Genomic DNA, 144179 nt, shown 5'->3' with positions numbered 1-144179 from the left:
GGTAGGGAGTGAAGGCTAGGGCCCGCTCTGTAGGGGAGGAAGAATGTTTTTGTTCGTACCTTAAGTTTAGCTAGATTAATTGAGAGATGAATGATAGTAGTGTAAGACCTGGGGTCTCACAGCTCAGGAGTTCAATCGCGCCCTTCCCAGAAACTCCCCCAGACCAAGACTCGTTGCAAAAGCAAGAGGTTTATTAACCATTGTACAACGGGGTCACCCCTGCTGGTCAGCAAAGAGTGGCACTGGGAGACAAAGGCCTTTAGGTTTTTAAAAGAAAAATTGCGGGAGATTTGAAGTTCTAGTTTTGGCAATTTAGGATTGGATGAGGAAGCTATAAAATAAGATAATTGGTTAGTCTTAGGTGTTCAATCTTGGCCAGTCCTGCCAAGTGTGGATGCAGCTGCAATTGAAGGTGGGGGTGGTTAGCTCATCCTTGAAGATTAGGGCTGCGGGCTCTTGGCCGGAGGTCAAAAGCTACTCAGAAGAAGTCTAGGTTCGTTGCTAAGAAACGCTATCTCAAAGACAAGGGTCTGGTCCTTCTTTTGGTGAGTGAAGGTCATTGTTTGCTTGCCCTTTTTTTATATCTGTCCTCACAGATAGGGTCACATTCCTTCACTCTCTGGAAAGGTACTAAGAGGCTTTAGCTTAACCTGGACCTAAAACTCAAAACTATAGGCTTTAGAAGACATATAGGTTACAAAGTTAGCCTAACCCTTTCATTTCCCCCTTCTCCTTGTAACTGCTTCAATCATGAAGCAGCTGTAGAGTGAGAATTTTATCTTAAGAATAAAATTTTTTTTTGACTAAACATTTCAGCCTGTAGAATGGGACAATGGGCCGATGATCCGTCTTCTGGAATTTCTTCATGCTGATGATGGATCGTTGAAATCTCAGTTTAAAAGAGGCTGAAATGCTGGTCAAAAGTTGGGGAGAGTACATGGGTAAAGATTACTAGGAGCCAGTCAAAGGCTGGTCAATGAGGCAGTCCTTAACAGTCTCTGGTTAGTTGATCCAATTGAAGAGACAGGGAGCAGTCATGTCAGCTTCCAACAAGTCCAGATTTCAGTTTGCAGCCCAGAGTCAACCAGGTGAAAATCTGCTGAGACAAATTCAGACTAGAGACAGAAGTTAAGATTTGTCTGTTAAATGGAAAAAGTGAGGAATCCCAACACCAGGGAAAAACTCTTCTGGGATCCATTTGAGCTATGCCAGATCTAGGTCTTATGACCTTTTGATTTTTATAAACTCATATAAATTTTTGGTACACAAAAGGAAACTTAGAAAAGTAACATATCAGCAAATCTAATACAGCAACATTTTGAGAGTAACAGATAAAAACTATATCCAACAGAATTGGTACCAGTCTGCTGTTTGTTTTATATCTTTTATAAACAACTTAAGTGTGTCCATGTGGCAGCCTTTTTGAAGTTAACGGCATCTTTTAGATTTTTATAACCTGAACTCCTATATCCTCAGACCCTATATAAACCTTATATTTTTTTTATTTAACTATTAATATAAGACATTGGCAACTGATGTAAAGCCTGTGAGCAGGGCAAACCTGTTTTGTTTTGTTTTTTTTTTTTATAAAAAAAAAGATATAGTACCCAGTAGTTTTAACTAACTAATGAACTGTCCAATGAGCTGATAGTGAACCTAACTGTCTGCTCTTTAGCTGCCAAGTTACTGTTAACTAAGCCTAGCCTTTCAGCCTAGCTGTCAATGTGATCAGAGACCTGAGAAGGATAAATTATGAGCTAAGTAAATGTATCGATCAAAATGACAGAGATGACTAGTTAGTCCATCACCTAGGCAGTGTCCCTTGCTCCTGTGGTCTCCTGGCTTTCTGAGCAGAGGCAGTCCAGCCATCAGGCATAGAGGATGAGAAACTGCTGCTGTGGAAAGAGGAACAGGAGAGATTGACCATACCTTGCCTCTCACAATGTGAGACAATGGCTCTTCAGCTGTCCCCGGCTTTGTCCACAGTTTAGGCTGGGCCCTAGCAGTGGGCCAGTTGGGGCAGTATTGCCCAGTGGTTAGCATACCACAATCCAGAGTTGCAGTCATCTGTCGTTGTCCAAATCTTCTCAGAGACCTTGGGGAGCTACTGCCAGGATTTTGGGACTTTCTGTCACAATAAACTTACATATGTTAAAATGCCATATTCATCAGATCTCTGATAAGCTTGAGCGCCAGCATATCTGAGTTACTCTTTGTTTTTATCATCTGTTTTAAATTGTGTCCTATAAAACAGAATGCTATTTAATCTAGTTCTAGCATATTTTTGAGATGCATGTTTTAGAACTATATATTTTAAGACAAATAGGCAAACTTTATAGTTACCCATCCTAGGCTTAACCTTAAAAAAAAACCCTATACAAAGACACTAGGTAGAGCTCAACATCTTAACCAACTGCAGTCGTTAGCGTAGCTTTAAGTCTGCTCTTTCTGAACTAAAATCAAAGCAAATATTTTAATCAGATACAGTTTATAGAGGGGCTAGCAAATCTTGCTGATCCTACCACTTTGTATTAAAATTGAACAGTAAAAAGCTTTGCACTTAACACTAATCAGAGGACTGAACATAACTGAGAGACCTAAACAAAATGGTGGTAAACTCATGTCTCCACCCTCTTTATCTCTGAACCAGCATGGCGGCTGGCCACGTGTAACTGAACTCAGCTGGAAGTCCTAAACAAATATGGCAGCAAAACTACAGCTTCACGTGCTCTCTATCCCTGAACCATCATGGCAGCTAGCCATGTGTTAGCACAGGCTGTGACTGACAATACCAAACATAGCCATTAGGTGCTGTTGATGACACAGCAAACACTGTGGAGCATCCATAATCCCCCACAACCAAAAGTTTTAACATAGTGATCAAATAAGTTTTAGAACCAACTGTATAACAGAACAGTACAAAACACTTTTAAACTGTATGAATTATTTTAGCCATACCAAACCTATCAGCCAGAATTTTTTCCCCTTAAAAGAGCATAAAAAAACATTTTGCAATGAAGAATCACCAGCCTTTTAAATGAATTATAACATATTTAAATACAGTTGTTGTTTTTTTTTTTTTTTTAAATCATATTGACTCTCAGGCTTTATATAATACATCCACTAACCTTCTGCAATATCCTATATACCTTCAGGTTCCTAGCTTTTTTTTTCTGGCTTAACCGACATTTTTGTTTTAGACAAGCTATTTTTTTTTAATATCTCTTGCTCACTTTCTCTTTTTTTTTTTTAGACAACAGAAAAACTCCCATTAATTTTTTTTTTTCTCCAAGGGTTGGGAAACTGTTTTAAGTTCGTTGTTGGACTGCCCAAGAGTTATTGCTTTAAAAATCTGATAAACTGTAAATGTTTTATCCTCTTAAACATCTAAACAATTTTTAAAACTCGTCTCTGCAATATCAAAGCAAAGTATCTTTTTTAGGAGTGAATTTACAAAGCATAACCATAATTTTAAAAGTCGAAACCATATTTTAAGACCAAAATTTATCAGTGAAAACAACCCAATCTTCAGAACCAATATCAACTTAGAATAAGACTTTCTTCTTATCCTAAAAGGAAATAAAATCATTTTGACTCAGAGATTTTGCAACCTTTGTTCTTTTCCTGAGCCACACCATGTGGCAATTTACATTGTTGTTATTTAAACATATGCATTTATAGACCCTACAAACACATAGGCACATATACGTGTTTAAAACAAGAATTTGAATTTAACCTTAAAACATACCCAATTATTTTTTTTTATCATATCTACCATTGAAGACCAGTTGAAAACAATCGTATAATGGCCATATATTTAAACAGACAGACTCAGCTGTAATTCTAAACATTACAGCAAGTGCAGTTTTTTTTTTTTCTAAATTACTGTTTGATCTGTAAGTTGCAAGCCCCCTAGGTGGGAGGAGGGAAGAGAGGAGCAAGAGGGCGTGGTGAGCTCTTGCTGCTCACTTCCCTGCTAAGCTGGCATGAAGGCAAGGGGGAGGAGTTTTTGCTCACTGGCCAGAGCAGCTCCTATCATGGAGCAGCTGCGGTGCCAATCCCCGCCTAGCCATGTCTAAGGACTTCCACCCAGCAAGCCCATGAGCCTTGCCTGCTCCCTTGGCTCCCTTGTGAGCTCTACTGTAGCTTACCTCCCCCGCAGGTCCTGAACCTGCTTCCTGGCTGGGCCTCTCCCCTCCCCCGTGCTCCCTGGCTGTCCATCGCAACAAGGGGCCACATCAAGCCCATGCCCTGCTGGGTGTGCATTGTTATTCCATAGACGCTCAAGTGCCTGAGCACCGCCTCCCCAAGCTCCACCCCCAGCTCCACATGTCTCCCCAGCCACCCGAAAGCACTCCCTCCTTGGCTCCCTCGGGAGGGAGAGCACACTGCTTGGTGTCCTGCCATGCAGCCATGTGCACTCCCGGGCCAAGTTCTAATTTTAATTATCCTCTGTCCAAATTTTTATCAGTCCAAGTCTACAAAGAAACAGACACAGAAAAATACATACATACATGAGAAACACAGGATTTAAATTGCTGGGGGAGCAGAATCTCTCTGCTCCTCCCTGTTCACAGAAAGGGGCAAGCTGAGTGTCCTACAGGATGTCCCATGGACTTGGCATTAATGACATGTCTGTCTGCCTTAATGAAACCGTTCCAGGCAAGTGGCCTCGAACCACTCAGGGGACTCGAACCCCTTCTACAGATGCTCTCAAGCTAGACCATCTCCCTGTCAAAAGAGTCAGAGAGGCAACAACAACAGAAACACAAAGAATCAGGCAAGTAATCAAACAAGGACACCCTTGTGAGTGGTACCACAGTGCTCTGATAGAACGGCTGCCTGGTGGCGGTCGTTCTCTACGAAAATCAGACGGGAGGAGGACCGTCTCAGATCCAACCTCCCAAATGGGAACTTGGGGCGTCCCCCAGTTCCCAGTCAAGTGATATTCTGACACGTCTGTCAATCGCAATGACTGATCAGATGACCATAAAGGTCCAGATAGGCGCCTAAACTGAAACAGATTGGTACCACAGAAATCTAATTGAGAGGCTGCCTCATGGCAGCCATCTCTGACAAGAAACAGATTGGTAAGACAGAAACAGACTAACCTGTTCCAAGCTCGACCTCCGAGTTCATTCTGATGAGGGTTGGGGAAGGGGCACGCCCTTTCCCGGCCAAATGCACCAAAAATGTGCGTTCAATCTCACAGCTCAGGAGTTCAATCGCACCCTTCCCAGAAACTCCCCCAGACCAAGACTCGTTGCAAAAGCAAGAGGTTTATTAACCATTGTACAATGGGGTCACCCTTGCTGGTCAGCAAAGAGTGGCACTGGGAGACAAAGGCCTTTAGGTTTTTAAAAGAAAAATTGCGGGAGATTTGAAGTTCTAGTTTTGGCAATTTAGGATTGGATGAGGAAGCTATAAAATAAGATAATTGGTTAGTCTTAGATGCTCAAGCTTGGGCAGTCCTGCCAAGTGTGGATGCAGCTGCAATTGAAGGTGGGGGTGGTTAGCTCATCCTTGAAAATTAGGGCTGCGGGCTCTTGGTTGGAGGTCAAACGCTACTCAGAAGAAGTCTAGGTTCGTTGCTAAGAAACGCTATCTCAAGGACAAGGGTCTGGTCCTTCTTTTGGTGAGTGAAGGTCATTGTTTGCTTGCCCTTTTTTTATATCTGTCCTCACAGATAGGGTCACATTTCTTCACTCTCTGGAAAGGTACTAAGAGGCTTTAGCTTAACCTGGACCTAAAACTCAAAACTATAGGCTTTAGAAGACATATAGGTTACAAAGTTAGCCTAACCCTTTCAGTAGGAAGCAAAGTTGAAGAGTTTACTTGGGGGATTATAATTAAGAAAGAAAAACCAGGAAGATCTATAGTAGTCAATTGAAGGCATTGGCAAGACAGCTTGAGGCTTTTCCTTGTTTCCAATTCCACCACAAGGAAGATTTCATGGTAATACTCTACTCGCCAGGAGAGCGTCTAAAAAGGACTGGAGGGGGGCTAATGAGATACAGTGTTGTGCATTCCAAGTTGCCAAATTGAAAGCATTTGAGTGATGTAAGAGTAGGAATAAAGAGGTCCTACCTGAAGATGCCACCAGGACTTAAAAACTCGTATTAGATTTTGTTGTTGTTTTTTGAATTTTTTGAAACAAAGTCTCTTTTTGAGTCCTCGCTGTCCTGGAATTTGCTGTGTAGACCAGGCTGGCCTGACTTTCAGAGCTCCACCTGCTTCTACCTCCTAAGTACTGGGACGAAAGGTGCATGTATGTCACCGCATGCAGCTCACATAAAAAAAAAATTGTTATAGACAAGATTAATAATGAAGAAAGGCTCTGTTTTCACATAAATCCAGTTTAAAACAAAAACAAAACAACAGAAACCCGGTAAAAGCTTCAAGGGGCGAGAACTTTGGAGGGCAGCATTAGACTGAGAGGTGGGTACAGAGAGGCTTTGAGATTTGGAAGTAGCTCACAAGAACCAGGAAGCTGAAGAGCAGATCTCTTAGCCTGGGTTAGCATCTGAGCTTGGAGCAACGCCACTGCTCACACCTGTTACAATTGAATGTCACTGAAATGGTATTTCTAGAGACTATCCGCTTCCTCTCCAGTTCTCTAGGCCTGCAGATCTGGTCGTTAGCCCCCATCAACTTAGATCCAGCAGGTAGATTTATTTGTGGCGTACATAATGGCTGTCAGTGAGTTTTAAAAATGCAGGCTTCAATTCTCTAGTGTGATGGTGTATTAAGAAGCAGCTACCAAAACGTAGACACCCATGCCTGTGCTGGATCTCTTCTGTCCTTTCTTTTCCGTTTCTTCCACTTTCTGCTCACCCTAGAAGAAAGGCCTAGATAGATGACGTCAACCCATCCACTGCCCTCTTATTTCCTGTGAGGACCCTGATATTCTACACCTTACTGAGAGGCACGAACAAAGAACCCTAGTTAAATTCATCAGCCTCCAAAGAGGACAGGGGGTTTGTTTGGTGTGTTGGTGTGTGTTGCATGCACGGCTCTTTTCCTGCACACACACATACATATAAATACATATATGTGTGTGTATGCATATGTATACACACACACACACACAAACTGCAAAGTGCCTGTACAACAGCAAGTTATAAACTATCTGTATCATTGCCTATTTGGGTTTTTGTTTCTTTTGTTTTTAAGATGGAGTCTCTCATGTTGCCAAGGGAGGTCTCAAACTCATGATCTTTCTGCTTCAGCCTCCTGGGTTCTGGGATTATACGTATGAACCACCATGCCCAATACAAACTTCTCTTATTTCATAATAAGAAAAAATACTTCTGTGCTCAGCTTTCAAATGGTAATGATCACAGGACATGAGCATAGAATATGTACATACACCCACATACATGCATACACACAGAGAGAGGACAATTAAAATGAGCAGAAAGGGATAGCACCTGAACAAAATGGGTCCACGGTCACTATGACCCTCACAAAATGAGAAGCAGAAAGGAAAGGAGGTAAGGTTAGAAAAACAAAACAGAGGAAATACACCCACAGGGAGGAATTCAACTTGCTAGGGGGAAAACTAAGAAGAGATTCAGTATTACCAAGTTTTTAAGAATTGAAACTTTCAGAGAGAAGTAGAGACAGATTGTGGGTCACGTCACATGGGTGGCGAGGGCTTCTGCAGGACATGATAGGGTCTTCTGTGGCGGACAGTGGGATGAGGCTGGGGCTCATTGCTGGGTGCTGTATTTTAACCACAGCTGGGCGCAGGCTATCCAGGGGCGGAGAAGAAAGAGTGTGATGGGCTGAGCACAACTGCTAAAAAGGATGTATCAGGCAGACAAGAAAACATCCTTTGAGGAGAGCAATGATGACGGCCTCCCTGGCACATGGTCATTGTTTAGTGATCAAAGATGATGTTTGCAGGCCATGGCTAAGAAAGACCAAGCAAGATGCTTGTCAAGTACCGCACACATGGAAGTTTTTACTGTTTGGGTTTATGAGAACAACTTTTCATGAGTTCTATCTTCTGAGGAGATTTACAAACAGTGCTTCTTCAGATTTCTTCCCCCAGATAGCCAAAGCTAAAAGTGCTCTCAGAGATCACTGTAGTGGGAATAGAGCTCTCCCGGCATTTGCATGAGAGAAGAAGATACCACAGTCCTGCCTAACTTTCACAGGACTAATTATGGGCTGCAGCCCACTTAGGAAAGGCAGAGAAATCTTCTTTAAGGGGAAGTGGGAAGAAAAATGAGGAACAAAACTGCAAGAAAGAGGTAGAGGAGAGATGTTTATGTTGGCTAACTTTGTGATATTGGTTTCTGAGTGTGGTTAAAACAATAGATAGATGGTGAGCAAATGGAAAGGAGAGAGAAAAGAATAGATTCTCTCTATCTTACTGCTATTGCTGGTTCCATAGGTAATTATTCAGGCATGGAGATAGCTCAGTCAGTAGAGTGCCACGTGCATTCAGACCTGAGTTCAGATCTCCAGAACCCATGTAAAAAGAGGGACCTGGCAGCTACAAGCCCCAGGCTGCTCTTTTGGCTCGTTTCTCAGAAAGCAGTGATGAGCAGACTGCAGACTGCATGTTCAATGGTTAATTAATGGTTGAAACTCTGGGGCTTCCTCTTTGAGAACCAGCCTCCTTTCCCCATCCCAGAAATCCTCGGTTTTCTAACATCAGGTTTGTTCTCCCACGTAAGTATAGGAACCAGGAAGCTAACAGGCGCGGTGTCTGAGAGGATGCAGGCCGTCTTCACTGTTTTATCTGACTTCTTCTATGACACGTTCCTCACGGTTGGGGGAGCAGCAAACACCAGGAATTCAGAGCAAGCATTCCTCAGAGGAGCAGAGGGGCCAGTGAGCAGGGATACAGACTGTAACACCGGACAAAATTAGCTGCTTCTACTTGCAGTCCTCAGTGACTTAAATGTACCCAGACAATCAAATGGTGGAGGGTGATTGATCTGGGTACAAACCACACTCCTTCTCACTCAGTTTATTTTTTGTGTTCCAGTTATTTAGACTGAGGCTAGCTTTGAAGTCCTGGACTCAAGGGATCTTCCTCCATAGCCTCTTGAGTAGCTAGGACTGCAGGCACAGGCCATTAAATGGCTTTTTAAGTGTTTTTGAAATGAATTTTTTTAAAAGACCCCTTAGCCTCTTTAGCCTGTTGAACATCACGAGCCCTTGCTGGGGTTAGCCCTGTTCTGAGGGGCAGCAAGACCATGGAAACCCCCATCGGTCTGATTGCTAGGCCCGGGGGAGGTGAGGAACAAGAGAGCTGTGGCTGTCCTACCCTCTCTTCACTTCCTTCCTGCCCAGCCCATCTCCTCTCCTCATCTTCTTGGAATTCTCTTCCTTCCTTTGTCTACTCAGCTGCTCCCAGATCCTCTGGGTTGCTCTGGACCCTCCACCTCTTCTCCCGTCTTCCTTACCATAGGCTGTGGCTGTTCTCTCATGCTAGGTCCCAGGGTCTGTTCCGTGCAGCCTCTTTCATGCAGATTTCCCAAGCTAGGGATACTTAAGCCCCAAGGACCATTGGTGGTGGCCACTCCAGCCGGAGTGTTCCTGCTCTATATTGTAATTGCCTGACCAAGCTCCCCAAACCACCCTCAAACCTCGTCCCCCATCCCTCGTCCCCAATACACACCCCTGTACCTCGCAAGACAGAGACTGTCCTTTGTCTTGCACTGTTTTATACACAGCATAGAAACATCTGTGAGTCTGTGCATAACACGCCTCAGGGGGATGCAGTGCCCTGTGACTAGGGGCTCTGTCAGTGTTTACTGAAGGAATGAACGGGTGAGTGACTGCTTGAATCTGTTATTCACATTTCTGAATTACGCGCCAGTTGTTTGTACCATTTGTCTTGCCTTTGTCTTCCTTATTTATGACATGTGTCAGGTTTGTTTGAGCCTAGACAGAGTTGAAGTTCAGTATTACGCAGGGGGCAGCTTATTGCAGGTCTAGCACTAACTAAAAATCGTAGCAACGGAGAAGGCCCTGGCTCATTTCTCGCCGTGGGTTACTGACCGAGAATTCCAGTGGCAGATGCTATCCCAGTTGGCTGGGAGACGGCACGCTTTCAGAGACAGCTCACAAAATAGGCTTTGTACATCCCTGGGAGGCAAGCTGTGCTTTGGATGTCAAATGACTCAACTAATTGGTCTTCCTCCCCAAAACACTCACCCTCAACTGGAGAAATTCACAGCATTCAGAGAGCACTGCCTGTGATTTGTATTTTCATGATCTTAGGAATTTTCCCAGAGGCACATCCGTGTTCAATCTTTCAACAGCCTCACAACGTGGGTTTTACCTCAACTCTTCAGTTAGACTTCAGGAATTGGTTTTAATGACTCTGATTTGGCTTAATCACGGTCTGTGAGCACCACAAATTAGCCCATGTTCTCAATATAAAAATGGTCCATTTCACAGTTCTTAGTTCCCTCCAAGAGTCCGTTTTTGGAGTCAAGCGAGGCTCACTCTCACTTGCAGGAGGGCAAAGTGAGGTTTTGAACCTGATGTACTGCATGCAGTCTAGTATGAGCAGCCCCATTCACGCTACCTTCTCGAAGGATCAAATTTGGTTTCCGAGCTTAGCCGTCACAGTCCCAGTGGGGCTTATTATGAATTCTAGGCATGCTAACACGAAGGGAAGTTGTGTTCTGTCTCAAGCTGGGGGTAGAAAGAGAGAAACACCATCCCTTTGATAAGCAATGGGGTTTCCGTTTCAACACTCAGAGAGCACATTTTTAGCTCATGTGACTTTGCTGTCATTACCTCATCTGTCCAGATGTCCTGAAGTATGAGAACCCCATTCCTAGTTGTTGAACTCTATGCCAGCTTAAGCATTAATTTCTCCCTTGGCTGGTTTCAGTGCACTTGACCACAGGTTATATTTCTCGCTTAATCATTCTTTACTCAAAATAAAATTAAAAAGGAAAACTCCGTGAAAGCCTGAAGGACACTCTTAGACAATTCACTCTTGGGAATTACTAAGAGAATTCCCAAGAAGCAAAGATGGTTCTGGTGTGGGAAGCACAGAGACAGCATGAAGCTCGTCATGATTAAATACGGGCACCTAAGACGGCAAGTGGAAGAAGCAGATAATTAATGGGACTTTCTGTTTATGATGGGAAGCTATGTGGCTAGGGACTCAGCACCTTGTTTGATTAATTCAACCCCAGCTTTTGGTTTACAGATCCTTGTTTTGTGTTTGACAAAAGCTGAAAGAGGGAAGCTTGCAATTAAATTATTTCCTTTTATAGTATAAAATACCCAACTGGTAGCATGTTGGCTGATGGCCAATACCACTTACAGAGATCCAAGCCAAGCTTTTCTCTTTCCTGAGTTAAGATTTTTCCAGAACCGTGTTTAGGAGCAACTGCATGCATTTTTCCCTTATAAAGGCCTGAGCTGTACAGGAAAGAAGGAAAAGGGGGAAGTTTGTCTGTCGGCAGCATCACCAAACGTTCCAGTTCAGAAAGCCAACTGGCACCCGGTCGGCCACTCAGAGTGGAAAGGCCACGAGACACCTGGGTCATGTCCATCCTTCCTGAGCTGGCAGTTCAAGGAGTCACATACTCAGCAGCTACCAACAGCCTCCCAGATTCCCTGGCAGATCACCTCCAAGGCATCATCAGGTGGTGCCAAGAATAGCTTTTGAAGCAAAAATATCCACTCGGCTTCCCTGGTTCTCATGCCCAAAATACCACCATTAAGTATTTATGTATTCGTATCATAGAAACAAATTCAGAAGCCAGAGACTTAGAACCCTGCTTTGCAATTGTGGCAAATCAAGTATGTCTTTCTAGTGTATGAAATCTGATTTAAAATGTCATGCTTCAGGTCACTGTGAATATTAAATGAGATGTTAGTTACTTACAAGCTTACATATGAACACTATTTGGTGGGGGCTTGTTAAAGATGTTGATTATTAGATCTCCTTCAGATGATGGTATAGACCAGCTTCTTTTGTAAGTGCAAAGACTGTCTTTCTCATCTGGGGTGCTCTGGGACCGGTTAATATTCTGAGTGGTAAATGGCTCATCCTGGTTTGTCTTCTGTTCATATAACAGAAAACTGGAGGTATTAATAAAGAAGCGAGAAATTAACTCTCACGGTTTTAGAGGATGGGGAGTCATTTCGTCAGGGCTTCCTGCTGGTGAAGACTTTTTGCAGAGGCCAAGACAATAGAAAATGAGACAGAGCTTGCCAGAGGCCATTGTTTCTTTTACAAAGCCGTTCTACTCCTACCCATCATTTCAGTAACTGAAAAGTAGATTAACCCACTCACAAGATGCTGGCGGTCACCTTCCCCAGGTCCTGCTTCTCAAATGCCCTTAACATAGCGCTTTGGGAGTTAAGTTTCCAACCTGTGAGGGAAACATCAACTTGTAGTGCAGTCCATTGCTCATCAGGAAAAAGTCTAGGCCTAAAGAAACAGTCCACACCCTTTGCCCTTGCTGTGCTAATTACATGAAGTCAGTGCCAATGCCCCACTGCACAGTCAAAGAAACTGGAGACAGGATTGAGGGAAGTTGATCCCCTTGTTTGGTCTCATCAGCTGAGCAAGCTAACGCATGACAAGGTTAGCCTGTGAACCCCATTTTACTTGTCCCGAATATCTAAGCTCTTTCTACTTTCTAAAATTAATTTATTGAGGAGATATAGATACTTTCTGGTTTTTTTTAAAGATTTATTTGTGTGTGTTGGTATTTTTTTCTGCACATACCATGTATGTGCCTGGTGGATAAGGAGGTAAGAAGGGGACATCAGATCCCCTGGCACTGAAATTATGGATGGTTGTGAGCCACTGTGTAGGTGCTGGGAACTGAACCCTAGTCCTCTGCAACAGCAGCCAGTTCTCTTAACTGCTGAGCCATCTCACCAGCTCCACTGAGCCTTTCAAAAGGCTATTTAGATTTTTCAGAGACTAAAGAATTATATAAACAAGAGAGTCTCAAGTGTGGTTCCCATGTCCTTGATATCATGCCAGAGGCTTCTTAGAAATGATACCAATGTTATCATGTTAGATAATGATTTTGAGTCCCACCCCAGACATGCTGGACCGTATGTGTGGCTCAGAAAATAAGGGGCTTAATAAGACACCCAAAATGTTTCCAGTCCATACTCATGTCTGATGACAGCTGCCACGGACCTGAGGCTCTGGGGGTGTGTATCCATGCTGTGTGTATGGCGGGGGTTGGGAGGGAGGTCCTAGAAAGCAATCTGAGGCAGAAGTCACCCTGAGCAGAGAGATGGTGAATGAAGATGGAGGTCAGTAACTCCAAGTAGGACCCAGGATCAAGTTCTAGTCCAAACATTCCACACCAAGGAATGAAGAAATGTCAAGATAGAAGTTTCTACAATGTCCATACCCATTATTCTTTCATTTTAACCACAGAAAATTTAGAGCAAACGCACCGAGAGAGAGAGAATGTGCTCTTCTTTCCTTTATGTTTTTAATATCATCCTTCCTATAATATCACTCAGCAGAGGAACTAACCGACTTCCTTTCAAATCTAAGCCTTTCTCCCTCAAAAAGTTAATTGAAGTTTAAAAACTGTGAACATAGAGATCAGTGATCAAAGGCACAAGTTCACTTTAGAGAATATTAAAGGAAATCCTCACGAACAGAATAACTAGAATGTAATTTTTGAGCTAGTCAAACTAAGGAATCAAATTTACTGTGGCAGGAATCGCCTTTCCATTTAAATTCTTAATATTTAAAAATTGTAGATTTGAGCAAGTGACCATATTCACATAGTTCAAAAATTTTAAAGTTCAGAGGGGGATACATGAAAAGTCTCTCTCTCAGCCCTCAGCCGCTTACCTCCTCTCTCCACAGGTCACGAGGCTATCAGTGTTTCAGGAGCTACTCTGCCCTACGAATTTAAACAATTTGCCATAGTTTTCATCATACCTTGGAGTCTTCTGTGCCTCATTTCTTAACCTTAATGATACATCTCTCCGGTCATTAAAATGAACTATCCTACGTGAACTGGTAAGCGAATTTTTCATGTCTTCTAACAGTGTTCCCGGAACAAGACAACTATGAGAAGGGGCTCTTCACACAGCTCTGCTCTGTAAGCTCCCAGCTCTGCTGTTCAGGAAAGGCAGGGCTGAGCAGGCACCTCTGGGGAAGATGCTTTGCTCAAGTTCTGGTGTTTGAGCAAGGAGCGGCTGCCACTGTTCACATCAGGTCCACATGGCATCGACACCTTTTTTCTACCAGGACTTGCTCTAGGTCAGTGAGACTCCAGAGAAAATTTACAAACCCCTATTCGTTTTATACAAACCCCTATCTGTTATTTAATTTTTTATGTGTATGAATGTTTTGCTTACATGTATGTTTGTATACTGACCTGCATGCTCAGTGCCTGTGGAGGCCAGAAGAGGGTGCCCGATCCCCCTGGAACTGGACAGAGTGACAGAAGGTTAGGAGACACCATATGGCTCCTGGGAATTAAACCGGGGTCTTCTAGAAAGGCAGCCAGCACTCTTAATCACTGAATCGTCTCTCCAGCCCCAATGCTTGTCTATTTTAAATAAGACTCTTTTGAGTAAGGATTCCTACTGTATTCTGTCTCTCTAGGTGTCTGTATAGGAAACCAAATTCCTATCCTGAGAATATTTGGTGAAGGTAAATCAAAGCCAGTTGATCATATTATTGGCTTTTGTCTTTGAGCTATCCTACTTTGAGATAAGGAAATCTGGTGCAGCTATTTTATTTTATTACATACCTGTCATGTATGCTTGTACATCAAACACTATATTCTTCTTATATGTTTTTCATACAAGGCTGTGACTACGTCTTAATAATCACTTATAGATGAAGAAGCTGGAGCTAAGAAGGGTTAATGTGCTACTGAGAGGTGGTGCATTCCGGTAATTCCAGCACTTGGGAGGTGGAGGCGGAAGTAACTGTACTTCAAGGCCATCATAGGTTCCATAGTGAGTCCAGGGCCAGCCGGGGCTGCATATGCTCCTGTGTAATAAAACAAAATGGAGGCAAACAACAAAGGAGCTAACCAGCCTGCCAGACTCACAGAAACCTCCCAGCTAGTTCTCTGCACTCCTCTGTGATCTTGGCGCACACCCTTCTGTTGGTGCATTTGCCGATTTCACAGACTGAAGAATCTTAGATGTCACTTGTTCCTCATTACATGCTGGTCTTATGACGCAGCTGGCTTTCTAGCAAGCATTCACGAACACATTCATGGTGACTCCATCGGTACCGGAGATACAGTAGAAAGGGCTCCAGTTGATGCCCTGGTCCAGCGGTGGAGAGAAATCAGGGGAGAGTGAATGAAGGTTTTCATAGAGAAGGTGAACAAACACTGACGCTCCGATGCCACATATGCTTCTGGTGGCTAACGTGTCATAAGTGTTCGTGTTTGTTACATGACAGGCACTAACCTAGGTTCTTCTTTTAGGCGTTTACTCAGTCTTCTCAAGAAACTCTCCCCAGGGAGTAGGAGACAGTAATGAGACAGCAACCATTGGGAGGCTATATAACCGGCCCTCATAGCACAGGTTGTAAGCCAATCATATCTGTCAGCTTTTTCTCAAGTCTCTTCAGAGGAAAACATGCCTGGGTTCTGTGGTATCTTCTCACAACCTTTGTGAGAAAAATGTGTCATTGCAGATAGTATTTCATGATGTTATAGCTAATATAACTTCTATAGAGAGAATATTAAATATGAAAAGGCCCCCCCCAAAAACCCTGATTTTATCATTCATTCATTCATTCATTTAATTACAGTTTATTTATTTTGTATCCTGGCTGTAGCCCCCCACTTCATTCTATCCTAACCCCACCCTCCCTCCCTCATCTCCTCCTTGCCCTTCTCTAAGTCCTCTGATAGTGGAGGTCCTCCTCCCCTTCCATCTGACCCTAGCTTCTCAGGTCTCATCAGGACTAGCTGCAATGTCCTCCTCTGTGGCCTAGCAAGGCTGTTCCTCCCACGGGGGTGAAGAGGTCAAAGAGCCAGCCACTGTGTTCATGTCAGAGACAGTCTCTGTTCCCCTTACTAGAGCTCCCACTTGGAGATTGAGGTGCCATGGGCTCCATCTAATCAGGGGTTCTAGGTTATATCCATGCATGGTCCTTGGTTGGAGAATCAGTCTCAGAAAAGACCCCTGTGCCCAGATACATTTGGTTCTTGTGGAGCTCCTGTCCTCTCCAGATCTTACTAACTCCCCCTTCTTTCATATGATTCCCTGCACTCTGACCAAGGTCTGGTTATAAGTCTCAGCATCTGTTTTGATACACTGCTAGGTAGACTCTTTCAGAGTCCCTCTGTGGTAGGCTCCTGTCCTATTACTTGTTTTCTCCTTCTTCCAATATCCATCCTATTTGTCTTTCTAAGTAAGATTGACCATCTTACCCCAGGTCCTCCTTCTTGCTTAGCTTCTTTAGGTGTGCAGATTTTAGTATGTTTTTCCTATCTTATAGGTCTAGTATCCACTTATAAGTGAGATATATGTGTGTCTTTCTGCTTCTGGGATACCTCACTCAGGATGATCTTTTCTAGATCTCACCATTTGCCTGCAAATTTAATGATTTCCTTGTTTTTAATTGCTGAGTAATATTCCATTGTGTAAATGTACCACAATTTCTGTATTCATTCCTCCGTTGATAGACATCTGGGTTGTTTCCAGGTACTGGCTATTACAAATAAAGCTGCTATGAACATGGTTGAACAAATGTTCTTGTTGTGTACTTGAGCATCTTTTGGATATATGCCTAGGAGTGGTATAGCTGGATCTTGAGGAAGCAGTATTCCTAATTGTCAGAAAGCACCAGATTGATTTCCAAAGTGGTTGTACAATTTTACATTCCCACCAACAATGGAGGAGGGTTCCCCTTTCTTCACATGTATTGTCACCTCTCCAGCATGTATTGTCACTTGAGTTTTTCATTTTAGCCATTCTGATGGGTGTAAGGTGAAATCTCAGGGTAGTTTTGATTTGCATCTCCCCGGTGGCTAAGGACGATGAACATTTCTTTAAGTGTTTCTCTGCAATTCTATATTCTTCTACAGAGAATCCTCTGTTTAGCTCTGTACCCCATTTTTTAATTGGATTACTTGATTTATTGCTTTTTAACTTCTTTAGTTCTTCATATATTCTGGATATCAGCCCTCTGTCAGATATAGGGTTGGTGAAGATCCTTTTCCAGTCTGTATGCTGTCATTTTGTTCCGGCAACAGTGTCCTTTGCTTTACAGAAGCTTTTCAGTTTCATGAGGTCCCATTTATTAGTTGTTGATCTTAGAGCCTGTGCTGTTAGTGTTCAAAAAGTTGTCTCCTGTGCCAATGAGTTCTAGGCTCTTGCCCACTTTTTCTTCTAACCGATTTAGTGTGGCTGGTTTTATGCTTATTTATTTATTTATTGTACCTGACAACCCATTCTATTTAAGGCATAGATTCCACTAGAAGTAACTTTTCTCTCCCCTGCTGGCCAGATAGCCCCTCTCACCAGGAAGAGCCTTCTTTTCCAGTTAGCCCGTCCACAGTGTCACTTCCTTGCTTTCCACTCTGTAACAGCAGTCACCAAGGAAACTAGGTTGAATCAAGGAAACTCATCTTGACCTGTTAATGCTGTTAGAAAAATAATTCAAAGCAGGATATATTAACTCCGATTTACCAGCATTATTTGTACAAAAAAAAAAGAAAGAAAGAAAGAAAGAAAGAAAGAAAGAAAGAAAGAAAGAAAGAAAGAAAGAAAGAAAAGAAACAAGAAACAACAAAGAAACAAAGAAAAAACCCACAGTGTTATCCCACAGACCCTAAAGGAGTCCTCCTAGAATGGAAATTTCACAGAAGTGAATTCGTGAACAAGAGTTGGAGAGTCCCATGGGTGAGGTCCATGGGGAAGGAAACACTTGAAGATTTTCAGCAATGACTTGGTCTGTAATGAGCGCTGGTGTGGGGAAGGGCAGATGGGAATGGCTTACCTTAGGAATCAGTTTAAGACCTGTTCCCAGGTTAGGTATCAAGAAACAGAGTCTGGTGAGTGGAGGCCCCTTGTGAAGATTTGGACATAAACTGTTGCGCACAGGCCAGTGCTTTGGATGCTTGTTCCCTAGCTTCTGCCTTCACCGGGGACCTTCAGGAAGCAGGACCTAGCCTGTAGGGACGTGACCCCGTCTGACCCCTGATTCCTGGCTGGTGCAAAGCTGCCTGGTCAGCCGGGATGTGAACAGCATCTTCCACGTGCCATGAAGTGAGCTGCTCTCCGTGCCTGTCCACTGCAATGCGTGGACACTCTTGGAAGCCATAGGCCATTCTATGAATTCTAAGTGACTCTGGTCGGAGTTCAGAAGGCCAGAGTGTCACTTGGCATGAAGACGGTAAAGACGGTGATCATTAGGTTTCAGGTGGAAATGAAGACTCTAGTGGGAAGTGGAGGCCATTCATGTTACTTTCTGTTAAAAAAAAAAAAGTCTCCATTTTGCCCATGCCCTTGAAGATTTGACTGGAGCTGAACTCAGAAGTTAACGAGCTAATTAATGTGGCAGGGGGAATTTCAAGTCATCACACCATTCAGATTGCAACACAGTTATTGCTCTGCTGCTTTCATCCAGGTTTGCAGTAAGGACCAGGAGTAAACACAGAAGTGTTTAAAAATGTTTAGTCTGTCCAAGATGCAAAGCTGTGGATGAGGAGCTGGGTGGTTAGATTAATGTCATTAATGAGAAGCCAAGAACTCAGGCCAAGGACCATAGGAAGTCGGCAAGGCTCTATGCATCCTGGGCTCCAATGGTGTAGAATTATAAACTTGTTTGAAAGAATTTCCCCTGAAAAAAGTGGCACTTTTGTGTCACTGTGCGTTAGAGGTACGTAGTTTGGTTTTATTTTATTTTTCAGGGGCCCACAGCTGAGAGTGCCTTTGGTTGCAAGGAGACACTGAACTTTGGCTTTTGAAATGTTGGAACTGTGAAGGCCATCTTGTCTTTCTACTTCTCTGTGCTACAAACGGCCTCTGCCTCATGCTTACACTGCTGTGAACCATGTTTCTCTGATAAGCTTCTCCACTGTGGTGCTTTACCTGAGAATGGTCCCTGTAGGCTCACCTGTCTAAATATCCCCAGGGAGTGGGACTGTTTGGAAAGGAGGAGGGCATGTAGCCTTGGAGCAGGTGTGTCAAAGAGTGGGCTTTGAAGCGTCAGAAGCCCCCGTCACCCCATGTGCTCTGTAACTCCCGTTCATGGTTTGCTATGTGAGCTCTCAGATGTTCCTGCCCCCCACGCTGTTGCTGTGCTATTTCGGACTCTAACTCTCTGAAACTATATGCCAAACTAAACACTTTCTTTTAGAAGTTGCCTCAGTCACGGGGTTTTATCACAGAAATAGAAAAGTAACTAATACATCCACCATGATGGGCTGAGACCCCCCCACCTTAATTAAACTCATCTAGTTTCTATGATAGTGATACAAAACTAAGAAATTCACCTCTTAGAGAACTAGGTCGCCGTCACACGCAAGCCCTTCACTTAAGATGACTCACGTGAGGCCCTCTTCTTTCTTAGCCACAGTTGACTTATGCAGGAGATCCCTGACATGAACGGAGCCAATCAGTGTTGCCTCTGAGGAGTTTTCAAGTTTGAAATAAGACATGAATTGTCCAGACCATTGAGTGAAGCCCAGGGTTGGGTTGCTAGGAATTACTAGACATACCCTGTGTCTAGCCTTCCATATGCTGCTGTTCGGCGTTTCCACCCTTATCTACTTGTTTAAAACTAACAGAGCCTTGTCCAAGACAACAAAAAAACTGGAAATACCTCTTTGGGCTTCAATGTTATTTTTTCAACTTTGAAGACAACCAATTTCTTCTAAGAAAGATTGACAGGTCAATTAGTTAGAAATTAAGAGTCTATTAAGGTCCGGAACTACTTGAGAGTGAAAACCAAGAAAAATGGTTTGCTTCTTTTCCTTAAACTATTTAAACTGTATTTCATGGAGTATGATTAGGGGCCAGTTCTGAATGACACCTACTAGGGTGTTGAGAACCCAATTACAGCATGATACCCAGAAGACACTCCCAGCTGCTAAGCCAGAGTCAACGCATCAGAATAGCCACCTCAGGGCCCAGGAGCCCGTGCTGTAAGAACCTCCCCCGTTAACACCTATGCCATCATTTAGATAGATTATATTCACGTAGAGGAAGAGTCAGGGTGAATTCTGGTTCCTCAGAAACGGTTGCTAGCCACTAGCTTACTGTTTTGTTTCCCAGGATTTCCTATACGAGCGAACACACACTAGGTCTTAAGCTGTGAAACGTACCACAGGTTCCAGCTCTTCCCAGGGGAGGTCCGCTCCCAGAATCTGCGCCTAAACACATTTCAAACAAAGCCATCCATTAACACATGGTGGAGCCAGACCAAAAGCCCACGTCGCCTTACATAAACAAAGAGCTTGTAGAAAAGAAGCATAGAAAGTAGTTTTATGTCCACATGTGACAGTGTGTCAGGGACAGGATGTCCCCATACCCCAAGTCCCTGCGCTCAGGCTCCCTTAGGGCACAGCATTACAGGCAAATCAAAGGTGCAGACTGCTCTGGAGTTCCTGTCCCTGTGGTCTTGATTTGTATTTAATTTCCCCACATTGCTAGAGTGATGACAGCGAGGGCGTATGGTAACTGTGAGGGGTCAGACACACTTTGCTGCCATGTGGAAACTTTGAAATAATTTCCAGACACTTTTTCCCCCAAGAAAGACGTGAGCATAGTCCACCTGGGTGCTTGCTATTGTGGCCATAGGTAGCTGTGAATTAGGAAGGCAGGTCAGGAGAAGAATGCTTTTGGTGTTGAGCCCAAATGAGGCAAAGTCTGCCTTCTTTGTCTCAGGATTTAACAAGCTGTGGGTGGTACAGTTTTTTAAAGACAAGTTTACATCTGTACAGGGAAAATACAGACCTTTTCTTGTCATTATGCCCTAAACAATGCAGTGTGACAAGAATTACATTAAGAATTACAGATGATACCACTCTTAGGCATATATCCAAAATATGCTCAAGTACACAATAAGGACATTTGTTCAACCATGTTCATAGCAGCTATATTTGTAATAGTCAGAACATGGAAACAACCCAGATCCCCCTCAATGGAGGAATGAATACAGAAATTGTGGTACATTTACACAATGGAATACAACTCAGCAATTAAAAACAAGGAAATCATGAAATTTGCAGGCAAATAGTGGGAGCTAGAAAAGATCATCCTGAGTGAGGTATCCCAGAAGCAGAAAGACACACACAGTATAAACTCACTTATAAGTAGATATTAGACATATAATATAGGATAAATATACTAAAATATGCACACCTAAAGAAGCTAAGCAAGAAGGAGGACCTGGGGTAAGGTGATCAATCCTCACTTAGAAAGACAAATAGGATGGACATTAGAAGAAGGAGAAAACAAGTAATAGGACAGGAGCCTACCACAGAGGGCCTCTGAAAGACTTTACCCAGCAGTATATGAAAGCAGGGCTGAGACTCATAACCAAACTTTGGGCATAGTGCAAGGAATCTTTGGAAAGAAGGGGGAGTTAGTAAGATCTGGAGAGGGCAGGAGCTCCACAAGTAGAACAACAGAACCAAAAAATCTGAGCCCAGAGGTCTTTTCTGAGACCAATGCTCCAACCAAGGACCATTTATGGATATAACCTAGAACCCCTGCTCAGATGTAGTCTATGACAGCTCAGTATCCAAGTTGAGTTCCCTAGTAATGGGAACAGGGTCTGTCTCTGACATGAACTCAGTGGCTGGCTCTTTGATCACCTCCCCTGATGGGGAAGCAGCCTTGCCAGGCCACAGAGAAAAGAATTCAATCAGTCTTGATGCGACCTGATGGGCTAAGGTCAGAGGGAAGAGGAGGAGGACCTCCCCTATCTATCTAGATCCACTCAGTTAGCTGAAAATTTATTAATTCTCAGCTTTAACCTATTTATTTGTATCTATCTGCATTTAGTTGCATGTGTCCAGTGATTTCTATAGGGCAAACGTAAGAAACTGAATGGCTGGAAGACAGTAGCAGTGTCCTGGCTTTTACTTTCCAAGTGTATACATGGGGTGGCATGTTCTTCATGACCAATGTACCATGAATAGTGTTAAGGTTTTAAATTCAGAAATTAAAGTGAATCCAAAGGTCCTAAGGTTTTAAGTCTCAGGAACCCACAAGCCTTCCCTTTCTCCTGTCATCCTGAAGACCAAGAATATTATGAGAAACACCCCACTCTTATTTTAAAAACATAAAGTTTTCTTCATGCTGAGGCAATCCCTGGTTCTCTGAAAATAAGGCCTCTTGAAGTCTGCAGCTCTCCTTGAGTGTGTATGTACCTGAGTGTGTCTATGTTTGTATGTGATGGGAAGCACACAAAATTGGGTGTCTCTGACTCACAGGTCTTAAGGAAGGGGTTGGACATTTTCATTTCTGACTAATCACCACGTGTTATGGGTGGTACTAGTTAGGAAACCATAATTCAAGAACTATGAGGTAGATTCTAATTCAACTCCCCATTCACTTTTGAGACAGGGTCTCTCTACATGAGCCTGGCTACCCTGGATCTCACTCTGTAGACCTGGCTGGCCTCAAACTCATAGAGATCCATCTGTTTCTGCCTCTTGGGTGCTGGGATTGAAGATATATGCCACCAAGCCCTAGATCCTTCTCTTGAATCCCATATTTTAATAGACTCATTTGTTGTACATTTGATATCACAACTCGTTAGAGGTTGGGTGGTCCCTCTCACTTTTAGCTCTTCCAGAATGTTTCCGGGTTCTCACTGTGTTGTCAGATGTACCTGATAGAATTCAAATTCATGGCTCCTGTTGTGGTCTTTAAGATGTTCCTGTTTTCTACTCACCTTCCCAGGCTTTGAGATGCTAGAAACCTCCCCAACTGTAGTCACTTCACAGTGAGTTCACAGGCCCTGTGGCTCCTACTGTGTCCTTTTCCACCAATGGCCAGTCTTGTTCTATGACACCTGTCACATAGTTTTGTTTTTTCAGTCTCCTCTGATGTGTCACAATTAAGACATATACTTTCAGGTGACATGGACTTCAGACCTATCTCTGTTCAGATGCCCTCTTCTATACTCTTTCTGGAGCAACAATGCCCATACTAGTATCAGAACCTACCACAGAGTTCCATATGAGCCCTGACCACAACTCAGTAAACCATGATAGTCTTTCTCCAGAACTTGTGTATAGACAAGAGGTCAACCTCACAAGTTGCTTCTCAGGATGTTTTTCCACTGTGTTTTGTGGCTACAGAGTCTCTCACTGGATTAGGAACTCACTGATTCAGCAGGCTGGCTGACTGTGAGCCCAGGGAACTAGCTGTCCATCTCTACCTTTCTAACAGTGGGATGATATGGCTTTGACTTTTTTCTTTCTCTCTTTCTCTCTCTTTCCTTCTTCTTCCTTCCTTCCTCCCTTCCTTCCTTCCTTCCTTCCTTCCTTTCTTCCTTCCTTCCTTCCTTCCTTTCTTCCTTCCTTCCTTCCTTCCTTCTTCCTTCCTTCCCTCCTTCCTTCTCCCATCCCTCCATCTCTTTCTCTCTTTTGAGAGAGAGGGAGAGAGAAAGAGCACACTATGGAAGTTAAAGAACAGCTTGTGGCAACCAGTTCCCTCCTTCTGCCATGTGGAAGGATTGAACCCAGTTTGTCAGGCATGTCTGCAAGTATCTTCACCCACTGAGCCACCTCTCCAGCCACACTGTGGCTTTTAAACATAAGTTCAGGGACTGGAACTTGGGCTTGCAAGGCAAGCATTTTACTGACTGAGTTACTGACACTGGGATTGCTTTGCGTCCCTCTGTCCTTTGGAAAATGCTACCTTTGGGCTAATGACTTCCAAAAATTCTTCTCAGACCCATCTTACCTCTCTTTCATGCTTATGGAAGTACATTGCTTGAACCAGGACTGTTACAGTTATCCACACAAACATTCATCTGGTACCTGCTTAATTTTTATATTTCAACCATTGCAGGTTTTTTTTTCTTTTAAATATATTTTTATAAAGTAGAGATGAGCAGAAAGAACATTAGAATTTGTATTAAGCCACCAACTCAGTGTTGATCATAATGAACACTTTCATGTTTATCTTTCTAGAACCTTAAGCCTTTCCAGTGACCCATAAATAAATATATTTCTGAATGTGAGTGACGCTCAGAGGTCATTTTGTGACGAGTTTGTCTACATCCAGTGTTCAGGCTGCTCCTTCTAGCTCTGAGTCAGCCACAGAGCAGCTCCAGCATTCTGTGAGCGTTGTTGGTAAAACATTGCATGGGATGTCTAAGAATGGACCCCTGCCACACAGCTCACTACCACCCTCAGCGACTCCTGACCCATCATCGCTCAACACTTACTGGGTGGGGGTTACCAACCAGTCAGAAATGCACAGAGCTGTCCTCAGGCATTTTCCACACTGTTCTGGAGACTAACACAAAGGGTTCCACCAGTTCAAATCAGGTCAGTCACTGTGAAGCCTGCAGATATGGTGCCCCAGTGTCAAAGTTCCAACTAACCAGGCTTGACAAGACATTGTTTATAGATCCCAGCACCCACTATTCCCCACCCTAACTCCTTTCAGAAATGATCATTTTCCATCTGCACTTTTCAGGCACTTGTTCTGTCTTATTTTCTAAAAAGAAACTGCAACAATTCCGCCACGTTTGGCTAATTCCCTCAGCGCTGTGGGGGTGGAATTCAGGTCTGAAGAACTGAACTCTTTGCAGGGAAATCCTATTGTTTTCCTGTCTTGGTTCCTCGCAGACTTCATGGCAACTCTTCTGCCCAGGTCTGAAGGCTTTCACTTCCAAAGACCAGAAAGAAACTGGGAGGTCTAAGAAAGTCTCTCTCTCTTTTTTCCCTGTCTGTCTGTCTCTCCCTGTGTCTCTCTGCTCTTTTCTAATCTGATTCTATTGACTTGTTCATCAGACCCTCATATTCCTGTCCCCCTTCCTTTACACCAAGATAATTTTTTATGTATTTCCATATTTTCCTCAAGTCTTAAGCTATTTCTACACTCATAGGTTCCAGCACTATGGGCATACCTATCTCTGGCTAGAATATTTGAAATTTCAGGTGAATGTCTCAGAACTCCCAACTTTTTATTTCATTTATTTATTTTTAGTTTTTGGTGATCACAACACGGGACATTGTAGGGGTTTCATATGCAGTAAGATTACTAGGTTGATAGCAGCAAAGGCAAACTGTGGCTAAGTCAAAATGGAATGTGCTAGGAGGCTACCGGGAAGTTCACTGTGATGGTAAACTCAGAATGAGCTCCAAAGCAGTCGAAGCAGGGTGGCTCCGGGAGCCCACTCAGCAGGGACTAATCTACCCTCAAGCCAACACGCCCACAATTCTAAGAGAGACAGCGCCTGAGCAGCCAAGCTTAGTTCCAATAGTTGTCCCTTGATCAGAGATAGGCAGGGAACCCTGATTTGTGTGGACAGTAAGATGGCTTGTGACAGAAGAGAGATTGTGTTCCAGGGAGGAGCTGGGATAAAAATGTAAGACCTGGGATCTCACAGCTCAGGAGTTCAAGATCGCGTCCTTCCCAGAAACTCCCCCAGACCAAGACTCGTTGCAAAAGCAAGAGGTTTATTAACCATTGCACAATGGGGTCACCCCTGCTGGTCAGCAAAGAGTGGCACTGGGAGACAAAGGCCTTTAGGTTTTTAAAAGAAAAATTGTGGGAAATTTGAAGTTGCAGTTTTGGCAACTTAGGATTGGATGAGGAAGCTATAAAGTAAGATAATTGGTTAGTCTTAGGTGCTCAAGCTTGGCCAGTCCTGCCAAGTGTGGATGCAGCTGCAATTGAAGGTGGGGGTGGTTAGCTCATCCTTGAAGATTAGGGCTGGCTTTTGGCTGGAGGTCAAAAGCTACTCAGAAGTCTAGGTTTGTTGCTAAGAAATGCTATCTCAAGGACAAGGGTCTGGTCCTTCTTTTGCTGAGTGAAGGTCATTGCTTGCTTGCCCTTTTTTTATATCTGTCCTCACAGATAGGGTCACATTCCTTCACTCTCTGGAAAGGTATTAAGAAGCTTTAGCTTAACCTGGACCTAAAACTCAAAACTATAGGCTTTAGAAGACATATAGGTTACAAAGTTAGCTTAACCCTTTCAAAAGTAATCCTCAAGGGGTGGATAGATGGTAGAACGCTGTGGAAGAGCAGACTTCCACTTCAACCCCCAGGCTTCCCTTCAGTTCCCTCCCCCTATTAAAGTCTACCCTTTTGCTTGCAATTAAGTTGCTTATCTTAGTTTTATGGATTTGTCTGTCTGGGGAAATGTGTTACTAACAGAAACACAAGAAGTTTATGCAGTACTTTTAGCAGAATGAGACTTCCTGGAGATATTGTACTAGAAGTTCCAGATACAAATGCCTGCTGCACCTATTTTAAGACAATTATGTAATCCCGTTATCCCGAGCATCAGTAAACAAATGCATGTACCTCGTACTGACCCATTAAACAAGCAGCTGGAGAGATGGCTCAGTGACTGAGCATATACTCCTGGAGAGGACCTAGGTTTGTTTTCCAGCCCTCACGCCCCATCCTGCAGCTCACAATTGCCTATGACTGCAGTTCCAGGAGACATGACTCTCTTTGACCCATGTGGCCACACACACACAGCACACATACACTCATGTAGACACCCATACATACACATGAAGAAAACATGAATCTTGAAAAAAGAAATATCGATCACTTTAACAAGCATATTTTGGATTATTGTAGAGACCCTGAAAGTTCCTAAACTTTATTATTATTTCTTCCTAAAAGTTACTGATTTCCTCTTGGAATGATTATTTAGCCCTTCAGCTCTCATCTGGTCACAATTCAACATGTCAGATATACTTTATAACTTTTAATTTGATAGTTTTTCTGAAGCTCTTTCTTCTTCCCTAACATTTCAGAGTTTTCATTTATCTTTCCCTTATTAAATACGCTTCTTCGAGACCTCATAAATGACCTATGACTTCTGACAGAAACTTACCCTAAGCTATAATAGTCTGGCTCTGCATCTCTTCTCACGAATGTGTTCCTTTAAATGCGGATGCCAACAAGAAGGATTAAACTGTGTAGTCAGCAGTGCCTCGTCTTTAAACGTCCTAGTTAGAAAAGACGCCAAACATGCTTCTGACACGCATTCCCGTGTGAGCACATAGACACGGGTGACTGGCTTAGGCCAGGCTCTGCTTTCTAAGCGGCTCCAAACAGACAGTATTCTAAACTGATGAGGCCACCTGCAGGTATCATCACCATGGGTAAGTTCCATAAAACACAGCACCCCACAGAACACGGGTACATGCAGAGCTATTGGAGGGGCAAAAAGGACAACCATTGACGCCAAGTCAGATGAGACTTTGTGGGAATGATGGTAGGAAGCCTGGATTAATGGAGGACTATGATAACTGAAAAGAAGAAATGACTTAATCGATTTTTTGTTTGTTTTTCAAGAAGTGTTTCTCTGTGTAGCCCTGGCTGTCCTAGAACTTGCTTTGTAGCCCAGGCTGGCCTTGAACTCAGAGATCCACCTGCCTTTGCCTCCTGAGTGCTGGGATTTAAATTATGTGCCACCACTGCCCTGGATCCAATTTTCCTATTGGGGTGTTTTGCCTGCAAGTGTGTTTATTCACCATGTGAGTATCTGGTGCAGACAGATGCCAGAAAAGGGCATTAGATACCCTGGAACTACAGTTAAAATTGTTTATAAGCCACCATGTCAGTACTGGGAATTGAACCCTAGTCCTCTGGAAAAGCTACAAGTGCTCTTAACTGATGAGCCATCTCTCAAGGCCGGATTTTCCTGTTAAGGAGTTTCACAATAGAATTCTTTGCTTCAACCATGAGTAAGGCACTCCTGGGAAGGATGCAGAGAAGGCCTATAAGAAAGGTAGTTTTTTTTTGGGGGGGGGCATGGTAACGGAGGATGGAGCATATGAATACATTGCCATATTATCTGACCCCAGTTAATATATAAAATATGTAGCAATGATTCCAAGAGAATGCATTCAATTTCTGGCCGACATTTGTACTTTTATCTGTAGAAATAGAAAGGAGTAAGAAGAATAGTGAAGAGGAACTCTAAACTATAAGCACAGTCATCCCACCAGACTAAGGAAGAGGGAGAGGATTACTGGAGACTCTGTCAGAGATCAGCTGCTCCTTCTGTGCTCACAGCTTCTTCCCCTCCATTCCACGGGCATCCTATCACTTCCTGATGGCCACACTGAGCATCATTCTCCTGTGGGTAGGGACTCTAGGGTGCCATTCTGGTCAAGACATCCCTGGGTCTGTTCCCACCGCACCAGATAGACTATGGCAGGAAGCTTGCTTGGTGAAGACAGTGCAGACGATGCCTGAGGACCGAGGGTGGCTGCAGCCTGCTTTCCCTCAGTGATTCCTCACTAAGCACGGAGAATGAGCTTGCCAGGCCCAGCAGCTCTCTCTTCCTGTGGTCTACATTTGGATGTAGAACTCTCAGCTACTATGTCTGCCTCCATGCAGCCATACTCTCTGTCCTGAGGGTAATGGACTAAACCTCTAAAACTGCAAGCCAGCCCAAACTAAATGCGTTCTTTTATAAGAGTTGCTGTGGTCATCGTGTCTCTTTGTAGCAGTTGGACACTGACTAAAACACTCTTGTTAGACTCATTCCACGTGGTTGCAGCATGAGCATCTTTATTGTTTTCTGTACGGACTGCTCCACTGGAGTCTAGCAGGTAATGGTTCCATGGATGGAGCTAATGTTCAGCTTCCTCTTTCTAACAACTGCCTGAGATGGTGAGCATCTCAAAGCAAGAGACATTTTGTGTCATAATTCTGTAGCTTTCAATTCAAGGCACTGCTGTTCTTGGGCCTGTGGCATGGCAGCACTTGCTGGTGGACGCAAATGGCCGAACTATTTTACCTCACAGCTAGGATGTAAAAGAGAGAAATGAGGAAGGTTTATCCTCTTGCTATCCCCTTTAGCAATATGCCTTATTATGGCCTAAGTCATCTCACCAGGCTCTATCACTTGAAGGTTCCACCATTTTCTTGTAGCTCCTCAGGCTGGGCCTTAGGTAGAACATTCCAGATCTAAACTATGGCAGGCAAGCCTCACAATTCATTTAGATAATCTCCTGTGCATATTATTTTGATATTTCAAAGTATGCTTCAAAGTACATGTGCACACAAAGCACACATCTGTGTGCTGGTGCAGTTAAAAGCATTCAAGAAATGTCTAGAATTGGAATTGCAGGTAGCAGACTTTCCATGACCTAGCGCTAATTTCTAGCAGTCACCACATCTTTTACCCACTGTCTACCCGCCACTGTTTCTCACCTAAGTCCTGAAGATTCACCACTAACTCCCTGGAGAATTCACTGTGCTCATCCAACAAGTGAAGAGAAAATATCAGGTCCAGGTGAGCTACATAACATTGGAATAGCTCCATTTCAACATACACAGACATCCGGTCAATAAAAGTTCCCAAACACTGTGGTAAGGCAGAGGGATAACCAAGGAAAGAAAGGGTCTAATATTCACTCTTCAAGAGCTGAAATCCAACCCTGTCCACTACTTGGGACCCAGAAGAGCTGAGTCTGTTAGCTGGCCTTTCTCTGTCACGGACATGGTTTTGGTTATTAGAAAAGAAGCTGTCAGAACCCCGTGAGGCAGCCATTGCTATGGACTCCTCCCCGCCCTTTGCGCATAGAAAGCACTGACAGGTTCTCTTACGGCTACATACTCCTTCAAGTCTGAGCGGTTTTGTTTGCTTTGATAAAACAAACAAACAAACAAACAAAAACTTCACCTGTGTGCTTCTCTGTGTTCATGACTTTCAAACTACTTTGACCGTAACCAACAATAAGAAAAACTTTGACAATGTAATCCATCTCCATAACATGGATCCCAAACAAGCCTCATCAAGAGCACTTGGCTTTACTGTGTGTGACATTTTCTGGCATTTGCTACTGTAGTCTACTTTGCAAAAACATTGCTCTCAACCCACTTGATTTCATGGTCCCTTAATGAGTCATGGGTTGTTTCAAAAGCATGGCTATTTATGCCACCCACTGCCCTGACATATAATCCAGGTGCTTGCCTGTATAATAAAAACCTTAAAACCCTCTGCTCTATGCCTGCTAAATTTGTTCTTCCTTAAAAAGTTAAGTGTACCAAGTGTGCTGGAAGCAGCATCTACCTGAGGCTTCCTCCCTCAGAGCTGCATTAGTGAGCTGTTGTTTGGTGCTGGAAGTATCAGCAAGTGCACCTGGCGATGCCATTCTGCTTGCTCATCAGTCACAGCTGGGGGAATACTTTCCCTGTGGTTGCCTTTGATGCAGCTTGAAGAAAAATGATGAATGCAAATTCTAACCAGCCCCCACCAGAAATCCACCTCCCACAGCTGACTGGGCTCCTGATGGAAGGAGGCATGTGTCCTTGTCACTCAGAGGAGTGATCTGCTGCAGGGAGAGGGCTGGGTTATGGAGTCAAAGGACATGGTAGGAAAAAATTGCAGACAGACCTGGGTGGATTCTCCCTTCTCTATGCCTTCACCTCAGGGCAAGGGGAATGATCTCACACTTGGATTTAAGTAAGAAAGGACCCAGGTGTCCATCAACAGATAAGTGAATGAACAGGACGTACATACGATGGAACGTTCTTCAGCCATGGAGAATGGAAGGGTGTTGTGGCATAGGCTACCTACCACACAGGGGAACCATAGATAATTATGCTAAATAAAACAAGCCAGAATCAAAGAGCATGTTGTATGAATCATTAGGTGAGGTGGATGCCCAGGCTTGTCAAATTTAGAGTTAGAAGTAGAAAAGAAGGGAAGGGAAAGGAACGGGAGGGGAGGGGAGGGGAGGGGAGGGGAGGGGAGGGGAGGGGAGGGGAGGAAAGAACCACTGGGCCAAGACAGGAAAGAGACCAGATTTACTGTTAGTCTTGTGGACTGTGATCATTGATTTTCACTCATTTTGTTGGGGCTCAGAATCTTCTGAATCCTCCCATTTTAGAATAGGTTTTTGCAGCAAACTGTCTCCAGCAAGCTAAACAGTATTCAGGGTATCAATGGCAGATGGGGATGCTGTTTAAAGCCTTTGGCAGACCGCCATATATGGATCACAGTGGAGACCCATGGATTTTGGAGAAAGGTCATGCTGTCATCTGCAGATAATTAATCGCCCTTTGAGAAACAGATCATGGCCTTCCATTGGGCATTAGCAGAAACTGGATGCTTGGCAGTACACTACCAAATTACCATGCAACCTGAGCTGCCAATCACGTTCTGGGTGTTATTTGATACACCACAGGCACGCAGCAATCCTTTATAAAATGGAGGTGGTATGTATGAGTCAATAGACTAAGAAGGAAGTTTCAGTGTCAGTGGAGGTGACTGATCCAGACTACTGGGGACCACTGAAATGCTTTCCTGTGAGGGAGGAGGAAAGAGTGTCAAAGATCCTGGAGGACATGTATCAGTTATTTTTCTCCTATCTGTGACCAAACACCCGGTAAAGGGTAATTTAATGGAGAAAGGGTTTATCTTGGCTCATGGCTTAAGGTGGATAAGGTATTGCAGTGGAAGCAGAAGCTGGTCACACATTGTGTCCACAGTCAGGATGAATGCTGGCAATCAGCTTTTTTTTTTTTTTTTACTTTCCATTCAGACCTAGACCCAAAGCCATGGGGTGATGACACCCACAGAGTGATGGCCTTACCTCTCCAGTTAAACCAAACCCAAACCAGCCTCATCTCACAGACAGACCTGGGAGGGCTGTGTCTTGGGTGATTTTAAACACAGTTGAGTTGGCAATAAAAATTAGTTATCACAGGGACACCATGCCCTTCAGTTAAAGCCAGTGGAAGCCCCAACAACTTCTATCTAGACATGATGACAAATGGCCACGACCCTTCAGGAACGAAGGTGTGGATCACCCCTCCAGGCCAAGAGTACTGAGCTAAGGTGCTTGCTGAGGGCAAGAGAATATGGAATGGGTAGTAAAGAGTAATTTAAAGGCTCACTAAGGACGCGTGACCAGTTACAGAAACAGGATTGTAATTGTCGTGCTTCTTATTTGTTAAGGTTTATGTTTGTTCATATTCGCTATTCACATATATTAAGTGGGTATCTAGTTTTCTTTCCTCTCCTATTCCTCTTTCATATAACATAACAACAGTTGAGTCAATATCAGCAATCACCTGTTGTTGAATCTACACCATCATAAATAAGCAACGGGATATTAAGATACAAAACTTTTTCAGGGGACTTTGCTATCTATTTGGAGAGAATCAGCATATGGTCAGTTCATGATTAGATAATTATATTGGTCTAGGTGGTATTGTGACCTTGTCATTGTGTCTTGATTTGGGATCTGACCATGGTATAAGGAGACAGGGTTGGGTGTCGGGTTGCCAAGGAGTGCATTTGTGAAAGTTGGTTTTGATTGTCAACCTCACAGTTTTTAGAATCACTTAGGAGTCACACCACTGAGCTTCTGTTTCCAGAGAAGATTAACTCAGGGAGAAGATCCATTCTCAAGGTGAGTAATGCATTCCACTGGGCAGCTCTGCTGTGAGGAGGCCCAGGGGAAGGGTTGCAGCATATGCCTGCCTTTGCTGCTTCTTTCTGAATGTGTCTATCACTGCTGTCACCACCCGCCATCCTCCACTGACATCACATTACAGTTTCTTCAGCCTTCCAACACAGACTGGTTATCAGTGACTTCAAGGGGTTCCGGCTGACCAACACTGGATTGGGTCTGCTGAGGCATCCAGGCTCACAGATTGAATGACTACTGGGTTCTCAGCCTCCAGTGTGCAGACAGCCAGTGTTGGCCTACCTAGCTCCTATTATTTAAGGCAACCTAATCCTCTCTCTGTCTGTCTCTCTCTTCCCTCCCTCTCCCTCTCTCTCCTCCATCCTTCCCTCCCCTTCTCTCCCTCTCCCTCTCTCTTCTTCTCCCCCACCTTCTCTCCCTCTTCATCCCTCAGTTAGTTCTGTAGCTTTAGACAACTCTTCTTATAGATGGTTACAAAGTTTTTCTTTAGAATGAAACACATTTTCTGGCAATGAATAAAGGTGATGGCTATCCAACCTTGTGTGAATGTACTTAATGCCAGGGAACTTTTCACTAAAAAACGGTAAATGATACAGTAAGTGTAACTCAGTACAAAGACAGGGTAACACCTGCGATTATTGTAATTACACTCACAGCGTCACACCACCAGCACCACCAGCTGTCTCCTGATGGTACCCACCTTCCACAGCACAGAGCCAGGGGACATAGACACGCCAGTTTTGCCTGACACTTAGAATACCTGGTTTTCCCGACAAACTAAGCAAGATGGGACAACAAACAGGTTTGCTTCTTCCTGTTGAGCTGGACATCCGGATGGGGTGTTGGTGCCAATGTCTGGCTGCCCACTCACAGTAGTTTTTCCTTGTGGAATTGGGAGACAGGAGCTACCTCTTGAATCACTGAAATCATCTTCTATAATATTAAAATGATAAGTGGGAAGCAGTCAGCCCTGGATTCGTTGGCATAGCCTTCCGCTGTCCTACTGAGCTGCTAAAGATTGTATTGAAAAACTATCTTATATTGTTCTAAGCCTTTAGTCAATCGCCAGATTTTGAATGGTCTGAAAATTTTTACCCATTTTATTTCAATGTCTCAACAGCATCAGTGTTTCTAGTTTCCGCACACCAGTATTCTGGAACTTTTACCCCAACCCCACAGAGTTTAATTCACCGTGTTGAGGGAATAAGGGTTTAGTCCAGTTGGGAAAGTGCTTACCTAGCCCTAAGTTTGAGCCTAGCACCACATAAACTGGACATGGTAAAGCATGTCTGTAAGTGTCAGCATTCACTGAGGTAGAGGCAGGAGGATCAAAAGTTCAGGGTCATTCTTGGCTACCTTTGAAAGTTCGTCTTCTGAAAATACCCTAGGAAGAATCAGAGACAGTTAGTTGCCCTTTGCCCCGTGAGTGATAGCTGGGGTAAAGGAAAACATTTGAGTACAAACCTGGGATCAGATGTACAGAGCTCCTGCAGCTAAGTGAGAAGATGGACAGGGATACCCAAGCCCTGGACAATCCGGGAAGTTAAATGCATCTTTAGATGGGGACTTACAGTGACTGCTAAGGTCGTGGACTATGCTTGCTTCAGAGAAGTGCATGGTCCCTTGATGGATGGTCATTGAACAGCCTCTGGGAAGTGGCATTGTCACAGGCTGTTTCTAAAGTTCTGTATAACCTTGCCTCGATTTTTGCTTTTTCTTCCCATAAGAATTTTCTACTGCCGGAGAATTTATATTTCTTTTATCCTCAGTTGGCGTTTAAAGTGTAAGAAAAGGCAATTGGCTCAATTCTGTATGGATGCCGCCTTGCAAAAGTGACAGCTGAGTGTTTTACATATTATTCTGACTTGAATAACCTGCCACTCTGAGTGAAGCTGTTTTCTTCGCTAGACTTGCTGTAGGTTGGAAGGGAAGCTATTCATAGACCATAGTAAATGACACAACAATTTTCTCTGCAAGTCTAGAATGATTAATAGCTTTTTTACCTCATCTGTTCCCTCATCTCACACAAGGTTGGAGAGCAGTTTTGCCCTTACCACTTTCTAGAAGAAGAAACAAGATTGTTCGCCGGCTCAGAATGTTCGCCAGCTCATTATAACAAACTGATAACCTGAAAGCACTAGCTTTTGGTCCCTCCACACCTCTTAATGCACCCATCTAGCTTCCTCCCAAATACCATTCATTTATTAAGACCCGCCACGTGAAGAGACTTAGCATATATGCCAAGTATCAGTTAAAAAGGATTCTAGTTACAATACCAGAACAGCTCTTCCCCTTCACTTGGTCTCTATCATTCAGGGATGATTCACCCAACCCCCCACCTTGTCACCTGCCTTGCCTAGGGGCATTATGGGTAGCAAGGACTTCCCCTTGGATGCATTGTTTGAGTCAAATGCAGGGTATGCTCTTGTACTTCTTTCCTCCTGGAATGATGATGGAGGGTGTGGGCGGGGGAGGTCTTAGAGAGGAAGAACAGATCCTTGATTCCTGTTCCCGAAACAGAAATCCTGTTTGTCCCATGCTGGCCTGCACAAGCCACTGTGGAGCAGCACAATGCGGCAGATCCACAAGGACTTTTCCCACTCGTACTACAAACACAGCCACCCTCTGCAGGGAACATAAGAGAAGCTTTCGGGCTTCTACTTCCCCTCCACTTGTTTGAAGGATCAAGAGAACACAGCCCTCTTTCAACAAAAATTAAAAAAGGAAAATCATGAAAAGAGCCAACCTCTTTTTTTCTCTCCTTTCCCTTACTCTATTGTTGCATCCAGGGAAGAGGAAGCAGTGAGCGCCACTGATACTGGGCCCCCAGGGATCCCGAGAGGGTCACACCCCAGGCACCGCAGCAGCTTGTCTTCCTCCATTTGCAGAGGGAGTTTGTAGCAGTAGGCGCAGAGGTTTCTCCTGGCTCTGCCCTGACGTGAAACAAAGAAAGAAGAAGAAAATGAAACGGGAGGGTTTCTGTGGTGTGTGTGTGTGTGTGTGTGTGTGTGTGTGGTAATGTGTGTGTGGTGTGTCTGTATGTGTGGTGTGTGCATGTGTGTGTGTGGTGTGTGGTATGTAAAGGAGAGAGAGTGTGTGTGTGGTGTGTGGTATGTAAAGGAGAGAGAGTGTGTGTGTGTGGTGTGTGGTATGTAAAGGAGAGAGAGTGTGTGTGTGTGGTGTGTGGTATGTAAAGGAGAGAGAGTGTGTGTGTGTGGTGTGTGGTATGTAAAGGAGAGAGAGTGTGTGTGTGTGGTGTGTGTGGCATGGTATGTGTGGTGTGTGCATGTGTGTATGGTGTGTGTGTGGCATGGTATGTGTGGTGTGTGTGTGTGTGAGAGAGAGAGAGAGAGAGACAGACAGACAGAGAGTGGGGAAAGGGAGAGGTAGAGGAGGGAGAGAGAGAGAGAGAGAGAGAGAGAGAGAGAGCGATTCCGGCAAAGCAGGCTAGGTTTCATGGGGCAGAGTTCTTAGATGTAAGGCTCTGGAGAAAGGAGATTCAGAGAGACTTTAGCTCTGTCCTGCTGGTCTCCACACTCTGGCTCAGACCTATGTGTTCCTTAAGGGCGGAGACAAATTCCTTCCACTTGTTTTTGTTTGGGTGTTATCAGGATGCCCAGGAACAATTGTCTCTGTGACTTGCAATGTAACAACACTGTGTTTATTTCTCACCTTAAAAGAAAGGTGTGCACCGGACCACAATTTCTGGAAAGCTAGACTTGGAGAAGTATTTTTTTTTTTAATGAAAATGTATTTGGGCCATGAATTCTCTTTTAAGAATGAAAGTTTGTTTTCATGCACTTGCTTTACTGGCTGCAGAGAGGAAAAGGCCCTTCTTCCCAGTCTCATATGGTCTTAGGGTCTAGCTTCTGTCCACTGTCTTGGGATTCCTCCAACTCTGTGCAATGCCATTTCTTCCCAGCACGTGCAATTCCTGCCTGCTTCAGTTTCACCAACTGAAATCTAGAAGAAAACAGAGAGAACAGATGTACTATACAGAATTTTGTTTGCCATTTACCCACCAAGTAAAGAGGGTGGGCACTGTGAGAGCTAGAGACTCTAATTTATCCCGTTAGTCATCATGACAGGAGATGGATTGTATATCAAGGGCCATTTTGTTCTGTACTTAGAAAAGGACGCATTTTATTTTACATGTGTTCATGTGTGTATGTAAGAAAGGCTACTCATCATCAGCTGCTATCCACCTTGGTTTCTGAGACAGGGTCTGTTACTGGGCTGGCTTGGAGCTTGCCAAGTCTTCTGGTATGGCTGGCCAGCAAGCACAGGGGAGCCCCCTCCCCCTCTCCTGCTCTGGTATACCATATCTAGACCTTTGCCCCAGCCCTGCCCAAGGCCTCTGGACCTTCAAACTTAGGTCTTCACGTTTCCAAGGCAAGCACTTTACCAGCTGACACATTGTCCCAGCCCACTTTCGGGTTTTGCTATTAAATTTTCCTTGGGTATAGGTCAAAAGATGAGAGAGAGAGAGAGAGAGAGAGAGAGAGAGAGAGAGACTGACTTACCATATATCCATACATGTAGCTCAGGCTGCTGTTGAACTCTCATCATCTTGCCTTAGCCTCTTGAGTTTCTGGGTTTACAGAAATGTGACATTTTACCCATTTCTAAAATTCTTTCTTAGCACCTTATCCTGATATTGTCACTCCCAGGATAATAAAGCTGACTCTGGGGTATCTCCCAGCATCCTTCTAGAAACCTTCCAAACTGTTCTCTTACATAATAGCTCAAATGAGTTTTAAAAATGTGAATATTATATTCTTCGTTGAATGACTTTTGCTGCTGTCCCTTTCCTGTGGCCATGTTTTCCTTCTGCCATGATTCTTTATACTACAGGAACTTTGCCTGTGGCAGACAGTACCCAGAAAGGCCTTCCTTCTTTATTACCTTATTCCTTTCTGTCCTTCAGTTTTCAAGTTAAATGTCATTTACTCAGAAGAGCAGTAACTGATTACCCATGATTTCCCCACACGGCAGACATGGAACAATGAGCCAAAGTGATCCCTTACACTGCTTAGTCATTGTGGTGGTTGGAATCAGAATGGCCGCCGCAGGCTAACATATCTGAATGCTTAGTCATGAAGTATTGGCGCTATTTGAAAGGATTAAAAGGATTAGGAGTTGTGAGTGTATTGGAGAAAGTGTGTTGCTTGGGGTGGGCTTTGAGATTTCAAAATCCCATGCCAAGCCCAGAGCCTCTCTCTCTGTGCCTAGGATGAGGATGTTGCTCTCAGCTGCTGCTCCAGCAATTGCCTGCCTGCTGCCTTGCTCCCCGCTGTGATGAAAATGGTCAAACCTCTCGACCTGTAAGCAAGCCCCCAGTAGAATGGTTTCATTTGTGAGAGCTGCCTTCATCATGGTGTCTCTTCACAGCAATAGAACACTAAGGCAGTCAAGATATTTTGTCACAGAAATGAGAAAAGTAATAGAGAAAATTTATATCAAGAAGCGGGGCTGATGCTGAGAACATGTGGTTCTTAGAGTTTTGAGACCACTTTGTAGGGGAATGTGGACGAATTTGGAACTTTGGGGTAGAAAAGCCTCTAAATGCTATGAGTGGAGATTTGCCATTGTGGTAGGAGTTAGGACCATGAGAATTCTTGGAGAAATGCAGAAACTGAAGGCCTAGCTCATGAAGTTTCAGAAGGGTGCAAAGACTATCTGGACCTGAACTACAGGCTATTCTTGCTAAAATACGATGAAATGAAATAAAAATAAAAGCAGCAGTATTCATTACCCTCCATTTAGGATAGCTGTGAATGGATGTATGTATGGGAATGAGTGAAAGCATGAAAGTCTTTGTATCACGTGTTAACGCCCGCCATGGAAGAGACATTCAGAAACATGGCAGGTGAAATGACCTTGTCCGTGAACATCAGCCTCTGTCAACAGCTACTCAGGAGCTGGAACAAAGAGCACACTGGGTGACACAACCACAGCAGCAGAGGTGAAGGTGGCCAGGCACCCTGAACTATACTGACTAAGGCCCAAGAAGCTGCTACCATTCCTGACCTGACCAGCTATGAAGAGACGTTCCCGTGATGGCAGCTTCACCTTTCATTCTCAAGTGCCAGGAGCGGCAGACACAGACGACTTGGGTAAGTTGTTTTTGTTGCGTGTAAGAACTTCGCCTGTACTACTGTGCAAGTCTGATATGGAGTGTTTGTTCCGCAAGCACAGAACCTCACACACCATTACACCAAACCATGAGCTTGACTTCACAGTGAATAAAGCCAAGAGATAGGCCCACTGGCTATATCACACATCCAATACCTGGAAGTGAGTGTTCCCTAGAGTGCTTCTAAGAGGAAATTGTCTGTAAAGGCCTGGTACAATCTTTCAGTATATTCATGGACCAAAGACTTTTAAGGGTGTCACATACTCAGTAGGAAGACTGAGTGTGCCCTGAGACCAGGAGTGAAAACAGGAGTAGGCCCACACTTTGGACCCTGACACATTACAGGTAAAGGGGCTGGAAATTTGCTTTCACATTCCTCTTTTAAGATTCCATCTAGAAGAAAGGCCTACCAGAGAAGGTTCATGAATCTCTAGAAAGTGGCCTGGAGTGATGCCAGAGGCAGCATCACTGAGATCCAAGGAAGGGCATGCAGCTGCCTTGAGAGCACAGTTGGCAACCAGCACCAAGCTTCATGCCCCCTACGGTCAGTCCCAAATGATGGGACTTCTCAGGGCAGCCCATCTCTGGTGATGAGTGCCCGTTGAGACTAGCTGGAGTGATGGAGATAGGAGAGGCCTAGGCATTCCTGCCCAACCGGTATAGCCCTGCTGGCTGGAAGGTCTTTGCCCAGCTCTGCCTACCATGACTAACTGGGGCTTAGAACTACACTGGAACCTTTTCTCTCCTTGCTAGATCTTCCATCTCTTCTTTTTCTCTTGTGTTCATCCCTAATAAACTTGTCTTTGCATCTGCTTCCAGAAGACCAGGTTATGGTCTTTGAAACAAGAACAAGCTTAGTAACTAGGTATTTGAGGGGCAAATTGTTTCAGTCTCCTGAATTTCCATTTCCTCATTAGTAACTTTAGTTTTTATAAGGAGAACGTTAGCATCCTGGAGTCCCTAGGCTAAGATGAAATCTATCACGTGAATCACTTGCCAACAGTGCCCGGCATATAGAACAGTGTGCATTGCACTTTACTGTTGTTTTAAAGGGCAGTTCCTTGAAACAGGCCTCACCCACACTAACACGCTTTGTGGGCCCTCAGAGGAGGGAGAAGCGAGTGCTTAGTTTTCTGGCCATGCTGTTGGCCATTACAACACCCAATTCCCTCATCAACTGTGAGCCCAACTGTGGCGTCCTGTGCACATTAAGTCCTGTAACCCACTGAAGAAGGTACAATCGCTAATCCTGGTCTACAGATGCGGAACGGACACACACAGAGCTAGTGGTCTGACTCTGGAGCGGTCTGCCTGCTGTCCTGATTTCATTTTTAGAAAGTGTTTGATGCAGGTTGGGAGAACCTTGCCTCTTGATTCCGTAAACCTGACGAGTCAGATGTCACCTGTCTGCAGGTGGACAGATGTTCATTCGTCTTTTCCAAAGTGTTGAGGCAGGAGAATCCAAAACCCCTTGCCCTGAGACAGTGTAAAGACAGGAGGGAGATAGTGACAGTGGTGGCTTCCTTTCCAGTTTTCAAATATTTGCAAATAAGTAACACAGTTCTTTCAACATTTTTTTTTATTTCTTTAAATTAACAAAATATAGGCTACATGCCATTTCTGGGTAAACCGCCTGGAAACAAGAAGCAATATTCACAACTGGGTTGCTAGACATGTGGAGTTTTAGTTTCTAACTGGCGAGCCAGAACTCTGTGGGGAGAGATGAACAGGGGTGGGGAAGTGGGGGAGGGGGTGCGTACACCTATATAAAACATTTGGTGTAATGTCCAAATATGTGAAGGATTTCAAATGTTAGCTTGGTTACATTTTTGTCTCAGCAAAGCAGACAAAGATCATAACTCAAAACAGGTTAATATTTTATCGAATGTCTTTGGGGCTCAATAAATACAGAATGCACACTGACTGAGCTTTTGCCTGTAGCTACTTATGTCCAGATATACCCGTTAGCTCCTTTTGGCTTGGAGAGATTGGTTTCAGTGTGATGGCCAAAGAAATGTCCAAGTTTTAAAAAAATAAAAGGATGAAAGAGGAATACAAAAACATTTAAGAGGATGATCACAGGCCTGAAAAAAGGGGCAAGAGACAAATATGCCCCTTGGCTGGACCTTTAGCTGGCTTAAAGTGATAATAGTTAAAAGCCTGGAAAGCATTTGGTTCTGACCTATTTTCAGAATTCTATAATGCAGTGAAGGGCATGGCTTTCGGGTGCTGGTGAGCTTGGATGGCTTTATTCCTTGGTTCTCTGAGGTGGGCTCCTACTTCAGATTTGTATCTGGTTAATCTGATCAAGGTTGGCCATGCCTTCCCCAATGTCTGGGAACCTGATCACACTCACTGGGATGCTTTTGAGGAACAATGCTTTTGGGAACAATGCCTTAGGATAGCGGGTGTAATGAAGACTGCTCTGCCTCCACATATGAAACATGGCGTTAGCTTCCCTTTCAGGCGAGTGTAGGTTTAAGCCCTACTAAGTTTTTCATAGCTGTAAGTGAAAACTAAAGCCAGGCTTAGGGGGCACACTCCGTACTCGTTGAGGTTAACTTCTCTGGGTCCTTCTCCCTCCATGAAATCTCACTCAGGATCCTAACAGGTCACACAGAGGACTTCTGCTGCTCTGAGTGAAATGGGCGTGGGGGCTGTGTATCTCCTTTCTTAGCAGCTCTGGAGGGGCCTAGGATGGGACCTGCAACTCTTCAAAACATGCTCACAAACCACCATTCTAAACCATTCTCTCTCCCAGACAACTGGTTCCTCAAACATTCCCACAAGGTTGGTTTGGGATTGACTTGATCCTGCTCCTCTAGATTTTCTGGTTTCTTCTATTCCAGCAGGATACCCAGAGGCACGTGGAAGTATGTGGAACTCTGGTCAGGCCCAGCACATGTCCCTCAATTCTTGGTTTCTGAATGAAGCTTCCTGGACACTTTTATCAAAGGCACCAGAAAGCTTCATTCACAGTGAGGGGAAGGGATCTTGCCCATCTGAAGACCTGCAACAAGATTTTGTCCAGAATTGTGCTTGTCATCATAGAAATACAGAGTGATCTCCCCACTATCCATCCCCTTCGAGGGGTTTGTGACCCAGGTACATACACAGGTGGCAGTAGGAAATGCATACACTTTTTGTTCTTCACAGTGACAGCCATGACAAAGAAAGGGATTTTAGGATGTTGGTAGGAGAACTGGGGGAGAGATTGTTAAAGCACATAGGTGAATGGTAGGGACTGGATGAGACCCGTGGAGAAGCAGCTTGGCTGACAGAGAATGCTGCAGCCAGCAGTTAGAGCCACACTGAGACTTCTAAAGGAGTGTGCTGGGACTTTGGGAGGACAGGAAGCAAGGCAGTTACTAGAACTGGCCTTCCAAAGAATACTGACATTCTCAACCAAGAGGCAAGTTTCATACAAACACAGTCTAGTACCTACCATGTGTCAGTGTCATGAAAGTAATCCCGTCAGCATTGCTTTCCATGGCGGCAAAGTCTAAGAAGACCCACCCAATAGGTCCAGAAAATCCATTATAATGCTCCAGTTTACTGCTACAGCTGTTCAAGCATCTGGGCAAGAGTAAGAGACATCATAGGCCAGCCATGAACTGTTAACACACTAAGTGTCTACAAACACCATAGGCTTTGTCTTCTGGTACACACAGACACACACACAGACACACAATGTATATTTACAAACACGTGAGCGCGTGCGTGTATGTGTAAATATACAGTGTGTGTGTGTGTGTGTGGTCTCCTTGGGAGAATGACAGAACAGGAACAAAGACCCAAGTCAGCATTATGTTTGCAGCTCTCCTGTCCTCCACCTCATTACATCTAAAGATAGGATCAGAAATGTGTAAGAACGTCGGGAAGGAGTCCCAGGAGACACAGAACTGGGTGAGGGCTACATGAAACCAGGGCTCTTCTTTTTTGTGCCCAGTGCAGGGACCCCCAACCAGACCAATTAAATCAGAACCTTACGGGGGAAGCCCCAGCACTGCAGGGTTTTGCTTGTTTCCATTTTTTTTTCTTTAAGAGAAGGTTTTACTTTGTAGTTCAGGCTGGTTGCAAACACAAGGCAATCCTGCCTCAGCTTCCCATGTGCTGGTATTACAGTTGTGAGCAACCATGCCTAGCTACATCGGTGTTTTCTAGAGGATCTACTGGGTGGTTCTCACATGCAACCTGCTCTCAGGCTACAACGATTGGTGGGCAATCATTCCTCTCCCCTAAATAAGTCAGAGCTTCTTTTAGGGAGAAGTCCTGAACCCGTTTCACAGCCCAAGCTCCACTGCTCACTGTGGCAACAGTCCTTTTAGCTGCTTCACAAGGCACGTGGCTTCAGAACAAGATGGCAGTGATCTCTGTGAGGGGCTTCTTCTTGGACAGGGGGTCTGGCCTGAAGAGCTGGGACTCCCAAGCATTGTTCATATATCTACAGGGGTGTCTAAAATGTCCCATTGACCAGGGAAACTGAAGCAGGACAGAAGACCGGACCAGGTTTCTAAGCATCGCCTGGTCCCATCTTAGTCAAAATGATTCTCCTTCTCCGGAAACCCCATCTCACATTTGCAGGAACTTCTTGAGTACAGCCTTCCCAATAGCTCATCTCTTGCTTCATTTTCCGTGTTTCTATCATCTAATAGTGGCTATATTTTTACATATACAACTACTAATATTTTCCCCTATGATATTGTAACATAAATGCAACTAAATAGTCACTAATAAGGTAACATGAGCACCACAGTTTTGCCACTAGAAATACATTTGCCTTATTGCATGTTAGGAGAAAACACTTTCTAAAAGCACCTTGAGTTCAGCTTGCAGTTGGATATCTAGAAGAATGCACAGTTCGTCATGTGTGTGATGTGTAAAATAACACCAAAGGGCCCCTGCACGTGTATGAAATTGCCAAGTGCCCAAGGAACGACCTGAGAAGCATTTGTGTTACCCACACGTTTAGTCTGAGCCATTTGTAAAGACCGGCGCCACTTGCCCGTCCCCAGCAAATGACAGTTCACGCGGAAAGTTGTATTTGAACTGCCTAGATCTCATTTTCCAACTGTAATTTTAAAGCTGTCCACTTAGATACCCAAAAGGACTGCTTGTTTTTCCATTTTCCTCTCCAGTAATTCTTTTAAACCCTCATCTCTGTGCTTGAAGTATAAGTAATCAGAAAACGGGGGGCCCTGCATGCCGCTTTGCAACAGCCCGCTACCCGGGCGCTCGTCTCTGACAGAGCAGTCTGTGTCTCTGCCCTCCTTGTCCTTGCCACTGTCCTCCCGCTGCTCTTCTGGAGCATCCTGGTCCTCGTGTTCTTCCCCAGGGCCCTGCAGGGCCTGCTCCTGCTTGGTGGACAGATCCTCAGGCGCGCAGAGCGGTTGGCTCTCCGTGGCCACGCTGGGGCTGTAGGGTCCCACCCCGCAGCAGTTGTCCTCACCATCCTCCTCCTCCTCTTGGTAGAGGCAGCTCTGCGTGCTGTCAACGTCTGACTGGAACATTGGCCCCTTCGTGCTGCGCTTTCGGGAGAGGTCAAAGGGCTCTTCCTGCTCCAGGTTCCTCAGCACACCAGTGGACTGAGCCAGGACCAGTCGGCCCCTGCCCAGACCTGCAGGACCAGAGCAGAAGTTTACGTGTCTGAGAAAAGCAGTGCCTGGGACTCTCTAAGCGTCCTGGCTGTCCATTTTAAAAACGGGGGAAATTGTTCCCACTGAGGTCATGGGTGTGGGAAGCTTGCAGTCCACGCAACCCTTTAAGGCAAACTTGACAACGTTTGCCTGGAGCTAGGAATGTCTCTACAGAGAACTTTAAATATGGAAGAGTAAGGAGAGGGGGCATAAGTACAGAGTACGAGTGAAAATGTTTTCATTCTAAATAAAAAAATAATAGTATCTAAATTTTGGTTAAACATATGAATGGCAGAACCACACAATGAGCTGTATGTGGGTGACATAAATACCTACATACACGACAATACATATATGTATTCTCTATATATTCTAAGCTAAAATATATACTCCGTAATATATCACTTAAAGTCTGTATTGTATGATACAGTATGGGTCCAATATACTCATAAGCTCTTTCTCTCTCTCTTCCACACCTCTTTGTGGCATTCTCTTCCCCTTTTTCCTTATCAAAAGTGCCTGGAAAGGCTATAGACTCAGTCTCAAAACTGACGAACTCTGAAGCGATTACTGCATTTTCTCTTCACTCCCCAAGTATTTCTCATTTACTTTTCACAGAGAGCATTTACTTTGTTGCAAATAAATAAAGCAAGGGCCAAGGATAGTCCATCTCTCACAGGGCACCAAAGAAGCCATTCTAAGCCTGTGCACAGAGAGTAGAGGTCCTCTGAGGAGCTCATGAAGTCCCCGATCATGACCCAATGTCCACGCACTGGGCAGGGTCATCTGGGGAAGGGGGGCCTCTCTCTCACTTATAGCGTGGGTACCTAGAAGCATGGGATTAGCAATCAGCACCGGGTTCATTTCATCTTAGGTTTAAGGTTTCTGCCTGTGGTGACTAAAACCAGACCATAAGACACATCAGGGACACTGAGAGCTTGAGAAACAAGAAGGGAGGTGTCCAGGATACAGCAGGTGTCGGGCTGGAGTGGGAGTGAAGAAAGGAAATGTAGGGGCTGTGAGCGACCATGATGCCTGCTGTCTACAGCTTTAATCTTGGCAAGCGGCAGAGGGGCTCTTCTTCATCTTTCTACAGGTTTTTTTTTTTTTTTTTTTTTTTTTGAGCCACAACAAATTACCATTTATAGATGAAGCCACCAAAAATGGCTGAAAATCTAATAAGTTTTCTTTTTTTTTTTTTTTTCAAAGCAATCCTCTGGTATACAGCAATGTTCTTCCCACAAAGTGACAGAGCCACTAGGTGCCCATTTGGATGTGAGCTTCAGCGTGGGGTAATTCCTCATGACCACATCAGGTTTCTAATGGACCAGCTTCTACTTGCTATGGCTGTGTCCCACCCAGGTGTTAAAGCAAAGTCTACTTTCAGAGACATCTGTGCCTTGATATGGAGGTGGCGTGGCCCACCAGAGATTCAGTAAGCGATTACAGAGAAAGCCCATCGCAAGGAAAACAGAAAACAAAAGCATTCTCTTTTGAACCTGAATCCTTTAACTACCTTGAGCGTGAAGGCCTCGCTCCATCACCCCGTGCTTCACCTTCATGTGCCGGGTCAGGTTCCCCTTCAGCGTGAACTTGCTCGGGCAGTAGAGGCACTTGAAGGGCTTGCTGTCCGAGTGCAGGTGCATGTGGCCCATCAGGTTGTGCATCCTGTTGAATTCCTTCCCACACAGCTGTTGGAGACAGAAACCAGGACACAATGATCTTACCGGGAATGGGGGGACCTGAGTTCTTGTGGTGGGGGACAAAAGGGGACATTGTCTTTGGAAGGGACGAAGGCAGGGAGGGGCCAGGTGCTGCCTGGGCTCAGAAGTGGAGCACGTGGAATGGATTGTGAGACACAGGTGTCCAGGATCCCTAAACTCAAGGCGCAGATGGCAAAGCTTCTAAATTAAAACTTGTTTTGTTTTATGTCAGGGTCTCATATAGCCCAGGCTGACCTAGAACTGACTATATAGCTAGTTAAAAGAAACAAAAATATAAGAAAGGAGCTCTTTTCTCTGGGTAGAGATCTAAAGACATAAGAATATTGTCTGAGACATATTTTTTTTAAAAAAGGGAATACTGAAAAATGTATGTGTCATCAGGTGTGATGGCACACACCTTTAGTCCCAGCACTTGGGAGGCAGAGACAGGCAGATTGCTGTGAGTTTAAGGCCAGCCTGATCTACAAAATGAGTCCAGGACAAGGCTACATAGAGAAACCCTGTCTTAAAAGAACAAGAACAACAACATAGATAGATAGATAGATAGATAGATAGATAGATAGATAGATAGATGGATGGATGAAAGAAAACTGGGGGGATAGGAACTCCACAAGGAGAACAACAGAGCCAAAATACCTGGGCCCTGCAGAAACTGATACTCCAACTAAGGACCATGCATGGAGCCCATTGGCTGCTCAGTTTCCAAGTGGGTTTCCTAGCAAGGGGTACAGGGGCTGTCTATGATATGAACTCAGTGGCTGGCTCTTTGATCACCTCCCCCTGGGCAGTACAGCCTTGCCAGGTCACAGAGGAAGATGATGCAGCCAGTCCTGATGAGACCTGATAGGCTAGGGTCAGATAGAAGGGGAAGAGGTCCTCCCCTATCAGGGGACTATAGAAAGGGCATAGGGGGAAGAGAGGGAGGTGGATGGGACTGGGAGGAGATGACGGAGGGGGCTACATCGAGGATACAAAGTGAATAACTTGTAATAAATAAATATATAAATAAAATTAAATTTAGAAAAACTGAACATGTCTGTGTGTATGTCTGAGTCTGTGTATGTGAACCCATGTGCACCTGTGTGCACACAGGTGACCAAGCGGTTGTGAACCTCTAATTATGGCTGCATACATGATAGGTCTGAAGAGTTGATCTGATACTTCTTTACAGAGAAAAGTGCACTATGGCGACTCGGGGCACTCGGTGTCCCTATGCCTCAGGAGAGCGATGTTTGAAAGCTTCAGCTCTTCCTTGGTGGTACTATGAGTAAGACAAAGAAGGATTCCGTGTTCCCGAGTAGGCCAGTGTGTTAATTAACGGCAGAGCACTCTTCTCTGTCCTCAACCTCTGAGGAGCAGTGGTGTAGTGGCAGCAACACGTGGCAAGAGATGGTACCCCAGATCGTGAAGGAGGCGAGGTAAGGCATCCCCTGCGGCTTCGATCGGCTTCCCCTTCTCATTAAGAGACCTTCAAGGCCAATGCTGAAGATTCTACATTGAACTTCTGTTACCAAAGACACCGCCTCCTTTAGGGAAGGGCAGAGGAGCCAACCTTGGAAGAATGGGCAGAGCTGGCAAGACTGACCTTGGCAGGCAAGGCAGAAGAATGTTGTGTGTGAGGGGGGCCAGCCTGGGGCTGCATGGCGGACCCAAACAAGCCACACGTACTTTGTGAGTGCTTGGCTCCGTGCTTTTGAATGATTCGTTTCTGAGGCTCTGAAGTACATCTCTCCCCTTTGATTCCTTGCCAACAAGAATGACTTTGCTATCCTAGGCAGACTTCTTATTAGAAGCCAATGGCCCAAAGCCTGGGGACACATCTCAGAGGCACAGGGCTTGCGTATTATATGTAAGCACTGGGTTTGAACCCCGGCAAGGAGTGAGGGAGCAATGACATAAATAAATAAATAAATATTAAAATTAAAAAAAAAAAAGACGCCTTAAGAGGAGGAAAGGATGAGAAAGCTGATCCAATTCCAACTTGCACTAGTGAATCCATATGTGGGGATGATATTTTCTTTATTCCCACCAGACAGAATTCGTGAAGATGCTAATCTGGGCTCAGTTTTGCACACATCTAAAGTTTTGTTGTTGTTGTTGTTGTTTTTAAACGTTATAATAGCTAGCTTAGCTTAGCCACTTCTTTATTATGGCTAAGGAAAAAAACTTCAAATCTAGAGCCCTATGCTAGGCATTTCTAGTCAAAGAGCATTTTAAGGAAAAGAAATGCACCTTTTATGTTTTGTGGGGTGATCCCTGGGTGTTTGGAGGTGTGATGCTATTTAATGGCTGGGACCAGAGCTTAGTCGATACTGGAAGTATGCTCCCCACCCAGCAGACTGAGTCTGCGGAGGCTCTGCCTGCCTTTGGATGGCAAATTGCCTTGTGCATGCCTGGCACACAGCAGGTCCTCAGTTAGAAGGCTGGACACACGGCAGTACAAGAAGTTAAAGATGAAAAAGTCCCAAGTGGCAGAGCATAGGGTATGTAGGAAGAGAGAAGCCAAAGGCCGGAAGATCAATTCAATCATAAAGCAAGTCCAGACATAGAAGGGTTCATATACGCCCCTCTACAGCAGACAGAGATGGAGTTCATACACTCCCCCTCTAAGCAGAGTTGGGGTTCATATGGCCTCCTCTATGGCAGACAGATATCACTGAAAGGGGAGGATTCATTCTGCCCCAGCTTCTGTGCTGGGAGACATTCCTCTTCTAGTTACTACCTCCCTGCTTGGCCATTAGACTCTGGAGTGGCCTGAAAAATGCTTTATTAGACAGATGGGTCTAGGCAACAGCTCACTTGAGAAAGTGAGTGCTGTGTGAGTATGAGGACCCAAGGTGAACTCCCAGCACCTGGTAAAAAGCTGAGTGTGGTGATATGTTTTTGTAGTCCTAGTGTGGAGGAGTTAGAGATGGGCTTATTAGCCAGCCAGCCTAGCCTAACTGGTGATCCTTATGTGAGAAAGGGGGGGGGGGGAGCACCTGATGGCTTCTAAGGAATGACTTTTGAGGTTGACCGATAGCCTTCATATGAACACTTACCAAACACACACACACACATACACACACACACACACACACACACACACACACACACACGGTGGGGAGTTCGCCCTTTCTCAAAGGATATATGGTGTGTCCTTTACTTTTGATTTGGCACCAGTATTAAGTATCTTTGTAAATGTTTGTAGACACTTGAATCGGCCTCTCACCGCCGGTGAGCTACTGCCTGTGGAGAGGATTACTGCTTACGGCTGTCAAACCCATCATACCTGGGACTTGGGGTCAGAAGAGATCCTGCAATTCATCTAGCCCGATGTCCCAGCCATCAGCCTTCAAAGCTCCCACTAATCCGTTTCCCACACCACAAGTCTCCACTCAGATGTATGTGTTCATCACAACGGCCACCTTTGGGAGTCTTGCAGGCTATTCTTCAGCCTCAGGCAAGCATACTGGCTAGTTTTATGTCAACTTGACAAAAAAAGGAGGGAGGGAGGGAGGGAACCTCAACTGAAAAAAGTGCTTCCATAAGAGTCAGCATTTTCTTAGCTAACAATTGATGAGAAAGGGCTCAGCCCATGGTGGGTGGGGCCATCCCTGGGCTGGTGGTCCTGGGTTCTACAAGAAAGCAGGCTGAGCAAGCCATGGGGAGCAAGCCAGTAAGCAGCACCCCTCCATAGACTCTGTATCAGCTCCTGCCTCCAGGATAAACTGTTTCCTCAATGATAAACTGTTACCAGGAAGTGTAAGCTGAAAAAGAAACCTTTTCAAACTACCTTTTTATCCTTTCTGAGAGCCCAGTAAATTCATTGCTACAGATATTCTGCCTTGATCCAATCCACTCAATATAAAACTTCTTGGGACACTTTAGTGCTATATGAGAACATTATGACTTTAAAATTATATTGCTGGACCTCTGTGAGTTCAAGGCCATCCTGCCAGGACTACGCAGAGAGACCTTGTCTTAAAAAAAAAGCAATAAAAAAAATTGTATTGTACTCCAAAGTAATCCCAGTGGCCTGAAGGAGAGTCCACTGTCAACTGTGGCAGGTCAGCTCTGACTGGTGAAGGAGACTAGTTTTGGGGCTGTTGGCAAGTTTAATTCTGATATAATAGAGTTGCCCTGCATGACTCATGGTGGCCTGTTGGGCGGAATAGTGGAAAGATACCACAGAGATAAGCAGAGGTAAGTCAGTTCTGACAGATGTCTGAAGTCCCAAAATGTCCCAGGCAGTTTTCAATGCAAGGGTCACCTTGATTTTCTTCGTAACCAACCTCAGTATCGAGCCCAGGGCTACAAAGCTAATACTCTTAATGAGTAGTTAAGCATTAGGCTGGGAATATCTGAACAAATCAGGAAAATACCCTTTACAAAAATCTTAAAATAGAGCCATTATTGGTTCTTCTCATTTCCCCACTCGCCAGCACACACCAGTTTGTAAACTAAAACCCTCACTGGCCGAAGGATGGAGTCAGGTCATAAAGGCCATGAAGCTTCTTTCTTCACCTCTGACCTACAGAGTCCTCTGCTCCTCATTCACAACACTTGCTCCTTTATCATTCCCAGGAGAGTGTGTTCACATGACAATGCCCCAGGGCAGAGAGTTCTTGTTTTGTTTTAATATATGTGAAATATAGAGCCATCACCCATCTCAGACAGTGAAGAGGGAGGAGAGAGAGAGAGAAGGGCTGGACTCTCTCTCTCTAACAGGTCTAAGCAGAGTCCTCGAAGTTGGAGACAGGAGGAAGAGTGCACAGGGAGCAGCAAAACTCAGGCTTCTCTGGGGAAAAAAAAAATCAATAACTGAAAGGAAGACTTTCCTTAATCCTGAGTTGAAAATACAAATGCATTCCCAAGCAGGGACTGGATGCATGATCTTCTAACAAGGTCTGCATCAAAGTAAGAGAGACACTGGTGCAGGCAGCGGTGAGGGCTGACCACTCGGCTTCCATCTTTGCAGATGTGAGCAAGGGTGCTGTCCTTTTCAGACATCAAAGGAATGGGAGGAATCTTCTAGCTGAACCCTGCCAGGTGACCTGGAGCTGAACAGAAGGCCAGTCCATGATTCATGGGTGGAAAGCAGAAACTCACTGGAGATCACAGGCTTTTGGAGGGCCCGCCATCTGTGTCTCTGATGTCCCAGATGCCCTGGAAACAGCTGACACATCTCTTTTGAGATGGGTGAAGCCCAGAGCTGCCTAAGTTATAAAGTACTAGGCCATCAACAGCCTTTTCTACAGCACAGGGCTGAGGACTGGAGCCCTGTGAGTAGAGCAGAGGGGTGAGGTTGCCTTGAAAAGGGGTCTTTAAGTCCTCTGCCAAACTGATTGTCAGCTGTTTGGTGCACTGAAAGGAGAGAGAGCAGACTGGGCAGTTTGTAGGGACTCAGTGCCTGGGGCCAGGGTGTTCAGGCTGGCATGGAGGGGGATTTAAGCTTATGCCTGGAACTAGACTTCTGCTTAGAACTTAGAACTTTGCTTCAGCCTCCTTGCTCTGGCCTCCTGGTACCCTTCTCATTCACTACCCCAAGATACAGGGCCTGGAATTGCTTGCTTCCCATCAGCCCTTGCGGTAGCAGCAGCAGCTGCCACTGAGAGGTCAGCTGTGGGCAGAGATGGAGCGGTGGCAGTCGCCGCCACTTGGCCAATTCCAGAGGCCCAGAAGGCCAAGCGGCACCGGACTTGGCTACAAGTGTCTGAGGTGAGCTTCAGAGCCAAGATGCACCAGGAAGCTATGTTTTCCTATCCAGAGAGGAAAGGTCAAAGAGCTTCAGCCAGCACAACAGAATGGCCTCAGCTCAACTGCCCTTCCCTCACATTCTTCTCCCTCTCTCCTCTTTAATAAGAAGGGTGTTCCTTTCCTCAAAGGGAGAGGGAGGGAGGGAGGGAGGGAGAGAGAGAGAGACTGTAAACTGTCCAAAAGGACCGTGAGAAAACAGGAAGCTTTGAAAAGTACAAGAGAAAGCAAGATGAAATCTATTTGCAGGCGGGCCCCTGGGGACATGCGAGGCATTGTTAAACAGGCAGTTCATACAGCTATATCCTTCCTTCTGCCCAGGAGGAGGGCTTTGCTGCCAAAAGGCTCCTATCTGGTCACTGCCTTAACCCCCTCCATGCCAGCCTGAACACCCTGGCCCCGGGCAATGAGTCCCTACAAACTGCCCAGTCTGCTCTCTCTCCTTTTGGTGCAGCCAACGGCTGACAATCAGTTTGGTAGAGGACTTAGAGCCCCCTTTTCAAGGCAACCTCACTCCTCTGCCCCTCTCACAGGCCTCCAGCCCTCAGCCTTGTGCTGTAGAAAAGACTGTAGATGGCCGGGTGATTCATAACTTAGGCAGCTCTGGGCTTCACCCATCTCAAAAGAGAATTTGTCCCGGAAATTCTAGATGGAAGCTTTTCCTGGGCAGGTTTTTCCAAAGACGGCAGCTGGTTCTTTGCTATTAAGGAGTGCAGCCACTACACGGATAGCATCCAAATCAAGACCTGTGTGCTTACGCAGAATCTGGGAAGCATATTTGTGAAACATAGCTTAAGTCTACAGGCTGGGTCTCTGGACAAATTCCAGCTGGCTCCCAGAAGTAAGAAGTCTAAAAGTTGAGCCAATAGCAAGAGTCCAGAAGGGCAGTCATTTATATATAGATATATATGAAAGAAAGAAACACAGAATGGAAAACTTCTCTCCCCACTAATTTTCCATCTTATTGTTAATGCCTAATTCTACGGTCAGTGAACATTTCTTCTCACTGGGGACAGCTGTTTCCACTGAGAACTATTCCACACTGCAATAAGAGGAAGGATTTATGTTGAAGGGAGGGGATTTTAGTGGCAAAAATCCCAGGACATTAGATTCTGTTATTAAAAGAATCTTTCTCGTTACAAATTTTGGGGGAAAGGCAGTAGAGCTAGCTCACTGCTGCAATGCAGCTGCAGCAAGCCTTGCTTTTTCCCCCTCCCTGTCAATCATAAGAGGATATATCTATTATGACTATCAAACCTGAGTGTAGTTGCTAAGGTTTGTTTCCCGCTATTGCCTATGTGGCTGGCCAGACATCTGTCGCAGTTGGCTATGAAGTGTGTAGCAGTGAACAAATGGCTTCCCTCTCTCGTCTAACCCTTCCAATCTCTTACAGCCGTCACTTGGGACCAGATTTCCATCCAGGTCAACGTGGACAGGAAGCAAGGTTCAGAGGACATCTCAAGACCGCCCTGCCCTTCTGAGAGATGTGAACCAGGGCCTCAGGCATTGCTGATCTCTTTACCCTGTGGCTGTCAGTGCACGAAGGAGCCTGTTTGTAACACACACAGGCCGAGAGAGTCCTTTGAAATGTTAAGGAATGATGGTACCAAAGGCTAGCTCGAAGGGTGCCACCACAATAAAGTGGGAACGAGGAGAAAAAGGACCTGGCATTGTGCTTCCAGAAAATTCAGGATGAAAGGGCTTGTTCAAGGTGACCTACACGGGTTTTTAATCTCAGAAATGTCTAAGCGTTGGAGAAGGTTATCTAAGTTTAATGAGAATGCCTTTTATCTTCCAAATTGCTCTGCCTGAAAACAGACAGCACTCTCTAGGTGAAGCGCTGCACTCTGGCCTTGTGAGAGAATCCAAGCACCACGCGGATGAGCATGCCAGCTCCTGTTCTCCGTGTGCAGGGTAAACTGTCTCTCAGGTCAAAGCTGGGATTTCACTTTCTCATGGGATCTAGTGATGCAGGCCAGACATCAAGAGCCTAAGAAAGCCTTATAGGAAAGGTAAAATGGAGCTTCAGAGCCTCACAGCTGACTATCCATTCTTACGACCATGTATGCTGCATAGTCATTGGGGTGGAGAAGCACATAATTGTCTGTGAATGAAGGCCAAAAAACATCCATCTAGGATGGCTCACTGAGGCACTAGGCCCGGAGTACAGGACTCTGTGCACTTTTGTGCCCTGGTACTACACAGAACTTTCTAGATGATCGTATATACCAGACTCAAGACATCTTGCAGGCCTTTGAGGGTAGGAAAACAGAACTGTCCCAGGAATGTCCCCAGATCCCACACTGCTTAGACCGGCTCTGTCCTGACCTCCACCTCAGGGGCTCCCCCAGACTGTATGTCTGCTCTGTCCTGACCTCCACCTTAGGGTCCTCCCCTTAGACTGTATTGTCTGCTCGGACCTACCCCTGCACCTCAGGGGCTCCCCCCCTTAGACTGTATGTTTGCGCTGACCTACCCTTCCACCTCAGGGGCTCCCCCCAGACTGTAATGTCTGCTCTGACCTACCCCTGCACCTCAGGGGCTCCCCCCCTTAGACTGTATGTTTGCGGTGACCTACCCTTCCACCTCAGGGACACCCCCAGACTGTAATGTCTGCTCTGACCTACCCCTTCACTCAGGGGCTCCCCCCCTTAGACTGTATGTCTGCTCTGAACTGCCCTTCCACCTCAGGGGAGTCCCCCAGAAAGAATGTCTGCCATGACCTATTTCTTTATCTCCAGGGCTCCCTCCAAGATTCTATCTCTGGCATGATATATATCTCCGGCACGGTATCTCTTTCATCTCAGAGCCTCCTCCAAGATAATATTTCTACTGAGGGATCAGAGTAGATACATTATAGACGGAAGATGGCTGGAATAAGCAAGTGTACATTTCTTTGGAGAACAAACTAAGAGGCTGCTCCTTTTATAGCACAATTGTATTGTGACCAGCAGTTTGGTAAGATAATTAAGGCAGTTCATGCTGACGTCCAAGTGTAAGAGAACCTGCCTGCACCTCCACTATAGGAGACAGCAAATCTCTGCGGGGGAATCAACTGTCCATGGGGAGGCACTGAGGGGTCCACGAGTGAGAAGGAAGTAGAGGAGTGTCCGATGTGAGAAAGAAGAGGTGCTTGTGGCGTACAGCGACTCGGGGGCACTCAAAGGCTTCTCTGTCAAGAGGCTCCTGAATCTGAGTTAATGCTTTATTTGCTCTTGAAACTGTTTTTCTCCTGTGAAGAAGCCTTGCCTTTCTATTCCACACTGGGCCTCGACAGCAATGCCCCTATCTGACACACTGCTTTCTCCTCCTTTAGCTCACACCTCAAGATGGATCTCCTGAGACTTTCAAACCACTGAGAGCTGGGAGAAAAGAAGGGGAAACAGAAGTGATGGCAGGAAAAGGAATGGGGGGAAAAGGCCCCTCTCCAGACAACATCCACAAGGCCTAGGGAAGCTCTGGTTCCTGACCCCTCACCCTGTCGAGAAGCTGCCAACACAGGAAAAAGTCAACTTCACAGGGGTTCCTTCAAATGGGGGTGGGGTGGCACACTACCAAGGGATTAAAGCAGCAACCCCTCCTGGAAGGAAGGAATCCAGTTGTAGGGATATGGATTTACAAAGGGAGTCATCCACACTCCAGACAAGACGCAGCAACAGAAAAGGAAAACTTCGGTTCACGCAGACACACCCTACTGTTCGCAGTGTTCACTCTTCTCTCTCTGCTTCCTCTTCCTGCCTGAGAGGACACCTACATTCTCCAACTACCCAGGTAGGCCTACACAACTCTCCTGGAAACAGCCCTGAAGAGGGCAGCCTTGGAAAGCTGAGGTCTTTTAAGATCTCTAGCTCACACACCTCTCAGCTGATGGAATGAACCAAAATAACAGTAATCTGATACGGCGGTTCTAACAATGGACGCTTAGACCCTGGGTCACGAGGTACTTCGCTATACATAAAAAATCCTGGTAGAGGCTGAGTTCAGAGTTGCTCCACATCCCACACAAACATTTCTGGGGTCCTTTGGAGGGCTAGCTTAAGATCCTTTTCTAACTCTTCAGAATATTCTGAATTGGCACATAGAATGTATTCATATATGCTGGGTATAGTACGACATTTAGATTCATGTGTACAACATGTGCTGAACATACCAGGGTCACCAGTATGCCTGGCACTGTCTTGATGTTGCAGGTGCTCAAAGTCTTTGTTTTTAAATGAAGTCTTAGTGACTAGTCACCTTGCTGAAGTATGAAACATAGACCACACTCCTCTCAGCTATGTTTCTGCACCCTAACTAACCTGTCTCCTCTTCTTCCTCCCCTTCCCAAACCCTAGTCACCACTGTTTGCAGCGATCCTTCTATGAGGTCAACTTAGCTTTCATGTATGAGCCCGGACATACATTATTTGTCTCTCTGTGCCTGGCTTATTTCACTCAACATAATGTCCTCCAATATGGCCTCCATTCATGTTTGACACAGATCCAGGGTTTTGTTGCTTTTATGGCTGAATAGTACTCCACTGTGTACATGTACCACCTTCTCCTCTGCCCATCCTTTGAGGAGAAAAGACCTGTGCAAAAGGTCTCCATCCATGGACTTAAAAACTATATTACACTTATTCATTTTATGTGTATGGATGCTTGCATGTTTGTATGTATACCACCTACATGCCTAGTATCTAAGGAGGCTAAAGGTCAGAGCACGTCAGAGTGGTGGGTACAACTTGGACTTGGCTACAGAGCTACTGTGAGCCTCAGCTGTACCACTGAAGAAACCGAGTAGAGGATTCCCCGGGGGCAGGTCTTGCCTGTCGGACACTTGCACAGCCCCTGAGCCCTCCCTTCTTCCCACCTTGCACTTGAAAGGCTTCACGTCGGAGTGGACAATCATGTGCGCCTTGAGGGTCTGCTTCTGCACGAAGCTCTTATAGCAGAGGTGACACTGGTAGGCACGGATGTTGGTGTGGATCAGCACGTGTCTCTTCATGTTGGCCAGCAGGGTGAACTCACGCCCACAGATCCCGCACTTGTGCTCCTTCACACCCTGTCAGAGGCAAGATTCAAAACAGTGAGCGTCTGTGTGCCAGGCCTTCGGGAGTGTTACGCGCTATTGCTCTTTGACACGTAAATCCTCAAGAAGCTGGGAGAAGTTCCAAACGCAGCTTTGGCTCTGTTTAAGTTGTGATTTCCTTGGAAGTGTTGATTACATAATCTACCTTTTTTTTTTTTCTTTTGATTACCATAAACTAGCTGATCACTAGAAGAAAAGAAAGCCACTCTTGTAGAAAGCCACTGTTGTTCCCCCTGCGGCTGGGTTAATTCTACAACTGCAGAATGACAGGATTAATATGATTTTGGTAAGAGCACTGTAGAGTGTTATGTGAAATGAGTCCATAATCTGGCTTTCATGATGATGAGAAATCTAAACTGATATTATCATTTCCCAGAAGGAAGCCAGTGTCTCCTTACACTAGATAATCACCCTCTTCAGTTGGTCTCCTTGTTTCCCACAGGCCATGCTGACCCATGGGCCGTAGCTCTGGAGCCTCCTACAGTCCTGCTGCTTCTGTTGTGGAAATTTGGCATGAACAACCTTCTAAGTTGGAAACTAGAACAGAAGGTTGTCTAGTTTCCTCACTATGGAGCAGTGTTTAAATGCTTGGGTCTCGATGCCCTCAACTTCTTGATGCCATTCCAGGGACTCCCACATAGAATGTAAGCTAATATCAACAACCTTCACTTCCCGAACAAGGCCTGGGCAGAAGTCTCCATCCACAGTGATGAAAAACAATGTCAGATTTAGTTATTTTATGTGTAAAAATGCTTGTTTGTTATGTATGTAAGTATGGTAGGTATGTCTGTAGGTATGTATTATGTATACTACCTACATGCCTAGTAGCTGAGGAGGTCCAAACAGGCAGCCAGATCCTCCACCCTGGAACTGTAGTTACAGGTGGTTATGGACCACCACATGGGTGCTGGCTAATGTACTCAGGTCCTCTGCAAGAGCAACAAGTGCTCTTGACCACTGAGCATCCTTTCAGCCCCCTAATGACTCTTTGATACAGTGCTTCACTATGTTGCTGAGCCTAGTGTTGAATTCCTGGGCTGAAGAAGTCCTCTCATCCCAGCCTCCTGGGTAGCTGGGCCTAAAGATACGGGCTGCTGCTCCAGGCAAGAATGACTTTAAAAGGAAGAATCAAAGCACTTTGGCACTAAAATGAGGATTAGAACAAGTTATCAAATTAACAACTTAAAAGGACACACTGTCTGGTATCCATAAGTAGTCTAAGGGATTCCAAGTTAGCTCTCTCTAGCTATATTCTCTCTTATTTAAGTTGGGGTGTCGTGAGAGGTTAGCACTCCTTAGTTTTGGTGAACTCAAAGCAACTAAAAGGTGGGTTCACATCTCTGTCCAACCCTTTACTGACTACGAAACCTTAAAGAAACAAGTCTTATGGTCTTTCCTTGGGAAGAGCTGTCTTCTTAAGATGCAGTGGCAGGGGCTGGGCACATCACTCAGTTAGTAAAGTAGCTGCCTTATACACAGGAAGCCCTGGGTTGGAGCCCCAGCCACGCATAAGCAGGTGCAGAGGCACACACCTGTGACCCAGCTCCTGGGAAGCAGGAGGGCCAGAAGCTCAAGCTTGCTCTCTGCCTCAAAGCAAGTCTGAGACCAGTCTGGGCTACGTGAGGCCCTGTCTCAATAAAGGGTCTTGAGTTCTCTCTGGTGCAGAGGCTTTCTGTTCTAAACAAACTGCAGATGAGGGTGGATTTATGTCATTAAAAAGACCAACTTTCTCTCAAAATTAGGTTTTAATGCTCTCCAAGATGAATTTTGTAAATAATTTACATGTTCAGTGTGTTTAAAAATCATAAAATCAACAACAATTATTTTCTTGATGGGTTTTCAAATTTACTACAGCAGTTTTTTCCTTCTGTCCAGTTGTTCTGTGAGGCTGCATACAGCTCAGGGCCACAGTGTGCTTGCATGCCTAAGTCCCTAGGTTCAATTCTCAGAGCCTACATGTAGTGTAGGGACAAGAGAAGATTTCTCTCTGGGCTTGGGTAAGATCCAGTTGTCCTGAGACTAGGAAGAGGGTATTTATCACTGTCCTGGAAATTCCTTAGAGAATTTTGTCTCCAAAGTAGGGCTCAAAAAACAGCTGGCACAGAAGACAAGAGAAGAGCTGGACACAACCTTGGGGCTTACAGGAAACCACTGCCTTTCTGAAGGGACCGATGAAACCACACAGAAGGAACCTGTGAGGCTGTTTTGGGGCCAAGAGATGGAATAGGGAGTCTTGATAATGCAGCCTTTAAGAATTCGATGTTGACCAGGCATGCCTTTAATCCCAGTGCTCGAGAGGCAAAGGCATGTGGATCTCTGTGAGTTCAAGGCCAGCCTGATCCTCAAAGGAATTTTCAGGACAACCAGGGCTATACAGAGAAACCCTGTCTCAAAACGAAACAAAACAAAAACCCAAAAACAAACAAACAAAAGAATTCAGTGTTGGGCCTAGGGAATTAGTAGGTAAAATACCCAGTGTGCAAGCTTTCATAGTGCTCACAAAAAACAGCCCACGTGTGTCTGTAATTCTCGAACTGGGAAGATGCCCAGACTCTCTAGCCAGCTGAGGAAGTTAGTTCAGTGAGAGAACCTGTCTCAAAAAGATAAAGTGGAGAGCAACCGTAGATACCAGATGTTGACCTCTGGCATCTACATCCACACACATGGGCATTTGCACACATACTCACACATGCACAAAAAAAGACTTAGGGGCTAGCGCTGGCATTCTGAGAGATGTCCTCGTATCATGGTGTCTTCACTTTCAGTCGGAAGCAGATCCCAGCTTCCTACAATCAGTACGGGTGAGTCATGAACCACCACAAAGCAAGCATCCAGTGAACACTACCTCTCCTTGTCTGCTCATGTCTCTACTGAAAACACGCTTTGCTTACCGATTTGAAGAAAACGTATGTCAGACAATAGGCTGTTTTCTCCACTTGAACTTCATTTTCTATTACCTTGCAGAATCCATATGGTCTAGAATCAATAACTTTTGACTCCTTTTCCACATACTTTGAACTAAGCCAATGGTGCCTTTGTGGCCAAACCTAAATCCAGGTCATCTCTCGATGGTTCCTGCACTGGCAGGCAGCTCCCCTCAGATGGGTCTGTAGGTGCCTTTTGTCCAGCAGGAAGTGCCTCTCTGCTTCAGATCCAGATAGGACTGTGTGTTTTGTCCTAACCCAGTGAGTGAAACCCACGAGAACAGAGCTGCAGCATTACCTCAGCTGCCAGTTCTGTGCTGACCTTTGGAAATAAAAGATGCTTTAGAGCCTCTGGTTTGCTAAAAGCCTTTCTTGCCAAGAAAATCACTGAAGTCAAGGGTGAGACTAGAGGTCGGGGGGGGGGGGGCAAAAGCCCCTCTTGGTAAGTCAAAGAACTAAGTAAGGCCTGCCAGAGTAAGAACTCAAGATGGTGATAGGACTGCTTGCCTGCTTCAGGTGATGAACTCCAGAGCTCTAGCTACAAGTGAGACAGAAACTTGAGCTTTAGGTTTGCACTGCTCCACAGAGACCTCCACCCAGAGACATTAAAACCAAGCAGCGAAGGATACTTCCTCCTGCTTCCCACAGATACCACAGGCTAGTGAGCCCAAGCAGACAGGGAGGAGGCAGGCCCTGGGCAGCTAGGGTAAACTCTGCTTCAGTATTTAACTACCTGAAGGAAGCAGGTCTCACAGCAGAGCCAGACAACAACCCAGAAAAAGAGCCTGCTTCAGCTGGAAAGAGCTCTTGGAGAATTCTCCAGAAGGCACAGCCCAGGCATGGTGGTGCTCTGAGGTCTGAGGACCTGCGTGACCCACCCTCCACCAGTGCCCTAAAAGAAGTTTCTAGAAACAAAGTTCCAGGGCTTCTTTGGAGGCCTAGCAGAAATCTCACAGTAGCCAGCTGTTTCCTTCATCCTTCCTCACTGTCCTCTCCAAATGCCTGCACTGGTAATTTCCAGGCCCACCTGAGACTCTAAGGCTATTCTGGGAAAGGGCCTAATTGATTGTCTACTGGCACGTTGCCCACTGTTGGCTATGTGGAGTGGGGAAGGGCCTCGGGGTTCAGGTAAGGCGAGCATCTTAGCGGGGGTCACCCAGTTCCTTCGCCTTCTCGTGAGGAGCAACACAGGGCCCCAGCAGCCCCCCCCAGGCTGCCACCCCGCTCCCCCATACCTTGTGGGTGAGCGAGTGCTGCTTGAGGTGATGCGGCTGCACGAACTCCATGCCGCACTCGGAGCAGATGTAGGGCCGGATGTCCTTGTGTTTCATCATGTGGTTCTGCAGCTGGCTCGGGTACTGGAAGGTCTTGTCGCACTCGGAGCAGTTGTACTGGATGGGGCCCCGATGCGTCGTGAGGTGCCTCTTGAGCTGCGCCAGGGTGGGGAAGTCGAGGCCGCACTCCACGCAGATGTTCTCGCGTCCGCTCGCGTGCTTGGCCTCGTGGGCCTTGAGCTCGCTGGGGTAGGCGAAGCCCCGACCGCACACGCGGCAGTTGTGCGGCTTCACCTCGCTGTGCTGCATCATGTGGCGCTTGAGGTGGCTGGTCTGCGTGAAGGCCTTGTGGCACACCTGGCACTTGTGCGGCCGCGTGCCCTGGTGCGTCAGCATGTGGGTGTGCAGGTGGCTGAGCTGCTTGAAGAGCTTCCCGCAGCGGGAGCACGCATGCGGCTTGATCCCGCTGTGGCCCAGGATGTGCGTCACCAGGTTGTACTTGGACGTATAGGACTTGTCGCACGTGGGGCACTGCCAGCGCTTCTGGGACCCGCCCACGTCCACGTAGTAGCTGTCGTCTATCTGGACGTTCACGTCCACCCTCTCCACCTTCTGCTTGGCCTCCTCGCTGTCCAGGGGCTCGGCCTTCCGGGGTAACGGCGGCTCGGGGGGCTGCTTGGGCAGGAAGGCGTGCCTGCTGAAGGGGAAGGGCGAGGACGAGGGCATGAAGAAGGGGAACACGAGCCCCGGGTGGACTTTGGGGTAGTAGGGGTAAGGCGCGGGCAGGAAGGCGGGAGGCACGGGCTGGGGCCACACGGCGCTGGGCTTCAGCGGCTCCTGCTTGACGGCTTTGGCCCCCAGGGGCTCCAGGCTGCGGTAGAACTGCAGGCCCACGTTGCACAGGTCGATCATCTGGGAGTCGCACTTGGGGCGCTGCGGCTGCGGGAAGAGCAGAGCGAGGTTCGGGGGGCCAAGGCTCTTGCTCTCCTCGGCAGCCGCGGCTTCTTCCGCCGGGTGGTTGTAAGGCATCTTCGTGGGCATGCTCTTCCGCTTCCGGGACCCACCTCCCTCGAAGACCTCCGGGAATCCGTCCAGGTCTCCCGGAGAAGGTTCATACCGAAACTGGGAGAAGGGGCCCCGAAGGGTTTCCGGGAAGGGGTGTCTTTGGGGAGCCCTTCCTCCGGGAGCCTCGGGCTGGAGGCAGTGAGGAAAGGAGGGTATGCTTTTCGTAGCAGCGTTGAAGGGCCCATCCTCATCTTTGACCATCTTCATTGCCTTCTGCATCCTTGGCAGTTTCCCTTTAAAGAGAAAGAAATCATTGTGTGGCTTTGCATTGCTTTGCTTTTAATCGTCTTTTCTGAATTAAGATCAATATTAACTGATAACGCTTGTTCCTATTGAGCCTCTGAGTTCTTGCAAACTCAGCTGCCAGTGTGGAAAGTACTAGCCAAGGAGAGGGGGCTCTGAGGGCCTGTAAACCACGGAACCAGAGAGCTTCAGTACCATAGAGTCTGGGAGTGGATTTGTTTTAGAAGAAACCTGAAAACTCATCTGTCCCTTGCGTTGCCTCCCTCTCCTCCCTTCTGTTCAAAGGGAGGGTCCTGAGGGCCCCGGAGAGGAAGTGATGTGTTCGAGTCACACAGTATTCACTAGAGGAGTGAGAACCAGGACGCATTCTGCCTCAGTTCTCCGTCTGCGCTGGAGTTGCATCTGCGCGTTGAGGTTTTAAATGTGTCTCGTCTCATCGTTTCTTGCATATGAAGAGCAGTTTGCACCGCTTGTGCTTGAGTCTGTGCCGCACCAGGATATTCAAAGACCGTGAAAGAGACACACTTAGCTCTGGGCTCAGGTGGAGCATGGGTGATACCCACCCTGAGCAGGGTAGGCAGCTAAGGAGGAGAGGAGGGGAGACTGACATGAAGAGAAAACGCATGGGCGTTTCCGTGTTCAGAAGCCACTCTGTCAGTTCGCACATTCCAAACCCTCAGTCAGAAGCAAGTACAAGAGCTGCAGACTTGGGGGAGTGTGTTGGGGGTTGGGCTCACGCTTGTATACTGTTGCCTGGATACACCTATCCTTGTTGTAAAAACCTGCTTGATTGGCTGATTAAACCACCTATACCTGGGCAGGGCAGAATGGGGTAGGCATGGCGAAGGTTCCTGGGCTTTTGAAGACAGGAGAATCACCTGAAGCAGACTGCCAAGCGGAGGAAGGAGAATGCCAGTATGGGTTAGTGTGGAGAAAAAAATACACGTGGGCTGGGAGAAAGGACTCCAAGAACGGCATGGAAAGTCCCAGATGAAGAATCAAAGCAAGTATCCATATGATTAAGGAGGGAAGGGAGCCCAGATAAAGATGTTTAGGGCGGACAGTATTGGATAGGGCAGGGATAAGGATGGTGATGACATTGAGACAGTGTAAATGGAATATCTGCCTGGCCCAAGGTAATAAGGCAACTATAAAATCTAACAGGTGTCTCTGTCTTCTTATTTGTGATAATGGGTCAAATAATACCCCTGCAATAATTATAGAATTTATAATAAACATTATATAGTCCAACACTCTTCGTATTTTCTACAACAGGGGTTGGTGGGGGGTCTCATGAATCTCTAAACCTACGCTTTGTCTCTCCCTTCATACAGATGTTCAAATTAAGGCCAGCCTGTGGAGCCTGACATGGCTCCTGCTAAGCTAGATATTTCGCCATGGTGCCCTCTCAGGCACTGCTAAAAGAACCAGGTGGCCAAAGTCTAAACCAAGAATCACGTTTCTTCTCATGGATCTCCGTGCCATTTGTTCCTTGTCCTTTTCCACAGGGATGCTGATAGAATAAACCAGCGGCTGCTTCTGTCTTTCCAGTGAGGGTTCTTGCTACATAAGCTCTCCAAGTTTAGTTGGTCCTCCCTGCTCATCAGAGGCCTCCAAGAGGTAGCAAACCTACCACATGTAAGGGCTGAACTAGAGCCACCGGCTGAGGGCTGGAATAGGAACTGTGACTCGAGGCTGTGGGTTAGAGTGCAGAATGGGGATCCTGGAGTGAGAGGGCAAACAGTTTCCACTTACTTCCTAGAGCCCTTGGCGAGACATCAAGATTTACAAATATACAAACATTTTAAATTATTTGTGCTTTTTTTTTAGAAATATATTGCAATTAAAATTTAAAATATTTTATTTTTAATATTTGCTTACTGAGTACATACACAAGTAAATTCTGTTGAGGTGTAAAATATCCTTATTTCACAAATATTTAAACACTTTTTAAGCTCTTCAGTGAATTGACCTGAGAACTAAAATAACAACAACAACAATAATAATAAAATGTCTACTAACATTTATTTTGCATTTAGCGAGAATAGGGGGCATCCCTGGTTGGTTGTTTTTGGGGGAGAACAGCTTGTTATTTAGAAAGAGAGCTTGTATGTTCAGCAAATACAAGTCCAGCTTCCCCCACACAATTCTTGCTTACTGAATGCAGGATCTTTACCTCCCATCTCCCAGCAACTGTAGGAGGTGATGAGGGATGAAGGAGACTCCTTGCCTTATTCCTCCAAGACCATGTGGGTGGGCATTAAAATGAAAGCTGGGCACTGTTGCTGTCAGAAAACACAAACTGGAGGTGGGGGGCAGTAGAGGTTCTTTGGTGTCTTCTCATGTTTGTGAGGTAGTCAGCAGACTCTGCTCTCTAGAATCACAGTAATAGGAGTGTCCTTTAGACCAAGGGCTTTCTAGATTGGCCTTCAGGAATGGCACTAGCAAGAGCAACAGTGATTCTCCGGGGTTTCATGTTAGAGTTGCTTTCAGAACCCTTTGGAGAAAGATTTCCTTGGGCAAAGAGGCTGTTAGTGCCTGCCGCTATCTGAAGAGCCTACCCCAAACCAAAATGGTTTTCTGTTTTTCTCCAGTGTGGTTAAAATGAGCAGTTATTCCTAGATCATGCCAGAGTGCTAGATTTTGGACTGTGTAGCTAAGGGGCATGAGGAGACATAATGACTTTTTGTTGTTGTTGTTAAGAAGGTACTTGAAAGGTTGTAGCTGGTGACACATGACCCCTTTCTTTCTGTCACATGTTCTCACTCTCTCTCTCATATGGGGAATCCACTCAGACAGAAACATCACCACAGATTTTGAAACTGAAAATGTTTTAGTTTATTACTACTGTTATTGTCTTGTTTAATATTTTTTTAGTTTGACATTCTATGAATTGGTTGGCTCCTTTTTATATGTCAAAGTGACACTCTTAACATAAAACTGACCTCAAAAGTACATGTTTGCATTTTTATGTTGTCACCATTAATCTGGTAACTCAAAGAAATGATTTGAGTGAAGATTTTTTGATTTAAAATATAAATGTCACCATTATGTTTCCAAAGGCAGAGACTTTAAATGTGTATATTCTAATATTTTACTTATTTTAACACCTTAAAATTAATTTCCTGCAGTTTGGGCTTTCTATTCTCTCATTTGTAAGAGAGTATTTTGTGTGCCCCAGAATCAAGCCAGCAACCCCAGGAAGTTTTGAAAAGCAGGGATCCACCCATGGATGTTTGTTCAGATCTGTAACACAGGAGGCTCCTTCTGCCGGAGGATCTTAGGGAACACTGCCTGTCCCTACGGAGGTCAAGGAAAATTAGCCTTGCTCCCCACTTGGCCTTCTTGGAGAGCAGCCTGAGTCTGCTGCTAGCTACCAGAGCCCCTGTCTTTGAGTGCCAGGTGCTAGGAGAAGCCCTTGGGAGTAGAACAACAACAAAACTCAGAAAAAAAGCAATGCTGGGAATGGGCGGTGCTGAAGGGCAAGCTTGCCTTCAGAGGTAATTCATCCTGACAGTAGAGTTAACATTCTGTGTGTCCTCAGCAAAAAATATTATTAATAGACCCTAGAACACCTCAAGTGCATGCCATCCACATGTCCTCCTCCGTTTCTAAAAATACACCCACTGGCATCTAAGCAGCTGCAGATTTCCTGTGCCGGATACCAGAGGGACTTGAGGGCAGGTGTCTGACAGGGAGACCTGGACCTGGGAAGAACAGAAATCCTCTACTTCATGGTCATCGCAAGCTGCTCCCAGAGCCCTGGAGAAAGCTGACAGGCTGTAGGAGTTTTCTACCTACTATGTATGTGTTGAAACAACATGCAAAAAAAAAAAAAAAAAAAGAACTGAAAATTTCAAGTGGACAGCTGTGGGGTTGTGGAAGGAATGTCACTTTGGAGCCTGGGAGCCTCTGAGCTTGAACACCGGCTTCATTCGTGGTGGGGAAGATTGAGCAAGTTGGTTTTGAGGTCTGCTGTTCCCATCTGTCAAATGGGAGCTTGGATATCCCCATATGGTTAGAGGTTTAAAGGGGAGTGTGAAGAAGTATAATAAACAGTGCCTTTGGGGGGTAGGAGAGTAGACAGGATGGGAGAGCGGGGGTTTATGATCACTGCACTGATACCGGCTGTAACTTCTATTTTCCAAACAGACACTATCAACCACCGCTGACCCCACATCTTAGCCTCTACCAGTTCAAAGCCAAGGCGTCACCCTTTCAGGCTGTGTTGGTCTTGTCATGGGGAGTGAAGATGTATACACTCAAAGAGCCCAGGAGTTTGCTAATTGCATGTAGTAGCTTTCGGGTTTAAGAGTCCTTCCCTGCCCTTCCCCCTGCCTCTTTTCCAGCCTACATTCCTACTGACTGCTTAGGGAAGCAGAGAGTTGAGGCGAGGGCCGGGAAGCTCTTGGGAGCTGCGTTCCCTTGTGTAAGAGACTGAAAGATTGTCCCTCTTGAACCCTGTTGGAGGTCATGTGCCCCGGAAACCAGTCAGATGCTGGGACGTGCTGCATCAACACTGACAGACCAGTTCTTGCAGCTTGTTCTAGAAAATTGGCTCTCAACCTGTGGGTCATGACCCCTTTCGGTCTCATGACCCTTTCACAGGGGTCACCAAAGACCATGGGGAAACACAGATATATACATTTACATTATTATTCATAACAGTAGCTAGATTACAGTTGTGAGGCAGCAATAAGAATAATTTTACAGTTGGGGTCACCACAACATGAAGAACTCTATCAAAGTGTCGCAGCATTAGGAAGGTTGAGAGCCGCTATTCTAGACTGTGGTGGCTAAGGACCCACATTTTGTTGTTGTTATTTTGTTTTGTTTTGCCTGATGCCTGGCTCAAAGTAGCTGCTCAGTAAGATGCTTTGAGGGAAGAAATGATAAATTCTTGTATGTAAAGGCCCCAAATGAAGCCTAAATGTGCGCAGTTTCATCTTACATGATTCAGGTCACAGCGACTTTTGGTAAGTGAGGAACGTGATCGGCAATATCCACCCTGATGCGGTTCACCACACAACGTTCTACAGCCCAGTCAGGAAACACACTCCTGAAGAGTCCGAAGGTTGGCAGGGCTAGGCTCCTGCCCCGAGTACAGACTCCTGAAGAGTCCGAAGGTTGGCAAGGCTAAGCTCCTGCCCTGAGTACAGACTGCTGCTCACTCTGCCCTCTTGTTCCCCGTAGGAAGTCAGTCTGCCTTTGGCTCAGCGGGGGAGGAGCCTGCCGAATGCCCATCCGCTCCTTTCTAAGAGCAGAGAAGTGCTTGCTCTCAAGACTGCACTCAGTCCCCAGACTTGGTGGGCACTAATTCAGGAGCACAGTGTGAAGAGGAAGATATTGGGTTGATTTGTCTTAAAGCGACCTGGAACTTACGACGTCTTCTTTGAGAGATTATATTCTTAGGAGTCAGTTATGAGGAAATACGGAATGGGTGAATTTAAAAACATTTTTTTTTCCCATCATGCAGACCAATTAGAAGCAGGAAGCCTAAGATGAAACAGTGGGATTTGGAGGGAAATACTTCTAATAATGCCCTTTCCTCAGGAATTCACCTACGGTACCAAAATATAAATATTCCCCCTAAATAAAATTACTGGTATTTTGTGGTTCTCATTTGAATTGAAGGTCATGCTGGTAAATGGTATTGGAAGAGTCACAGTGAGTCAGCATGCCAGGGGCAGACTTGCTCTAGTCTTCCACACAGACTTCTGTACATCCTGAAACAGACCAAAGAATATTCACGCTCACATGAAAGAAAGGAACTGGGCTCTTCATTCCATGAAGCTTGCCAATGCCTTGTGGCAAGATGCTACATGTTTTAAGCAGCCCCGTGGTTTATCCTTGAGCTCCGCTCTCAGCAGGGGTGAAGGGAGGAGGATCCGGAAATGTGTGAGTGCAGGAAGCAGTGCCAAGGGGAACAGAAGGAGGGGTGTGCGCAGGAAAGCAACAGGAAGGCAGGACAGGCTAGTCCACACTGGCTGCCCTCTCCTTGTTCGTAAAAGGACCTCATTATAGGTCCCTCTGGAGTGAGGCTGGAATGGTTTTCCTGTTCTTTCTGAACCTAGCCAGAGATCTCGAGACTTAAAACGCAGTTTCTAGTTGCCCAACAAAATGAAGCAGAGCCTGCTGAGCCTCTCGGTGCAGGTGATGGTGAGCCGAGTAAACCACTGTTCACCCCCGTGTGCGGGGCCTGGCAGGAAGTGCGGGGTCTCTGCTTACATCCTGCTGGCGGAGCAGTGTGTTCTCAGAGCAAAGAATGTCTGCCTTGGCACCCTCTATGTCAGCAGTAAGGCCAAGAAGAGGTGTCCAGATGCCTAGCAAGCAGACCCCAGCACCTTCCCAGATGCCTCCCAAGCCCCTGTGTATCTCACAAACGTCATTTCTCCTATTTGTTTCAAAGAAACAGTCTGTCTACTGATGGTGGCCAAATATAATATTTGGTTGTAAGATTCAGTCACATAAAAAACAGTTAACTGGGTGTGCATCATAATTCTTCGGTATGGGGGCTGGCGAGATGGCTCAGCAGTTATGAGCATTGGCTGCTCTCCCAGAAGACCTAGGTTCAATTCCCAACACCTACACAGAGACTCACAACTGTGTGTAACTCCAATTCCAGGGAGGCGCGGGCACCAGGCAGACACTCGTCTAAGAACACTCATGGTGCACAGGCATTCGTGCGTTTGTGTTTTGCCTGCATGTACGTCTGGGTGAGGGTATCCGATCTTGAAGTTACAGACAGTTGTGAGCTGCCATGTGGGTACTGGGAATTGAACCCAGGTGCTCTGAAAGAGCAGCCAGTGCTTTTAACTGCTGAGCCACCACTCACTACCGAGAGATCTTGTCTTAAAAATAAAATAAAATAAAATAAAATAAAATAAAATAAAATAAAAAATAAAAACAATTCTTCAAAACCACCAAAAGACGACTGGAGTTTTGTATTGCTTAAAATCTCCAGAACCAGCCTGGATAGATACTAGTTAATAAATGTTTGAGGGAGTCTTACAATTGTGTTACATTAGTTATCGTGTGCCTGTGGATCCGTGCCGCAAGGCACACACGGAGGGCAGAGTACAAAGCTAGGGAGTTGGTTCTCTTTCTTCCATGTGGGCTTCAGGAATCCAATTCAGACTGTTAGGCTTGGCCACAAGGGCCTTTACCCTCTAAGACATCATGCCAGACCCCACTTTAAAGAAGGTCAGCATTAAAAAAAAAAAAACAAAACAAAACCGTTCTAGATGAATTCAGACACTAACTTGCACAGGTCAAAATGGCTGTGAGTTTTCTATGGTGCTGTCTGTAAACAGTGCTGTCTGTGGCTACTCTCTGGAAAGCCAGGTCGCTTCAGTGACTTCTGTGCCTGGGCAGTTGGGAGTGCGGGGTAAGCTCTGTGCATGCGGCCTATTTAAAGCAAAGAAATAACTGAAGATTCTCTTCCCCAGCCCTCAGAGTTAATGTAGCACATTTGGATGGCATTTGTCTCCAACTCCCTATGGAAAATGTCCTTAAGAGTATCTGTCAGCCTTCTGTTTTGTTTTATGTTCATTGATCAAAGGAGCTTAAAAGACTCACTTGTAGGTAAGCAAACATACACATGCAAGTTAGAAAGACCTCGTCTGTCCATCAACAAGCATGACAGCATGCTGTAGAAAAAGCTGGAAAATATGGTCCTTTAAGGGGCACCAACTGTTGTTGACTCTAGGGAGAAGGAACTTATTTTGCAAATGTCACTCAGCACAGTATTTCTCTGAGAGGGACATGATGTAATACTTTGCACTTTGATTGTGGAGTTATACAACTCTACTTGTCAAAGCTGATAGACCTCATATAAGAAATTATCCTCCTGTATTTAGAAATATATATTTAAGTAAAAGCAACAATTAATTAAAGAACTAACATAACAGCTAATTAAAGAAAAAGAAGTCATGAAATTGAGAGAGAGCAAGGGGGTTGTATGAGATGGACTAGGGAGAAAAATATAAGGAAGGAAATGATATAATTATATTAATTATATAATTTTAAAAAATAAAAATATGCTTAATGTAAATTTGAAATAAGTTTTAAAATGCAAAAGAAATACACACAAACTACTACTTTATGTGCCATTATTAAATGAATAATTAAAGATATTTGTCAAATGTCTAACAGTAGTCGTGGTGACTAAGAATTCTTTAACAAATTCTTAGCTTTGACATGTGTCTGATATTTTGCATATGGTTTTATAGAAACTAGCACGGACTGGGTCATAATTCAATAGTATTAATTTCCACTCAGTTCAAAGGCAGAACTTTAAATATGACATATACTAGCACTGTCTGTGTATATTTATTCATATGTGTGCATTTGTGAGTGTGTGTGTGTGTGTGTGTGTGTGTGTGTGCGCGTGTGTGTGTGGAGAATATTGTAAGGCAGAGATGGTGCACCTTACTTGAGGGTCTTCTACTCTCTGGACCCTGATTGCATGCTCAGTAAGTAATCTTCTCTAATTGCTCCAAACGTCTTTGAAATGCAAAGCAATCTGTCATGAGTGGACAAGATCATTTTGGTCATTAGAAAATATGCTTGTGCCCCTTATAAACCAGCCGACTGATATCAGCACTCAGGTCCGCCAATCACTCTTGTTCATTATTCTTTGAATAGGATTAACTAAGTTCTGACACAGGCGTGGAACTCTCTCATCGACTAGTCTTAGGCCACATGCTGAGTCACACAGTCCTCTCAGGCCCTGCTCTTCCACACAGCTTATCTGAGCAGCCATCTGCCCTAGGGCCTTAACACTTTATACTTGATATATCTGGGTTTCTGCAACATTCTGGGGAGGGAGTGGATAGAGAGAGACTCCCTTCTTGGAGACTTCATGGGAACTTAGAAATAAAGCCTTTCTTACTACAATCCCTCTCATGAATTTCATCACTGGCAGTTCTCAATCTCTCTCTCTGTCTCTCTTTCTCTTTCTCTCTCTCTCTCTCTCTCTCTCTCTCTCTCTCTCTCTGTGTGTGTGTGTGTGTGTGTGTGTGTGTGTGTGTGAGTGTCCCCATTCATGTGTCCTACATTTGAAACATAATATTCTCACAAAGCAAGAAATGTGGTGGTCTATAAATATGTGGAAGCAGCAATTACTTGGCATTTTACTCAGTAATGCCACATTCTAGCTTTCTTTTCTTCTTGATCCCAAGCAAATTTTGGTGTTCTCTGAAGAAGGGACTAACTGTTCAACATGTTCTCCTCCAGCCCATCCATGCTAACCCATCTTAGCTCTCCATACCCAAATTCACTGTCAGGAACATCTCTAAGGAGGATGCTGTATCTACCAAAGTGTATCTGGGACTATGGTAGCTGGTCAGAAGCCCCCAAGAGCCTCTGCTTCGTCTTGGTTTGGGTCCCTTGATAAACATACACCATGTGTTTTTTTGGCCTGAAGCAATATTCTATGTTGTTAAAGTAATATAAATTAATGTAAAAGGTCTCTGGAAATACTCAAGGGTGATAGCAGTCAAATGCCACCAGCCCCTGAGAGACTGTCTCCCGGAGTGTTCCTGGAGGGCAGGCCATGGTGGTTTGTCTCATCTGAGCCACAGCAACAGCTTCCTGTGACACTGTGTAAGTACCTGATAGCTTGGGAATGTCCCTCATAGTGCCCGCGCAGACCTAAGATCCTGCTCTCCTCTCCTTTCCTTTATGTGGACAACCCCTCACACTCTGTTTCTGCATTGCAATGATGGTCCATTTGAATAGTTTTATTCCCTTTTCCAACTTTTTACTCTAGGATCTCTTCACTTACTCATTTCATATTGAATTTTTCTATTGATTCTGCCCAACAAGCTAATTTCATATCTATATATTACATATAAATATGCATCATATATAAATATATTTATATATTTAAAAACATATGAACATCTTCCTAGGTACATATATACATAACCTGTGCCAGGAAGGAATTACAAAACTCTGATGTCTCTGAGAAGGGCAGAGTGTCTAAAAAGGGGTAGGCTTGGGAGCTAAGCAGTAGAGTAACTGACCTTAGGAGGAGCTGCTCCTATCAGGGCCCACAGACAGCTGAGCAGTTCCCTGGGTGGAATTATCTGTGCACTTCTTTTTAAAAGTGCACTTCTTTCATAAAACCAACACTTTTATACACTGGCAAGGGCATAGCTGTTCAAACATATATGCATTGAAAAGTGCAAGTTCATATTGGCTGTCCAGCATCAATTTAGACAAAGTTAGATATAGCATCCCCTTCATGGCTCAAAAGAATCTCCTTAAAGCATTTTTTTTCTACATAGTTTGATTTATCTTTGATTTTCTTCCCGGGGTCTTTTATTGTGATGTCAGAGTTCACCCTGACTTAATCTTTGGTTGTACAGTATTACGACCCAGGCTCAAACCATCGGGGAAATAAGTATAAATTACAGCTAAAGTCCAGACATTGAGGAACCTCCCATAGACATTTATTGAGAAAGCAACTCCGCACCTCCTCCGTGCTTGCTGTAGGGCAGGTGCCAGGAACACCATGTTCCCTCAGCCGAACATGAGGCTGGAGGAACTCCACTGAGGTAGGAGCACAGACGACAACCAGATGTGGGGAGATACGTTGTAGGAGCTACCTTGGAAGAATCTTGACCTGTAAGCTTGATTTTTTTTAAATACAATAGATCCAGAAGTAGAAGTCTGTGCCACTGACTAATTCAGTCATCTGTTTTCTCTCCAAGTGTTCCCTCCTTTGACAATAAAATGTCTGGACACCTCGTAAAGGATGAAGGATATCTGAAGATGTGAGAGGAAAGAGGAAGACTTCCTTTTCCTTCACTGGTACACTGTGTGTGTACTCTGGACAGCAGAGGAAGACCTGAGGTATAGGGCTGCCCTCGGGGAAGCCATATTTGTATAAGAAGAAGGATGAACTGTGCTCTACCCTGAGCATTCAGGGAGATGAGCACAGTATGAAGATTTCTGGATGTCTTAATTACGTACTAATCCAATTTCTCCACCATATTCTTCCTGGAGCTTTTCCTTAGCAGACAGAACTATGGGTCCCTCACCATGCCAGGTCCTCTCCAAGAGCGCGAATGTCCCGAAGATGCTCTGGAACTTCTTTCAGGCTAGCAAAAAAAATTTCCAAACTATTTGTGCAGCTACTGGACAAATAAATGTTAAAGGTCAAAGTGTGCTTCAGGCCTCAGCTGGGTTCGTTCCTCTTTCTGTCAGCTTCCAGGGTTTGTGCTGTCTGGCTTCAGGGAACTTCTGCAACAGGCATTGTGGTATGCTGCCTCCCCATGACCTTGGGACTCCCAAGGCCGGAAGCATCCTTCAGCCTCTCTCTATCTACTCTCTCTAGTGCTATGGTTGGCACGTTTTAAGAAATACATCTTCAGGGCTGGAGAGATGGCTCAGTGGCTAAGAGCACTGTCTGCTCTTCCAAAGGACCCAGGTTCAATTTCCAGCACCCACATGGCAGCTCACAACTGTCTGTACTGCGAATTCCAAGGGATCTGACACCTTCACGCTAATGCACATAAAATAAATAAATTATTTTTTTAAAAAGAGAAATACATTTTCATAGTCCAATAATTTTCTAGCCTTAAATTTGCATTCTTTTTTTTTATAATTAACTACAGAAGAAGAAGAAGAAGAAGAAGAAGAAGAAGAAGAAGAAGAAGAAGAAGAAGAAGAAGAAGTCAGAAGTCATTCTCTGTGAGATTCTTTCCTTTTCCCTCTTCACTTTTGCTCTGATTCCTGCAGATAGGCCCAGTGATTTCTTTGTTTAGGATTAGTCATGGAAAGGAATGTGAGTTGTTTCCAGGCCTGATTCTTCTTAAACACAGATGTCTGGAGGTTTGTTAATGGTATCCCTGGAAAGAGAGACTCAGTTTCCAAGAGGAAGGGTTCCTGTAGAACCTCCTCCTTTGGGCTCACTCATCCTTTTCCTGCCATTCAATGTTCTCTGTGTTAAAACACAGTAACTCTGCAGGGCTTTTTACTGTTGCAATGTTTCTAATTCTAGACTTTTCTTTACCAATGTCTTCCTTCTAGTAAGTCTTTTCCTATCTATCTCCTTAACTTTGTGAATAAAAAAAAAAAAAAAAATAGTAGGCCAGAAAAGAAAAACTAGTGGCCGGTTGATAAAATGACTAATTTATCAACACCATCCATCTTGCCTACTGCTGGGCAGTTATCCTGGTAAAGGGCTTGCCTCTTTCTTGGCATCGTCATACCCAGAATTCTAGTCTAAATGTTCACTTCACACCAAGCTTCCTCTCAAAAGCTTCCAACCATCCTTCTGGATATTCTTCCCTCTCCTTCCATGTCCCTTTTGTATACTGCTCATTCCACCCAAAAAGATGTTGTTACTTTTTCTAACCAACTCTTTGCTCAGAAACCTAAATAGTAGCATATAGGGGTGTATGGAGACTGTTGATTGTGCTCTGATATTCGTTTTCCCTTTTCCTCAAGAAACAGAACCCCGATTTTTCTTGTAATGACAATGTGTCTGGGAGAAACACCAGCTTTCCCTCTCGCCCTTTCAGCCTTGAGGACGGCGACATACAGAGGACTGAGTATGAATGGTCTTGAGGCTTTTCCCTCTCCTGTTTCCTTCTGTCTGGAAGGAGATGAGGCCGAAGACAGAACAGCCATATTGCAACCATGAAGCAAAGGGCTAACAGCCCTGCTTCCGGACAGTGAAGGCAGAGGAAGGAGGGAAAGCCATGTGGTGCCGGCCCCTGCTCTGTAAGAAAATGAGTCCCGGCCTGTGCTGAGCAAAAGCATTCCGCTAAAAAGAACCTGTACACTGACAAATCAAGTACAAACTCCTCTCCCCGGTTTCCCGGGAGAAGGAGATCATGTCTCTCTAAGTTCCTCTCTGCTACACTGTTCTCGTCGGAAGCAAGCTAATGGAGCAATCACCACCCTACCTCTTTCGCTTGGCATGGGCTGCATAATCATTCAGGATTTTTTCTTTTTAATTGAATCACTGCATTCTTTCGAAATGGCCAGAAGCCTTTGCTCTAAGCTCTCATGCCTAATTATGACTCCTTTCCTCCAAAACCTACTGTGGAACCCCCCCCCCCAAACATACACACACACCACACTGGGCCCTATATTAAATACAAGTTTTCCCTTACTTGCACTCTGATTGTTTGAAGACAAGTTTTGTTTTTTCAACCGTTGCTTAAGATCCCAGCAACCGGAAATCCATGGATTTTGATCGGCCCTTGCCCCTCCCTTGTGCGGGTCACCGTGACAGCTCTGTGGTTGGACACCGTTTGTCTCACTATGTGTATGTCTTGTCTTAAAGCAGAATTGTCTGTGGCTTCGAGATCATGTATGTATTGCAAGTTGTGTCTTCTGAGAGGTGAATGTTTGCATTGATTGACAGTTCAGAGTCAGGATGAATGAATTCGACATGTGGAGAACATTTGCAGCAGCCGACATCATCACTGTGTTATTTATTGCGATGAGAAGTATGCTGGGATTTGCAGATTGTTTATAGGGCAGATCTTGACGTTGACAATAAACCTCTAACTCCTTAAATATGTTTTGTTTTTTATTGCACCAGGAGGAAGCGAGATCAAGACTACAGCATCCTGACATTAAAAACAAAAACAAAAATCGGGCTGGAGAGATGGCTCAGCGGTTAAAAGCCCTGGCCCTGGCCGCTCTTCCAGAGGACAAAGGTTTAATTCCCAGCACCCACATGTCAGCTCAAAAGTGTCTGTAACTCTGGTTCTAGAAGATCTGGCATCTTCACACAGACATAAACGCAGGCAAAACACCAATGCATATAAAAACAAACAAATAAACAAAACACTCAAAAGTCTTTTAAAAGACTAAGCTACCTGGCTCCTGATGGCCTTGGGGCAAGACCACCTTGCCAAGAGCTGAGCCACCAATTCCAAGTGTTTCCCTACTTACAAAAAGCACCAGAGAAGAGGAAAGAGGGGACACGCCCCACTGATTTAACCTTTCAGTTTGTTCAGTCGTCCCACAGACCTGAGTCTTAGAGGATGTCCCTTTGTTCCTCAGGTTACTATAACTTCTTCGTTTTCTGGCTCCCTTTCATTTTTTTTTCATTGATGTCACGCATGCATGCATGCCTTAGGATGGACACACTTTATTTAACCTGCCATATTGTTTGTGTTAATTTAATAAAATTACTACTCTTTTTGAAAAGAAAAACCTTCCCTGAACTTCTCTCTGTGTGGAATCTTCCACCACCTTAAGCCCAGAGCCCACTTAATTGAAATCTGCCTTATTAAATAATGATCTCTCAAGTAAGAATTACAATGACTCTATTTTGTGTTTGAATCTCATTTTTTTAAAAAAGGAAAACAAAATTAGTTAGAGAAAAGGAAGGTTGCAGGAAAGAACTGTTTCTTTTGAAATTTTCTTTCCAGGGATCAAACACAAGAGTCCTTTATGAGGAGCTTTGGGGGAGGGGAGTCCTTTGTGGAATCTCAGTGTTGCCTGCTTAAGACTCCCTGGGGAAGCCTGAGGTGAAAGCTTGGAGCCGCCATCTTTGCTCCTACACTGAGGATCCTGTGAGGGACACTAGTGCCTAGAGCAGAAGACCTTCCTGGGGCCCCAGGGACTCAGGAATGGCCATTAAAGTTGGGTGGCCTTCGTCACCACAAGCAAGGCTCCTGACAGGCAGGAGAGAAAGGAGTCTAGCCAAAGTGTTCAAGAAGCTGCCTTCCCTGGAGGCTCCCACCTAGAACCGGTGAGAGAGATCAAGGGACCATGGGTTCTCTGAGTGGCTCTCCTGAAAGGTCTAAAAAGCTAAGCAGAGTCCCAAGTTCCTGTGCGAGCTGGGTTTCCATAGTGACTGAACTGGGCTATGACGCTCATCTTAGCAGTGGCTGAGCTGGGCTAATTGCTGTGTGCAGCGTGGCCATACAGGATATTTTTTGAGCATCACCATTATACAAGACAGAAAAGGGCATTCAATAGAAGTCAAAAGGACATTTCTTCAGAGGGTAGCCAACGAACTTTGCATTAGTGGAAGAAACAAGTGGAAATCATTCTTTAAAAAACCAGAACAGTAAGTGGGAGATAGTATGACCTGGAGAGGACAGGAGCTCCACAAAGAGAGCAACAGAACCAAAAAATCTGGGCACAGAGGTCTTTTCTGAGACTGATACTACAACCAAGAACCATTCATGAAGATAACCTAGAACTCCTGCACAAATATAGCCGATGGCAGCTCAGTGTTCATGGGTTCCCTAGTAATGGGAACAGGGACTGTCTCTGATATGAACTGATTGGCCTGCTCTTTGATCACTTCCCCCTCTTACCAGGCCACAGAGGAAGATGATACAGCCACTCCTGATGAGACCTGATAGACTAGGATCAGAAGGAAGGGGAGGAGGACCTCTCCTATCAGTGGAGGGGAGGGGCATGGGTGGAGAAAAGGAAGGTAAGGTGGAATTGGGAGGAAAAGAGGGAGGGAGCTACAGGGATACAAAGTGAATGAACTGTCAGAATAGTTCAAGATATTTGAAGCTCACGGGGTGTAAGATGAAAAGCTTAGGCATCCTAGAGCCAAGGCCTTTCCTGTGAGCTGGCTTACTGTTCTGAGTGTCCTTGCCAGCATTTATCAAGCTTTGAAACCTGGGCTTGGAGAAGGCCGGGATGCTGATTACCCTGTCCTAGGAACATGGCTTTGTAGCTAGTCAGTCCTCAATGCTGAGAGAGTTCACCAAGCAAAGATTCTGAGCCAAGAACAGTCTAAGCAAAATCACAAATACCCTAACCCCAGCCTCATTCTTTTATAGCCTCAAATATCTCTCCCTCCCTCCCTCCTTCCCTCCCTTCCTTCTTCCCTCTCTCCTCTCTCTCTTTCTGTGTTGCATTATAAGAAAAGAACATCTTGGCCACTCACTAATTTATTATCTGACTTGCTCCACAATTGGACAGTGTCCTCTGTTCCATTCCCCTAGAAGAGAGACCAGCACATAGTAGGTCTCAATGCATTAGAACCACTCGGAAAGTTTTAAACACACACCGTTCCCTGCCCTTTCTTTCTCCATATAATCAGTGACCTGAGGGTCTTTGGGCGGAGGCTTAGTCATCCATGGCATTCATGGTGGGTGACTCTCATTGTCACCCTGGACTGAGAAGTACTCACTAGGCTCCTGTGAATGTCAATGGCAGAGCCCAGGCTAAGCCAAAGCAGGTGGGACAGGATGTCTGAGTGGGCAGTGGTGCCAGGAGAGGCGTTCCGAGGAGGCAGCCCTGTGACTTCCCACCGTCCCTCTCTTCCCACTACCTACTCAGACCACAGAGTGGGCATGAGGAAGAGGAGGACATGTCCCTGTACCAAGTCTGAGTTGATGAACTAAACCTTTTGGCAGTGGCCATTCTGGGATGTATAATCCACAAATGAAGGTGTCCTGTGCCAGCCTTGCTGTTCCCTGGTGGTGGCAGAGGGTGCCACAGAAGTGTTACTTTTGTGTGCAGGAGTCTTCTGCTAGAGACACGGCCTTACCCATAGCCCTTTCTTTCCTACTGGGTATCCCTTCTTACCAAAGCCCTGCCCTGTCCCAGGCTGGAGGCTAGGCTCATTCAAGGTTGGTCTTTTGTTTTGTTTTGTCTCCTAATCTGCAAAGGTTGACAATGAGGAAGAGCTGAAGAAAATTTCTTTCTGCATGACTGCGATACTTCTGAAAGGTTGGGCTGTGGGATTTTGTTTTCTTTTCACTTCTCTCTTGGAAATCACCACATATGTGACAGGACTCCAGGATGAGGCATGCTCTTTACACTGAACAAGCCTTTCCCCCTGCGCAGAGGAGGCACAGGGAGGATGCCAGCTTTCTCAGCTCCCTAATAGCTTTAGGTGCCATTTGTCAAGAGGTTGATTCTTCTCTAAAATTTCTAATTTCCTCCCCTAACAACAGCAAGTAAATTCAAAATATTCTCTGATTGATGGTTCACACCTTTTGGAATATTTAGCTTATATTTTGAGAAAGAAGCAGCTGGCAGTCTTGACATTTAATTCTAACAGAATGCCTCGCTCAACTCCCCTTCTCCAGACCGGATGCACAGACTACTGGGAAACAGTCAGTGACACTCATCCAAATGTCTCTGAGACATGTGGAGGAGTGCAGCATGCTGAGCCGATAGCATTGAAATGGCTGATCTGAAGAAATCACTCTGGTGGTAGGGAGAGGTGGCTAATTTAGCTGACATGCTATCTACAGGGGGTACTTTGAAAATCTGGCCAGGGTATTTTACCCAAAAAGATTAGCTGTCGATCGATGGCACTACTCATAACTATGGAAGCCATTATCAGCTGAGGGTTATCACACACAAATATCTTTATATAAACTATCTACTTTAAACATTATAGCTCTGCTATCTGCCTGCCTGCCTGTCTGTCTGTCTATTTAGACAAGGTCTTGCTATGTGGTTCAGTTTGGCCACAACCCACCACATAGCCAAAGCTGGCTTGAACTTGCTTTGCTGCCTGGGTGATTATTATAGGTGTGAGTTATCACACTCATCTGATCCTTTTTACACATTAGGAATCTGAGATACTGTGAGTATAAATGATGTGTGTAAGGCCACATAGCCTGGAAGCAACAGATCTTCACCAGAGGCTGGTAAATATTTGCTATAAAAGCAAAGCTGGTAAATATTTTTTGGTGTTATGCGATACACAGTCTCTTCTGCAGCTGATCAAAATTGCCATTGGATAGAAAAAAGAAAGCAGCTGGGATGATCAGTAAACAAATGGGAGTGCCTGTGTTCAATAAAACTTTATTTATAAAACTAGACAGTGGTCTGGGTTTGTCCTGAGCACTGTAACTTGCTGACTTTTTTCTGCTTTTAATCTTGACATGGAGCTCTCTTTGGGCAATTGCTTCTGGAATCTTTTGTTCCAATGGGGATCTCGTACACCTGCATGCGAACTCTTATGAGCAGTCACAGAGCGCAGTGCACAGCGCCTACTGGGTGAACTGCTGAGTTCTTTCAAATGAGTCTTATTTTTTGACAAATCAGGCCACAAAGTGTGGGTATAAAACCACACAAAAACCCACCGGAGGATCTTGGGAATTTCATGCAATCTTGTGCATCTTGGGAATTTCATGCAACACCCACTGGTTGCTAGATTCCATCTCTATTCAACTGCTTCTCCCTAAGTTTCCAGACAGCATTCAAATCTGCACAACACCACAATAAGTAAATGTAAGAAGCAAGGGAAGTGAAATTTTGCAAAACTGAGGTCTCACATGAATCCCATAAGAGAGGCGCCATAGTTCCATTCTGTAGGAGAGAAATAAAAGTACAGAGGGGAAGCTACCTGCCTGAGGTCAGAGTGCACTGAACCACATGCTTGCTGTGTACCTTCCCTTGGTCACACAGGCTCTTTATCATGCGGGGGGGGGAGGGGGATCCTGCTTTGCCCGTCAACCTAGCCACCATCATGTGAGCTCTGAAACTCAGTTAAAGTTGAAAGTCTCTTTCTTTTTACTCTCTACAAAGACCAGGAAGCCCCGAGGTGCCCTATGCCCTTTACATGGTTGTTAGAACAATCAATGTCTGTCATGTGAAAGATCTTTACAAGAGGGGAAAACTTTGTGCACGTGTTAAACCGGGGATCTGCAGGGAATTGGCCAAGGACCCAAGCCAGCCTTTGCTTCCTCATTACGTTGCTGGCCCAAAAAGGACTTACTCACCCACCCCCAAGAAATCCCATCACTGAATCATTCAGGTTACTTAGGTCTAGGAAAGAGATGTGTCTCTAAAATGAGCCAGACGCTCAGGGGCTTGGTAAAGGTTATAGGGCAGTCACTCAATTTCTAGTCACATACCTGACTCCTGAAAGCATGTACATTTCTTACAGTTATCACCATCACAACCTTCCCCCAGAGGCCACTGTTCACTTCCAGTCTTCCTGTCACAGAGGGCTTTTCCTCCTTGGGATGGGTAAGTGTGACATTAACTCCTTTCCCGGACCCACTGCCTACCCTTCTCTTTGGAACACTGCACCAGCTCCATCCACCGAGGCGGCCTCTCTGCTTACTAGAGGACAGAACACCAGGGCCTTTGACTTAAACCCACAATCTCTTAAACCCTTCACTAAAGCAGCAACTAGAAAGTTGCATACATTAGGAAAAAATCATATATGCCCCAAATCACATAAAATTAATAAGAGAATAGCAGATGAAAAATTGTTTCCATCAGTTGACAAATGTAGTAACTCACTACATATGGAGGTTTAGGTCAGGAAAAGGCCTTTTTGTTAGTTTTAAATTGTTATACTGCCTGCTGGCATTATTGCCACAGAGGCATGTGTAAGCATACTCTGTTATGTATGCAGAGATGAAACTGGCAAACCATATCTTTTTCAGAAAATATTTCCATCATTAAGGGACATGTGACAGTAATATTCAACACCTAGAAGTGTGCACCAATTAATTACAAACATAACTTAAGTAGAATATTGGATGAAATGAATCAAATGGCAACACCCAAGAACAATATCAGTGACTTGTTAAAAGAATATAACTTTTTAATCAGAGCTAATGGTGCCAACCTATTGTACCATTGACTCAAAAACTGACAAAGGTGTTTGGAAAGTTCAAAGCCTGCAGAACAAGTTCAAGGCCTGACTGCGGTTGCAGCTCAGAGGCAGTGCTTGCCTAGCTTGGACCCCCAGCACTGAAAACAACAACAAAACAAGTCTTTTAGAATAATTAGACATGCTCTTATATGACACACACACACACACACACACAAACACACCTGAGCTTTGAACTCTATCAGACAAAAGGAAACAGGAAAAAAAAAGGAGGAAGAGGAGAGAGATGAAAGAAGAGAAAGAGAAGGGAAGAAAGAAAGAAGGTCAAGATGCTCACATCATCTGACAGTGCATTTAGACACCCTTTCAAGTTGTTAATCTTGATTGCTGTTAACTGAAGAAAGAGAGAAGCTTATGAAAGACGACTCGCTGAAAAGAGGGAGTAAGTAAGCCAGGGTGGCGTCGGACACACCTTTAATCCCAGCACTTGGAGGCAGAGGCGGGAGGATCTCTGTGAGTTAGAGGCCAGCCTGGCCTCCAGAGCAAGATCCAGGACAGCCAGGCTACACAGAGAAACCCTATCTTGAAAAACAAAAACAAAAACAAAACAGACAAAAGTGAGTAAATAACAAAGGCCTGCCTATGAAGCGTCTCCCGTGGTAGAGGTACTGACTTATTTGCAGCTATTTGTTAATAATGGAATATTTGATTCCTAGTTTATGGCATTTTCTGAAATTTCTGACCTTTTTCAGAGTAAATAGCTATTTATCAACGAGAAGTTCAATACGAATGCAGAAAGTTTTTGCCTTAGAACTTCAAGGGAGGATCAAGCAAACTGAATTTTACAAAGTGTCCATGGGGCATTCTACCCCCAAAGAATCGGCTACAAGCTAATTAACACTGTGCGAACTTCACGTGAAGAAATGCTGTGCAGGAAGTAGAAGGGGGAGCCGCAGTGCAGACACCCTAAGCTCTCTGGCTGTTAGAAAGCTTCTGGGTGATAATAAAGCAGAGCCTAAAGCCCACACCAAATGATGGATAAAGGGAAACCGGAAACGCGGTTGAGAAACAGCAGCTATCAATCATAACATATTAAACCCCAGAATGTGTTGGCACCAACACTTGATTAAAGGAATTCTACACATTTTGCTTTTAATGACCTTTCAATAATATAAATCCATTATCACTTTAAAATTTAATACGGAAGAAGAAAATTAAAGTGATCAATAATTCCAAAGTAGCTATGTTAATTTTGGGTTAATTTCTTTTACTGTGCATGTATTTTCTTGACAGCATTATTTCATCTAAACCTCTGTCAAGTGCACAAATAAATACACAAAATAAACAAGTTCATTCATAAATCTCTGTTGAGTATCATTTCCTCAGATTAGATTCTTTACAACTAGAGTAATGGAGAAAAAAAAAATTCTGTGAGTTTCCAGGTCTTGGCACACAGTGCTAAATTATTTTCCAGATCAATATGATTTATATTATTCATCTCTTTAGGTGTATCTTTTCACTTTTATGACTGCTTCCATCATCCCCATGAGAGCAAGTAAGCTCCTGAATGCAACCCATGTTGAGATTGTGGTGGCGTGGCAGCCGTGAGCTTGTTCTCAACACTTTCAAAGTCTATCACGGTCTCGACCACATTGGTTCTCACAAACCTTCCCGAGAAGAAGTTTCTTGTAGACTGTTCAGGGCATGGGAAAGGGCTTCTAATACTGTCTTGTTTGGGTTTAATGGATGTTTCCAACTGACAAAGGCGTAACGAAGGTAGGAAAGTTCTAATATTCCTGAATTCAGTTTTTAGGATCTCTGCTCGTGCATCATCTTACTCTAGATCAGGAGTCCTAACATTAGATGTTTACATTATGATTCGTAACAGTAGTGAAATTACAGCTATGATGCAGCAACGAAATAATTTTGTGATCAGGGAGTCACCACAACATGAGGAACTGCATTGAAGGGTCGCAGCATCAGGAAGGCTGAGAGCCGCTGCAAGTAGATGATCGTGGCTCTAGCCTGATCCCTGTGATGCTCTGTGACATTTGCGATTCCTTCCTCTCCACACTGACTAACAAATCCACCAATACATTGCTAGATTTCTTTCTGTGGTTCAGTGTGAAGCTTAGTGGTGGAGAGCTTTCCCCGTGAGCCTGAGACTTGTCCCTCTGTGACAGGAATAAAAAGAAACTGGAAATCCAGAATCCAAGTCATAGAGGTATAAAGTGAAAATAAGCACGGTGTGGATGATTTCCCAGGAAGATCCCCCAAGAGCGCATAGATGATGACAAGCCAGCAACCATGAGGAGAGTCAGATCTGAACTCAGGGTGAACTAGGTTAAAAAAAATGCTCAAGGGAATTTTGGAAGAACATGCGTAGTTTCAGGCCTCATGTGTTTGAGTGTCAGTCAGCTGACCATGAGGACCACTAACTGCTGAGTTTGTGAGACAGAGGAAGTTGTTGCTGCTGGCTGATTCTCACCTGATCACCCAATACAATACATGTAGCACAAATGAGTTCTTCATTAGGTCATGATCATGTCAAAACTGTCTGCCGTCCTTCCAGCTCAAAGTTCTGAGCCTTGGCTCTGTCCAGAGCTGTAGGTCATCATCTGGATTATAAATGACAGGATTATAGCCTTTGTTTAGAAGTCTGAGCAGCACACTGCTGATGAGAGACAGTCAGCCAGAGACCCACGATGAAATCCAGTCAGCAGCTGCCTCATTTTATCTCAAGGGTTAGATTCCTTTTATTTAGAATCACCACAGTAGCACAGCCATGGTTTTTATGTATGGTTTTAAATTCAGAGAAATCATTTCTGAGGATGTCTGACATTTAGGAAAATGTGGCACCGCCATGTTGCTACTGCTGGAGCCAAGTTGTCCCGTGTGTAGAATGCAGTTCAGAATGCTGATCATGCCGAAATACCCTTAACATGGACACTTGTGCCGTAGGTTGGGTACCCTAAGCACTGTTGTGCTCTGGCTGAAAGGCAAACGGAGAACGTTCAGACTGAGTCCCGTTCTCTTTCTAAAGGCACCAGCAATAGGACTCCTTCAGAAAGGAGTCTGCTCCTTCATTCTTGGAGAGAGGTCAGGCACACGAGCGTGCCGACACAGAAAAGCCAGGCTCACCAGCTGGGCTGACTGTGGTGTGCCAGGCCACATCGTCTCTGTTCCTAATTTACTGGTGCAGTTCCTCAGCAGGCCTCGGGTTGTAATTTGGAGGCAGAGGCCAGCTCCTCAGCCCCCACCAGGGCATTGGGGAAGGCATGGTCAACAAGAGGACAGAGCTCTTTCACTGAGTTCAGCAACAGCTTTATGCCAAATACCCAGACAATGTACAGGCAACTAGGATGAAAAGATCTCTGTGCACAACCCCTTGGTCCCCAAAACCTGGTCCTTTGAGACAGACTCTGAGCTCACATTCCTTCTGAGTTCTTGCTCAGTAGATTCCGCCCATCTCTGTAGCATATTGCCTCCAAAATGCAAGGAAGAAGGGATGAGCTGGTACCATCCACATATGAGTACTTGCCTGAGAACAACGCCCTTCCTCCACACCAAGAATACTACCATGATTCTTGGGCTCCTGTGTGGCTCTGGCAGTTTCTGTGGCTCTCCTTGAACCATGGGAACACAGCCTCCTACTTTCAGCATTGATCTCAAGCGGTGTCAAAGGGAAGGACAATGAGGATGAAATGGTGCTATCACTAAAACTAGCAGAAGTATTAAAACTGTGACTGGAGTCATGTGCCTGAGGCTTCATTCCATGGCTTTAAGAAAGGACTGTACATTCCTGGAGCCTCTGTGGCTTTTCCTGCTGTACCGCGAGGGATATACAGCATTGAAGGAGCATATCTGAAGTCCAACAAGTAGAATCTAAGAAAGGCCAAGGATTCTGATTTTTTAAATTATACTTTATTGTGGAAAAATTCAACCTGAGAGAGTAAATAGAGTAATATAATTTCACCCAGTGTTAATCTATGACCAATTTTGGTTCACTCCTATTCATTCTTCCTTGACTTAAATATGTAATTTGGAAAGAGATCCACAACATCATAGTAGTTTACAAATATGGCCAGCCCTTGGTATCCATAAGAGATAAGTGTCAAGACCTCCTCAGTTATGAAAATTCCCTTCTATAAAATGGCATCGTCAGCTAGGCAAGGTGGCCCATTTCTTTAATCCCAGGACCTGTGAGACTGGGGCAGGCAGGTTTCTATACATTCCAGGCCAACCTGGTTTACAAAGTGAGCTTCAGGCCAGCCAAGGCTACATAGTGAGATCATGTTGCAATAATTAATTAATTAAATTAAATTAATGTATGTATTAACTTAATTAAATTTAAATTAATCAACCAATTAATTTATTAATAAATTAATTTATCAATCACTAAATTAATAAATAATAAATAACTAATTTATTAATAAATTAATTTATTAAAAAATAAATTAATTGATTAATTAATTGATTAAACTGGCATACTAGTTTGCATATAACCTGCACATATCCTCTCATACATAACATAGATTACTTATTCCTAATACAGCATAAATGCAATGGAAACTTGTATTATCTAAGAAATGATGGTGGGGAGATCTGTACACGCTTTATACGGATACAATTTGAAAACTTTCTTTTCCATCCAGGTTTTGTTTATCTGTGGAGACAGAACCTGAAGATGTGGAAAGCTGACTATATATATTTTAATCTAAGTTTTTGTCTCAAAATCTTGCCACAGTACTGTAAATATAAAACAAAAACAACAAGAATACCTTCGTTCTGTGATGTTAATCATTTAAGTGTCTAGTCAGTATTCAAATTTCCCTTCACAAAATCCTCTTGTTGTTATTTTGCTTTGTTGAGTACGAGGAGTCTTCCTGGGGCTCTGTCACTTTTCTGTGAAGAGACAGTTCCCTACTGTCATAGAGAAGTCGCCAAAGAAAGATCAGGATGAACCACAAGCAAGCCAAGAAGGAAAAAAACACTTGGTCTTTTTTAGCCTAGAGCAGTGGTTCTGAACCTGAAGACTGAACAACGGGGTCACTGAAGATCTTTCACGAGGTCACCTAATACCATGCTGCATATCAGACGTTTACAGTATGACTCACAACAGTAGCAAGATTACAGTTATGACGCAGCCCTGGGGCTCACCACAGCATGAGAAACTGTAGTGAAGGATCACAGCACAAGGAAGTTTGAGAACCACTGGCCTAGAGTAAGCGAGGAGTTTTCATATGGAAGACTGAGTCACAGAGTCTTACATTTCGGTCCACAGATTTCACAGCTCATGGAAGACAAGGTGTTCAGTTTTCAAGTGTAAGAAGCACTGATATTTAGTATATGACTTATTTTCTAAACTGCTGGCGAAGGGCCTATACTTCTGGTACTCTGAGCACAGAGTCCAAATTCTGTGACGGTTGGAGGTACAGAGCTGCACTGTCCAGTCCAGGCGTCTGGCCACTTGTGCCTTTTGAGCACGTCAAATTGTGGCATTGCGTTACTGAGACATGAAGTGCTTTGTGAAATACGTACTGGATTGCAAAGGTCTAGGGGAAAAAAAAGAAGTAAAATCTCTTGTTCATGATTGTCCTATGGATGATGTATTGGGTTCAGTAAAATAGGTTGTTTGACTTGCTTTCTCCTGTTTCTTTTTCACTGGGTTCTACTGTTGTGGGGACATACAAGATTAAATCATGGCCTGTGTGAGATAGGTGGGCAGCACCCAGGGTAGACGGTGTCGGAAGCAGTATTCTGTGACGTCGTCTCATGGACACGCTGTGGGGGCGGAGAAGGCTGGAACAGCTCAGCTGCCTCACTCCTTTCTTTATGGGAGGCTGAACACCTTACCGCCCGAGAGTCCATTTTTCTTTTAAGTACTGGTAAAAACAGTATTTCAGTCCTCCCCATGGTTGGCTGAATACAAGTAGGTGAGTTCTGCATGTAGATGCGATAGCAGTTGTGCTCTGGCGATTTTTCCCGAGTTTTCCCTCAGTTAAACCTCCTGGCCCAATCTAAAACCGAGTTCAGTTCCTTGAATGCCTTTTAGATCTCTGCATGACCCCTCCATCATGGTCTTCCACTAATTACCTGCAATCTCCCCTGCACATTTGCAATTGGTTCACTAACTATCACTACTTACTCTACACCCTTAATTTCTCCTCCATTCTACTACTATAGTGAGCTTGTCTGTAGGCAAGTGTGACCCTGCCCTTCCCCTGTCTCCAGTAATTTCTTACTCATATGAGAATATAGTCCAAAATCCACCCAGGAGTCTGCAATCCAAGAACTGATGGCTGAAGCAAAAGAATGACTGTGTTGTATACTTGAGCATCTTTTGGATATATGCTTAGGAGTGGTATAGCTGGATCTTGAGGAAGCGCTATTCCTAATTGTCTGAAAAAGTGCCAGATTGATTTCCAAAGTGGTTATACAAGTTTACATTCCCACCAGCAATGGAGGAGGGTTCCCCTTTCTCCCCATCCTCTCCAGCATGCGTTCTCACTTGAGTTTTTTATCTTAGCCATTCTGATGGACGTAAGGTGAAATCTCAGGGTTGTTCTGATTTGCATTTCCCTGATGACTATGATGATGAACATTTCTTTAAGTGTTTATCTGCCATTCAATAAGGACATTTGCTCAACCATGTTCATAGCAGCTATATTTGTAATAGCCAGAACCTGGAAACAACCCAGATGTCCCTCAATGGAGGAATGGATACAGAAATTGAGGTACATTCACACAATGGAATACTACTCAGCAATTAAAAACAAGAAAATCATGAAATTTTCAGGCAAATGGTAGGAATTAGAAAAGATCATCCTGAGTGAGGAATTCCAGAAGCAGAAAGACACACATGGTATATACTCACTTATAAATGGATCTTAGTCATATAATATAGGATAAACATACTAAAATCTGTACACCTAAAGAAGCTAAGTAAGAAGGAGGAACCTGGGTAAGATGCTCAATCCTCTTTCAGAAAGGTAAATGAGATGGACATTGGAAGAGGGAGAAAATAGGGAACAGGACAGGAGCCTACCACAGAGGACCTCTGAAAGACGCTACCCACGACAGTATTGAAGCAGATGCTGAGACTCAGCCAAACTTTGGGCAGAGTGGAGAGAATCTTATGAAAAAAGGGGTGATAGAGAGACCTGGAGGGGACAGGAGCTCCACAAAGAGAGCAACAGAACCAAAAAATCTGGGCACAGGGGTCTTTTCTGAGACTGATACTCCAAGCAAGGCCCAAGCATGGAGATAACCTAGAACCCCTACCCAGATGTAGCCCATGGCAGCTCAGTCTCCAAGTGGGTTCCCTAGTACTGAGAACAGGGACTGTCTCTGACATGAACTCAGTGGCCGGCTCTTTGATAACTTCTCTCTGAAGGAGCAGTAGCCTTACCAGGCTACAGAGGAAGACAATGCAGTCAGTCCTGCTGAGACCTGATAGGCTAGGGTCAGATGGAAGGGGAGGAGGACCTCCCCTATCAGTGGACTGGGGGGGGGGAGCATGGGAGAAGAAGAGGGAGGGAGAAGGAGAGGGAGGGAGGGTGAGTTTGGGAGGGGACAAGGGAGGGAGCTACAGCTGGGATGCAAAGTGAATAAATTGTAAATTAATTAAAATAGATAGATAGATAGATAGATAGATAGATAGATAGATAGAAATTGAAAAAAATTTTTAAAAAATGACTGGTTTTGAAGCCAGCCTGGTCTATTAGTGAATTTCAGGCTAGTAAAGAAACAAAGAAGCAAACAAACAAAAAAACAAAGAACAAAATGAAACAAAAAAATAAAGCAAACCTAAAAGATGACATAAAAGCCCTTCTTGGTCTAGCCCCAATACACTCTTAATCCCCAACCCCTGAATCCAATCAGGGCATCGACAGTCTCAGACCCCCTCCCACGTTCTGTTACAACTCCTTCTGAACTTTTGTATCATCCTTCCCACTGTGGACAGCACCATCCTCACCAGCTTCCTTTGGCTGGAGTGACACACATGTTCAGATGCTAGTTCAGGCATCCCTTCCTCCTGAACCCCCAACCAGGGCAGGTACACAAGTGTGGGCAGGGGAGAGGGAAGAGTTGCTTACTTAACATCTGGCTCTCTCAAAAGACTGTTTGCTCCATGAGGATTTTTGTCAGCTCAGGGTCATTTTCTTCATGATATATAACCGACTCTCAATAGGAAAAGACTAAAGAAGGAAGAAGAGACATCTCCTCCTCTCTGCCCCCTTGTAGCTAATGTACTCTCTTCCTTCCTTCCTGGAGTGGAGAGGGGCCAGACAGCCTTCATGGGCATTCATCACAGAATATTAGCCAGATTCTGGTCAGAGCTCCTGAGATCCTTTGTGCATAAGTTACCAAAGTCAATGGGCTCTGCTCCCTCACTCTTCCTTCAGCATCCTGTGTCCTTATTTGCTGTTGCTCTGCTATGCAGGCTTCATGAGCCCATTTTATTTCCTGACATGTCTCACCTTGAGCTTAGCCTCCCATCCTGGACAGACAAAATGGGCCTGTGTCTTCAGGGGACTCACTCCAGGAAACCTGGCAGCTTTCGAAGCTTGAACTGGCTGCCCAATCTCCCAGCACAGCACTGTGGTAATTTCATTCCAGACAGAATATAAAGGATTCCCCCTCCACATCCTCTCTGACTCCCCTTCCTGTCCCAACCTCACACAATCACAGTCTCCCTTCTTTCTCAAGGACACGACTCAAGCAATTTCTAAAGCCGAGATTCTGATCCAAAACAGTAACCAACACGCAGAGCATCTCACTGCTTACAGGAAGGCAGGAGGGTTCTGAGCAATTTCCTGGCCCTGGGTTTTTCCATTCCAGTAAACCGAGCCTTCTCCAGCTCAGGAATCAGCCTCTGAGTGTAGCAATGCCTTAAAGGAGTGTGTCGATTGTTACAACCCTCCTGGTGTCTTTGTTCTTTTTTTTTTTTTTTTTTTTTTTTTTCCATTTTTAGCGATCAACAACTGGATCCTCTGCCTGGGGACTTGAACAACTGGCTCTTCTAAGTGTTGATGACTCATTAAGGCAACGGAATGTGACCAGAGAGTTTCCTTCCGAAGTAGACATTTTTGTTTAATAATGCATGCCACTTAAATTGCCCTCTTCACCTTGAGAGCGTTTTTTGTGCTTTTCTGCTTCATTAGGTTGAGCAGCCCCTGAGTTATGGGCTGGACACCAGCAAGGCTAAACCACCTGCTTCAACCCACAGCTCGCTCTGCTCCTAACAAAGTACTTTGTCTTCTTTAATGTACAAAGAAAATACAATGAATTAAAAAACAAAAACATAGTGCTCTAATGACTGTGTAAATCAGTGAAGTTGTTCCAAGCTATTTCCATGTGCTTTCCTCCACCATGTTTGCAGCTTGTCTGTCCTGGCTCCTTTTGTCTCCAGGTGTCATTTAATAGTCCTCCTCCTCCTCCTTGTCCTCACCTCGTCCTCCTGTTCCTCCTGGTGGTCATCCTCCTTCTAGCCCTCCTGCTCCTCCTTTTCCTCACACCCTCCTTCCAAGCTTCCTTCTCTTTGGCCTACTAGGGTGCTGTAGCTGCTAAGGGGAACACCCACATACCACAAACCTGACAGCAGCCCTTACCTTTCCTAGGGACCCACTTTGACGTTAAGAGTATATTGTCCTGACATGCTGAGATGCTGGGGAAGGGATGGTACCACAGAATACCATATTCTGTAGTGTTGACTAACTTGAGACCTTTTCACGGTGAATACAAGTATGCCACAGAACATAGGAAACACAGACACTTTAAAGTCAAATTCACCATTACAGATAACTCAGGATTTCTGCAGTTTCTCACTTCTATTAGTGATGCTTTGAATAGAAAAGTCAGGGATAAATTGATGTAACTGAGCACTTCCTCTGTGCCCCAGGGCGATGAGGCACTGGGATTGATTCTCTAAGAGCCAGTCTTGTTGCTTTACAGTTCCTTTGAGCAAGTGTTGTTTCCCTCTAGAAATTGTTTTCTAAAAGTAACTGAAGACTTCTGGCCAGGTTTTTTTCAGGCTCTCAAAGACCCACCAGGCAGTCTTGCTGAACTGAGGAGAAAGTGGCTGTTCTCTCATTATTTCACAAATCAAAACAGTAAGCAAAGAAACCTACAACGCACAAGGCTAGAATTTGTTCGAAAAACCTGCCATGTATTCAAAACTAAAACTTCTGCTATATGACTGATGGCTTTATACTAGATTTGTGGAAGACCTTGAAAAGGTCCAAAATGGGAAAAAGGAAACAGTGACTAAACTGCAATGACTCTGAGTTAACTTTAACCCAGACTTTCTAAGGCACGTGCGTGCCCTTAAACCCCGGGAGTGCTAGCTTGACAGGAGCATATGGAGGGGACTGGTCACCATGTATGCAGAGGGGTGAAAGTCACCTACCACAGAGGGGCAAAAAGCTCAGGGGACATCACAAAATCTGGCTTCGAAAACTAACTCCACCACTTACTAGCCTTCCCGTGCTTCAGTAAACAAGAACTATAACTCCCCCAAATACCCATTTCCCCAGAATTTTAGGCTGGTCTTCCTTATTCCCATTATAGGTAGGTCGGAGCATGCCTTTTGCTTTGGCCTGTGCGATATAAACACAAGTGGCATGGGCTGTTTCTCTAGACTGTTTCATTTTCTTTTCTTTTGTTTATTTTTTATTCACTTTACATCTTGGTTGTAGCCCCATCTGTCCTTCTTTCCCAGTCCCATCCTCCCGCCCACTCCACTTCATTTTCTTTCTCCTTGTTGTAGCCACATGAAACATTTTCAATGGCAGTTGTTAGTTTGGTCTAGGGTCCAAAGTTAAGATGCCAAGGTCAAAGCCATGGATGAGTCATTTAATGGATATATAGTGAGACAAAGAATAAATTCTTATTTTCTTTTCTCTTTCCCAGTGGAGAATTGGGACTTTTTTGTATTGAAGCATAATCTAACCTATCTGGGCAAATACACTTTGGATCTGCAGAAAAATTAAAATGAGATAGCCCACAGTTACCATGCGTGGTAGAAGGCAAGGGCTAAATAAACATTAGTGCATTCTTCTGTTAGCAAATGTTGTCCTTGACTGCCTGGGCTTCCTAGCCACAAGCTAGACTACTCTTGGGTGTGCTTTCAGTTTAGGAAGAATGACAATAAACTCTAAGACCTGTTACAGTATTCCATAAAATCCTTTAGCAAAATGAGAGACTCTCAATGGAAAGAGGTTGGGCATTCCCACCCTGGGAAGAGAAATTTCTCTTTGAAGTTTACCAAAGGGGAGAGGAGGCTCTGGGTCATCTCAATAGGTTCCTTAGAAGACACGATTCAGAATACACGGTGTGCATTGTGAAGTTCTGTGTTCTGTAGTACTGTGCTGAGGTCAGGGAGTGGGAAAAAGTTCTGCCTCTTTCCCGATAGTTCAACTGCCCTGGGGGAAGCTGCTATCCTTGGCTGGCTTAGCATCCATGTTCCTGATACCTCAGGGAACATGGTAAAGGCTGTCAGATCTCAATCTTCAGCATTTCCCAGGTTCCTCAGGGAGAACCAGCAGGTTGCTGCTTTGGCTACCTCACTTAACAATCATTGACTTATTCACTGATCAATATAATCAATTAAACAATCCACCAAAACATTTTTAGAGCACTTAAATCTACTTTGGAGAGAAAAAGCCCCTGCCTAAAATTACTCTATAAAGTTATGTCTTTGCTCTGTACTGAAAGGGGTAATCTCAGTTGATCAGTTTAGAAGACATGGGGCTGTGGAGCTCAAATCATTGACAAATTGGAGAAAAGAGGACCAAGGAACAGGACATGGATGCGACAACTGAATTAGATGTCTACTTATGAAACTAACTCCAGACTCAGAGGCAAAACACCTCTCTTCAGGGACTTGTAGAAATGTAGGGAAGTGACAAAGGACAAGACTCTTTCAAGGTTTGTTCCAAAGAGCTGTGAAGGGACATTGGATTCAGCATGGAGGAGCAATGTCCAGAAGGCAGTGATGGCCCTGGCCTTCTCACAGGGGCTGTTTCCTTCCCACGGGGGTTGTTTTATTTTTCCACCATGCCAGACTATGGTATTCATGGCAAAAATTTAACACCACTGCCCACCGCCAGCCAGCCACCTCCATGCCAACAGTGTGATCACCAATGTGTGTGTGTGTGTGTGTGTGTGTGTGTGTGTGTGTGTCATGGTGGGGGATTATTTAGAATGACTACTCTGACTTTCATCAACTAGCATTGCAGAGACCTTGTTGGCTGTCCTGAAGATTCACAGAAGAGGCCCGAGAGGGTAAAGTCTCTCTTCAGCACCCATGGCATTTGCCTGCCTGGGCATCTGCCTGCCCATTCCTAGGTTTTAGGCTGTTGTGATTATTTGGGGAGTAGAGAACGGACAGTGCAAGAAAGAGAATGTAACATATACAGGTCACCTAGTACGGCCAGACAAGGTTCTCTAAGTATGTTACATCACTGAGTTTGATAAACAAAGAAGAAACATGTATTTAGAAGTCAGGGGCCTCAGGTCTGAATTCTGTCTTCTTACCAGCTATAACAAATTGCTTAATCTCTAAGCCTCAAGGTTGCTTTTTTGTTTTTGTTTTTGTTTTTGTTTTTAATGCAGGAAAAAAATGAGTATTGAAAAAACTCACTATGTAGGGTTATTTTAATATTCTATAAAGTAAGAAAGATAAAAGCTATCAAACAAGGGAATAGTTTTACTAACATTTGATCTCCCTAATATTGGTCTGTTGTGGAAAGGAATATCAGACTCTAGAAGACTTCTCTACTCCAGCTAGTTCCCAACCAATCAAGACAGAAGCCTTTTAGATTATTAAAAGCCTTAAGGCATCATAACCGGGCAGATGCCAACCCTCTAGGCTACTTTGCTGTTTCCCAGGGCTGTGCAGATGAAGAAAGGAGACTGGAGATAAGATTGGGGCTGGAGATTAAAAACTAAATAAATAATTTTCTAATTCTCACAGCAAGCTTCTTGTTCGACTACCCCAGCAGTTTTCATGTAGGCTTTTCAAAAGACAACCACAGTGGTTGCTCTCACCTTAAAAACAGGCTCTTTACTGGCCATACCATCAGAATGACTCGAGTAGGAAGTGTTCTGGGTCCAACATGATGGACACAACAAATAAAGAGCATGCACATGAATGTGATTTACTGGTAAGAAGACATAGAGACACATCCTATGGACATGGCTGAGGTCACCTGTAGGCTAGGGAATTATTGAAGCCTGGAAACTTGGTACCTTATATTTAAGTATTTGAAGAGAGAGCACTTAGAAAGAATGGATGGTAGTGGGCAGAAACAGGGCTGGGGAAGCATTCGTTTGGATTCCATTCCATACAGCTGCTAATTTTCTGGAAGGTTTGAATTTGAACTTATTTCCTTTAAGGTCCATAGCACCAGCACAGAACCTCCCCAACATGCCGCAGCCAAGGAATAGTAGCTGCTGCAATGAGAATAATTATCCCTAGAAAAAAAATGACTAATTCTCAGAAACTGCTTATTTCTTCATTGGCTGACTTGCCTGCAATTCTGTCTTTAAAAAACGGTGTCAGCCTGTACCAAATCCAGAACACAGTTGTCAACCCTTAAACTCTAACATCAGGCTTTTCCCCCGTATTCAAAAACCTCAAGTCATGTGATACCCTGGTAATATGTGCAATTTTTATGTATCAGTTAAAGAGATCTAATTAATAATTTAGCCTCCCTCCCCCACAAATGTTATACCAGCCAAGCCTACTGTTTCTGTTAAGCCAGAAGGTTGCTGATAGAGGACAGCTGAATATCCATCCATGAGATGATCTGGAAGTGAAATTATCAGAATGTGCCCTGAAAGGTCACTTGAACTTCCCTTTGGTCCTCTGATACTGTGGCCCTCAGCATTTGGTTTGTGGCAAGAGAGCACCCCTTTGCTCCTCTCTTCCAGTTCAGGAGGGGCTCATAGGTTTGTTTCCTCTCACAGCCATTGGTGATGGAGAGAAAAGCGTGCCTCACACAAACTCTAGGCTGATACATCACATCCATCAGGGATATGAACTTGGAAAGTCAGCTGAACCTGAAGATCCAGAAACAGCCTGTCCCTCTAGCCTGAGCTGCCCCACCAAACACTCCTCAAACAGAGCATCTGCTCAGAGCCTGTCTTCAACTGCCTGGCTGAAACCAAGGAAATGTGGGTGAGGAACTGCACATCTCCAGCTGCCCCGCTTCCTCCTTCGAGTTTTCTCTCTTTAATTTCACGCCAGAATGTCTCTTTAGCCTTGACAATGTGTCAAAAGCAGTGACAAGTGGTGCCTAAGCAATATTTGCTGAGTGTTTCCTGTGTGACAAGACTGTGTTAGAGACATCACGTGTGCTCGCTCATGTGACTGTCCCAGCAGCCTCAGCAGTGACATTCCTTCTAAAACATAAATAGGCTAGGAAGGTTGTCCAAGGTCATACAGACGATAAAAAAGGAACCACAATTTTGGAGATGATTTACAGACAAAGGAAGAAATGGAAGCGTAATAAATAATCCCAAACACCTTAATCAAGGATGGAAAAGTTCACTGTCATCAAAATAACAAACATTATAACAACCTTCTGGCTTAACAGAAACGGTTGGCTCAGGTGTTATAATGTTTCTCCAAGCCACCCCTCTACAACTGTTAGGGAACTTCAGGTTTGACCCCAGGAGTGAATCCCAGACTTCTCAGCATGGGGACACTTCATAAATTTGAAAAAAAAAAAAACAAAAAAAACAAAAAAAAAAACCAAAACGTATTTTACAAACCCTAGAGTCTGACAAAAATGTACAAAATAAATAAAAGCTATAGTGAATTCAGTACCATCTTTACCCTAATTTGCAGACAATAAATTGCCATAATATTACCAGATTTCACTGCTACAGCTACTTACTCTTCCAAAACGTCTGGTTTGCCAACATGGAAACCTGACCCCTGCACTCACTCTCTGGTAACGCTACATTCTGAGATCCACCATGCTGACCTCTGCTGAGGTGCTCTTTTTCTCTGTGCCTCAGTTTCCCAAATTCTAAAGTAGGGATGATATGAGATGTTGTTTTAAGCCTCACACAGAATTCGTGTGAAATCATCGTGATTTCAAGAGGCTTCTGTCTGGGACAGTACAAAAAACAGTTGGCCGTACCATTCCTGGCCTGCCTGTTTCTCGTATGATTAGTGAAGACATACACCCTTGAAGCATGGATTCATAGAACAAAGCACTAAACATGCTTTCTAAATTCTAGTTCAAGAACAGGAGCTGATAACAGATAAATTAAGGGTGTGCGTCAAAGGAGATCAGTGTGACCTCGCAGGCACACGGGGGACACTCACCTCTCTTAAAAGGCATCAGAGATATTTCTGTAGCAAGGTATGGAGATGGGGGTTGCTATGTATGGCGAGATGCCTGTAGTCACAGGGATCCAGAGAGAACCATCTGGATTAAGGCGGTCTTCTCTCTATGAACTAAAACTGCAGTTGAAACAGGAGGTGTCCACCTCACAGTGATAAGAGATTTTTGGTTCAGCTCTGCTTGATTTGAAGACATAATTCAGACTGGGTGACTAATATGGAACGAAGGTACACATGACCCTGATATAAATGTTTCACATCATTTCATGTTGACATAATTTAAGGCATGTTGTAAACTGAGGCTCATGATGGCCTAACTGCCTTAAGCTCCGGCACAGTGCCACAGTCTCCCGGCTCACAGCCATATCCATTTCAGGTCCAGGCTGGTCACTGATCCCACGGAACAAAGTCCTAAGAGACCTTCCCCTCCATGACATCAGCTTGAGGGCAGCTTGAGTGTTCACATCGCACCTCTCCCGTTGGGTTGTTAGAATGAAAAAAAAAAAAAAGTCAACCCATCTACCCAAGGAAAGCGCCCGCCTTTTGAGCAAGGATAGTTGCACTTCATAATCGAAGGACTCCCATACAGCACTCAGGTGTGAGGCCCTGACTGCGCTAACTGAGTACAAGGCTCCACGCTCTCAGTTGGCACCCACATAGCACGGTGCCATCTAATTCCTGCCCAGCGAGATGCCTGAGAGGTGAACAGCCTGCGGTGACAGTGCTGGCAAACAAGATGGCGGGGATTAATCTCAAGCAGCCTTAGCAAGGGGTCAGAGCCCTCCCGAATCCTGTCTTGCCGCCATGCCCCCTGCCTTCCTAGGCTGCCAGCTCACCCAGATTTCACATGTTGCTAAGAGGAAGGAACCAGTAAACTGGGAAGCTTCGCCTGCTTTGGATGTGACTTTTGTGACAAGTTTGTGATGGAGTGATAAAAGGAAGAAAAAGAAAGAAAGAAAGAAAGAAAGAAAGAAAGAAAGAAAGAAAGAAAGAAAGAAAGAAAGAAAGAAACCCATGAGGTCATTCTTAAAGAGAGACAGGACTTAAAACCAGATGCATCCTTAGATGCTATTGGTCCAACTTATTCATTTTTCTGTTAAGGGACCAGCAACTATGTCACATGGCTAAGGCCCCAAGATTAGTGACTTGGCATGCTTGCATAGGGATCAAGTCTCTCTCTCTCTCTCTCTCTCTCTCCAATCTTCTTCCCAAAGCCAAATTCTATTAGCAAGTCTACCCTATCATTCTAGAGATGTCTTATACAAATCCAAACTAGATTCTGGCTTTTGGTTGCTCACAAAAATGATTCATTCTGCACCATCGAGGCATCATGACTTTTTTTCCTGAACCATACAGATTGGAGAGCTTTCCTTCAGGAGAACATAGAGAATTGCATAAGTCTCCCCGCCTTGTTTTTTAATCAACTTCATTGAGGTATAACTTACACAGTATAAAATTCATCGTTTTTAAGTATTCAGTGTGATGCATTTTAGAAAGCTCAGCCGTTACTAAAATCCAGTCTTAGAATGATTTCATCAGTCTCAAGCACCAAGGCTTCACTCTGCATGCTGCTACACCTTTAATCCAAGAAACGGTCCCTCTCTGCTCTCAACCCTACTCCAGAAAACTGTAGATCTAACTTCCGTCTCTAGCATTTTGTGCTTCTAGAAATTTTATATGAGCTAAAGCCATTAGCATTTCCCTATATGTCGGTCTCCTTCAGGAATACCGTGCCTGGCCCCACTGATTTGGAGGGCGATTCTGAGATGCGCCCACAGTCTGGGATGTATCCGAAGCCACTGTCGGTGCCCGAGCACACTGCATAAACATGACAGACTGTACTGACCAACTGACGGACTTTTGGATGTTCAGTCTGAAGTTACTATAAGCAATTCTATTGTGAATACATCGAGTTTTCATTTAAACATAGTGTTTTAAAAGTGCTGTTGAATCATACGGTATATATCCAGACCAAAGTGTCAGCTCCCCTTTACATTCATGCCTTCAGTGTACAGCAAGAATCCAGGCTGCACACCCCTGCTGGCTCTTTCCATCCTCTTGGCGTGGAGTGGTTAGCTGGGTGTACAGGGCATCTCAGCACCATTCAAGTCCGCACTCTCAGAATGGAGCAATTACCTCTCCATCTTCCTAAGTATACATTCAGTGAATTTCCCCATTTTTAGTTGGGCTGGTAAATCATTATTAAATTCAAATAATTTTTTTTTTGTTGTTGTTGTTTTGATTTTTTTGTTTGTTTGTTCTGTTTTTTTCTTTTTTTTTTTTTCTGATACAGTGTTTCTCTGTGTAGTCCTGGCTGTCCTGGACCTTGCTCTGTAGACCAGGCTGGCCTCGAACTTACAGAGATCCACCTGCTTCCACCCCCTGAGTGCTGGACTAGAGGGGTGAGCCGCCACCACTCAACTCAGTTCTTTGTATATTCCAAGAATAACGTCTTTCCAGATAAGTGTTTTGAAAATATTTTTCCCTAGTTTGTGACATTTCATTTTTTAGTGGTATCTGTTTTCTTGAAGGACAAATGGTTTTAGTTTTGCTAAATCCCAATTTATCTATGTTCATCTTTTGATGGCGTGTGTGTGTGTGTGCGCGCGCGTGTGTGATAATGAGACATCTTTGTCCAACCAAAGTTTCAAAGATTTTTATTTTAGTAATCTGATATTTTTAAGTCACACTCACAGCAGAGCCCAGACACAAGTATGCACCATGTGTTTATCTGTGTCTGTCAAGTGGGTGAGAACTGACATCTGGGTTTTAGTTCGTATTTTTCTCTTATGAATATGCGTATTGTTCACTTTTCACATGTTTACAAGTCAGCTACATTTCATTTTAGGTGAAGTGTGTGTTTTGTGCCATTTCCTCGTGTTTCTGTTTCCATTAAGCATTTTGTGATGCCCTCTGCAAATGTTCCCACAGACTGTTTGTTGTGTTTGTTTATTGAGTTTGGGCCCTGAAGAAGTCTTTTGTTGTAATGCAATAAAATCTATCATTGATACTGAGGCTTTGGTTGGGTCAAACTGGAAAGAGCCTTCCTAATCTCAGATTCAAATACATAAATCTCTCATTTGCTCTAATATTTTGTGCTTTCATTTAAGGGTAAAAAAAATCATTTTTTGATACAGCGTCTCACTACATGACCCTGGCTGGTCTGAAACTCTATAGGTAGACCAGGCTGACCTTGAACTCACAGAGATCTTTTTGCTTTTGCTTCCCAAGAGCTAAGCTTAAAAGCATGTGCCACCATACCAGGCTTAAAAATAATTTTGTGTGCACTCATGTGTGTGTGTGTGGGGGGTGCACATGGGCACAGTACCCATGGAGACCAAAAGAAAGTGTCAGGTCCCCTGGAGCTAGATTCACAGGCAGTTATGAGCCACCTGACACAGGTGGGGCCTAGCTTGGGTCCTCTGGAAGAGCAGCAAAAGCCTTAGCTCCCAAGCCCTCTTCTCTCACTTTTAAAAGATTACAGTTCTGTAATTTTAGAGTCACAATGTGTTTTATTTTTAACATTGGGTGCCCCTGTCTACTTGAAATTTATTTTAATTGGAGAACACACCATGATGTCAGTGTGTTTTTCTCAAATAACTACCTAATTCTCATGACTCTTCTCCTTCCCTCAAGTGCACACAGTAGGCAGATGAAACACCTTATGGGTTGTTTACAGGAGCCCTTAGCATCTCTCTCACCTTCTCTCTGGTGCCTCATGAAATTCAAATACTAGTGAACACCACCAAGAAAAAGAGGTAAAGACGGTAAACCTTGGGTGCACAGAGGACTGAAGAATTGGCCCACCTTCTCAGTTATGATGTCAAGTCAAATAAATAACTTATGGTTAATCTTTCCGTGAAGGCTAATGACCTCGGATAGGCTGTGTGTTCATCTAGACATGTGCAGGGCTCTGTGGCAGGTTCACTAAGTGTCGGCAGTAAACCAGCTCTCCCTCCAAGGTACCCAAAGCGTTTGCAGAACGAATCCATTCAGCACTTTCCATCCAGAAAGCAGAGTGGGTTAGCTCCACATGAAGCTGTCCTCCCCAAAAGCGTGCACTAAAGGCGTGAGACTGAAGGAGGGAGTCGGCATAAGTCATGTTTCACTATCTTGGGGCAGGGAAAGGTTTTGAAGACCCTCGGAATGGGCTCACATTCCTCCAAACAATTACACGTTGGGCAGAACCTTCTGTTCTAAAGCTACGCGCTTCAACCTCCAAGCTCAGGCCTGGAGCCTAGGCTGCAGGCGGGAGATGAGAATTCTTCTCTTCCCCATGTTCGTCTAGACAGACACTGTGTGAGAAACAGCCTTAGCTCCCAAGCCCTCTTCTCTCACTTTTAAAAGATTACAGTTCTGTAATTTTAGAGTCACAATGTGTTTTATTTTTAACATTGGGTGCCCCTGTCTACTTGAAATTTATTTTAATTGGAGAACACACCATGATGGTGTACCAAGAGGGCTATGGGCCATGTGAGAGGAGGTGCCTGGCTGCATCTGCATTGCCAGTGTTCTCTAAAGGGCAGAAAAGATGATACTCATGGTGGATCCGCCCTGTAGAACTTACCCGTGAAGTCTTAAGACTTTACCTACGCTTCTGATCCCACAAGGTCCCGTTCCAGTATTTCAGGAACCTCAACAGACTAAGCACAGAACTCCTACTCAGAGAGTTCAAAATGGGTCAGTGTATGTACTTTTTTATCTTAATGCTAGAAGGTCCTACTCTCTGCTTTTTTTTTTCCCCCCTCATTGAAAACCTTGGGATGGAGGGGATGCCAGAAGACCAGTCAGCAAGAAAGATGGTGGCAGGCAGGCCCTGGGCAACAGCTGCCCCCACAGAACAGCTGAACACCCCCTGAAGTTCCTCTGCTCCCTGCACTGCCAGGGAAGGAGAAGCCACCGTGTCCCTCCGGGCAGAGGCCCTCTTGGATCCCAGCTTCTGCAAGCAGAGGCTCTTCCTGTCCTCTCCCTCTCTCTTTCTGCTGTTTCCTTTCCTCACAACCTCCAACAATAGCTCCTTCTTGATTTCTGTTCTGAGAGAGAACGGTGCGTCCCAGCAGAAAGGAAACTCTAAGGATTCTTTCCGCAGACTTTTCTAGATGAGGGGAGTGAGGTATGCAGCCTGGCATCTCCCCTTTGGCTCTGCTGCTGGACATAGAATCCCCGAGACGCTGGGATTTGCTGTTCTCATCCTGGAGATTTCCAGAGAAGAGAAGACACTAACAGAGCTCTCTCTCAATCTCTCTCTCTCTCTCTCTCTCTCTCTCTCTCTCTCTCTCTCTCTCATCTATCTATCTATCTATCTATCTATCTATCTATCTATCTATCTATCTAACATCTATCTATCTCATTTTTAGATGTCTTTTTTGTGCTGCAAATTGAACCCAGCAGTGTTGTTTAATTGGTTCTCAGACTGCTGAAAAGGCGGGACTCCTTTTTAGAGTATCATGTCCCCAAATTGTCACTGCTCTGTCTTTGAGTTTCTCCTGAGTTGCTGGTTTGGACAATCACCTGAGCATTGCTTTGCTTTTCCATCCCAGATTCCTGCTATCTTCCAAAACTAGGGATCTGCCCTGGGTGACTTTGATTTTGGGGACTAAAAAGACTAGAAAAGCAGTACCCTGGACTCATGCCCCCTTGCAGGATCTGGGCCTTTGGGAAGGATTTTGTTTGCTGGGAGATACCACAATATGTTGCTCTGAGCTGAACAGAGGAGAGACTGATCTAGAAATGTCGCTGTTAAAGGACAGCCCCATTGTCTTAGACAGGGCCACAGTTAACAAATGATTTTGTAAAGCTGGACTGAGGGCCTGCATGCCCCTGTGTACAGCAGGGGAAACCCCCACATAGGTGCTGCTTAGATCAGAACGTGGAGCAGAACCGTGTGGAACTGAGATTTGGGCTTCAATGGCTGAAAGGCTTCTCATCCAGCAGGTCTGGGGTGGGCCTGAGGCCTCACATCCCTTACAAGCGGTTAGATGATGTCCTGCTGAGGATCATTGGGCCACACTTGGGGGCCCTGCCTGAAGGGGTGTGCCCGTTTTAAAGGTACATCAGCTACCAATGCCTTTCCTTTCTTAGTGAGGAAGCTGAACACAAGTGACATCACTTTGGGGAAGTGTTCACTTTCTCTGGCTTGTCTGCCTTTCTGCAAGTTGAAGATGCAAGAGTAAGACAGCTGCCGCTGGTGGCAGGAGGCTCCAGCGCGTGAAGCACCGAGCAGGCACCAAACCTGGTGAGGGCCCTGCCACAAATACCATCTCTGCTTACATCATACCCTGAGGTCAACACGGAGCCACAGCGTACAAAAGGAAACAGGAGAGTGGAGCAAAACGGCTTCTGCGTGTGGCCCTGGTCCTAAGGAGGCAGGAGTCATCAACACACACCACGTTTTTTCAGGCTCTCTACTACAATAGTAGAAGCTGTTGTCAAAGGAATGAACATCACCCCGAATCCCAACTTGCTGTTATGCACTTTCCACTCTAAGTTGGCCAGATTGATCTAAGCCTGGCACAAGCCCTGTTTGCCTGTCTTCACAGATTTTAATTAAGAGAAAACACACTCAACAAGGCCCCCCCAACATGGTATCCGGCGCTTGCACCAGACTCCTTAAATTTGCATGCACAGCCTTGCCCACAATAGTGAGCAAGAGTGTGGGGCTCTTTCCCTCAAGGCCAAATCCTGGCTCATAGCTCTTCAGGGAAAACAAATAGTCATTCTTTCGCTTGCCAAAAATAGCTTACTAACCCATCATCTGCCCAGAAAACAAACGGAAAATAAAACGCAACCAATAGTCTCTCTGACACATGTTTATCTCCCATGAACAAGTAGGTGTCAGCACAAGCCCTGTATGTTACAGCGGAACAAACCTGTAGAATTCCAGTGAGCTCCATTGTGGAAAAACCAAGCCGATTTGTTTGTTTCTTCCTGCTTAAGTAACTAACTGCTTCATTTGGCATTATATAAAAATAGCACACTCCACTGTCAGCCCCTTCACTTATAATTCAACAAATAGTTATTGTGCATCTTTTTTACGCTGTGTACTCTTCTAGGCTCTGGGCATATGACAATTGGCAGAAACCAATCCCTCTCCTGTGGATCTCACTTAAACCTCATCACTGGCTTTATCCAGCCCTGTCATCTCCAAACAGAAAACCACACAAGTAAAAAAAAAAAAAAAAAAAATCTGTCAAGGCATCCAGCGGGAAGCAGCGGCAGCAGCTGGATCAGAACGTGTGTGTCCCGGCTTCTGATCTGGCCTTTTCCCCAACATCACGCCGCACTGAAAGGCGCCTTTTGCACAGTGGCGTGGGGTGCCCAGCTGGAATCTCTTCTCCTTAGGCTGCTGCCGGAATCAGTCTGCATTGCCGTCGGAACCTTTATTCTAACGCAATAATCTCAAGAGCATGGGCTCCGGGAGGTAGAGTCTGGGGTTATTTTCGCTGTTGCGTGTTTTGCTTTTGGAAACTGGAGGGACATTTAGGAGCTAAATAAAATCATCATTTTTATTTGATGAGTGAACAAACATGCCAGTTGAAGTTTAGAGTGAGGGAGAAACAGTAGTTCGTTCACGCATGCCTCCGGCCCCACCCAATAAATACGCATGCCCAGTGCTGGCTGACTCCCCATCCTGATGAGTCTGCGGGTGAGGGCTTGCTGCCGGGTTGCTTAGGGAGAGGCAAGGCCACTTCGTACCACTTCCACTGCTCTCCCCTTTGCCTAAGTCGTGACAGGGCCACCATCGTCATCAGGAGAATCTATAGTCCTCCACTGCCAGGGAAAAGGTCATACATGTGAAAAGCTTGAACACGGGGAAGCGGGTGAGAGGAAGGAAGCGCAGATCACTGCAGCATCATTCAGTTCTCTTCCCAAGCAGAGAAGTTTGGTCCCAAAGGAAGCCTTTCCCAGCAACGAAGGCTGGAAGGGAGCTGCCACTCGGTGCAGCTAAGATCTGCACTTCTGTCTTCAAGACGGATGGACGTTAGCATTCCAGCGTTTGTGTCATGTGAATGCAAGATTCAGAGTATATGTACTCCGTTTGCGCCCAACTTGGAAATTACAAGGGATAATCTCTTCGGATAGATCCTTGGTGTAGTATTGAGCAAAAATATACCAAAACAGCAGGAATTTTAGCCTGATCTCTCTGTCAAAACACAGGCCACCTAAGTGTGAACATACGACTCCGAAAACGATCACAGCTGACAGAGATTGGCTCATGTGCGTTCCTGAGCTCTGAGCTAACTGCTTCTCATCAACGATTTCACTTCAACCTCAGAGTGTATTGTACTAACGCAGTTTTACATTCGGAGGACCTGAACTCCACAATCAGTAAGTGACAAATTTTAAGTTCAAGCTCAATTTGTATCACTACATCCTGTACTTTTCATGTTGTGTTTGCTCTCACTTGAGTCACCCAGGCACACATAGCCCTGTGGGACACATACCATGACGTGATCTAAACTATATTTAATTGAGGGTGGGGCCGAGACTGAACGAAGAGCATGTACCTAGCACACACCCTAAGGTCAATCAATACCTAACACCCCCCAAATGCAAATGACACATTGGTAAGTTAGTTATTGGTACCATTTTAGCAAAAATTAATTAATAAGATGGTATGAGTTAAGTTTTGGATCGTTCCAAACTGGAATTTCCCTAATGCTATCCACAAGGAGACTATGCTGTCCCTAAAGAAGAATCACTCTGGAAATTTCCACAAATGCCAACGCGCTCTTTGGAGTTGAGTAAAAGATAGATTGAGAAGCAAGGAGCGAGGCTACTGTCTCTGAAGGATTTCTTTTCTCTGACTCTCCCGCACCCTACAGCTATGCTGTATCCAACAGCTCTCCTGGCAATGACTTCACTACCCCCAGTTCCTTAGTCTTAGCCACCAAGAAGGATCACAGTGAACATGGTCCCCCACTTCTGCCTGACCCTAAAGCCATTTTCCTCCCATCACATCGCATCTGAGGCTTGTTCTTGATAAGCAAAGCCCCATGCTGTTCTTTTAATCAGGCATGGCATTAATAATATCAGGAGAAATGAAACTGAAAGGAGACAAGCGGGATTGCGTGCAGCCTTGCATTTCTTCTGGGGTCACAATTGCCAAGTTCTAATGCAAAATGCCCAAGAAGATTGGTTCTGGAAGCTGCTGCCCTGAACTGTCAGGATGGGGTGGCCGGGTACGTGGTGGGGGAGCTGAGCACTACCGCTCACCACTGCTGTTACACTCATTTGCATCCATAAGTGGGCAGCTGCTGATCACTTCTCTTTCACATGCACATCGTGTTTTATGGGGATTCTAGGGAAAGTCTTTCTTTTAAAACAAGAAAAAAAAAATAAGCCTGTTAATGAAAGAGCCCCTACATTAACCGTCCAATTTGCTCAGATTTTTCTCAGCTTCATTTAAGATGATGGCTCATTTTCAAATAGATTAATCACTCAATTGTGGTTAAAACACAATCTGGGCAAATTAATTTTAAAATGTCTAACTACTTTTATTATGCTCCTCATAATAAAAGTTGAATAAAGGTTGAAGCTCCTGAGGACTTCAACCGTATATACCGTAGAAACGGACAGTTTGAGAAGTGTGTGTGGCCTTCTCCTCATGCAGCACCTCATTGGATTAAATTATTATTAGCAGCCGTGCCCCAGTCTTGGCTTGACCTCGCTGACCTATTTTTGACAACACGATACTGGCTCCCTCTTGGCTTGCCATAATAAGTTCTTGGTAACAGTATCCTCTCTAACAAATGCAATGGAAGCAAATCAGACATTTAGACATTAGTAGCACACTGTATGTAAGCCTGACTACCGTGCTGTGTTCTCTTTGGCGCTGAGGAAAGCAGGCTCTGAGTGACTGTTTTTCAATTGCATCCGTGGCTTGGTTTCTCATTCTCCCTGACACAAGCAATCAATCTAAATCCTCCCTTTCCAGTCACACACTGATTTCCAAAACTAAAGCTATAAGCCCTCAAATCCCTGCCTTCCTTTGTGTCGCACAGGACTCTGCTCGTCCACAGTGGACAGGACATTTACATTTAACCCACAAGTGGCCCCCACCCCCTCCGAGCCCCCCACATGCAGCACCATTTCCCAGAGGTGTCCCTTCCTTTCCCTCCTACTCCAGCAGCAGAGCTACAGCCACACATGAACAGTTCTCTTTGGGGAGGTAGAGTACAGAATGGAAAGAAGAAAAGCAAGAGAAGGGCACCTCAAATCAGGCAATATAACACTCCTGAGCAAATCACAGCTCTCAGCAGATGCCCTGAGAGGGCTCCAGGATGCTGTCCTGGGGAGCAGTGGTCCCCCAGTGGGGTGCACCACATGGACCCTTGGCTCCTAGTTCACCCAACCAAGTTGCCTGTGCCAAGACAATTCAGACTGAACACAGCGTCCTCAGCCCCAATACAATTCCATTTCCACTTCTGCCAGCCTCGGCTCTGCAAAGCCTTCATATCCTCTTCTGCAAAGAGGCATGAGCTTACACTCTGGGCCATCCATCAGTCACACCTTCTGATTAAAGAGCAGACCAGTTAGGTGGTTTCTGTGAAAGATGCCGGGTCAGCCTCCATCGAAAGAACATTGAAATGAAGGTAGAAAGGATTCTGTGTTCACTTACCAGCTCCTGAGGGCTGTGGCTGCAGCCCCACCGCTTTACCTGGTCTCTGGCTGTCTCTTGCCTTTCCCTCTCTCTCTCTCTCCCTCTTTCTCTTGTGTACAGATTGCAGGGAACTTAAAGAACTCGCAGGGACAGTGTTTCAAATGACTTAAGAAGGAGAACAGGAACAATACTTCGTTCTCTTTTTCTCAGATGAGTACCTTCGGGAAGAAGGAAGGAAGGGAGGGGAGAGGGCGGAAGTCAACAACCCTTCGCTTTCCTGAAAAAAATAAGGAAACAGAAGATAGACATCTCATTTTCTCTTAAACAAAATGTTGGAGGGGGGGCTGCGGTGGGAGAAAGAAAGAAAGAAAATCTTTACAAAAAAAAAAAAAAAAAAGAAGAAGAAAAAGAAGAAGAAGAATTCCTCAAATAAAATATGCTCTCTGCCCTGGGAGCTTTCATGAGATGAAAACTCCTGAGTGGCCCTGTCCTGTCCAAACAAATGCAGGTTCTCCTGGTCGCAGCCTCTGGTATCTGGCTTGCAGAATTGACACAGCCCAAAAGGAACAAATCATGTCATGTCGACTCGGACTTTCAGCCGGGCAAAGTGTGGGCTGCTGCGCTGACCAAGGGGAACCTGCATCCTTTAACAAAGGGCATGTGGCTGGCCACCCTGGCCTTTTGGGTTTTCCTAGCTGTTTGGAAACACCACCAATGCTACAGAGCCTTGGCTGACTCTATGTTCTCCAAGCTCCTCATGATCAAACAGCGGATTTCTACACTGCCCCACTGAGCTCTGCGCAGGGCGCCAAGACCAGTCCCATCTTTGCTGACGGATGGCGAGAAAGGAAAACAAGCCACTTAGCGCAAGGCTGCCAGTCATAGTTAATTCCAACTGCTGTTTACACTGCCCTGTCCTCCTTGGATCTAGTCACCTCTGGCACACTGGAAGAAAGGTGCTAAACTGTTTTGAAAATACTGTGAAACAGCTAAGGTCTTAGATAAATCAATCTCTGTTTTTGAAACAGGATGGGAAGGTTGGGTAGAAGCAGAGAAGAATGGAGTGAGCATACTTTACTAAAGATGGAGCTGGGCTCAGTGGTCAGGTCTGGGCTCTGTGAGGGATGGCTGCATTTACAGAGGGATCCGCTGCTAACTCATCCAATTAGCTTTGTGAGTCTTGCCCCCCCCAATTCATTCAGTTAAGACCATTGTCATTGTCACCACAAACAGGAAGCAGCCGTTGTGTGGGTCTTTGCAGTGGCAGAAGAAACGCTGCTCATAAGCTGCTTCCTCAAGGAGTAGAGTAAAGAGTATACCTGATGGATTGCCCCCGGAAAGGTGAGTTCATGGAAAGTGAGGCTTGGTTCAGAATTACTAAGATACTTTAAGTAGGTACTATGGTCTACAACATTGAGTGTTTATCTTACATTTTTTTTTGTCTATATCTTTGTCTCTGTCGATCTGCCCACATATATACCTGTCTGTCTGAATGTGTGCAAGATGAGAGATAGCATGTAAGAATGCTAGTCTGGATGTTTACAAGAACTGGGAGGACCTTGTTCTTGGCATTTTGCATGCACCCGACTCTGGCACAGAGACTCTTGCCATGAATGACCCTGTCCCCATAGGTGAGAGCACCAACAGCCAGCAAAGCTAGCTCTGCCCTTCAGCCACACTCACACAAAGCAGTGCAAAGCAAGCATTCATCTGCCTGAGTCCTCTCCTGTGCCCTTGCCCTCTGCTGGCCTTCCTCTGCATTCTGCCTGTGCAGGGAGGGAGGGAGGGAAAGAGAAAATGGAAAGCCAGGGAAGCAGGAGAAGGACACCAGAGAACAAAGGTGGCAAGGATAGAAGCAGAGGCCTTCACCGGGGAGGCGGCATCGGCAAATCTGAGGGGAATGAGGCTTTGGAGCACGGAAGCTTGCCATACAAGTGGGTCCTGAAAGGGGTGAGTGGGGAGCCAGAGGGAGAGAGTGGCCTCGGTGGTCACAGGAACACAGAGATGGGGACAGACAGGAGCCCTTGCAGCCAAGAACCCTTCACCATGCAAAGGTGTCACACCCCATGGCCCTTCCTAGCTATTCTTCTTGCAGCCTCAGGCCAGGCCAGGCTGCCCCAGGAGTCCAGTCCCAATCCAAAGAATTTTCCTTTCAAGTCTTCAGAATGTGGGGACTGTCACGTTGGACCTTGTTGTTTTCTCAGTGCTAGCTGACCCACCCAAGAGTGCCTGGGCAGGGATGTGTCCATTCTGTGTGCTGTGCTTTGAGTCCAGGCACCAACTTCTATGAGGGATGGGCCTCCCTGTTGTTGCTCCATGCAGACACCTGGCTGTAACAGGTTCTTCCTCTTTCTCTGTGCTGCCAGTCATATAGAAAGTCACCTGATTCTCATCCAATCACCCACTGAGTGTCAAAAACTGAAAACTCCTCAGCCCCTCCCATTAGGCCTCTGAGAGAGATCTGAGTCAGCCCCTAAGCTCTACTGAGGCCTGGAGGCTGCTCTGAATCGCACCAAGGTATCAGGGAATGGCACCTCTGCCGAGCCAATGCAAGGTGCATGTGTGGCATGGATGTAACCTGGGCATGGTCACCATAATCTCCACATGGCATGGCTCATTGCAGAGACCATTTGAGTTGGCCAGAAAGGGCTGCAGGCCCATGGGATGGGAGAAACAATTGTGAGACCAAAGCAGTGACCTAGCAACCCAACATCAGAACCAGCTTCCTGTCACCTCATGTGCACCCATCTCACAGCTTCCCAATTCTAAACCATCCGAACTTGGATATCTCCAGCTATGATGACAAGAACTCCAGAGCCTTTTGTTCACCCTTGGGGGCAATTTAGTCCCAGACCAGGGAGGTGGGGCGCCACAGTGGAGGTAGGATTGAAACAGAATGCACATTCTAAAAAGTGTACCAAAGCTTCACATACTGGCCAGTGAAACTCCAGAAATGCATCTGCCCGAGCGATAAGTGCTCATGGCCAGAAGCAGGGCTTCTGTGCTCCTCCCACATCTGTCCTCAGAGGACATCATCTAGACGGCTAACGCCAGGCATGCAGACCTGCTTTTGAAGTCGCATAAAGTATGAAGCTAGCTTTTGTTTATCTTCTTGGGGTTTCTCAGCCTGACATTTTCTAGATCCTCCCCAGGGCTGAGCACACTCACACTTCACTCCCATCTCCTTGCTGCCTGGTACTCAAGTGGGGCTACACCACAATTTACATGTCTGCTTTCCTGACAACGGACTTTTGGGTCATTTCTAAGTTAGGGCATCGCATCTGTCCCTAGCAGATGTCTTCTTAAAGGTCAGAGGCAGGACTCATTTCTCTCTTGGAAGAGAGTCTTCCCCAGTGACTCACTGTTTTCTGTTGGTTGTTTGTTTGGTTGGTTAGTTGGTCGTTTTGACTTCCTTGGCATCCAGGTCCTCGCACATGGGATATGTGACATCAGGTTTCCTTTTTTTACTATATGAATCTGGTTTGAGGACATGGTGATACCTTGGAGATGCTGGCAGAGTGCCCAAGAGGTTTGAAGGGGCTATCAGGGTGCTGTTCTCATTTTCTGCAGGAAGCTGAAGAAGATGGCTCCTGATCTCCAGTCCCATGTCATGGACTTTCTCTCCTCTTGGGGTTCTGTGAACAGTGTGTCTCTACTGCCCTCTGGGTTCCATGTGGACATACAGAGTCCTACCATCTTAAAGCTGGTACCATCTTAAAGTCCTACCAACCTGAAGGGTTGGTCAGATCCCCAGCCTTGAAACATCTTTGATTAATTGTCTTTCTCTTGCCAAGCCCTGATGTTTTTTAAGACCCAACTCTCAAAACCATGAGAACATTCATTTCTATCTTCCTTTTTAATTTTAGTTTTTCTGTTTTGGTTTCCTGAAAAGTGATATGAAGATTTCATTGAACAAGTCATTGGGGGAAGGAAGTCTATTATGTGCGTCATATATGCATTTGCATGCATTTGTAGCGCACTGGGCACAGCACTGTTTGCTTTGGCATGCCAAGACCTACCTAAGAGCACAGCAGTGAAGTAGGTGCTTCCACCGCCCATCCCTCTGTGGTTGAGAAAGTGTGGTCATGACACTCACTTCAGCATCATTCCATCAGTAAGAGCTCAAACCTCATGGATTCTGGCTCAGAACCCAAACTTTAAGCTATGGAACCAAGCGGCTTTGCCCTCTACGAAAGCATTACCTGTCAAGTCGTAAAAGCATACTGCATGTTCTGTAAAATTGGAGAATCTGCGCTTTATACGGTAGAAGAAAAAATGCATGGCCCAGAAGCTGACTAGGCAAACATATACTGAGCAAGTCTATGTTCCAGAAGGCTCCATGCGCTGAGCCATTAACATGTTTCTGGATTTTGTTTGCCTGGTGGAGGAGAGAGCCTTTAAGTAAATTAAACAAATCATGCCTAACCAATGATCGTTGCTTAGATAGAGTCTTTTCCAGGGAAAACTGCATGTCAGAAGCATGAGCCAAGCAAAGTTGGTGATGGGACACTAGGTAAGGACAGCATGGTAGGTCTCTGATTCAGACTTTGTTCTCGGTCACAAGAAAAATGGAAAACCATGAAGCTTTCACACAGGGATGGGATCACCACATAGGCATTTGGTCACTGCACAAAGGCGGGCTGTGGAGAAGCGAGGGTAAATGTGGAGTATTGGCTACGTCGCTGATGTCCTGGTGGGGACTATCAGAAGTTCAGCCAGCCTTGCCAATTCCTGGACATAGGGTAACCGTGACAGCTTGAGAGCTGTGTTTGATAGGTTGTATGACAAGAGAATGAAGATAGGCAATGTGTGGTGTAAACATAAGTATCTTATGAATGTCTGTCAAATAAGATCTTCCACCACAACTCAAATCCATCCCCATTTTCAAAGCTCAGTACTTAATCTGCCTTTATTCTGCTCTGATCTCCTCTCTGCTTGCCTTTCTCTTAGTGTCTCGGTATGTATTCTTGCGCCTAAGTTTATCAATACTCACCGAACAGAGTTGTAATGCCTAGTGCTGTCATCAGAAAGCTATCAAGCATTCCTAAAGATTGCCAGAAAGTGGTGGGTTATAATGACATACTGAAAGTCAGTGGAACTTTAGAGTTGAAGAGAATACACAATAGCTATTTCACGTCAGAATCAAGGTTGACATTTTGTAAGCAAACTCTACTACACATGGTGGATTAGTAGTTTATAATTGAGCACACATAGCCGTGCTCATCCGAGACTAAGGAGGAAAAGAAAGAGAAGGAGGAGGAGGAAGAAGAAGCAGAAGTAGAAGAAACAGAAAAAGGAGGAGGAGGAGGCAACCAAACTCAGCTTCTCTGACCACACCTTATACCTTCTTAAGCACGTGGGAGCTGTGTAGTGGTGGCACACGACTTTAATCCCAGCACTTGGGGGGCAGAGGCAGACGGAGCTCTGTGTGTCCAAGGCCAGCCTAGTCTACAGAGGTACACACACAAGCAAGCCCGTGTCTACCTCTGTCCTCTAACTCAGTTCAATACGGATGTATGTAGACATATGTCATACAACCTACCAACATATCTCTCAAGCTCTATCTAGACGGTGTCTACATAGAAAACACACTTGGTCTCAGAAGGTGTGAGCTCGACGCCCGTGAGCTTGCTCACTGTTTCAGGTACCAGCTTCAAAGCTTCAGGTTGTTTCACGGATGTTTTTAACCAACTTCCTGTGAACTGGGTTTCCTCATAATCCTCTCCTTGGCTTAAATAATTTGTCAGAGCAGCCTTCAGAACGCAGGAAAGCATCAAGCTCTGTCTACTACTCTGTTTTATGAAGGATGTTACAGAAAATGCCTATGAACACCAGGTGGAGATGAGTAGGAATAAAACAGAGCCTCCTTCCACGCTCTCTAGGAACCTCTGTGGCAGGCCACCTGCAAGCTCTCAAATCCACGGGAGCCTCATTTATGTGATCATGGTTAAATTGCTGGGCACTGGTGGACAACACACACACACACACACACACACACACACACACCCTTCTGGGCTTCTGATACCTAGTATGAGCAATATGAGATAGTTCATCCCTATCTGCAGTCTAAAAGTTAACTGGGTGTGTTTTCCAGGCACAGGTCAGTGCTCATGTCCTCCAGTATTCACATCTGTAATTCCGAAGAGCCAACCCTGGGGCCTTCTTCCAAGGTTGCAGGCCTGTCTTCTCCTTACAAGCTCTCTAGGAGCATCCCAGAATCTTCTGTATCTATCATACACACACGCTTCTTTTGTAGACATTAAACCGGCTGACAGCTCCGTGTCATTATTTTCACTGATGCCACATCCTTCATTTTGTCGTTGCAGACAGAGGACACAAAGGGAATTGGCTCTAAACCTTGGCCTGATCTGGGCCTCAAAGCTGGCTGGCTTGTGTGTTGCTCTATGCTTTCATCACCAATACTTGTTCATTCAGAATTCTAAGACCTATTAACTAAGCCCCAGAGAAAGACCCTAGGTCACAGATACTCTGATAAAACTCAGTTTCTTTTCTCAGTCTTCTGAAATTCATCTCAGAAGGGTCAAGTTCCTCTCTTCTTCAAAACTATTATTTTGTCTCATTAGCTCTAGACTATATTTGAATATAAATGCAAATACGTGAATGAGTCAAGCAGCTAACAGAAATGTGAAAAATGATGTTCATGTGTGAACCAAGAGGATGTGAGGGGAAGTAGGGTTAATTGAGGAGTTGTTGTGAGCCATCATAGATGGTCTGTAGTGTGATGAGAACTTATTATTTAAAAATCAAAAGACAGAAATAAGAACTTCTATGCAGAAGGCCTCTTTTTAAAATGTCAGAGTCACAGATAATTTCTTTAAATATTATGGAACTATCACTATTTTTGTTGGCTATAATGAGATGGTGGTTTTGCTTTAAAAATATGAGGTAAAATATTAATAGATAGAATGTTATTGGGTGCTGGAGAGATGGCTCAGTGGTTAAGAGCATTGGTTCTTGCAGAGGACCGGGGTTCAGTCCCAGCACCTACCTACACAGCAACTCACTGTCATCCACAATTCTTGCTCCAGAGGATTTGACCCCCTCTCCTGACTTCTGCATGTACCAGGCACGCATGTGGCACACAGACACACATGCAGACAAAACACCCATACACACTAAATAAATCTATTTTAATTAAAAATGTTACTATGCCTGTAATGTGTTAAGAAATTCCCTAAAAAAATAAATTCTAACATAAGCAGACTCTTAAAATATGCCCACAAATTCTTTGATATTTATTTGTTCAAAAACACCCAATTCCCCACCCTTTCCTTGTGGTAGGACTCAGTGATTTATTATTATTTTTTATTTAATTTAATTTTTTTTTAGGTACAGTTTATTCACTTTGTATCCCAGCTGTAGTCCCTTCCCCCAACCCCTCCCAATCCCACCCACCCTCCCTTTTCTTCTCCTATGCCCCTCCCCCAGCCAAATGATAGGGGAGGTCCTCCTCCCCTTCCATCTGACTATAGTCTATCAGGTCCCATCAGGACTGGCTTCATTGTCTTCCTCTGTGGACTGGTAAGGCTGCTCCCCCCTCAGCTGGTTTATTCTTAGTGAAAAAGAATTAGGCAAAGTGACAGTGAGGGGCCTAGAGGACAAGGTCATTAAAGGCACCAAGGTGTCTCATCCTCACACTCCTGTCCTGTTGCTTGCCTGGGGGATGAGCTGCTTGTCACAACAGCCAAGCAATCTGTGGACCACACCAGGGCCGGTGGAGGCCGTCTGCTAGCTGCACTGATTGTGTCATCCGTGGTGCCTCCAGGTGACAATAGCCTTCCAGGCCCAGCCATTCCCGCTGTATCCTCATGACAGGTCCTGAGACAAAAGACCTGCACATTCTGAATTCCTGATCCACAGAATCTATAAAGTCAGAATTACTTGTCTCCATCCATTTGCTGCTGTATATGTAAAAGAAACTTCATTCAGCTCATGGTTCTACCAGCTGCAGGTCCAAGCTTGGGCAGCGTTGGCAGAGACCTTTCTCCGTCTCAGCATGATAGGAAACCGGAAGAACAAGCAGGCACATTTTGGGGAGACAGACCACAGGGGAGGCCTCGAGTCATAACAGCGCAGTCTTGAGGTGGCATATCCAGTCCTGAGAGAACAGTGTTAATCCACTCAGGAAGGCGGGTGCCCCGTGACCTAGTCACCCCTGAAGGCCCCACTGCCTTATATTATGGCCACACTGGGGACTAACGTTCTAACACAGAAGTTCTGGGGATCTAGTCACATCATAGCAGTGATTCTGTTTTTGTTTCTATCCCTGCTGATTTTAGCAGCAAGTTTTGGTGCAATTTGCTGTGCAGAAGATGATAAGGAACATGGTAAATTCCCAGGAGGCTTCAAGTTGTGGGCTTTCGGCTTGAACTTTCCAAACCAAATGCCCAGCTGACAATCTTAACCATCTGTATCCTGAACCCCAACCAAGGGAGGCGGAGTTCAATCTTCTCATAGTTCTCAAGCACACGACCTATGAGACAAGAGGTGGGTGCAGCGGGGACCCTGGGGAGAGGACAGACCACCGCTCCTGCCATCTTCTTGCTGCTTTGTTTTGTCTTCTGCATCTGCGGGGTAGCAGTGGGAGGAGGCGAAGTCTAGGCGCGTTCTTTTTAAGTGTCTTTTCCTGGTAGCTTTTAAGTTGTGACAGAATTATTAATCTGCTTTATAGAGCACAAAGCATACACCCATTTCATGCACACCAGTTAGCACGCAGGAAGGCAGGTGTTAGAAATCTGTCATTTTCTGAATAGGGGGAAAAAAAAAGAAAGAAAACATCTGTAGAGCCCTTTGTCCAAAGGCTCATAGTACTTAAAATTGAGTATAGACAACAGAACATAACTTTCATGGGAATTGAACTGGGCTGTCTGTCCAGTGTCAAGAAGTCACTTCTGGCCGCACGCTACCCCATAACCATTTTTGTTGAATGACTGACTGAATCAAAAATAAAAATGACAGCAGAAAAGAGAGGGATAGTGGAGTTCTGTCCTCCGGCCATTTTCCCTGACTCCCCTTCCGTCCCACTCCTGAGGTGCCACTGGTTCTGAGCCACCTGCGTAGCAGACTGAACCTCCTTGGGAAACAGTTTTAGATCCAAGGAGCATGTTCAGATCTGCCATCTGCCCCCATCTTTCCTGTACTGGCCGTGAGGCCCTGGCAGGAGCCGCCACTATTCTTTGGTTCTTATTTCTTCTTCTTCCAGCCTTAATAGCACAGGTTTTGTAACTCTGGCCCAGGCTTCCTCTTCTTTTAATACCCACTCTGAAGGAGGCAATTACCACTTGTGCGGGGCTTTGAAGCTAACAAATGGGATCCCTCGGAATGATGTGACCAGAGGCACACAGCTTGGCAGGTGACCTGCTATGACTGATGTTCAAAGCACCTGTCAGTGAATGGGAGGTGGCCCGCACAACAGAGCCAGCCAAAAATAACGCAGGAGGTGAAGAGAGAAACAACAAGAAGAAAGCGCCACAGTGGGGCAGCCTCTGGGGTCACCGCGTCTCCCTTGGTCTAACCTCCTCTTCCCTCCCTTCCTCCACCCAGTCCTCAAACGACCCCCGCCTTCCTCCTCCAGAAGAAAAGTTAAAAGCTTTCTTTTAGGAACAGAGAGGATTGCCCAGACTTCTGCTGTTTACCTTTGGTAGGACAGCCATTGGTGGCGAGTTCAAACACAGGAAAAGACCTCTGGCCACAGGAAGAGCTGCAGACCGGCTGGTAGGCTGGCCCTGGCCCTGCTGGGTCCTCAGTCTCCAGGGAGGTGCTCAGCTCTGGGATCTGACAGCAGGCCCTGGTGCCCGACCCGAGGCATCCAGCCTCCCGCTGCTCCTTGGAGTATTTCCTTCCCTTAGGGATACTGCTAAAACATAATGCGGGTGAGAACTGCAGAGGCGGGATTGGGGTGACGATAAACAAAACACCATTACCTTTCCCAGTTTGTGTGTGTGTGTGTGTGTACGGTGCCGGGATCCCAAAATAGCAAAGTCAGGAGTTATGTTCGACAGTATCCCATTTCTTTCCAATCTCTCAAACGGGAGACTCCATTTACTAAGGAGGCCACAGTCTTCACAACGGGGTGATAACCCCGGGAAACTGACTTCTCTGCAGCTCCCTCCAGAGCTGTGATTTCTTGGGGAAAGGGTGGGGAGGCTTCCGCCCTCTGGCAGTTCAAAGCTGCTGCTCAGGAAGCCTCCCCTGGAGGAGGGATGCGCCAAACTGTGGAGAAGGGAAGGGAGCCACTAAAGACAATCGCTGTGAAGGACTCAGAGCCTCCTGGGCTTTCCCCATTCTGCCCCAATTTCTTTCCTCTGATTCCATCTCAAAATCCCCCCTGGCTTCAAGAAACACAAGACTTTTTGGACAGGTCATTTTCAAGCTGGTCACCAGGGTCTCACTTCCCTCTCCCTGGTTTTCCTTTTATTTCTTCTTTCTTTCTTTTTCTTTCTTTCATTCTTCCTTTCTTCTTTCTTTTTTTTTTCTTCTTTCTTTCATTTTCTTTTTCTAGACAAAGTTTCTCTGTGTGATCCAAACTGACCTCCAATTCGCAATGCCCCTGCCTCAAGCTTCTCAGGTGATGGGACCTGAGTCATTATTTGTTTCAAGAATCATTACTCTGTCTTCCAACAGGCTCACAGCTTCCTGCTGCCCTCGAAAGTGCTCCTCTGTCAGAATGGAAGTGAGGAGCTATGGATATCCTCCCAGACTGTGCTTGCCTGATGCCCATCCATCCCTTCGTGTTTGGTGTCATGAGGAGGAGTGGCGTTTCTCTCATCGACCCACTCAGGAAACTCACCTAGCAGCCTTTCACCTGAAATGGGATGGAGAACGTCTTTGTTCCTCTAGCCGTTTGCCTTAACTCAGCTTTTAGCACTTTACCCCAGAGATCTGCCCTTTCTCCTGTTTTGCTTGAGATTGTCTCTCCTTTAAAAATTTTTTTTTTGAGATTTTATTTAATATATGAGTGCTTTACCTGAACATACATCTGTGAACCATGTGTGTGCAGTGTCCTTGGAGGTCAGAAGGGGACATCAGATGCCTTGGAACTGGAGTTACAGACAGCTGTGAGCTATCAAGTGGGTGCTGGGAGTCAAACCCAGGTCCTCCAGGTCCTCTGGAAGAGCAAGCAGTGCTCTTGGCCTCTGAGCCATCTCTTCAGCCCCTCTCCTCGCTTTGGTATTGACTTTCTCTACATGTGGATATTTTCAGTTTCAAGAAATAAATGCCTCAAGGTTTCAGATGAGTAAGACTGTTAATAATAACCACTCATACATGGATACAAACATGCTGAGGGGGGGAAACACAGCAGAAATAACAAAGAGACCCAGGAGCACCGGAGATGGCAGCTGCTGGGGTCCTTAGTCAACCATAAAGACTGATGAATGACATAAATCAATAGACCCAGGAAGGCGAGCATGTCGACACATGGCACTGGCCAAGGCAACATACTGAAGCCACAGGAAACTGATGGAGAGTGTGTGCATATGACAGAGGACACGCTACCTTCAGAAGTGTAAAACAGCTGATTTCTCCAACAATGGAAGGTAAAGGCAGTAAAACTATATAATCAGCACAGTGAAAGAAAACTGACGCCCATTGAGAACCCTAAAACTTTATTACCAGAAATTCCATTATCATTTGTTTAAATGAGTCTTGAAAGTCCTGGACCTTATACTTAAGAGAGAAATGAAAGGATCCAGATGAAAGGCCCAAAGCCCAAGGCCCAAGGTACAAAAATAAATAAAGACAAACAAAACAAAAGTCTCTTTTGGAATTTAAAAAATTGCCTAGAATTATAAGTTGATAAGTAGCAAATTGGTTTGCAATGTGAGCAAATGGGTTTAAAGCATTGATGTTACCAAACTAGATGGAATGATGTAAAGATTAATATTCATATTACATTTTGGTAAGTTAATGCAGTTTTAAAATAAAATAATAATAGAAACCATAATTTTAGACTAGCTACCAAAAAATAGATAATTCTAAAATAGCAAAATTTCTAAACAAATAAAAGAGAAAAATACTGCTTACAAAATTTAGTCAATCCAGAAAAAAGTCAGTGAGAGAGAGAAAAAGAGAGAGAGAGATAAATGACATAGGGCATTCTAGAATCACCAAATAATATGATAGACTAAACCTCTAAAACACAAATAATCACATTAAATGTGAATGGGCTAAGCTTACTCTGGCAGTAAATACAGAGCGCTGTGGGACATGGTGAGAATATACATTGCGTTGACAGTAGGCACCCTGAGTTCTAGCTCTGAGCGAGGTGTCAGCAGAACGAGGGATTCTGAGCAGTATTCACATAGGAAATGAGGTCATGGGTGTGCTTTCAGCCCAACCTTTCCAATTTTGAAACTGTTCTTATGACCTCTTTTAGAAGGTCCCATTATCTTCGTCTCCGGTGACTAAGAGCTCGTTATGTTCCCAGAAGGAAAGGACGCCCTCTGCTGAGATGAAATGGAATTATTTCAAGCCTCAGGTGTCTTCTAGGGTAAGATATCTGCAAAGGAAATGGAGGCTCGGAGGAGTGCTGCAAAGATGCCATCCTGCTAGTGAGAGAGACAAAGAAAGGCAATCTTTGCAAAGTTTTACTTCCCCTGGACATTGACAATATCTGGATGTGACCCTTAAAAGGTCACAGTCCACTGACTGAGTTGTGCCAGAGGAGGGCAGACTGGGAACATGACAAGCGTGTGACAGGACCCATCAAGATGCTATGTCAACCTGCATTTTCAAACCGTGGAACCATCACGTCTTTATTCTTAAAACTGCTTTGGGTGGAGCTTTTGTTCCATGGCCTAGAAACCTGCAATCTGATGCTACGTGCTTCCAAGTGACTTAGTAGTGAGAAGGTCACCTTGTCCAGTCCTTCTGGATACAAATAAACATGGGTGATACATATAAGTTTACGTGTTTTAGAAACCACATTAGAAAGAAACTGATTTCGGTTATCAATTTTATTCAATACAGTGTTGTTAAATATCATCATTTAGACACAGAATCAGCACAAATCTCTACAATTAGAGATAGTTTATAATCATGTTTATATTAAGACTTCTAAAGCAGATGGACATTTTACCTTCAGCACAGGCTTCTATTTGGGCTGGCTGGATGTGGCTAGTGGCTGCCCACGGGCCCAGGTGGCACTGTGGTCCCCCCTCCCCCCGACACTGCCATTAGCAGTGAGCAGCATAAGTGTTTAGGGTGCAGTTTGCCTCGTCAGCCTCGCATGCCTGGGAGGCCATGCTGTTCTCACATTTCAGCCACCGCAGTTTCTCCCCGAAACAGCCAGCGCTGGGAGTGCACCCAAGTCACTGGCAGGCCTTCCTTCCCTGGCTGTGGATTGTTCCTGTGTCTTGTCTGTGTCTTGTCCTGCCCACAGACTGCAGTCATGACGACACTTGTGATCACAAGTAGAGATGATCTTGCCTCTCTGTGTCTCTGTTATGGATAATCTTCACTGTCAATCTGAGTGATTTAAAAGTCCCCTAAGTAAAGAGAAACCTTTTTAGAGCACGTTGCCAGGACATCTCCAGCAAGGGCTAACAGATGTGGGAGGACCCACTTTAATGTGGGTAGCACTACCCTGCGGGCCAGGACCTTAGGCTGAATAAAAGAACAAAGAGGAGGTAGGCAAGCTAAACTCCAACACTCTCTCCCCTTCCTGAGGGTGAGGCAGTGTGGCCCGCTGCCTCACCCTTGCATCACCACGCCTTCCCATCACGACGGACCAAATCCCTTCATTTATACATATTTATATACATTATCACGTAGACTTTGTTTTCTTAAAGGATTGTTTATTCCTCTACAATTTCACATGTATGTAATTATTTTGGCCATCCCACCCCGTTCTTCCCGACAAGCCCTCACCTCACTTTCATGCCTTTTTTTCTGTTACCCACTATGTTTAATTATTATTTAACTATGGTTGCATGGGTGGGGGTGGTTTATTGAACAAGGACAAGGGACTTCATCACTGAGGAATAGGACTCGACCTCCCCGGCACTCATTATCTGCCTGTAGCTCTAAAGGTAGGCTAGGGCTTCAAAAGCCCCTCCCCCATTCCTGATGGAGCGCTAATGGTTCCCATCTAATGCAAGTCTTCTGTAGGCAGCCATACCTGCTGTGAGTTCACGGGAGCCATGTCAAGTCACAGGATAGTGTTTCAAAACACTACTTACATTTTTTCCCTTACATTTTACTCTATTTTTTCCCATCTCCTCTTCCTCAGTGATTCCTGGGCCTTTCGGGGGTAAGGGGTGTGATACAGATGTCCCATTTAAGCCTGAGCATCCAGCGGTCACTTATTCTCTTCCCTTTGACCTGCATTAACGATGTTAACTGCATTAACTGTGTTCTAGTACAAACAGAAGCTTCTCTGACCAAGACTGAACACATTGCTAACATGGCTATAAACACAAATATTTAGAAGGAATTCTGTACAATGTACTTCCTAATGATCAAGTGTGTGCGACAGTCAGTCCATCTTCACTGTTGTCTCCACCTTGTGCCTATGAAAGAGGAAGAGGAAGAAAGGTGGAGGAGGACGAGAGAGAAAAATGATGAGATAAAAATCAGCAGCAATGGCAAGGACAGGGTTTGATGTCTGTGCCGCTCAGCTCTTCAGAACTATAACTTCCAGGAGAAGGTGTGTCATGGTTCATGGTTCGGAAGGTTCAGCCAATAGCTGCTGGCTCTCTTCTTTCCAGGCTTATTGCAAAGCAGAACATCGTGTCAGAAAATGCTCAACTTGTGATAAAGACAATGAGAAGCAGAGAGAGAGAGGTAAATGGAAATGGAGAGAAGTGGGGAGTAGGGGATAGGAAGCAAGATAGGAAAGACCAGTGAGGGATGAACTCACCAGCAGATTAATCCACTGATTCAGGATTAGTCTCCGTTTGATTGCATCATACCTTACTCCAGACACTGCTGCGTGGGGACCTTGCCCTCAGGGAGTCATGGTGGACGTTTTGTACCCTCATTTCAAATGGTTGTTACACTCACCACTGATAAAAATTTAGAGTTCAGGGATAGATGTGGAGAAATGAGTGGAGTAAGGTCTACTGAATACAGTATCTGAATTATTTCAGGGCGAAAGTTTAACTGTTTTCTTTAGGCCATACTGTGTGTGGATCAGGTCCAAAAGAAACTGGGGACAAATAGCTGACTGTGGTGCCCACTAGCATACCAAAGCCCATGCTGGCCTCCTGGCTCGCTCAGTATCCCAGGTACCTGCTGAGTCCATGCTGGCTCTTCTCACTCTCTCCCCTCCTTAAAGTTCTCCAGCTTCTCATTCCTACATTCCTTGTCATTGGAGCCATGTGCTCTCTTTCATTTTCTTGGCTTTCTTTTGGTACTTTCTTGTCACCCCCTCTCTCTTGTTCCTCCTCTCTCACTTCCCTTCCCCTGCCTACCCCCCCCCCCCCCATAGCCTGGTCTGTTAGTCATGGTTAGTCCCACTACTTTCTCTCACTGCTCTGGACTCTCTCAGATGCCTCTGGCTGTATTCTTCTTTATATCTACAATAAAAACTGTTGAAGCCTGCTCCTTTTGGGTAGCATAGCTATGGTCATTTTCGTTTCAGGCCTCACAATCACATCATCTCAGCTTGTTGCTGATATAGAGAAAAGTTCTCTGTGTAAAGTCAGAACTATGTTTACATTCAGCATACTCTGTGGCGTGGCAACTCCTAGAACTTCCCCGACTCTAAGTGCAGCTGCTCCACTTGGGACTAATAAAGTTAAAGGTCAGCTAGAACTGCTTTGTCTAGTTAACAAAAATAACTTGAGCCAAAGGTGACTACCCCGCCCCTGACCACATGTGCGCTAGTTGAGGGTTTTGCCTTAATAACTTAACTCTAAAAGACAATCAGTGTCACAGTTCAGCTCCCAAGTCTGCTGTGTCCCTGAGCATGGTCAGTCTTGAGGTATTGTGTTCAATAAACCATCCATATCTAACTGAGATCAGTGTCTGAGTGGGTTCTGCTGCTTCCTCCGGACCCTCACAAAAACCTCCCTCTCACCCATACCTTCAAGTGGTCCTTACTTTTTTATACAATGTGTGAACCTTAAATTAATTCTTATTAAACCCCATTTGTGATAGGTGCAATGTTGGGCCTTCTTTTTTTAAAAAACAACAACAACAACAAAGCTAAATCAACTGTATGCCATTCATAAGATTCAGACAGGGGCTGAGAGTGGGAGTAACAAATGAGTTCTGTCTTCCTGAGCTATCCCACAAGGACAGCTGAAATGTCCAAAGATTTGATGGCAGATTCAGTGGTATTTGTCTTGGGTAGTCTCATGAGAGCACATTGTCCAAGTCAGTCTGCTCAACTGAGTTGGATCTACCTATAAATTTGCCTAGTGTATCTCAAACAAGAATGAAAAAAAAAAAAAAACCACTATTGGTAAGAAAATGAGTTGTAAATAAAGGGTTCAATGATTCAAGTTCCTGTCAGAGTTCTTTTCAGTATGCTGTGGAAAAACTTTCATTCAGCCAACACTTTAGCCAAAGAAATAGGTAAAAACAATTAAATATAATTACAGGCAGGGAGGAATTCTACAAAGAAAAATGAAACAATAGGAAATAATGAAGCAGGGGCAGGCAATGCCTAAGTAGAGTTAGGCTCTGAGGATGTGGTCTACAAACCAAAACCTGAACAACAACAACAACAACAAAAACAAACAAACAAACAAACCAGAGCTTCTGAAGAGCCAAAGGAAGAGAAGGATGAGCATCAGGTAGAGGAAGCCTGTGGTGAGGAGGTGTAAGACAAGAAATTGCTTTGTGTGCTGAAGCCCCCAGGAGGGGACCGGCTGGCCAGAGCAGGGGGAATCATCTATAAGATGGACTGTGTTCAAAGGACAGGCAGCAAATAAAGGCTGGCTCTACTTATGTGCCAATTTCTGCTAGTGGCGATGTAGAATTGTACAGCCACTGTGAGGAAATAGTTTGCTGTTTTCCTATAAAGGCCAGTGATTGACAAGAGCCAGCCATTTCACCCACTGGCATTCGCCAAAGCCCATGTCTGCATAAAGAATTTCAACAAATGCTTATGGAGGCTTGAGAGCTCCAAACACACAGTGACCCAAGTCTTTAATCAAACATTCATGGATATTTTAGAAGAAAGAATTGAGGCACATTAGTGTGATGGAATAATACTGAACAATAAAAGAAACAAACTCATGCACACATGCCAAAAAAAGATATTCATAGTGAATATACTAAAGCATATAGAAGAAGAATAAAAGCTCTAAAAATTAATGTGCATTTGCCAAGGTCACATGCTTTAAAGAAAAAAAATCACTTGTATTTTATATAGTGAAAAAAACAGGGGTAATAAAAAATTTTAAAGTGATTCTAAAATGTTATCATTCAGTCTAGTAATTAAATTAGCAATAATAATGATTATTCAATTTATAGTGATCTCTAAAAACATGAAATACTTTTTAATCAATTTAGCTTAGCATATACGATACCTATACATACCAAAATATAAGAAATACAGTGGAGAAAAATCAAGGAAGATTTAAACAAAATGCAATAACATGACATAGTCCAAACTATGAAGTGAATTCTCCTCAAACTGTTATGGAAATTTAGTGAAATTGCAACCCAGCTCCTGGAAGGCGCATTGGCACTGAGGGCAAAAACTGAACTGAAGAGTGGATTGTGGTTTACTGGGAATGCAAAGAACCTGCAGAAGCCAAAGCAATTCTGAGGAGGAACGCAGTGGAAGGACCCACACTCATTATTCTCAGTGTTCAGGAGAGTGACAGAAAGCCGGAAACAGCAGACATTCAGACTAATGGAGCATTCAGAAAGCCGCCTCAAACGATAAGTAGATTTTTTTTTTTTAAGTTTCATGGAAATTCAATGGAGAGAGGTGATAATCTATTTAACAAAATGTTTTTTCTAACAGTCAGAGTAAAATGAACAGTAGGTAACAGTAGGTAAAATGAATCTTGACCCTTACCTTGCACAGTTCATAAAAATTACCTCAAAATAGTTCATAGACTTGAGGACAAAGCGATGTCCATGTGGCCACTGAAAGCACTTTGTTTCCTAAGCGTCTGTGTGTTGATGACCTGAACCTTAGTACAGCTGTGTTTGTGTACTATGGGTAAGAGGTCCGTAGGTGGCTTCTCTCTCTCTCTCTCTCTCTCTCTCTCTCTGCCAGTCCCTCAGCCAGCCAAGCATCTGGGAAGAAATTAAATATAAATCCCTAATAATCTTTCTAAACCCAGGAGTGACGTGAGGAAGCACCATGGCTACACACTCCAGGATGGCTTAATAACAGCAGAGAGAACCCTCTCGAATGTGGAAAAGTCTGCAGCGAACAGCAATGCAGTTGGGTGGGGGCCTCTTAATTCACGACTTTACTGTTTTATTTGAGACCCTGAAATTTTTCAGGCTATTTTCTGGTTATTTTCATAAACTAATGAAAATACAAGTTAACTCAGAAATTTATAATTACTTTAAAATTTTAATGTATTAGCACACCTGTGCATCCCACACTTGGTATGATCGTCATGAAAAGACCACCTAGAGGAAATATAATTTGTCAAGGTGTGTGTTTTCTGGGCAGAGGTCTACTTATATGCTGTCTTACATGGAATCAGAGGCAAGGACTTGAAGGAGATACACTGGGGAAACTCTGGGGTCCAGTCGTCTCCCAGATGACAGAAGAAAGACAATGTAGTTCAGGCATCAAAGGATAGATGGCACAGGCAGCCCTACATAGAAGGGACAATTTTCTGAGGGTCACCCTACCCTCTACAGAAAAAGCATAATTTTTAAAGACATATAAATGGGAAATAACAGAGAGATTTAATTGATAGTTTCTTAGCAAATTCAGAAAAGCAGTTAAAATCCTTTTGATGCCAAAGAAAATGGAAGTGACAGTGGCAGAGCCATCCAGCATAGATGGCTGGATCTTTCCCTTGGCCAGCTGGCTCCTGCCTCACCTCACCAACTGTGTCCTCCTGTGACTCCTGCCCCATTTTCCCATGGCTCTCTTCCCTCTGGTCCAGGATGCATTTCTTAGTGGATAGCATCTACATGGTGTCACTTAGAGTCGATTTGCTGAGTGGCCCAACCACCTTCAATCGCATACAGAATGGTCCCTGACAGTTCCACCTCTCTAAAATCGGTCACCGAGAGGGAACACCTGCAGGTTTTGCAATCACCAAACAACACAGCATCAGGAACGAAATAACCAAAAGCTGTGTTAAGTGTGGTAAATGAAGGCGGGAGGGTGGCTTGGGGAGTCCACAGGGAATGGTGGCTTCAGGGGATGGGTCACAGTCCTGCCGGGGGTCCACAGCTTCTGTGTGCTTTCTTCAAGGTTCCACATCTGTAAAGAGGGAAATAAGCATGTCCCTCCAGGGATCCACAGTTAGAATCAACTAGATTAATATACAGCAAGAACCCTGTGCAGGAATTAAGCCTTCCACGTTTTCTTCTCCTTTCTACTAGAAATCGATGCATTTCATATTAGGGTGGACAGTCAGCTCTTGGGTTGCAGGGCAGTCTGGAGTCCAGAGTGACTCTGATATTTCCTTTGTCCTGGGTTTGGAGCATTTACACAGACATCTCCATTTATATTCGCTCCTTCTTCCAAAAAAAAAAAAAATCCCATCTCAATGTAAATTGTTCTGAGAGAGAAATACTTATTCTAATTCACCCTCCAAGTCTGGCAGTAATCAGTGCATGCTCACCTGTCAGTTTCTAAAATATAAGAAGAATCAAGGTTTGGTCGAGCAGAAGGAAAATGGCCATTAGAGCGCAGAGTTTAGGGGGATTTACAAGGTACAAAGTAGGAAGGAGTTCAGGCAAGTCTGAAAACTTCCAATTCCAATTCCACCCTTTGCTAGAACATCCCCATCTCTCCCTCCCTTCCCCATCTCCTGTCGGCTTCACTTAATACAAGGTCTCTCCGTGCAGCCCAGGCTGACCTTGAACTCACATTCCCCTCGCTTCAGCCCCCAAGCGCTCACTGGGGCCGTGTGGTGCCCACGGCGCCTCCCCCTGCACCTCTATCTCTACTCCTGCCAGTCTCTGCTGCAGAAATCTCCCATTTGCTTGGGTTTACTCTCCCTGGGTGTCACCGCCACACGCTTGGTCTGCCTTCACCACTACACAGGACCAGGGATGAGCAGCAAGGGAAAAACAGCCTTGGGTTACTGTGTTTGTTTCAGCCATTTCAGGACAATAAATGGAGATACCGAAGGGAATTAAAGCCAAGATGCATTCTGAGTCATCGCTAGACAGAGATACAGGGGACAGAGAAACAGACAGAGGACATCAGGGCTTTCCTTGCCAGACAGAGCTCCATGCATGCATCCCCCACTGTGCAAGGCTACGGTTTGGAAAGCTCCCCAGCAAGGGTCCAGGTGCTAAAGGCTTCGAGCAGGTAGAAGCTTAGCAGGTCAGCTTAGCAGGTCAGCTTAACAAGAGGCCCTTGGGTGACTGCGTGTGTTCCTGACTTGGACTGGGGTGGGGGAGGGGGCCTTGGCTTCCTGGATGATGAGCTGATGAGCACTTTTGCTCTTCCCCATGATGGCACTATACTCTGCTCCATCATCATAGATGACACACAATGAAAGGCTCATCATGGAGAAGAATCTTCCAAACTGTGAGCCCTCAAAACCTTTCTCTAAAGCTTTTACCAGAATGCCCCTGTCTTGGGTATTCTATTGTAGTGACAGAAAGCTCACTAGTACACACCAGCTCTGGAACAATCGAGGGGTTCCTGCCATGAGTGACCCTGTCCCCATAGGTGAGAGCACCAACAGCCAGCAAAGCTAGCTCTGCCCTTCAGCCACACTCACACAAAGCAGTGCAAAGCAAGCATTCATCTGCCTGAGTCCTCTCCTGTGCCCTTGCCCTCTGCTGGCCTTCCTCTGCATTCTGCATCGAGGGAAAGGGAAAATGGAAAGCCAGGGAAGCAGGAGAAGGACACCAGAGAACAAAGGTGGCAAGGATAGAAGCAGAGGCCTTCACCGGGGAGGCGGCATCGGCAAACCTGGGGGGAATGAGGCTTTGGAGCACGGAAGCTTGCCATACAAGTGGGTCCCGAAAGGGGTGAGTGGGGAGCCAGAGGGAGAGGGTGGCCTCTGTGGTCACAGGAACACAGAGATGGGGACAGACAGGAGCCCTTGCAGCCAAGAACCCTTCACCATGCGAAGGTGTCACACCCCATGGCCCTTCCCAGCTCTTCTTGCAGCCTCAGGCCAGGCCAGGCTGCCCCAGGGGTCCAGTCCCAATCCAAAGGTTTTCAGCTTTGACTCACTTAACTCCAGCCCACTATGAGTTGTTGTTGCTGTTGTTCTAAGGTGTGTGTGTGTGTGTGCGTGTCTGTCTGTCTGTCTGTCTGAAGAGGCCCAGCAGAGGATGTCAGATCTGGAGTTACAGGTGACTGTGAGGCGTAGAAGCATGTGCTGAGAACTCAATTCCAGTCCTCTTCAAGAGCAGCAAATGTTTTTTTTTTTTTTTTGTTTTTGTTTTTTTTTTTTTTGCTGAGCCATCTCTTGAGCCCCAGTGGGCTCTTCCTCTTAAGTGTTATTAAAATGTACCCAGATCACAGTCACACTGTTTGTTAGTTTTCCTGAGCGAGTACCTACCTGCACCTGTCCTGAATTCAGAGACAGAGCACTGCAGCACTCAGAAGTCCCCCCACGGCCTTTGCAGCCTCTGCCTCCTCAGGAACAACGACTCTGACAGACTTCGGAACACGGCAGCCTGATTTGTCTGTTTCTGACCTTAAAAAATGGAACCACAGTTTCTGCTCCTTTGGGGTTTCTGTTAATCAATAATGTGTGTGAGGCTCATCTGCACTGTTCAACATTGTAGCTTGTTAGCTTTCGGTGTGTAATGAATTCTTTGTGTAACGAATACATTTGGAAAGTTCTATACTTACATACACACAGTTTAAGCTGGTGTCACTATGCCTTTATCTAGTTTAAATAAACAATTAGTGAACATTCTTCTGTTGTTGTAAGTCAATGCTTCAAATAGTTTTCTTGTTGTTGTTGTTTTTAATTTGAAACAGCAAGGAATTTGGCCAATACAATTCACAGAAACTGTCTACCATATTATATTATTTTAAAAGCTATTCTCAAATTAAGTAGCAAAACCAGACTTACTTAAATGCCTTTTTGTCATTAAAAATCATCTTAAGCAAACATATATCCCTTGGCAAAATTATTTATAAATTACGACCTTCACAGATGGATGAAAGTATAGATGGATGGATGGATGGATGGATGGATGGATGGATGTTGGGTGGGTAGGTAGCTGGGTAGGTAGGTGGATGGGTGAGTGGGTAGGTGGGTGGAAGGACAGATGGATGGATGAATGGGTGGACAGGGGATGGATGGTGAGTAGGCGGGTAGGTGGCTAGCTGGGTGAATAGATGGACGGATGGGTGAGTTAGTGGGAAGGTGGGTGGAAGATTAGATGGGTGGATGGATAGAGACATGCAAACTCACCAGGTCATTTTCACTCAGATGAAGCAAAACGTTGCACCTTCAATATTGCCTCCCTAACTTTCCCTTCTTTTATGTGACTGTAGAGGGGTTGCCTTCCCCAATTTCTTGTTTTGGTTGATATCCAGAAGTTTCTAACCCAAGGGCAACAAAACTCCACAATGAGACCCAGAGTGAGAGAGGAATCTGTTCGCCTCTACCCTGAGGTCAAGACAGGTAAAGGTTGAAAGGTTGGTGAGAAGCCATGCTCTAAGCCAGCTTGCTCTGTGCTTTTATATTCTTCTGAAACCATGTGAAAGAGAAAGAGTTTGGCACTTTGAAAATAATGGTCACCCCATTTTCTCATGCTCCCAGGCCCATTCCTGACTCTCAGTTCCATTATGTCAGCTGTAAATGACCCACAGCATTACAGACATAGGACAGGGGATAGAGCCTCAATTTCCTCAAGAAAATTGTCAGTAGGCAGTTTTCTAATCACACCTGTCTACCTGCCACATTTGGAAGTTTAAAATTCTCTCTCTGATTTTTTTTTTTCTATCTTGCTTGTTTATATTGTGTTCAGGTGTTTTCTAGACAGTGTTTTAGAATTATCTAACCATTTTTGTTTTGTTCATTACCTGAGGTCAGTTTTTAAATTGGGTTGACGTCTCTGGAAATTTAGCACAGTAAACATCTTGGCTCATTTGCCCCCTGCAGCTCAACTGGTTTGATCTTATGGAATTAAAACTAATTTTAAAATAAGCAAGGGGCTTTGAAAAGCAAGCTTTTGCTGGCAAAGGAGAAAAAGGCGGAGTGGAGAAAGAAGAAAGAATACAACATTAATAGCTGACTGGTACTCTTCAGACATCTGGTGTTCTCTATTCTTCAGAAAAACTGCAAACCAAAATACCCCCCAAAGGCCTCTGGGAACGAGCAGCGGTTCACTCTGGGAAGATGCAAACTTTGAAGGTTATACAAGACGACAAGTGGCAACTGGCTCTTCCCCCAGGACAGCAACACACTGGCAGAGCAGAGTCTCTGAAGGCTGTAGAAGACAGTCAGCGAGCGCGTGGATCACCATGAGGGACCGTGGGGGGGGGGGGTACAAGGAATGGGGAAAGTGATGAGAAATGAGGTAAGGGTATATACGAAGGAGAAACCAGAGGGGGAGTAGAAATGTTGATGATTCTGAAACAAATACAAATTCCCCCGAGAGTAAGGAGGGACGCGGGGAAACAAATCCGACTATGGAAAAGTTGGACCAAAGACCGGAGCAGACAGGAGACAGCAGCTGCCCGACTCCCGGAGGCATCTGTCATAGTGCAGTTGCCAGAACCTTCCTCCCGCAGGAAGAGCAGACACTTCTACCTAGCAGCACCTCGGTTCCCCCGCCCCCCGCCAGCGTTGAGCCTGCTTCACTGGCCACATCCCTCACAGATTCTTCAGCACCATGGTGGATGTCTCCAGTGTTTTACCTCCACATCTCCCACGCGGCCCTACCTCCTTCCATGTGTGATGACTGAGCCTCCTGTTTGTATGAATGAGGTAAACTGTAGGGCACTAATCATTGGCCCGCTTGTAGAATGGCTCCTGTTGGAAGAGGTTTCCACTTCTAACTGATGGGTCACAACCAGGCTTGGAGAAATCGTATGACTTGAACTATGGTCAATCTGAGCTGCCCTTGGCAGAGACTGAATTGAGGAGGTGTTCTAAAATATATCTAGTGAAATCCTGTACCTCCTAGGAAGGCTAATTTGGTTTAATAAACACTGTTTAAATGCTTTTTAAACGGCCAATATAATTCAATGGAGATTAAAGTTAAAGAAATAATTTCAAGTTATGTAAAAAAATTACTTACTCCAAGTACCCTGTGCCTGAGACCTACCATGGCTGCTTTTCTTTCCCAGGGATTCAGAGGATTTGTCAGTATTTTCTTTTATTTTTACCCATAAGTTGAATTAAAGTAGCTGTTGTAATGCAATGCTCACTCCTTTTCTGCTTGATGCAGCTCCCTTTTCCAACTGGAATGTTGGAAAGCATTCCTGCCAACACTCCTAAATCCATTTTGCCTGCAACTTGTCACAGCCACAGGAAACATGACCCACATCTTTTTTTTTTGCACCTTCCATAGAAAGGAGTGTGGGCTGAATCTACAGTACAGTAAATTAACATATATATTGATACGTGCACCCTAATCTGCTGTCTATCGCTGTGATAAGCACTGTGCTCAAAAGCAACTTAGAAGAGGGATGACTTGATTTCAGCATACACTTGCAGGTCCTAGTCCATCCTTGAGGGACCTCAAAGGTCCAGAGACAGAAACTGAAAGAATACTGCCTCCTACCTAGTTCCCTCCGGCTTGCTCAGCTTTCTCATACAGCCCCGGCCCTCCCGCCTAGGAACAGCACCACTCTCGATGGGCTGGGCCCCCTGCAGCAATCATCAATGAAGATAATAGTCCCACAGACATGACTACAGGCCAGTTTGAAAGAGGCAATTTCTCAGCCGAGTTTCCTTCTTCCCAAATGACTCTAGTCATGTCAACTTGACAATAGAAAGTCAGCCAGTATACTGGTCAATACGGTAACGCATTGCTCCTCATCCTTTCAAATTAATACCATGTTCTTACTGAGAACATGAGCATAATTTAAAGGCTGGTGAAAATAAACCTGGTATAAAACCAGGTTTATAACCTGGTATAAAACCAGGTCAGGATTTCTTCCTTTCCTCCTGTTCCTCTGTCAAACCACACCTTACCAGGCCAGCCAAGTACCACTTGATCTGCAAAATTCCTAGAATAACAATGGTTGAAATACAGAGCACAAAAGGGAAAGATGCTAGGGAGATGTTTTGGTGGCTAGGAGAGGGTCCCCAAGCCAACAGTAAAGAATGTTATAGGGAGTGTCCTAGTTACTGCTCCATTGCTGTGAAGAGACACCATGACCAAGGCAACTCTCATGAAGGGAAGTGTTTAACTGAGAGCTTGCTTACAGTTTTGAAGGTTTAGTCTATCACCACCATGGCAGGGAACATGGTGGCACACGTGGTGCTGGAGCAGTAGCTGAGAGTTAAATCCTGATGCACAAGCAGAAAGGGAGAGAGACTGGGCCTGGTGTGGGCTTTTGGAACCTCAAAATCTGCTCCCAATATCACACTTCCTCCAACAAGGCCATACTTCCTAATCCTTCTCAAATAGTGCCATTCCATGGTATCAAAGCATTCAAATACATGAGCCTGTGGGGGCCATTCTTATTCAAATCACCCCTGGGAACTAGGTGGTCAACATCAGGAGAGGGCTCAGTGGACAGCTGGAAATGTCCTCAAGAGCAATGGCAATGGCAACCTTGGAAGCTCTAAGCAAGAAGGAAGGAGAAACTGAGATCCAGGCTTCTCAAGGAAGACATCAAGGACATCAAGTGAAAAGATCCTAGTCTGGAATACAAAGTCAAAGCCAGGGGGGTAGGATATTGGGTGGCTAGTGACCAAGCCCAGAGATAAACAGTTGCAGGCTGTGAAGTCTGAAGTGTCATGGGCATAAACAATGCAACAGGTTGGACCTATCTTCCAAGTTTGGAAAATAGACATTTTGACACATCAAGATGTTCACTGTCATCTTGTCTCGGAGCTCTTGTGCGTTCATAATATGCACTAACTTGATCTCACTTTGTCTCCTAATCTGATTGGAACACTTGGTTGCAAGGGCCGTTCACCTATTCAAACCAGCTCAAGTCAAAAGGATGCTAATGGCAGGAATTCAGGAAGTGGTCAGACTCTAAAGGAAGAAACCAGCAAGCTTGGGGACCCGCCACTGTGTGATGGCAGCTCTGTTTCTTTGTATAACTTTCCCATCGGTACATATATTGTTCTTGGCCTACTCCAATCATACTTCCATTCTTCAAATTCAAACAGCCCAATCACCTGCTCAAATCTTACAGGATGATCTGTCATTCAAGAGCTTGGAACCAATTTGTTGAGTGACTCAGTTTCTTAGGGATAGTTCCCTGCTGGAGGAATTCAACTCTCCTTTTCTACAATGTCCCCAAGACATGGGCAGCTGGCTGTGGGTTAGGTGCTCACTCAGGTGACCTGGGAGAGGGGATGGAATTCCTTGATTCTAAACAATGATTTGGGGCATCAAGGACATCAAGTGAAAAGATCCTAGTCTGGAATACAAAGTCAAAGCCAGGGGGGGTAGGATATTGGGTGGCTAGTGACCAAGCCCAGAGATAAACAGTTGCAGGCTGTGAAGTCTGAAGTGTCATGGGCATAAACAATGCAACAGGTTGGACCTATTGGAGTAATAGGAGTAATACCGCCTTCAAAGCTGAAGCTTCCTGCCTTTTGCCATTTGTGAAGCAGGACTTGGAGGGTTAGGGGCGGGGCCAGCAGGCAGCCAACCAGAGATCTGTGTGTGGTAAGACTTGTAGAGGTTATATCTCTAGGGCGTGCTCTCAAAGGGTTGTAGGATTCTGGAGGGCTGGGATGGCACTGTATCTGGGGTACAGGAGAACCTCTCCCCGTCAACCTCCACCTAGCTGTTTCTCTAAGCTTGCTTCTCCTCTCTGTAAAACTGATCACCCAGTGTCCACAGAACAGAGCAATTCCTCAGCCAGTCTGCTCCTTGTTTCCCGACTCATGACTACCAGTTTGAATTAGGAGCTAGCCAAGGATCGGCCTGGGTTGTTACCATGCCTGTTTATCCTGGTAGGGCTTTCATTATAATAATTGTGTGGCTAATTAATTAATTCAGAGCATTGATAGGAAAAAAACATAGTTTCTATGGAAACCAATCTGAGTGAAAAGACTCATTAAGTTGGATTGAACATATGTACAAAAGCTTCAGCATAAATTAAGCATGAGAAATATTGAAGGGAATGTATGTAGTCTATCACACACACACACACACACACACAGGTACTCTGTACTCAGCTTACTTGAACACTTTTTTTTTTTTTTAGTTATTAATTCACTTGAAAAAAACGAATCATGAATGACTCACTCACTACTAAATAGGATTTGTTATGGAACTCCAATCTGCTGATCTAGAATTAGAGCAAAAGATTTCAACCTTAAAGAAAAAGCAATAAGTGAATTACAATTGTATAAATGTATGCATTTATAAATTAATTTGCATGCATATTGCTATGGTTTTGATGTGAAATATGTGAAATAAGAACCTCATAGGTTCCCAGCTGCTGGTATTGTCTGAAGGTCATGGAACCTGGGACTGTGGCCTAGCCAGCAAACGTGTGTGGCTAGGAGTGGGCCTTGAAGGCCTTACCTGCTTCTGGTTCCTGCTGCAGAAGTGTTTCTAGATCCACCAGGATGTGAAGCACTGTGTCTCATGCTTCCACTGCCAGAGATGAGCTACTCCAGCGAGCATGCCGTCTCCACCATGACAAACCGTCCTCTGTGAGCTGAAATAAACCTTTCCTGGCTGGAGTCACTTCTATCTAGTATTTGGTCCTAACCATGAGGAAAGTAACTAATTCATCTAGACACAACTCAGTGTTTTCATTCTTCTCTTCAAGAGCCACAAACTGCAGTCAGAATCATTAGGCAGACTTCTATTGTAATTTTAATCTTAATCATAATGCAAGCAGTGAGCAGCAACTCCCTACCTGTTGTCACAACCAGACCCCCCTTAAGAACCGAGGTGACTGCCAGGAACAGTAAGCTGTTGCATGGGTGGGGCTCGGGGGTGCACTGATGGTTTGCTTCGGATTCCTTGCTAGAACTGTTTCTCCTTGCTTGGTATAGTGGCACATGTCCTTAGTTCCAGCACTTGGGAGGCCGGCCTGTTCTACAGAGTGAGTTGCAGGACTGCCAGAGCTACACAGTGAGACCCTGTTTCAAAAACAAACAACAACAGCAACAGAAACGCTTACCCTTGCTAGGAGAGAAGTAATACCGCCTTCAAAGCTGAAGCTTCCTGCCTTTTGCCATTTGTGAAGCAGGACTTGGAGGGTTAGGGGCGGGGCCAGCAGGCAGCCAACCAGGGACTGCATGGTCTCTCTGCCTCTCTCCCTGTGGCCACCGAGTGTCACCAAGGGTCATTGTAACCCTTCATTCCTCTGGAGACTTTCTGCCTCTGAAGCCCAGCCTGAGTCCATAGCTTTCAGAAAGCAGTTTCTCCTCCTTCTCAGGACGCGTCTCCTGGGTAAACTGTAAGGCACAGGAAGAGTCCTAAGCTCGTTTTGCCTGAAACTTGCTTTTCTCTGATCTCCAACCTGCGTAACTCACAGCAGCTGCCCTGCTCAGCCACTCCTTGTGTGACCTCAAGAAAAACCTTGCCATATAGTTTTCTCATGGGCAGATGAAACTTCTAAGGTCCTATAAGGCTTTGAAGTTGGGGGATTGTTGGTATAATGTTCTTTTGAAATGTATATACCTTACCTTTGTTCATTCAAATGCTGAGTTCTCTCCCCCAATTCTGGTTTCAGTCCGGATATTGTATTGTGGTGCTTATTCTAAGCATCACCTGTCTCATCTTTGTGTAAACAGGCCAAAATAAAACAACTAGCCACAATGTTGTGCAAGGGAAGAGCCCAGAGGACAGGAAAGAGGGGAGGAGCCAGAGGGCAGAAAAAATGTGGGAGGAAAAAAGGCGAAAGAGAGCTGGAGGAGAGACCTTGGAAGGACGTGGAGAGATGGGCTGGACCTAATATATCACCAAAAGCAAGTATAATGTAGGAAATCTAAATGTTAGGAAACTATGAGGGCTTGGAGGTTTAGGAGGGAGTAACTATTGCCTAGCGTTGTGTTCTAGGTTAACTAAATAAACCCAGTCTCTGTGTGGTTATTTGATTATACAGCTATTTAGAACTAACAGCAGCATTACCAGAAGATATATCAATATTAAATATTAATCGTCCCTTACAAGAGGGGATGTTCAAGGAGAACTAACTTCAGTTTATTACACAGAGCTACCATGGTGACAGCCTGTTGGGTTTTAGGGGTCCCTCAAGGGTGAGATCCTTAGGGAATAACTAGGAAAAGGGGCCAATCTTAATCTCAGATCTCCTCTATCCTGATCACTCACTTTGTTTGCCTGTTCTTCCACACACATGGAACCTTGATGTTGGCTTAGGTTGGGGAAAGAAATGGTATTTTTCTGTAGGCTTAACTTTGAAAGAAAGTTGTTTAAATTTTTTTAGGATATTATAGGATACCAAAATAAAAAAAAAAAACAAAAAACACTGAAGTATCCCCTAGAACATGTCTTTTTATGGATGACTTTAATTAATACCAATAAATAATACCAATGGAGACTGTTAACTCAAAACACAGAACCACCAGAGCTAGCAAATTTTAGGCACTCTTAAATCCAGGCCATTTCCTTCAGCTGGCCTATGAAGGGCCAAGCACAATATGCTGTGTAGCATACATAGCTAAGATCCACACAGGAAACAACATGGCTCCAGAATCATTCCTATGTGAACTTGAATCCACTTCTGTTGCTTTGTGTCTGACTGACCTTGGAAAGGTCTCTTAACATCTTTGATTCTCCATGTTTTCAATTAAATAGGAGCAGTGTCTCTTATCCCGCGTACCTCAGTTGAGACAGTGCTTGCCTAGCTCATCTGAAGCCCTGGGTTCAATCACCAATGAATGATAATTAAAGTTGGCCATAGTAGTGAGAACCTATAACCCCAGCACTTGGGGGTGAAGGCTAGAGGATCAGAAGTTCAAGGTCATTCTCAGGTATACAGTGAGCTTGAAGGCAGCCTGGGCTACATGAAACTCTTTCTCAGAGGAGAAAGAAGAGGAAGGGGTGGAGGAAGGAGGGAGAGAAGGTATGTCTGTCAGAATTCTCAGTGATAGTTTACTTTATGGAGGTCTGCTAAGGGGACACAAACTCTGGGAGGACCCAGGAATCCAGCATGGAGGCTTGCCATTGAAGAGGGCATGGCCAGTTTGTACCACCTGTCCCAGACCTGGTTCTTACTGCTGCTGCTTCTGCTCCATCCTAGGTCCCTGGGTCAAGCTGGCACCCCCACTGGTGTCCTTCATCATTCCTGCAACTTTCTCACTGGCTCTGGAAAAGCTCCAGTTCTCTAGCCCGCATTTCTCTGTGCTGTTTGGCTCATTCAAGGCAGTCATCTGTTCTGAAGGCTCTTCCTACCCCTGGTTCAAAGTGTTTAAGCTATTCTAGGAGAAGCAAAAGGTATGACTTGCCCTGTAACTTGTCTTCCCTGTGGCCTCACTACTTCATCCTTCCAGCCCCAAGTCATGGCCATGCCTCTCCCTGTTCTCAACCTTAGAGATGACCTTTGGATCACCTGCTCAATTCCCACTTCTTGTTTGAGTCAAGATCCTTACCAGTTGGCTGGTTTTTTGGCGTAATACTCAAAGGTGTCTGAGGCTGAGACCCATGATTTCAGCCATGGCTGCACATTTGAATAAAGGGAAGAATGTGATGCAATTGATCCTGAACAAGTCCAGCCATGAGCATTTTTAACAGCTCCTCAATTTATTTTAGCATCGGAACTGTCTCCCAAAATCCCATCAAGTTTTTGCTTCTAACACCTAAAGCTTTAAGCAAGGAGCAAAAAATTGAAAATGTAATATCAAACAAGAGTGGAAGAGGGTAATATATTCTCTACTTCTCATAACTATACGCAAATATAACTTCCAAATTGACAATTTTGCAAACAGGGGCTGCAAATAAGCCTTTTCAGACTTTTCACCTTCCGGATTTGAAAGTTGTCTGAATTCTCATAAGGTCATTGTCATCTATTAAGATTGAATTTAAGTAGAAATGGAAAGGGGGTGGTGGGGTGAGTACTTGCTGCTCTTCCAGAGGCAGGTTCCGCTGCCAGCCTCCATGTTGGGTAACTTGTAACTGTCTGTAACTCTGGCTCCAGAGACCCGATGCCCTTTTCTGTGCTTTTCAGATACTCACACATATGTCACACACACACACAAGGTAAATCTTAAAAAGGAAAGGGGAGACGAGGGGCAAAGGGCACTTAAAGGATGTGACACGTAGTGTGGTTATTCTGTCTTTTGGAGACGAGGGAGGAATTACAGTTTTTAAATTTACCTACTTCAAATGTTTGGTTCCCTCAGTGACGTGAACCATCTGATGGCAGACATTGTGAAGATGACAGTAGCTGGGAAGACCCTGGGTGTTTATATCCCTTTCCCAGCTCCACGACTCTCTTGTCCATTTCATTATATATTTATCCTTACGAAATACCAATTCTCATGAAACAGAAAGAGCAGAAGAAAGGAATCAATAGGTCCTCATCTATGGGACAAATAAAATGCAATAGAACAATGGAAAAAGTCCAGACAGAGCATTAGAACCTGGCTCTGATTGTGTTCAATAAAGAGATCACCCAAGATCTAAGGTTGTAGGGTGGTAACCATGGTAGCCATGGATACTCGATTATGATGATGATGATGACTTTGAAAACCATGAAAAGTCTTACCTCAAACTGCCATTTGGAATATAAACTGGAAATATAAAGACATTAAGAAGTAAAGGCCTCCCACCACCACCAAAAGGGACATGCTTGTCACACTTTTTGGTCCGATTAATGTAGGGCTAAGAACCACCCTGACTTAGTATCTCTTGGGGTGGAATTCAGGGAAATCACAGAAGAAAAAGGGGCACATGGGCACTGGGAACTGGGGGAGCAGTTCATACTTCCATACACAATTGCTAATAAGTGAATTATTATATCATCGTTGGACCCCACGTTCTAGCCTTTGATCTTCTATTGATGGAAGGACAACAATGACAACAAAAGGAGGAGGGGTTTTTTGTTGTTGTTGTTTTCCAAACTTTGCAAGTAAGTATTTTTGACTACTATTTGCCACCACAAGAGGTAATGCACTAAGTCTACCTCTGTCAGGGCCTGTGCTAGGAGGTCAGGCCTACTGAGCCCTCGCAGGTCTCACCTTGCAGAGATGTGTCATGAGGACTTTGGGAATGGTTGAGGGCTCAGCTAAGCTTCACAGATGAAACCCCATGTATTCTGAGAACAACATCTGTCTCTTGGGAGCTAGCAGTCTGTGTCACTGGTCTGCCTAAGACCTTTCCCTCTGCCTGGAATCAGGTCTCCACTCTTAGCGTGACTTCTGCCTTAATAGAGCCCTCTCTCTCCCTTCCTGGATTCCCAAACAGGCATAGCATTACCTCACATGTCCACTATCTCTGTTCCTGGCCTATTTTATAGGCCTTATCACAATGTGTAATTGTTTCATTTATTTCTGCTTCCCTTTGTCCAGCCGGTGTCCTCTTCCCTCTGCCCGGACAGTGTGTGCATGCGCCTTAAGTTCCAGCGGTTGTCCTCCTTACCCCTATGTCCTCAGCATCTATGTCAGCGCTGCTTCGCAGCAAGTGTGAGCAAACACTGAATTAACTTGCCATCTTAACTCTTAAAAGGCAATTTTTCTCTTTCTGCAAGAAAAGGGAAGGGGTAGAACTGAATAGCAGAAAAGGAACAAGCAGTCACAGCGTCTGCGATTTCCTGCCATGTGTCCATTAGTAAGGCCCCGCAGTACTTTTAAGATCAGTGAATGAAACTTTTCCACCTTAAATGTAAAAACCAGTAGCCACACAGAGGCCGCTGAGGTGCAGGGTCTCTGCAGAGTGCTGGGAGTTAAACACGGCAACATTTTTCTTTCCTTAGAGCAAGGGGAGGAAAACTTTGATGCGAACAGATCTGAAAATCTCTTGATCTTTTTGAAGGGAGGGAGGCTGGATCTTTTCTTCTCTACCATTCTATCATTTTTTATTTCAAACTTGAATTGTTCCCTTGGCTTCCAATTAAACCACTGTCTGTGCCCCCAGACTCTACAAGCAAATCTCAGAGCTGAAAGACTTTGAAAAGAATCTTGTTACGCTTTCATTTGGTTGAAGAGGGTAAGAAGGCCAAGCTGCACTGAGAGAGGGTCTTGGATCTCAGAAGGACCCCTCCATCTCTAGACTCCCAGCTACTTACTTCTCCATGGTCCATTTGATGTACACTGACTCTGCTCCTCCTGACCAGGCCTTGTCCACATCCCAGACTCAGTACAATAGCTCAGGAGGCAGGGGCCAGCTAGCCTCAGGCCAGAGCGTCCCTTTCTGTGGCAGCCCTAAAGGAGCCTGCCTTTCTCCAATCAGCATTAAGCATAGTCCCATTCAGGAAACCAGCCCTCGCTTGAACACACCTGTATTTCTCTTTCATGAAGCAACTTGGTGGCCTCTGTAAGCATGACACACATGGGGACAGGTATAGTAGGCTCAGGGAAGCCCTCAGTTTACACCTAGCCAGAAAGCCTTGCTTTGATTCCCTAGACTGCTAAGGCCAGGACTTCCCCTACCCCAGCAGGAAGGCAGAAGAAACAGGCTCCCACAAAGGCTTTGGTAATGGCCTTGTTATGTAGGAAAAAGAGCATGTTCCTCTCATAACTGCCCTAAAGCCCAGCTGTGGCCTCACGCTGACATCCGTGTGGCAGACGGAGCTGCAGCACATAGTCTCGCCTGGTCCATCTGTACAGCATTCAAGTCTACAGGACAAACTGAGCCATGCAGCTGGCAACTGCTTCTCTCCAGAACTCTGCTTACATCCAGTAATTGTCAAGGGTAATTAAAGTAGTTTGTTTGTTTGTTTGTTTGTTTGTTTCACATGGTTTTATATAATATCGAGTCGCACTAAGGTCCTGAAGTTTTGTTAGTTGAAATGCACAACAGATATTATATGAAAGTGGTTTATTGGGTGGAGATGGAGAGAGAGAGACATGACAGAGGGAGGGGAGCGGGCGCCCTGACAGAGAAGGGGGAGAAAGCAGGAGAGAGTAAGCAAGCACAAGGGTGAGATTGAGAGAGAGAAAGAGAGAGAGAGAGATGTAAGAGGCAGGGTCCATTTATAGCCTCCGCACAGCTGAACCACACCTGCTAGGTGCATCTACCTGGTGGGTGACACATGATGACATCATAGCTTACTAGGCAGCTCAGAAGCAGGCTGCCTAAATACTGACACTAGTTGGTTTGGCATTTTTGACAGGGGTGGGCAAATAGGATTTGATCCCTTTAAGACAAGGTTTCCCACCCTCATCTCAATCTAAAAGTTGTCTAAACTCCTTTTTGTTTCACTCTTCGGGCTTGTGAAGCACTTGGAGAGTTCCGCTTGGTTTACTTCTCTGTCGGTCATGGGCCTCACGTTCCATTTCCTGTTTGCTGGGCGGCCATTGATTTTCAGATGAGCCTACCTGCAGCTCACCCTGGGAAGCTGTCCATCTCAGGGCGAATGTTTATTGCCCCACACCTCTGCAGAGCAGGAAGTCTAGGCCTTCTTCTTGGATGGGAGCATCGTGGCAGTGGATGGCATGATGAGACCCAACAGATGTGCTAGTTCAGGGCTCTCCTCACCCTTTTACAAAACCACTAATGCCACCTTCGTGACACCATCCAGCCCCACTAACGCCCCCAGACCACCGCTACAAACAGCACTACCTACAAATCCAGTTTAGATTAAGTTTGTGCACATAACTTTGGAGTGAGCGGCACGTTCTAAATTACACATCCCTCAAGGCTCTGGGCTTCCGTGGTTTCGTGGCTCTGTGGTTCCGTGTTCTCCTGGTCTGCAAGTGGTGTCATCATCCATCTTCACCACTCTCCTCTCCTCGCTCACTCCTCTTACACAGTTCTTGTAAGGACTTCATTTTAGAAACCTCCAGCGGCTTCGTATGACTCATAAATTTTAGGAAGTGTTGGCGTAAATTCCGGGCAAAATGGTGTGTGAACGCAAAGACTGGGGCTTTGTTTTACTCCAAAAGCATTGCTGTAACATTAAAAAACAAAACGAAAACAGAAAAAAGAGAACTCAGAATTCATTGCCACATTTAAACAAGATGAATGCAGTATACTATAACCAAAACAAGCAAAAAGTGGTTGTGTCCTAGCTCCTTCCGGGGGTAAGAGGGCAACACTATGGGAGCAGGAGTGGGACAGGAGCAAAGACTCCTGGGCCCTTCTCTTGGAATCATTCTGGGAAGCCATATTTTGGTCCACCTCACTTTATTCACTCTCCCCAAAACTGCTGAGTGAACCAAGTGGGCGCTTTCCCTATCAGGTCCAAAGGAAAGTCTAATTCACTAAACAAAAGGCAGTCCATATGTCCAGGAATGAGCTCAAGCTGGACTGTAGGATTTTTGGCAGCTAGATAAAAGCCAGCATTCTTCAGGGACTTGTAAAACCAGTTCCTATCTGCCAAAAGATGAGTATGACTATGACGCTGGCACCTCTGTTCTGGAGAGAGTGTTAGATGGGTGGTCGAATTGCAGAGGGCTCTCCAGACTTCTGCTGCAGAGGGTTGCATTTCCCCAGGGAAAAGCCCAGAAGAGGGCCTCCTTTGCTGTGCTCGGACTACTCACAGCCACAAGCTTTACAGTGCCACTGCTCCAAAGACCAAAATAAGGCCAGGGGACTCCATTCCTGAGGGCTGCTCCTGGCAGCACAGCCCTTAGCCCACTTCAGACTCTGCTCCCATCTGCTTTCTCCTGAACTCACTGCTGAAGAGGAATTCCCATGGTGGGAGTAGGTGCTACTGCAGCAGGTTGGAATCTCAAATTTCTCAATAGGCATACACAGCCTCTTTCTAGCTCTTGACTTCTTGTCTCCTGTGGCCCCTATTACCAGTTTTAACTGTGTCCTCTCAAGGTATTCCACCCTGGCTATGCTCTGGCGTGTGTTTTGTGCTTTCTCTCACTCTCCTTCGCTCCCTCCTTGCCTCCCTTCTCCCCTCTCTACTACATTTCTAGATTCCTACCTAACATCCCACACCAGAAGGTGCCTTTGATTGCACATATTGCCATTCCTGTGTTAAGCTGGTTAT

At 45.0% G+C, this 144179-nt stretch overlaps 1 protein-coding gene and 2 long non-coding RNA genes across 3 annotated transcripts; 2 read left to right on the top strand and 1 right to left on the bottom strand.

The window, feature by feature from the left end:
- Positions 1-40254: 40254 nt before the first annotated feature.
- On the bottom strand, positions 40255-108057 carry Znf366 (zinc finger protein 366). Its single transcript, XM_021644119.2, has 5 exons — positions 107876-108057; positions 61019-62355; positions 56641-56832; positions 45846-46020; positions 40255-44310 (listed from the first exon to the last, which is right to left on the bottom strand). The coding sequence occupies exons 2-5, from the start codon at positions 62339-62341 to the stop codon at positions 43787-43789; spliced, it is 2214 nt and encodes a 737-aa protein (XP_021499794.1). The 5' UTR covers positions 62342-62355; positions 107876-108057; the 3' UTR covers positions 40255-43786.
- On the top strand, positions 51631-56576 carry LOC132654706 (uncharacterized). Its single transcript, XR_009592400.1, has 3 exons — positions 51631-51753; positions 53183-53500; positions 55106-56576. It is a non-coding gene; the product is annotated as an uncharacterized LOC132654706 (long non-coding RNA).
- Positions 104902-119604, top strand: LOC132654705 (uncharacterized). Its single transcript, XR_009592399.1, has 4 exons — positions 104902-105582; positions 109091-109198; positions 116158-116365; positions 118502-119604. It is a non-coding gene; the product is annotated as an uncharacterized LOC132654705 (long non-coding RNA).
- Positions 119605-144179: the final 24575 nt, after the last annotated feature.

The sequence above is a fragment of the Meriones unguiculatus genome, chromosome 6, assembly GCF_030254825.1.
Source record: "Meriones unguiculatus strain TT.TT164.6M chromosome 6, Bangor_MerUng_6.1, whole genome shotgun sequence".
Taxonomy (NCBI): domain Eukaryota; kingdom Metazoa; phylum Chordata; class Mammalia; order Rodentia; family Muridae; genus Meriones; species Meriones unguiculatus.
The sequence above is the reverse complement of the archived record's forward strand: the minus strand, read 5'-3'. Positions and strand labels throughout refer to the sequence as shown.

Excerpts from the sequence above, each read along its gene's own strand:
- Znf366 (XM_021644119.2), bottom strand. The coding sequence starts at position 62,341 with ATGCAGAAGGCAATGAAGATGGTCAAAGATGAGGATGGGCCCTTCAAC. Across the intron at positions 56,833-61,018 it reads AGCACTCGCTCACCCACAAG|GGTGTGAAGGAGCACAAGTG; the intron begins GTATGGGGGAGC and ends TGCCTCTGACAG. Across the intron at positions 44,311-45,845 it reads GCGAGGCCTTCACGCTCAAG|GTCTGGGCAGGGGCCGACTG; the intron begins GTAGTTAAAGGA and ends CTGGTCCTGCAG.